This window comes from Meles meles, chromosome 5 (assembly GCF_922984935.1).
Source record: "Meles meles chromosome 5, mMelMel3.1 paternal haplotype, whole genome shotgun sequence".
Lineage (NCBI taxonomy): Eukaryota > Metazoa > Chordata > Mammalia > Carnivora > Mustelidae > Meles > Meles meles.
This window is the reverse complement of record NC_060070.1, coordinates 121,641,632-121,762,055: the sequence shown is the minus strand read 5'-3', so window position 1 is coordinate 121,762,055 and position 120,424 is coordinate 121,641,632. Positions and strand designations below refer to the sequence as shown.

At 47.4% G+C, this 120,424-nt stretch overlaps 11 protein-coding genes and 1 long non-coding RNA gene across 17 annotated transcripts; 4 read left to right on the top strand and 8 right to left on the bottom strand.

Moving 5' to 3' along the window:
* The first annotated feature begins 12,296 nt into the window (after positions 1-12,296).
* LOC123941928 lies at positions 12,297-16,969 on the top strand. Its single transcript, XR_006818371.1, has 3 exons — positions 12,297-12,411; positions 15,141-15,299; positions 15,814-16,969. It is a non-coding gene; the product is annotated as an uncharacterized LOC123941928 (long non-coding RNA).
* A 2,798-nt stretch (positions 16,970-19,767) lies between these two features.
* On the bottom strand, positions 19,768-37,141 carry VPS52 (VPS52 subunit of GARP complex). The gene is made up of 20 exons (XM_046004984.1): positions 36,852-37,141; positions 35,916-36,000; positions 35,714-35,766; positions 35,449-35,524; positions 35,191-35,258; positions 34,712-34,887; positions 34,175-34,325; positions 33,788-33,888; positions 33,534-33,666; positions 33,334-33,391; positions 32,860-32,993; positions 32,240-32,395; positions 31,657-31,775; positions 31,133-31,256; positions 30,743-30,838; positions 30,521-30,628; positions 30,231-30,296; positions 20,742-20,853; positions 20,414-20,532; positions 19,768-20,211 (listed from the first exon to the last, which is right to left on the bottom strand). The coding sequence occupies exons 1-20, from the start codon at positions 36,939-36,941 to the stop codon at positions 20,065-20,067; spliced, it is 2,172 nt and encodes a 723-aa protein (XP_045860940.1). The 5' UTR covers positions 36,942-37,141; the 3' UTR covers positions 19,768-20,064.
* RPS18 (ribosomal protein S18) lies at positions 36,919-43,769 on the top strand. 2 transcript variants are annotated; one of them, XM_046004986.1, is made up of 6 exons: positions 36,919-36,924; positions 37,840-37,938; positions 43,068-43,154; positions 43,238-43,339; positions 43,429-43,520; positions 43,651-43,769. In XM_046004986.1, exons 1-6 carry the CDS (start codon positions 36,922-36,924, stop codon positions 43,724-43,726), a joined length of 459 nt encoding a protein of 152 aa, XP_045860942.1. In that variant the 5' UTR covers positions 36,919-36,921; the 3' UTR covers positions 43,727-43,769. The 2 variants fall into 2 exon arrangements, with proteins under 2 accessions (XP_045860942.1, XP_045860941.1); XM_046004985.1 differs by lacking the exon at positions 36,919-36,924 and adding an exon at positions 37,313-37,373.
* A 346-nt stretch (positions 43,770-44,115) lies between these two features.
* Positions 44,116-46,390, top strand: B3GALT4 (beta-1,3-galactosyltransferase 4). Of its 2 annotated transcripts, none has more exons than XM_046005810.1 (2): positions 44,116-44,434; positions 44,755-46,390. In XM_046005810.1, exon 2 carries the CDS (start codon positions 44,778-44,780, stop codon positions 45,927-45,929), a length of 1,152 nt encoding a protein of 383 aa, XP_045861766.1. In that variant the 5' UTR covers positions 44,116-44,434; positions 44,755-44,777; the 3' UTR covers positions 45,930-46,390. The 2 variants fall into 2 exon arrangements, with proteins under 2 accessions (XP_045861766.1, XP_045861767.1); XM_046005811.1 differs by lacking the exon at positions 44,116-44,434 and adding an exon at positions 44,470-44,569.
* A 133-nt stretch (positions 46,391-46,523) lies between these two features.
* WDR46 (WD repeat domain 46) lies at positions 46,524-54,549 on the bottom strand. Its single transcript, XM_046006758.1, has 15 exons — positions 54,321-54,549; positions 54,003-54,215; positions 53,815-53,895; positions 53,555-53,667; positions 53,343-53,430; positions 53,153-53,214; positions 52,809-52,913; positions 52,571-52,721; positions 52,319-52,454; positions 52,026-52,125; positions 47,659-47,972; positions 47,416-47,510; positions 47,162-47,257; positions 46,900-47,013; positions 46,524-46,787 (listed from the first exon to the last, which is right to left on the bottom strand). Exons 1-15 carry the CDS (start codon positions 54,387-54,389, stop codon positions 46,689-46,691), a joined length of 1,836 nt encoding a protein of 611 aa, XP_045862714.1. The 5' UTR covers positions 54,390-54,549; the 3' UTR covers positions 46,524-46,688.
* Positions 54,550-54,815: 266 nt separating this feature from the next.
* Positions 54,816-56,083, top strand: PFDN6 (prefoldin subunit 6). The gene is made up of 4 exons (XM_046005773.1): positions 54,816-55,127; positions 55,374-55,444; positions 55,524-55,648; positions 55,873-56,083. Exons 1-4 carry the CDS (start codon positions 55,064-55,066, stop codon positions 56,000-56,002), a joined length of 390 nt encoding a protein of 129 aa, XP_045861729.1. The 5' UTR covers positions 54,816-55,063; the 3' UTR covers positions 56,003-56,083.
* A 1,063-nt stretch (positions 56,084-57,146) lies between these two features.
* RGL2 (ral guanine nucleotide dissociation stimulator like 2) lies at positions 57,147-64,901 on the bottom strand. Its single transcript, XM_046006513.1, has 18 exons — positions 64,395-64,901; positions 63,981-64,180; positions 62,603-62,686; positions 62,169-62,347; positions 61,989-62,039; positions 61,605-61,902; positions 61,072-61,323; positions 60,885-60,988; positions 60,703-60,787; positions 60,554-60,622; positions 60,271-60,345; positions 59,709-59,741; positions 59,487-59,608; positions 59,295-59,390; positions 59,087-59,198; positions 58,688-58,978; positions 57,938-58,052; positions 57,147-57,827 (listed from the first exon to the last, which is right to left on the bottom strand). The coding sequence occupies exons 2-18, from the start codon at positions 64,137-64,139 to the stop codon at positions 57,616-57,618; spliced, it is 2,337 nt and encodes a 778-aa protein (XP_045862469.1). The 5' UTR covers positions 64,140-64,180; positions 64,395-64,901; the 3' UTR covers positions 57,147-57,615.
* A 360-nt stretch (positions 64,902-65,261) lies between these two features.
* Positions 65,262-76,046, bottom strand: LOC123941854 (TAP binding protein). The gene is made up of 8 exons (XM_046005632.1): positions 75,774-76,046; positions 75,485-75,655; positions 74,995-75,255; positions 67,834-68,232; positions 67,098-67,439; positions 66,907-66,996; positions 66,754-66,791; positions 65,262-66,387 (listed from the first exon to the last, which is right to left on the bottom strand). The coding sequence occupies exons 1-8, from the start codon at positions 75,808-75,810 to the stop codon at positions 66,376-66,378; spliced, it is 1,350 nt and encodes a 449-aa protein (XP_045861588.1). The 5' UTR covers positions 75,811-76,046; the 3' UTR covers positions 65,262-66,375.
* A 134-nt stretch (positions 76,047-76,180) lies between these two features.
* ZBTB22 (zinc finger and BTB domain containing 22) lies at positions 76,181-79,542 on the bottom strand. Its single transcript, XM_046005631.1, has 2 exons — positions 79,448-79,542; positions 76,181-78,751 (listed from the first exon to the last, which is right to left on the bottom strand). Exon 2 carries the CDS (start codon positions 78,680-78,682, stop codon positions 76,772-76,774), a length of 1,911 nt encoding a protein of 636 aa, XP_045861587.1. The 5' UTR covers positions 78,683-78,751; positions 79,448-79,542; the 3' UTR covers positions 76,181-76,771.
* A 659-nt stretch (positions 79,543-80,201) lies between these two features.
* On the bottom strand, positions 80,202-84,684 carry DAXX (death domain associated protein). Of its 4 annotated transcripts, none has more exons than XM_046006906.1 (8): positions 84,552-84,684; positions 83,401-83,660; positions 82,415-83,246; positions 82,075-82,289; positions 81,684-81,903; positions 81,056-81,530; positions 80,680-80,902; positions 80,202-80,465 (listed from the first exon to the last, which is right to left on the bottom strand). In XM_046006906.1, exons 2-8 carry the CDS (start codon positions 83,605-83,607, stop codon positions 80,406-80,408), a joined length of 2,232 nt encoding a protein of 743 aa, XP_045862862.1. In that variant the 5' UTR covers positions 83,608-83,660; positions 84,552-84,684; the 3' UTR covers positions 80,202-80,405. The 4 variants fall into 4 exon arrangements, with proteins under 4 accessions (XP_045862862.1, XP_045862864.1, XP_045862863.1 ...); XM_046006908.1 differs by having other exon boundaries at positions 82,415-83,048; XM_046006907.1 differs by having other exon boundaries at positions 83,401-83,657; positions 84,552-84,683.
* Positions 84,685-90,603: 5,919 nt separating this feature from the next.
* On the bottom strand, positions 90,604-90,846 carry SMIM40 (small integral membrane protein 40). Its single transcript, XM_046004565.1, has one exon. The coding sequence runs from the start codon at positions 90,844-90,846 to the stop codon at positions 90,604-90,606; it is 243 nt and encodes an 80-aa protein (XP_045860521.1).
* A 2,484-nt stretch (positions 90,847-93,330) lies between these two features.
* Positions 93,331-94,395, bottom strand: LOC123941950 (rRNA 2'-O-methyltransferase fibrillarin-like). Its single transcript, XM_046005812.1, has one exon. It carries the CDS (start codon positions 94,365-94,367, stop codon positions 93,426-93,428), a length of 942 nt encoding a protein of 313 aa, XP_045861768.1. The 5' UTR covers positions 94,368-94,395; the 3' UTR covers positions 93,331-93,425.
* Between the last annotated feature and the right edge of the window lie 26,029 nt (positions 94,396-120,424).

The window sequence follows — 120,424 nt, the reverse complement described above, 5'->3', positions numbered from 1 at the left end:
GTGGTGTTACCATTCACCCTTTTAATTTTTTTTAAGATTATTTATTTATTTATTTGACAGTGCGAGAGATCACAAGTGGACAGAGAGGCAGGCAGAGAGAGGGGTGGAAGCAGGCTCCCCGCCAAGCAGAGAGCCCAATGCGGGGCTTGATCCCAAGATCCTGAGATCATGATCTGAGCCAAAGGCAGATGCTTAACCCACTGAGCCACTCAGGCACCCCACCATTCACCCTTTCAGAAGGTTCTGTTGGGGGAGTTCCTCACTTGGGCAACACTCGAAGTAAGATTATTGTTACTATACATGTTAAAGGATAAGGTAGACCTTAGTTCTGCATTAACTCTCCCCAAAGTATATGCTTTAGAATTTGGCAGCGTTCTCCCTATGGATGTATCAGAGAGGCTGATTACGGACACATGCCAGAAGGAATGAAAGAAGCTTAGAAGTAAAAGGATCACTTGGGAGACTGCTAGTCACTTTCACCTTTTCAGGAAGTACCTGTTGAGTCCACCACCTAACAGGGGCACTGTTCCGCCACCTCGGTATTACAAACTGGCGTATGGTGTAGCCCCTTGCCTTCGAAGGATGTGATGTAGAGGTGTTTGTGGCGAGCATCTCAGTACTGAATCCACCTCTATTCCGATCAGTTGTATCTACTGTAATATCTCTCGAGTCTGTCCCTCTTCTCCATCCCTCCACCCCCCTGGTCCAGCCACCATCTGGACCATCTGGCTCTCCTCTGAATCACTGCAGTAGCTGGAGACCTTGAGAATGGCCTTCTCTACTCCACGCGGTCGCACACCTGAGTTAGAGGCCTTTTTGAAATGCAGATCTGATTGTTTCAGGCATCCTGCTTATTCATTCAATGGTTTCCCATTGATCTTAGGCTAAAGACCCAAGTCCTTAACCTGCTAAGGCCCTGCCAGGTGTGGCTCTGTCTGCCTCTCCAGATTCTTCACCCACCACTCTCCCAGTGGGAGGGCTCCCCTTCCTCCTGCAAAGAGCCTTTGTGCAGGCTGGGCCCTCGGCCTGAAAGGCTCTTTCTCCCATCTCTCTTTTAGCTAGCTCCTCTTCATTCTTCAGATCTCAGCGTCTCTGCCACATCCTCGGGAAAAGAACCCTGCTGCCCTTCCATCATGGGTCAGATTCCACTCTTCCGAGCTCCCACACCAAGGTGTGCCTTTCCTTAGAGGCACTGGGCACAGTTGCAGTTCAACGTTTGTTCGTTATTTGACCCCCTGGAGGATGTAAGCTCCCTGAGGGCAGGGATCATGACTACAGATGCTCATTGTTGTCATCGCAGGGGACCTCGAACTCCATAAATACTGAGTCGAAATATTGGTTCAATAGATGCATGCGTGCCAGGATCTGGGGTAGAGGGCTGCATATTTCAGGATCTCAGAGAGGATGGTTCGAGGACATGATTCTCCCTCCAACAGCTGCGGCCCAGGCATATGCCATTTTCTTAATACCATTACTTCCTCCGTATTTCCTATCTTGTCCATCTCCACAGTTCTGCCTTCATCTCAGGCCCCCTCCGTCTTGCCTATGAGACCCTCCTTCCCTTTAACTTTGCAATGCCCCCTTCTGGTCTTGCCTCATTGGCTTCAGAAGACAGCATGGAATAATGTGGCAACAGCACAGAATCTAGAACCATAACATCTGGGTTCAATTACTAGATTAAAAGTATTAGTGGTGCAACCTTCCTCAGCCTGTTAAATCACTCTGAACCTAGCTTTCTTATCTCTAAAATGGGAACAACTTCAGAATTAAGCAAGACGGAGGACGTAGAAAATCTAAATGCACCATCACCTGGAAATAGTGGATAAAATATGGGGGTGGGGGAGTAAACATGACTGAGTTCTCAAAAGGAAAATAAAATCCCGAGTGTTGTAAACAAAGAGAAAACTGAAAGCCAGAGAATAAGCTGACCATGGCAACTTTGCTGGAAGAGGACTGGAAGAGAATTGGTTCTGTTAACTAAAAAATGTTTTACCAGCCACCAAAGGATGGGAGATGAAGTCTTGGTCCTGAAAACGTGGGGAAATTAGATGAAAAGTGGCCAAAGTTGACTCAAGAAGAAATAGAAAAACTGAACAGATCTATAAATTCTAATATCTGGAATGAGTTAAAACACACACACGCACCCCTATCTAGATGGTTTTATAGATGTATTATTCTGCCAACTATTTTTTTTAAGTAAGCTCTACACATAACATGAGGCTTGAACTCATGACCTTAAGACCAAGAGTAACATGTTCTACAGATTGAGCCAGTCAGGTTTCCCTATTTTGCCGACTCTTAAAAACCAGTTATTTATTTACTTATACAAACTGTAGAAGATAACAGAAAAAGAGGGACAATCACACTTATAATACTAAAATCCTATGGGCGCCTAGGTGGTTCAGTCAGTTAAGCCTCTGCCTTTGGCTCAAGTCATGATCTCCTGGTCCTGGGATCAGCCCGCATCATCTGCTTCTCTCTCTCCCTTTGCCCCTCCCCACTGCTCATTCTCTCTCTCTCTCTCTCTCAAACAAATAAATCTTTAAAAAAGAAAGACTAAAATCCTAAATAAGATATTAACAAACTGAATCTGGTGGAGTTTGTGCAAGTGTGTATGTGTGTGTGTGTGTGTGTGTGTGTGTGCACGTGCATGCACGCATGACCAAGCAAGCTTTATTGCAGGAATACAAGGATGGTGTACTTTAAAAATCTATTAATTTTGATTAATGGTCCAAACATATTAATGGTGTTTACAATTTGTCAAATTAAAAGGAAAAAAATATTGTCCCAATAGGTACAGAGAACACATTGGATAAAGTTTAACAGGAATGCACTATTTTTTTGTTTAAATCTAGCTAACTGGATGCCTGGGTGCCTCGGGTAGTTGGGTGTCCGCCTTCGGCTCAGGTCATGATCTCCAGGTCCTGGTATTGGGCCTCATATCATCAGGCTCCCATCAGCGGGAAGTCTGCTTCTCCCTCTCCCTCTGCTTGTGCTCGCTCTCTCTCTGTCTCTCAAAAGATAAAGTCTTTTTAAAAATCTAGCTAACTAAGATTAGAAAATAACTTCCAAAGTCAAGACAAGGATATTAGTTTTTACTGTTTCTTTTTTTAATTTTTAATTTTTAAATTCAATTAATTGGGCACCTGGGTGGCTCAGGGGGTTAAAGCCTCTGCCTTGGGCTCAGGTCATGATCTCAAGGTCCTGGGATCAAGTCCCGCATTGGGCTCTCTGCTTGGCAGAGAGCCTGCTTCCTCCTCTCTCTCTCTCTGCCTGCCTCTCTGACTACTTGTGATCTCTCTCTGTCAAATAAATAAAATCTTTAAAAAAATAAATTCAATTAATTAACATATAGGGTATTATTAGTTTCAGAGGTCGTGTTCAATGATTCATCAGTTGCATATAAAAATATTTAATTCTCTTTTTAAGTTTCATTTATTTAAGTAATCTCTACACACAACATGGGGCTTGAACTCATGACTCCAAGATCAACGGTCACACACTCTTCCGACTAAGCCAGCCAGGTGCCCCCCTCCCTAGTTTTTACTGTTTCTATTCAACTTGTGCTAGTGGGTCTGAACTGGCACAATAAGAAAAAAAGTAATAAAGCCATCACTATACATAGATAATTAATTAGTGACAAAGAAAATTGACAAGAACCCACAAACAATTAGAACTAATACACCCCTTCCTGGGGACAAGATGAATATGCAAACATCAATTTGCCTATACGACAGCAATAAACAAGTAGAAGATTTTATTATTTTTTTTAATTTATTTATTTGACAGAGATCACAAGTAGGCAGAGAGGCAGGCAGAGAGAGAGGAGGAAGCAGGTTCCCCACTGAGCAGAGAGCCCGATGCAGGGCTCAATGCAGGGCTCGATCCCAGGACCCTGGGATCATGATTGAGCTGAAGGCAGAGGCTTTAACCCACTGAGCCACCCAGGCACCCCTAGAAGATTTTATTTTAAGAAATAAATTTTAAGAAATAAATTAAGAAATAAATATTTTAAGAAAATACCACGTGTGGGATGCCTGGGTGGCTCAGTCAGTTGAGCGGCTGCCTTTGGCTCAGGTCATGATCCCAGCATCCTGGAATCCACGAGTCCCGCATTGGGGCTTCCTGCTCAGCAGGGAGGCTGCTTCTCTCTCTCCCTCTGCCTGCTTCTCTGCCTGCTTGTGCTCTGTCTCTCTCTCTCACTGTCAAACAAATAAATAAAATCTTTAAGAAGAAAAATGAAAATACCATGTATAATAACAACAAAGACTATAGAATATTTGGAAATAAATATAACAAAATATGTGCATGATCTTTATGGAGAAAATTATAAAACTTTATTGGAGAACATTTTGAAAAGAAGATGAAAAAGAATTGAGAGCTATTCCATGCTCAAGAAGAGGAAAATTCAATATAAAGCTGGTAATTTTTCTCAAATCTATAAATATCAGTATGATTCTAATCAAAACCCCAACAATATATTTTATGGAACTTAAAAAACACTGTTCTCAGGTGTGCCGGGGTGACTCAGTTAAGTGACTGCCTTCAGCTCAGGTCATGCTTCTCCCTCTCCCTCTGCCACTCCCCCTGCTTGTGTGCTCTCTCTCTCTCTCCCCCCAACAAATAAATAAATAAATTCTTTAAAAATAAATTTTAAAAATTTAAAAAAAAAGAACCGTGGGGCGCCTGGTGTCTCAGTGGGTTAAGCCTCTACCTTCAGCTCGGGTCATGGTCTCAGGGTTCTGGGATCGAGTCCGCATCAGGCTCTCTGCTAGCGGGAAGCCTCCGACCCCCTCTCCCTCTGCCTGCCTCTCTGCCTACTTGTGACCTCTCTCTCTCTCTGTCAAATAAATAAATAAGTAATCTTAAAAAAAAAAAAGAGAGAGAGAGAGAGAGAGAACTGTACCTGGCAATGAAAGCGCCCAGTATCTGAGATATCCCAAACTCTGCCTTCAGGCAACTAAAATTAAAGGTGGCAAACTCACATTTCTGTGAAAGCCACGCAGGTAATGTGCCAAATGCAAGGTTTTGTTTTGTTTTGTTTTTTAATATTTTATTTATTTATTTGAGAAGGAGAGAGAGAGAGTGGGGTGGGCAGACGGAGAGGGAGAAGCAGACTCCCCACTGAGCAAGAAGTCCGACTTGGGGCTCCACCCCAGGACCCTGGGATCATAACCTGAGCTGAAAGCTGATGTTTAACGCACTGGGCCGCCCAGGCACCCCGCCAAGGGCAAGGTTGTCTGGAGAGACAGTTAGTTCCTGGTTGGGTGTGGCCATGTAGGAATTCAGAACTAGCATTACCTCATTTTATTTATTTTTGTATTAACAGATAATGTATTATTTGTTTCAGGGTTATAGGTCTGTGATTCATCAGTCTTACACAATTCACACAGCACTCCCCACAGCACATACCCTCCCCAGTGTCCATCATCCAGCAACCCCCAACCCTCCCATCCCCTCCAGCAACCCTCAGTTTGTTTCCTGATATCAAAAGTCTCTTATGGTTTGTCTCCCTCTCTGGTTTCATCTTGTTTCATTTTTCCCTCCCTTCCCCTATGATGCTCTGTCTTGTTTCTCAAATTCCTCTTAGCAATGAGATCATATGATAATTGTCTTTCTCTGCTTGACTTACTTGTCTTAGCATAATACCCTCTAGTTCCATCCATGTCGTTGCACATAGCAAAATTCCATTTTTGATGGCTGCACAGTGTGTGTGTGTGTGTGTGTATCACATCTTCTTTATCCATTCATCTGTTGATGGACATCTAGGCTCTTTCCATAGTTTGGCTATTGTGGACATTGCTGCTATAAACATTCGGGTGCAGGTGCCCCTTCAGATCACTACATTTGTATCTTTGGGATAAATACCCAGTAGTGTGATTGCTGGGTCATAGGGTAGCCTTGTTTTTGACTTTTTGAGGACCCTCCATGCTGTTTTCCACAGTGGCTGCACCAGCTTAGCTTTCCTTCATTTAAGGCTTTTTTTTTCCCAAGAAGAACTATATAAATCCCAATTTTTCTATAAAACGTCTCCATTTTTAAGCATTGTAATTAATTCAAAAGAACCATAAAAGCACATTGAGAACCAAATGAAATACTTGAGTGGGTTGCCAGTTTCTGAGCTCTGAGACGGAGGCTGGCACAGAGGCAGATGCAGGAGCAAGTCTTACAAATACACCGTAATTCGAGCTGCGCCAAAGACAAAAGACAGAGTGCCATGAGGGCATGGGGAATTAAAGATGGTGGCAGCTTCTTTGTCCTTCCTCCCACTAAGATGTTCAGTCCATCTCCCCTTCCCTAGAGTTGGGGTTGGACTGTGACCTGTTGTGACCAAACAGAATGTGGCAGGAGTGAACGTGTGACTTTTGAGGTTTGATCTTACTTGATCTGCAGCTTTCACTTTGGGCACTTGGAACCTGCCTCCTCAGGACCCAGTCACCATGTTGTGAGGAAGCCCGAGCAGCCACTGAAAGACCCACATGAAGTAGACCAAGGCCCACAGAGGCCAGCAGTGGCGAAGCTCCAGTGTCCACAGCTTGCCAAGTGATATGGCTGGGACATTCCACCACCCCAAGGCCTCGACCAACACTAACTGAAGCAGAGCTGCCCAGTCAACTTGCAGACTTGTGAGAAACAATACATATCTGTTAAAACACTAAATATTAGGGTGGCTTGTGGAAAAGGGATAGGAAACCGAAACAGGCCACATTGGAAAAAAGAGGTCTCACTCTACCTAGAAGAGTCAGAGCTGGGTCCAGAGCATTTGAGATTTGAGCTAATTCTTGAAAAAGGTGTATGTTGGCTTTTATTGTAGAGAGGGAGTGGACAGTGAGTGGACGGTAAACTTTCCAGAAAGAGGAAAAAGCATGCACACAGAATGGACGATGGAAAGTGTGACATAATCAAGGATCCCCAAGTAAGTCAGTTTTGCTGATTGGAACATAAAGTGTGGAGATGGGAGAGAAGGGTGAGAACAATTGCTAACATTTCTTGAGCACTTACTATGCACCAGGATCAGTGATACATGCTTCCCAAAATCATATAAATCATGAGTCCTCACAATATCTCTCTCTGATTTTGTACATGAGGAACTTGCGGTCTAGAGTAACTTGCTAGAGATCATAGAGCCGAAAAATGTCAGAGCTGAGGTGTTTTTTTAAAAATGTAATTTCTTTTCAGTGTTCCAAAATTCATTGTTTATGCACCACACCCAGTGCTCCATGCAATAGTGCCCTCCATAATACCCACCACCAGGCTCACCCAACCCCCCACCTGTACAGCCACCCCGTACAGCCTGTGCTCTTTCCACCCTACTTCATATCTGAAGTCAGATCCCGAAGGGCCTTGTGTGCCGGGTGAACAAGTGGAGATTTTACCTGAAGGGGAGAGGCAGCCATTAAGGAATTGTGAGTAGGAGAGTGAGAAGTTCTGGTTTTTGCTTCAGAAGTGTCCCTACAGCAGCTGGGAGGAGCATGAGCTGGAGGGGATGGCAAACTAGAAACAGAAGACCAGCAAAGAGACGTCTTCAAAGGTCTGGGTGGGGACACCCGGGCATTGCTGCATTCCTTCATCATCGGGACTTGCTTAGACCACCTGTGGCTGGCCAAGGGGCTGATTGGGAGTTAGGTTCAAGGGCAGAAAGTCAGATAAAAACCATCTCTGAAGCGTACAGAGTACTGAAAGTCACCTCAAAATCCAGCAGGGAAACTGGGTCAAGCCCTAGAATCCAGAAGTCCAGAGATGAGATTAAGGTTTGAGCCCTAGGGCCAGAGTTACGAGCTGGAAAGAAGCAGGACTGGGGGAGTAGGTCAAGAATGACCAGGAGAGTCCTAAGCAGAGGTTCCAAAACCTAAGGAGCTCTTGTGATTCTTCTGTGAATTGGTTGGGCACATGGTGTCGGGTGCTGGGGAAAGGCAGGAGGTCGGCATGGCAGGCAGTGGCAGCAGGGTTGGTGATGTAATGATATGCTGATGAGCTAGAAAGTAAAATCACAGGACTTGGTTATTAGGAAGGGGGTGGGAGGAGGCAAGAAAGAGTGTGACCCGAGGATCCTTCCAGGTTTCTGGCTTGAGCAACTAGGTGGTTGATGATTCGGTCTCCTGAAACCCGGAATAATGAAGAAGCAGCAGTTTTGGGAGAAGAGACACATTTCACATAGGGGAACATTCAATACTTGCTCAATAAGCTTAAATTGAATGTTAATTTTTAAGCAACTGGAGACATTCAGATGGAAAGATTCATGAGACAGATATCTGGGAGTAAAGGTCAAGGGAGAAATCTGGGCTAAAAATATACATTTCAAAGTCACCAGCATAACAATGGGTATGAGAATGCCTTTTAAAAAGTGTATAGTATGGATACTGGGGAGGGTATGTGGTATGGTGAGTGCTGTGAAGTGTGTAAGCCTGACGATTCAGACTGTATGATAATGACAGAAGGGAGATGGGATCAAGTCATGGGAAGTAGCCTGAGAACATCCAGGAAGAGAGGGAAGAGGACAAATGAGAGGGAGAGAGAGCAACAGAATGGTTTCACAAAAACCAAAAGAGAAAAGAACTTCAATGGGTAGTCAAAAAGGTCAAATGCTTCAGGGAAAAAAAACTGAAGATAAAAATGCCCATTAGGGGGCGCCTGGGTGGCTCAGTGGATTAAGCCGCTGCCTTCGGCTCAGGTCATGATCTCAGGGTCCTGGGATCGAGCCCCGCATCGGGCTCTCTGCTCCGCGGGGAGCCTGCTTTCTCCTCTCTCTCTGTCTGCCTCTCTGCCTACTTGTGATCTCTCTCTGTCAAATAAATAAATAAAATCTTAAAAAAAAAAAAAAATGCCCATTAGTGGGGCGCCTGGGTGGCTCAGTGGATTAAGCCGCTGCCTTCGGCCTTGGGCTCAGGTCATGATCTCAGGGTCCTGGGATCAAGCCCCGCATCGGGCTCTCTGCTCCGCGGGGAGCCTGCTTCCTCCTCTCTCTCTGCCTGCCTCTCTGCCGACTTGTGATCTCTCTCTCTGTCAAATGAATAAATAAAATCTTTAAAAAAAAATGCCCATTAGATTTGGCAAAGGGAAGATTATCGTGTTCAACCTTAGTGAGAACAGATTCAGTGGGAGGGAAGGAAGTAGAGCTGATGGCAGTCAGTTGAGGAGGTTGTCTTAGTCACCCACACCATGTAACAAAGTACCCAAACCTTAATGGCTTACAACAGCAATATCATTATCCCACGGATTCTACAGTTGGGAATTTGGCCAGGACGCAGTTGGGGCCACCTGTCTCTGCTCTACAACGTGTGGGGATTGTGCTGGAAGTGACTGAATGGGTGGGAGCTGGAGTCATCTGAAGGTTTTCACTTGCATGTCTGCCAGCTGATACTGGCAATTGGTTGAAACCTTAGTTGAGGTTGTCGGCTCCTACGTCCGACAGCTGGGTCCCAGGGGAGCAGGCCTCCTGAGGGGAAGAGAGAGAACCCTAACATTTAAGGGGTCTAGATACAGAGTACAAATAAAGAATATGAAGTTGCAGGGACTTAATCTCCCTGTTGAGGATTTGAGAAAAATGAGCAAGAAAATGATTTTATCAAATCTATAACTTGAATAGGTCAGATCAAATTCACACAACTTCATATTCTTTATTGATTTAGTTGTGGATAAAAAAATGAAAATACGTGTGACCTCCATTTGTACTCTTCTCAGTTTTTAAAAATTTCAGTAGATTTCTTCCTTGAAGATACTCCATTTTTCTTTGAGTTCCACATTCATAGTTTCTACATCTTATTTATTTATTTATTTATTTATCAATGAGAGAGAGCGCACAAGCAGGGGGAGCAAGAGAGGGAGAAGCATACTCCCGTCTGAGCAGGGAGCCCAACATGGGGCTCCATCCCAGGACCCTGAGATCAACACCTGAACCAAAGCAGTTGCTTAACCGACTGAGCCATCCAGGTGCCCCATAGTTCCGACTTCTACCATAATTTCAATGGTTTCTATTTCTACCATAGTTTCAAACTCATTCCCAGTGACCTATGATTTACAAATATATATATGGTGCGCCTGGGTGGCTCAGAGGGTTGAGCCTCTGCCTTTGGCTCAGGTCATGATCTCAGGGTCCTGGGATCAAGCCCCACATCGGGCTCTCTGCTCAGCAGGGAACCTGCTTCCCCCCCTCTCTGCCTCTCTGCCCACTTGTGATCTCTGTCTGTCAAATAAATAAACAAAATCTTTTAAAAATAAATAAATATATATATCATTATTATAGTCAATGTTTACAAAATTAAAATGTATTTTTACCAAAATATGTAAATGTAAAAAAACTTTAAAAATCACCTTAGTAGATGTTACAAAAGGCATTTTCTTCTAAAATATTCAAAATTGTGTATTAAAAGGGCAAAATAAAAATTATAATTATTAAATATTAATATCCTAAATCAAGCTAATTAAATAAAGCTATTTTTTGCTTGATTTAAAAATCCTTATTAGACAACTTTATAGAAATCAAACTATTTGTAATCTAGTGTTCAATGTTCATCCATTTACCAAACAGAAAATCAATGTCATACCTCACAAAAATTAAAAATTATGTCTAGACATACATTCATACAAATTTAACAGTAAAAAAATTTTAATATTGCAAAACGTTCCTCAATTGTCATTTGTAAGTATCGTGAATGCAGCACAACATAAATCGATACCTCTAAAACACAAAGAGAAGTAAGAAAAATGGACACTTTGTGTGATAAATGATACTTTATCATGCCATTTGAGAGATAATATTTGACAAATTAATTGCATTTTCTCTTACCTAAGTGCTTCCGCCACTTAAATCCTGCCTACACGCCAAACCAGCATGCACCTTGGAATCTGGCAGAGGCATAGTCTAAACTTTCACAGGATTCAGTTGTAGTCATCTTTTGTTTCCAGGATACGGGGCAAGAGATTGCAGAAGCATTTCCCTGGGGTCCAAATGGGGTTAATTATGAGAGCAGATGTTCAGGGTTTCAGGTTGTGCTATGCCAGCACTGAGGGCCAGATCCCAAGTGCCTGGGTGTCATTTAATAAATGCCATGTGTGATAAACAAGGGCCCCCAAAGTATGTGGGCCAGAGCAAGTCCTTGTGGTCTGGATATGATGATGATACTATCTATGGGCAAGACCATGATTAAGTTCCAAGTATGCTAAGTTCGTGGTACCTTTCAGATATCCAAGTAGGGTTTCCATGTAGGCAGTCAGATACACAAGACTGGAGAGCAGAGGAAGAATACGAGTTTGAGAATGATCAGCTGACAGCATCTGAAACCATGGGTCAGGCGTGATGGGTCCCAAACCTGGGGAGTAGTTACAAATTAAAATTCTAGCCACCCCACCCAAACCAATGAATCAGGAATACATGGTTTAACATGCCCTCCAGGCAATTCTGATGCACACAAAATTGGAGAACTACTGCTCTAACGTGAGGAACAAGGGGGTAGTATAAATTTAGTGACAGGTGTTAGAGGGCATTCACTTCTGAGGGCTTCAGTTTCCCATGTGACCTAAGTGAGATCACCAACCGAGAGAGGTGAGACAGAGAGAGGAGCCTCACAGGTCCAGGATCAGGGAGTTTATTGATTTTTAATTATTTTATTTTATTTTTATTTATTTGACACAGAGAGAGAGAGATCACAAGGAGGCAGAGAGGCAGGCAGAGAGAAAGGGGGAAGCAGGCTCCCCTCTGAGCAGAGAGCCCGATGCGCGGCTGGATCCCAGGACCCTGAGATCATGACCCAAGCCAAGGCAGAGGCTTAACCCACTGAGCCACCCAGGCAGGATCTGGGAGTTTAAAGTAGCCATTGACCAGCATGATGTGGTTGGGTCACTAAGCAATGCTGGGGTTGGTGGCATGAATAAGGACTGGTAACTATTTCCTGGTTGTGTGGCTCCCTCCAACACCTCTTGGCCATCAGAGTAAAATACTGAAGAAGACATATCACTGGGCTCATCTAGGGGTGGGGCTTTGCCAGTTAGGGCCAAGGGTGAAAACATAGAGGGGCAAGGGAGTTCGGGATATTGTAAAGACAGTTGTTGAAATGAAGGGCCATACAGCTGAAAGTGGAGAGGAGGGGCAGACATGTTGGCAAAAGGGAAGTATCATTGACCTGGAGGTACCGGCAGCCTGAGATATGGTGGTAAGGAGCTAGACAGGGTGATGGCTGCAAGGTTAGAAGATAGGGGCTGAGTCAGGCAGGCTGACTGAGGGATTTTCAAAGAGTGGCTGCTTCAGATGACGAAGTCCAGGGAGTGACAAAGGGCATGGGCGGCTGGCTGGGAGTGCAGGTCATGGGACGATATCACCAAGTTGTTGAGAGGCTAGGTGGCGAATAGGTCCTCTGCGTGGACAAGGAGATGGGGAGACACAGTCCGCTGGGTGCCACTGTCCCCTTGAGCGAGGTAAGAAGGTCTGGCACGTGGTGGACGGTAGCAAAGAGGAAGAGGGCAATTTAGCTGAGGCAGGGGGCTAGGGGGCTATTTTAAACACAAACCTGGGGACTGGAGGAGGTGTAGTTTGGAGGCAGCAATCTGGAGCAAGGAAAGCACCCACACCTATAAGAAAATAAACAGCTCTTGGGGCGCCTGGGTGGCTCAGTGGGTTAAGCCGCTGCCTTCGGCTCAGGTCATGATCTCAGGGTCCTGGGATCGAGTCCCGCGTCGGGCTCTCTGCTCAGCAGGGAGCCTGCTTCCCTTCCTCTCTCTCTGCCTGCCTCTCTTGTGATTTCTCTCTGTCAAATAAATAAATAAAATCTTTAAAAAAAAAAAAAGAAAAGAAACAGCTCTTATTTCAGAAGACAGCAGAGAAGGTAGTGCCCCCTGGGGAGAGTTACATTTCAGCTAAAGTCTGGAAGTGAAGGGAGCACGCTAAGGAGAAGTTAAGGGTATGAGGAGGTCTGCAGTTTATTAGAGGGCATGAGGGTAGCTTCGGAAGGGGGCAAGTGGAGGGCTGGGTCAGGACCAGAGTACAGAGTATCACACAGACAACAATGCTATAGAGTAAGCGGGCTAGGGCATTTACATTTTCACTTAAACGATCAAAACAGGGATAGGAGGAAGGCTGGATTTCATTGAGTCTCTTGGAAGGGGTAAAAAGTGGTGATTAAGGATATGGCCTCTGGGGAAGCCTGGCTAGCTCAGCTGGAAGAGAATGGACTCTTGATCTCCAGGTTATGAGTTTAAGCCCCATGTTGGGTGTAGAGATTGCTCAAAATTAAATAAATAAACTTAAAAAAAAGATTTTATTTGGGGCACCTGGATGGCTCAGTGGGTTAAGTCTCTGCCTTTGGCTCAGGTCATGATCTCAGGGTCCTGGGATTGAGCCCCACATCGGGCTCTTTGCTCAGCAGGGAGCCTGCTTCTCCCTCTCTCTCTGCCTGCCTCTCTGCCTACTTGTGATCTCTCTCTCTGTCAAATGAATAAATAAAATCTTTAAAAAAAGATTTTATTCATTTATTTGAGAGATAGAAAAAGCACCAGCCGGGAGAGGGACAGAGAGAGAAGTAGACTCCTCTGCTGAGCAGGACCATGACCTGAGCTGACACAGACGCTCAGCCAATTGAGCCACCAAGGTGCCCCAATAAATAAACTTAAAAAAAAAAAAAAAAGGATGTGGCCTCTAGGGCAGAGCTGACAGCATTCAAATCCTATCCTTGTCATGTTCCAGCTGTTTATAACCTTGGACAAGGTCTCTCTGGGCCTCCATTTCTTCTTCTGTGAAATGGAGATGACAAGAGTACTGACCTCACAGAGCTGCTGTGGGCATTGAATGACTCTGTGTGTTAAATGTCTGGGTAGTTGCCTCACACACACTCGGTAGTGGCTCCCAAGCCTGGCGCAGCTGCCGCCTCCCCCACTTGGACCCTACCCCTGTGCTAGATGGAAAACGCAAGTGGCAACCACTTGCATGGGAAGGACAAGTTTCACAAGCAGATGGGAATGCAAGAATTATATGGAGACACCAAGAAGATCCCAGGGAGGAAAAAATGGATTCTTTCGGGTAATAGCTGGCTGATACTTCCTATAAGTGGGAGCTGGATGAGAAGGCTTCATTCCCTGAGATCACAGAAGGTGATATTGCTACACTTCAGGCCAATTAGGCTTCTCCAATGAGGACAAGTCTAACCTTACTGCAAATGTACAAAGGTATCAATGCTAGAGATGCAGAGGAACTTCTGCAAAGAAAAACCTCAAGCCCGCTGATCCCAAAAGGGGAGAGATAAAAGAAAGGAAGAATCGAGATGGTTTCATGTTGAAGAAGAGAGAAATACAAATGTATTTTATGTCTGATTTGCCTCCAGACATTACAGTAGATGAATTGGTACAACTTTTCCAAATCCTGCATTATTATGAGAGATTCTCGAACAAACTCAAGGATACCAAGCTTTGCATAGATAACCAAAGAGATCTTAAAGGAGATGGGATTTGCTGTTACTTGAAGAGCGTTTCTGCAAATCTTGCATTAAAGTTTTTGGACAAAGATGCAATTAGGGGCTCCAAAGTTCATGTCAAGGTTGCAAAGTTTCAAGCTGAAGTAAGAATATGATGCCTCAAAAAAGAAGTGCAAAGACCACAAGAAGACAACCTTCCACACCACAATTATAGCAGCTCAGCCCAGGTGTCTGCTCTCTGCAGGCCCTGGATCTGCAGAGCAAAGAATTAGAGAAAATCGGAAATAAAAATGGAGACAGTGATATCTTCTGGGTAAAACGATCACAAGTCTTCAGAAACTAAAGGAAGAAAAGGAAGCTTGGAACCAAGAAAGACTTCAAGGCAATTAATCAAGCCTTGGAGTAATCAAGAAACCCAGAGATTTCTTGAAGAATAGGATACAACGGGACATGTGGAAGAAATCGGGTGGTGTCAGAAGCAATTGCCAAGGGGCTCAAGCACAGGGGCATAGGGGAGAGCTGGTGACGATGCCTACAGGTGCTAAATTTGCAGGATTTGTCCTGGACTATGAATGAGGCCAAGCAGAGGCCAAGGACTGAGCCCCTGTCCTGTCCTTATAGGGAGGTCCATCACAGAATCCTGGGAGATAAACGGGAGGACAACATCTTCTCAAGTCTTCTCTGTGCAGATGTGGGGATCTCCCACCTCCTGACTACTGGCCTATCCATATTCCCTCCAAGGAGCTGCTGTCTCTCCCTCTCCTACGGTGATCTATACCGAGGCTCTGCAGTACCCGGATGAGATCCCTGGCACCCGAATGCTCCATGATCATCTCTGTAGCTGTCTCCCAGGAGCTGTGTCAACATCCTCTGACTCTGACCCAGATGCTGAACTTAAAGGTGAACTCTGATCCTAGTTTCTGATACTTCCTATAAGTGGGAGCTCGATGAGAAGGCTTCATTCCTGAGATCACAGAAGGTTATATTGCTGAGCCCCCCAGGCGAACCAACCCCTGTGATTTCTATCGATGACCGTCACAGGTACTGCCAGTTCTGCTGTAGTTTATTGCCTACACTTTTCATTAAAGGAAATGCTAAGTGTCCGTTCGAAGTTAGTGAAAATAAATTTTTTAAAAAATTTCCCCGATCCTCATTCACAGAGCCTTTAGGATCTTGGTTAAAGGCCCTGCAGGGGAACCCAGCAATATCTGAGTGGAAAGGGAGCCAGGCTAGGAGACCATGTTGCTCCCTGCCCGTGAACCTGGGACCCTTGGTCCCTGCTACCTAGATCTTGGAACTGTCTTGGCTTCTGTCTTTTCCAAAGCCTACCCATTCAGTTTTTCCTCCACTTCTGTAAATATCCTTTCAATAATTTATTCTTACCTCTTAGAATTAATTTGTTATTTCTCTACAGATAGCTACTGCCACAGGCTCACAACTCCCAGCCTGGAGTCATGGAACAAGAAGTGAGTATGGACAGAGAAGATTCAAGACACTGAGTGGCTGTGTGGTGTTGGGACTCATTTACTTATTCAAGCATATGAAAGAGAAAGAAACCCACACAGGGTAGGGATGTGAATTCAGTAAGATGAAATGTCTACTCTATGAGATCAAGAACTTTGATTTAGTCTCTGCTGAATCCTATCAGTGCCTATCATAGAACACAGAAGGGGATCAATAAATATGCTTTGGCTTAATGAATACTATATATGAAAACACTTGGGGAACTCCAAAATGTAACATGAATTGCTGTACCCATTATTCCCAGGATGAAAAGAGTTGATATCTACTCCCCCATCGAAGTTTTGTCTTGGGCTTGCTTTTTCCTTCTCTTCTTGAATCTTTACCCCAGATCTATGTTGGAATCTGGCTAATTTGCCTGCTTCCCCTTATGACTGATCTTCTAAAATTAAAAAAGCCACCCTTCTTACGTGGAGGGCAGGTGGGCCAATAATAGGATGAGGAGGAAGGGGGATGTCCCTTATCTCTTTTGTCCTCAGTCAATAGTCCTGAAATTGATGCTGGGATGGAAACCCCCATTTTGTGTAGATATAGAGCTGTTAAAGACTAAGCGTTTTCCAGAGAGTTCAGGTAAGAAATAACTCAGGGCAAGTCGAGGGTACAGAGGTAGAGAAATAGAGGGAAATGCTATTTCTTTAAAGGGTCAAGGATCCTTGAGCAGCGCTGGAGAAATATGAGGGGCAGTGATGTTTGCCAGAAGTTGAGTTTCAGCCTGGAGATCACAAGGTTCTATCTAAGCCAAAGAGGTTTTAGGCTGGGGCGCCTGGCTGGCTCAATCAGTAGAGCTTCCAACTCTTGATCTTGGAATTGTAGGTTTAGTCCCGGCTTAGGTGAAGAGATTGCTTAAAAAAATAAAATCTTGGGGCTCCTAAGTGGTTCAGTCAACTAAGCATCAGACCCAACCTAGGCTCAGATCTGGTGCCCTCTCCCCTTGAGCTCGAGGCTGGGCTTGGAGCCTCCTTAAGATTCTCTCTCTCCCTGCCCTCTGCCCGTCCCCACATATACTCTCTCTCAAATAAATAAAATCTCTCTTAAAAATCCTTCTAAAGACTTTTTTTTTTTTTTTAAGATTTGATATATTTGTCAGAGAGAGAACACAAGCAGGGGGAGCGGCAGGCAGAGGGAGAACCAGGCTCCCCACTGAGCAGGGAGCCCCCATATAGGACTCAATCCCAGGACCCTGGGACCACGACGTGAGCTGAAGACAGATACTTAACTGGCTGAGCCACCCAGGTGTCCCTGAAAACATCTTTTTAAAAGGGGGATAGGCAGGCTGAAAGAAAACAACTTCAGTCGTTTCAGCGTGATGGAAGCACGGGAGAAGCTTCGCAGCCGCCTCCAGAAAAACTAAGCAGCGGGGAATAACTCCATCTCCTGGTGGATGCTGCCCCCTGGAGGTCTATATGGGTATCGCGGCTCCCTTTCACGCTATTCTGTCTCATCGGGTCCTGAGAGTGTTGAGTTTAAGAGTTCTTATGGGGGCGCCTGGGTGGCTCAGTGGATTAAGCCGCTGCCTTCGGCTCAGGTCATGATCTCAGGGTCCTGGGATCGAGCCCCGCATCGGGCTCTCTGCTCCGCAGGGAGCCTGCTTCCTCCTCTCTCTCTGCCTTGTGACCTCTCTCTCTGTCAAATAAATAAATAAAATCTTTAAAAAAAAAAAAAAAAAGAGTTCTTATGGAGGGCGCCTGGGTGGCTCATAGGTTAAAGCCTCTGCCTTTCGCTCAGGTCATGATCCCAGGGTCCTGGGATCGAGCTCCGCATCGGGCTCTCTGCTTGGCAGGGAGCCTGCTTCCTCCTCTCTCTCTGACTGCCTCTCTGCCTACTTGTGATCTCTGTCAAATAAATAAAATAAAAACCTTAAAAAAAAAAAAAAAGGAGTTCTTATGGATCCCCGGGGAGATCGATGTCACCGAAAACTGTGCGTTACAATAAAACGTGAATGCCTTCCGGTCCTCTAATCAAGAGCCTCCTCATACTCCAGCACTGCCCCTCAGTGAGCCCCGTAAAATAACGCGCTTATCGGTTGTCTGAATATTTGCGTTCCGGGATGGACAGAAGCCGCCTGTGCCTGCCCGCACAGCCCTTCTCCCAAAGGAGCATTAGTTGACTTCCGATTAAGTCGCCTGTCTTGAAGGAAGTCTCCCACATGGGGTATCAGGGGACTCTTTCTGTAAGGAAACTGCTCTTTGTCAAAACATCCTGTACCTTGCCTGTTCCAAGCCCCAAACCCTGAGCGAAACTTCTCTATGCACCTCACGATGAGGCTGGAGTCAGATCAAATGGAAGCACCAGATCCGCTAAGGCTGAAAACTAGAACTGGGGGCGGGTGTAGATGGGCGAGGAATGATGAGCGCGAAAGGAAGGCAGAGGGACAGAGGGACAGAGGATTCCCGGGGCGAACTTGCGGCCCTCGGAGCCCAGCACCCCAACACCTAGCACGCAGCAGGCCTCAGGGAACGTCTGGGGCAGAGTCAGGCAGGGCAACACTGGAAGGACGCCGAGAGCTGGGTGTGAGGAGTGGGGGCGCCGGCTGAGGTCGGTTAAGGACACTGCCCCGGTTCCGCCCCTGAGGCGTCTGGGCCAATCAAGAGCCGCCCACAGTTCCCCACCCCACCCCCCACACTTCGGCCCCGGCCAGCAAAGCAGAAAAAGCCGTTCCGAGGTCTGGCTTCCAATCAGAGAGCGCCTCTCGGAGATGGGCGGAACCCAAGGAAGGCGGGAGCGGGAAAAGGCCCCTCCCGCCACGCCCCCGCCCCCCGGCAGCCAATCGGAAGAGCCTGCCGGCCAGGACCATTTCAATTCCCCCTCCCTATGCACCCACCTCCCTCTTCAGTGTGCTCGCGGGGGGCGGTCTGGGACCCAGCGCTTAGCAAACAGTGGGAGGTTTTGAGGATCCTTCCCCTCCCTGACTCTGCGGCTGGGCTTGTATCCAAAGGGCCCAAGCAGGGGGTAGAATTCATTTTCCTTCCCTAACTCGCTGGGGCCTAGGAAGGAATGCTCAGGCCGAAGGGGAGAAGGAAATATCTCCGAATTACCATTTTCTCCAGACTGCCTGCGCCTTACCCCTTAAAACTTAAAGGCGCCTCCGTGTCTCTCGGGTCTAGAGTCTGAGTTCAAATGAGGTGTACAGGTGCTCCAAGTTAAACACAGAAATGTATGAAACAGGCACTCTGGAAACCTGTCCTACCATTGCCCCTGTCCTACCCCAGCAAGGGTTGTGCCAGCCACAACCAGAGGAACTAAGAGCTGATGTTGAAGGAGAGGGGACAGTCCCAGGGTCAGCCTGGGGGTAGGGATGCAAGGAAAGCCCGTGTTGGGGAGCCAAGATAGCAGTATATATGTACGTGTGTGTATATAATTTATTTTTATTTTGAGGCATTTGCCATAACTTCCTCCATCAGGCTGGTTACTCGTGAACTAGTCCCCTCCCTAAAACCAATGCAGCCACTTCTTTACCCTGAAGCAGACAGAGGTTAAAGGTTACTTTCTGTACCTCTCCTTTCTGGACACCCACCAGGAGGTAAGCCCAGGAGGTAGCCACAGCAGAAAGGTTACCCTGAAGCAGAAATGGGGGCCCCCTGAAGGCCCAGGAGGGAGGAGATGGGAGACGAGTGTTATATCATATTAAATATTTATTGTTTTCTGCAGACTGGCCTCGGAGTAACTCTCAAGCCAAGAGGAATCGAATTGGTTAGTGTTCAAGTTTCTGAGATCTTAGGTCAAAAAGCTACAGGAAAGAAATCACTGAGAAGAAGAAAAAAAATCAATGACTTGCCTTGTCATCAAGTCCAAGAGTTGAGGCTCTGTGGCTCAGGACATGGTGACAAGAGTTGAGTAAACCAGAGACTGAGACACAGAAGGTTTTACTGGGGAAGAGAATCTGGGTATGGGGGGGCAGAGTGGTGAAATTGGGAAAATGATAAAGACTGTTTTGGAACCCCGGGGGAAGTGGTCCTGGGAACCTAAAAACAAGGGGATCCAGCTTATCCTGATGAGGCAGGGTCCAGAGAATGAAGGCAGGGTGAGGCATGTCAAGGACCTAGGAGACACACAGAAAACTGGTCAGGATACCCCAGGTGTCAAAGAGGCTGACGGGGTCCAGAAGTCCATTAGAGAAGGCCATTGGGTCTCAGGGTCCGGCACATCAGAAGTTGGGCTTATGTTTCTTGAGCTCCACCATAAGGTGATGAATGTTGATGAGCTCAGCCCGGGCAGGCAGAGCGCGGAGCTGGGGCTGAGACAACACCCGGTGGAAGCGATGATAGAGCTGGATCAGCTGGGTCAAAGCTCCCTGGGCAGACAAAGTCATGCAAGGGTCAAGCTGTGGGGTGGTGCTAGAGATGATGTTGGGAATCTGGCTAGGGCTCATCTAGAACTTTAGGCATGCTGGATATTGAAGATCAAGGGTCACCCGGACGATGCTGAGCCCAGGGAAAGCCACTAGTAACAGGGGTTGGAGGTGAGAGGAGGGAGGCCTGGGAGCTGCAAGTCACCTGGATGATACTGGTTCCATTTCTGAAGTTGGTGAAACTCCGCATTACATCCTGACTCAGAGACTCCACTGATGATTTCCAGGAACTACCAAAGCCACGGATCAGCTGAGTAACCCTGGCTGATGGCAGGAGGAAAAAAGAGAGAGGGTGTCAGAGGAGAACTTGGCTAGGTGATCTTTGACCCCTAAGTCCTCCGCAAGGCACAGCCCTCCTCACCACCCGACCCCATTTGCCTGCTCTATGCACCCACTGTGGAATCTGCATCCTCTCATTTTTCTTTTCCACTCCCCTTACCACTGACCCCACCGCTACCACATCATCTTCATACCTTCTTCCCCTCGAAGTCGCTCAGCCTGTCCACGCTCAATCAAAGCCTCAGCTTCCTTCACAAATGCCACCAGACCCCCAAAAGGGGGAGACAATAACTCTTCAATGAATTCCTGTAGAAATAAACACACACACACACACACACACACACACACAGAGTCAAGTGTCCTGGTGTCAACTGATTTCCCCACTTGTGGCATCATGACTGACCAGGTCCCAGAATACTCCCAGAGCAAATTATATACTTTGAGACACCACTGGTCTCACAAGAGGTAGGGAAATCTCCAAGGACTACCCCTGCTTCAAAAACAAAAACCAAAAACCTAAACTTGGGCTGGGTGCAGAGCAATTTGAAAGTGGGATCAGGGCCGAGGGCTGGAACCAGAGGGGTGGGCAGCTGGGCGAAGCAGGGCCACCAGAAGGCAAGTGGCCACAGCAACTCTGCTATCTGGAAACTGAGCCTGATGCCAGACTCAAGTAGAGAAGCAGAGCCTGGGTCTCTCACAAGAGCCTCAAAGGTGTGCTGATGTAGATGGCGGTGCTGATGTAGATGACTGCATCTCTCAGCTACCGCAAAAGCAGAGGCAAATCCTCTCAACAGAAAAAAATATCCTCAATCCCATCTTAGGCCCATATGACTCCTCCTGATTAAAACCAAGCAATGAGGGGCGCCTGGGTGGCTCAGTGGGTTAAAGCCTCTGCCTTCGGCTCAGGTCATGATCCCAGGGTCCTGGGATCGAGCCCCACATTGGGCTCTCTGCTCAGCAGGGAGCCTGCTTCCTCCTCTGTCTCTCTGCCTGCGTCTCTGCCTACTTGTGACCTCTGTCTGTCAAATAAATAAATAAAATCTTTAAATTAAAAAAAAAAAACAAGTAAGGAAACTACTATGAGAGGCAGGAGACAATAAGCAATGGGCTTAGACCTCCAAAGACTGCCAACATCAAAACTGTCAGATACATAGCAGTTGTACATTCTGTATGAAACATTCAGGGAATTAAAAATATAGACAGAAAGATAATGACTCAATAAGATTACAAATGGACAGACGCGAAACAAAATTAAATTTTTAAGAAAGGACTTAAAAATTTTAAATGTTTTTAACTTTAAAAAGTCAATAGGTTAAACAGCATATTAGAAATACCTGAAGAATGATGACACTGAGAAGTACGGAAATCTAATTCATGGGATGTGGGCAGTGAGCACTGACGGCTACTGACAGAAAAGGAACCAAGAAGACATTCTGTGCCCCTGATGGAAGTACACACCACTAGCTCTCATTTATCCTGGAAAATAAAGACCCTAACTGCAATCTGATCAAGCCTTTTCCTCTAACCACACATTAATTAGAAAAAAGAAACAGCATTTAACCACACCACAGAATGTGATCTGCAAAATCCAGACTGTACTTTATTCTACATGACGAATGACTCAGTGACTCAGTTTCTTCCACAGATAAATTGCAGACGAGGGGAGCAAAGATGCACTCTATAGATTATAAAGACACATATGTATAGACCATACACAGGTGCTGATTTGAACCATAAAAAATCATTTACGGGATAACTGGGGAAATCTGAGCACTAGCTCTTTTAAGTGAGATATTTTTAAAAGTTGTAATATTATGTTGTGGTTTTTATTTTATTTTTTTAAAAGATTTTCTTTATTTATTTGACAGACTGAGATCACAAGTAGGCAGAGAGGCAGGCAGAGAGAGAGGGGGAAGCAGGCTCCCCGCTGAGCAGAGAGCCCAATGCGGGGCTCGATCCCAGGACCCTGGGATCATGACCTGAGCTGAAGGCAGAGGCTTTAACCCACTGAGCCACCCAGGTGCCCCTATGTTGTGGTTTTTAAAACACATTCTGATACAGATGGAAGTGATGATGTATAAGATTTAATTCAAAATAAATGGGGGTGGGGAGCGTGGGTGGCTCTCCCTCTTCTTCTCCCTCTGTCCCTCCCTCTGCTTGTGCTTTTTCTCTGTCAAATTAATAAAATCTTAAAAAAAAAAAAATTGGGGGGCAGGCACAGGAGGATGAGCAATGGGTGCTGACAGAGATGAAATAAATCAGTAGTTACTGATTGAAGATCTGTGATGGCACCTGGGGGGGGTCCACTATGCTACTCTCTTTTTCAAATAAATAAATAAAATCTTAAACAAGTAGAACAGAAATAAAATACTGGTCAATAATTAGCACAGAAGGCAGAAGGGGGAGGAACGACTGGAGCACTAAAGTATTTTCAATGTTTTAAAGTCTACATATTGCTTGGGAGAGCAGTTAAATATTAAGTTTAAATGCTAAGCTAAATATGCAAAGAAGTTAAAGGGCAAATTCTAGAAGAATGGAATACAAAATCCAAACAGTCAGAAAAAAACACATAGTAAGAAAAACAAAGGCAAAAGGTACAACACACACAGGACAAACAGAAAACTAAAGATAGTAGGGGCATCTGGGTGGCACAGTTGGTTAAACATCCAACTCTTAAAAAAAAAAACAAAAAAACAACTCTTGGTTCTGGCTCAGGTCATGAGCTCAGAGTGGTGAGATCAAGTCCTGCAGCTGGCTCCATGCTTAGCGTATAATCTGCTTGAGATTCTCTCTCCTTCTCCCTCTGCCCCTCCTGCTTGTGCGCTCTCACTCTCTCTCAAAACAAAACAAAAAAATCTTTTTTTTTAAAGATTTTTAAAATTTGACAGACAGAGATCACAAGTAGGCAGATAGGCAGACAGAGAGAGAGGAGAAAGCAGGCTCCCCGCTGAGCAGAGAGCCCGATGCAGGGCTGGATCCCAAGATCCTGGGATCATGACCTGAGCCGAAGGCAGAGGCTTAAACCCACTGAGCCACCCAGGCGCCCCACAAAAAAATAAATCTTAAAAAAAAAGGAAAAGATGGGGCGCCTGGGTGGCTCAGTGGGTTAAGGCCTCTGCCTTCGGCTTAGGTCATGATCCCAGGATCTTGGGATCGAGCCCCGCATCAGGCTCTCTGCTCAGTGGGGAGCCTGCTTCCCCCTCTCTCTCTGCCTGCTTCTCTGCCTACTTGTGATCTCTGTCTGTCCAATAAATAAATAAAATCTTAAAAAAAAAAAAGAAAACCAAAGATGATAGAAAAAGTCCAAATGTAACACTAATCATCATAAAAATAAACAGATTAAATCACAAATTAAAAGGCAGACAATCCAATTTTTTTAAAATTTCAGCTACATGCTATTTATAGAAGACTTAAAATGTGAAAACATAAAAAGGCTGAAAGTAGAAGAATGGAGATCAATTAAAAGGCAAATATTAATCAAGCTAAAGCTGACAGAGCTATGTTAGTATCAGACGTAACAGGCTTTAAGACAAAATAATTAGGGCTAAAGTGGGTCACTATCTCATGACAAATATTTCAAGTCATCAGTAAGATCTAAGGATTCAAACTAAAAGGTTTAGGAATTTAGATAAAATAAATGGAAGCTATATAAAGCAAAAGTTGATGGAACTGCAGTGAAAAAGTGACAAATCTATAAATTTTAAAACATCTCTCAACTATTAATAAGCCAAGCACACACAAAAATAATCAGTAGATATTTTGATGTAGATAATATGAACAATACAACTAAAAAGCTTGGCTCTCCACACTTAGCAATTACAGAATACACATTCTTCTCAAACACATGGAACATTTATAAAAGTTGATCACGTAACTAGGCCACAAGTGAATCTAAACAAATTTCCAAAAATCAAAACCAAAAAACCCCATTATCCATCCACAATGCAATTAAATTAGACATTAGACAACAAAAAGATAAATAAGAAATCTACTTTTGGAAATTTTAAAACACTCCTCCAAAACATCTCACGGATCGAAGAAAAAATAACTGCAAATTCTTAGAACTTAATTTTTTAATTTTTATTATTATTTTAGAACTAAATTATTTTAAAAATGTTACATATTCAAGCCTGCAAAATTCAATAAAAGCAGTAATCTGAGGGAATTCCATTGTTTAAAATCTTCAGGGATGCTTTTGCTGGCAAGTTCTATGAAACCTCTAAAGGAAGAGATCATTTTAATTTTAACTCTTTCAGAATAGAAAACAAAGAAACAAAGAAAACAAAACACTTCCTTTCCACCTCCTTCTCCAAAGCCAGTATGACTTTGGTACCAAAACCATAGGAGGATACTACAAGAAAAGAATGGCCAATGGCCAATATCACCTATGCACAAAGAAGAAAAAATTCTAAATGAATTAGACCAAATCCAGAATGATTTTACATTCTAAAATCCACACATCATAAACCATAAAATCAATAAAGAACAAAAACCATACAATTACCTCAACTGTTACAGAAAAACACATTCTTAATTAAAAATTCAATGATTTTCGGGCGCCTGGGTGGCTCAGCGGTTTAAGCCTCTGCCTTCGGCTCAGGTCATGATCTCAGGGTCCTGGGATGGAGCCCCGCATCGGGCTCTCTGCTCAGTGGGGAGCCTATTTCTCCCTCTCTCTCTGCCTGCCTCTCTGCCTACTGTGACCTCTCTCTGTCAAATAAATAAATAAAATAAAATAAAATAAGTAATAAAAAAAATTCAATGATTTTAATAAATCTAGGAATTGAATACTAACTGCTGGCGAGGATGTGGAGAGAAAGGACCCCTCATGCACTGATAGCGGCAAAGCAAACTGCGCAGGCGCTGTGGAAAACAGTATGGAGGTTCCTCAAAATATTAAAAACAGAATGACCATATGATTCAGTTATTATATTACTGAGTATTGACCCAAAGAAAACAAAAACACTAATTTGAAAAGACATATGCGACCCCATGTTTATTGCAGCCTTATTTGCAATAGCCAAGATATGGAAACAACCAAAATGTTCGTTGATAGATGAACGAAGATGTGGTATGTATATACAATGGAGTATTAGCCATAAAAATAAATGAGATCTTGACATCTGCAATGACATGATGAATCTAGAAGATATTATGCTAAGTGAAGTAAGTAGTCAGAGAAAGACAAATACCATATGATTTTACTTATGTGTGGAATTTAAGACTCAAAACAAAAAAAGTAAAATGAGAGACAAACCAAAAATCTCTTAAACACAGAGAACAAACTTATGGTTGCCAGAGCGGGTAGGTGGGGGATGGGTGAAATAGATAAAGGGGATTAAGAGTACACTTATCTTAAATTAAAAATAGAGCTTCCCTATGACCCTGCAATTGCCCTGCTGGGTATTTACCCCAAAGATACAGATGTTGTGAAAAGAAGAACCATCTGTACCCCAATGTTTATAGCAGCAATGGCCACGGTCGCCAAACTGTGGAAAAAACCAAGATGCCCTTCAACGGACAAATGGATAAGGAAGATGTGGTCCATATACACGATGGAGTATTATGCCTCCATCAGAAAGGATGAATACCCAACTTTTGTAGCAACATGGACGGGACTGGAAGAGATTATGCTGAGTGAAATAAGTCAAACACAGAGAGTCAATTATCATATGGTTTAACTTATTTGTGGAGCATAACAAAGAACATGGAGGACATAGGGAGATGGAGAGTGATGGGAGTTGAGGGAAACTGGAAGGGGAGGTGAACCATGAGAGACTATGGACTCTGAAAAACAACCTGAGGGTTTTGAAGGGGCAGGGGGTGGGAGGTTGGGGGAGCCAGGTGGTCGGTATTAAGGAGGGCATGTATTGCATGGAGCACTAGGTGTGGTGCAAAAACAATGAATTCTGTTATACTGAAAAGAAATTAAAAAAAAAAAAACAAAAAAAAAGAGTACACTTATCGTGAGCACTGAAGAAATGTATACAATTGTTCAATCGTCATATTGTACACCTGCTAACATAACACTGTATATTAAGTATACTTGAATTTTAAAAAAATGAATTACTGATATGTAATAACTCCTGGCATACTAGGGACTGAAAGGAATTTTCTTAATCTGAGAAAGGGTAGCTGTAAAGCAACAATATTACTCTTACTGGGGAAATGATGAAAGCATTCTTTTTAAAATTAGGAAAAGATAAGGTTTCTCACCATTATCATTTCTACTCAACTATTCAACTTTGTGCTGAGGTACCATCAAGTACAGTAAGAGAATAAAGACATAAGAAATTAAAGACTTAAGGATTAGAAAGTTAGAACAAAAATTGTCATGCCTACCTAGAAACACACACATATAAATCTCCAGAAATGTTATCAGAAATAGTAAATTAAGGAGGTAGCTAGCTATATGTTGATAAACAAAAACCAACAGCATTTCTATTCTGTAGTTCAAACAACAAGAAAATTTCTCTCTAAAATGATAATATTTAAGTATCAACAGTTTACTTAAAGGACAAATTCCAAAACAGATTAGAAAGTCTGAACAATTAGAAAGAAAATAAGTAGCAATTATTCATAGTAACTCCTAGTACTCCTAGTAATTATTCCTAAATAAATGTGGATTTGTTCCTGATAGGAATAACTATTGTAACAACTCCTAGCACACTAGGGATTGAGAAGAATTTTCTTTTTTTTTTTTTTTAAATATTTTATTTATTTATTTGACAGAGAGAGAGGTCACAAGTAGGCAGAGAGGCAGGCAGAGAGAGAGGGAGAAACAGGCTCCCCACTGAAGAGAGAGCCGGATGCGGGGCTCGATCCCAGGACCCTGAGATCATGACCTGAGCCGAAGATAGAGGCTTAAACCACTGAGCCACCCAGGCGCCCCGAAAAGAATTTTCTTGACCAGATACAAGGCATCTACGAAAACACAGCAGCATTACTCCTAATGGGGCAGTGATGAAAGCATTCCTTTTAAAATCAGGAAGAGGATAAGAATTCTCCCTATAACCCTTCTATTCAACTGCTCAACATTGTCAAAGAGATCCTAGCCAGAAGAGTGCGAGATCAAAGATATAAGAAATTAAAGGCAAAGGACTGGAGAGGTTTTATTTACTTCTAGGAGGATGAAATCTGCATATTACACCTGCCTAGGAATAACTCTGACAAAAGATTTGTGATGTCTTTGTGCTGAAAATTATAAAAGGTTATCAACAAACATTAAAGAATATCTTAAAAAATGGGAAGCCCATGTTCATGGATGAGAATTTTCAATATCATAAACTATCCATTCTTTCAAATTGATCCAAATTGATCAATGCGCTTCCAATCAAAATCCTTAAAGTTTTTTCAATGTGAAAACTTACAAGCTGACAAAATTTATATGAAAAATCAAGAGGCCAATAATAAGATACTCCTGAAAAAGCTAGAATTTGTGTAATTATAAGGCATAACAACTAAAACTAAGCTACAGGTCAGACAAATTGATCAATGGAATGAACAGAGGCAAGACATATATCTTTATAGATTTTCACATGACAGAGGCACACTGCAGATCAAGTGGAGAAAGAAAGGGATTTCCTATAAATGGTTCTATGCCCATCATAATCTATATATAAAATATTAAATTAGATTCCTACTCACATCATATACAAAATCAATTCCAGGAGCTTAAATGTAAAAAAGCAAAATTCTATAACATTAAGAAGAAAATGTAGTATGATATTTTTCTGACCTTGCAATAATATGAGATTTCTTAAATGAGACAGAAAAATCAAGAAGAAATCAGTAAAGTCAATCATATTAAGAATTTGTCCACCAGAAAACAACATAAAAAAAAAGAATAAAAATAAATAAATAAATAAAAAGATAAAGCACTGAAAGATATCCGCAACCTATAATCAAAAGATTGGTTTCTTAAATAGAACATACAAAAAAACTCTTATAAATCATAAACAAATACACAAATAGCCCAATTTTAAAAAGGTCAAATGCTATGACAGATATTTTATGGAAAAGAAAAATTTGTATGATTTTTAAACATTTGGAATGATGCTCAATCTCATTAATCAGGAAATGCAAATAAAGACACCCAACAAGATACCTACCAGAATGGCAAGATAGTTTGATAATACTAATGTGTTGGAGAAAATATTGCTCAGTGAGAATTCTTACACATCACTGGTAAGGAAAAAAACTGGTATACATTTAGGAAAACAATCTGGCAGTGTCTCATAAACTTGAATGTTGACAAACCCTATAAGCAATAAGCCAAGGCCTACTTCCAAGAGAAATTTTATAAAACTTATCTCCATCTACACGCATTAAACATGTAATTGTTCACAAAACAATTCTCACGTAGCAAAAAACTAGAATCCAAATGTCCACCTGAAGAATACATCATATTCACACAACATAAAATTATATAAAGTGAAAAGGTATAAGCTGCAATTATATGTCATAACATGACATATAATGTTGGAAAACTATGCATGATGGGGCGCCTGGATGGCTCAGTTGTTAAGAGTCTGCCTTCGGCTCAGGTCATGATCCCAGGGTCCTAGGGTCAAGCCCTGCATCCAGCTGTCTGCCTGGCAGGAAGCCTGCTTCTCTCTCTTTCCTACTCCCCCTGCTTGTGCTCACTCTCTTGCTGTGTCTCTATCAAATGAATAAATAAAAAATCTTTAAAAACTATGCATGAAAAAAATCCTGTGGTTGTTTTCATGTCACTCAAAAATAGAACTAAATGGGGGTGCCTGGCTAGCTCAGTGAGTAGAGCCTGTGATTCTTAATATTGGGGTCACAAGTTTGAGCCCCACGTTGGACATGGAGACTACTTTTTTTTTTTTAAGATTTTTATTTATTTATTTGACAGACAGAGATCACAAGTAGGCAGAGAGGCAGGCAGAGAGAGAGGGAGAAGCAGGCTCCCTGCTGAGCGGAGAGCCGGATGCAGGGCTCGATCCCAGGACCCCGGGATCATGACCTGAGCTGAAGGCAGAGGCTTAACCCACTGAGCCACCCAGGTGCCCCTGGAGACTACTTTTAAAAAAGTAAATAAGGGTGTCTGGGTGGCTCAGTGGGTTAAGCCTCTGCCTTTGGCTCAGGTCATGATCTCGGGGTCCTGGGATCGAGCCCTGCATCAGGCTCTCTGCTCAGCAGGGAGCCTGCTTCCCCCTCTCTCTGCCTGCCTCTCTGCCTGCTTATGATCTCTCTCTGTTAAATAAATAAATGAAATATTTAAAAAATAATAATAAATTTTAAAGATAAGTAAGTAAATAAATAAAAATTTTACAAAGTAAATAAATACATAATAAAAACTTTATAAGTAAATAAAACTAAGTTATTATTATTTTGCCATACTTAAAGCTGTGTCTTTAAAAGCAAGAGCATGGTAAACACAATATTTAGGTCAAGGAGAGATTTAAAAGCATGACAGGCAAGGACAAGAATGGGGTGAGGAAGAACTCATTGTTTGATGCTGGTTATCGCCAAGGTATGCAGGAGCTTCAGGGGCATGTATATCATTAAAAAAAATACAAAAGAAAATAAAACAGACCAACAGTTCCAATCCTGTGTACCTGAAGCCCTTTAACTGCCATTCCCTACATACACACACACATACACAGGACTGAAAACAGCACACAAGACTGTCCCTCTCCTCGTCCTCATCCCCCTACCTGTGTCCGAGCATTGAGCAGCTGCTGGAAACTCTCAACTTCCTTGCTGTCATCTGCAGCCCGCTCCTAAGGGAGGACAAAGGGAAATCTCAAGTGTCGGGAGAAGCAGCCCGTCACTTCAGGATATCCCCTTCCTGCCACATTTACTGTACTTGGCTGGGCAACGGGCCAGACACCGAGAATAATACATGGGACAAGACCAACACCATCTCTGTCCTTCCAGAGCCACCAGAGCAGTGGGGGAAGCCAAACCCTCTGGGTAGGGAGGAAGGGAGAGGCAGCGTCTGTACCATCAGCACACCCAGCATCATGTCGTAGTTGTTGATCAGAAACACAAGCTGCTCCTTCCTTGAGGAGAACTCAGCAGCCACTCGGAGGACAAAATTCTCCACTTCCACCTGGAAAAGCCAGAAGGAAGAGGTGACATGAGGAGGCAGAAGTACATGGCCCTCCTCACACTCCAGGCCACCTCGGCAGCCCTGCCATTGGAAGTCTGTCCTGCCCACGCTCACCTGTAGTTGTCCCAGCAGCTGCATTGTCCGTTCATTGGGAATTGTCTGATTGATGCTGACAAGAGCAGATGAGAACTCTGCGTATCGGCGTGTGATCTGGGGGAGAGAAAGTGGGAAGAAAATCACACTGGCCCCTTGACTTAACCCACACAGCTGCCCAAGTCCCTAAGAGCTGGCCACTCAGCCTCTGTGACTCCCACCCCCAATCCTGCTAACCAACGGTGCCCGATTCACCCTGAGTTCACACACACTCCTAGACTGCCCCCCACACACATTGTGCCCCAGGATCCAGCCAGGCCAACAGCACAACTGGGAAACTGGCCAACCCCCACAGTGAAACTAAGTACCCTGCCTTTCAGGAGTCCCTTTGTTACCCCTGCCCTCTCTCACATAGTGGGGCCGAGTATCTAGCCCCCCGAGGCGCTGAGGGTCAGTGCTTCGGACACTCTGGACATTCATCTCCAGGATCAGCTCAAACCGTGGCCACAGCAAGGCAAGCACCTGCTCCCAGTACCTGCAGGCTTAATCAGAATCAGAGATCAGCTGGCAAGAAATGGGGGGGTCATGATGAACACTGGGTGACACATGGAATTGCCAAATCACTGTTATCATACACCTGAACCAACTAGAACACTGTATGTTAGCTAAATGGAATTAAAATAAAAACTTAAAAGGCCAAAAAGAAATGTGTGGGAATGGTGGCGGGTTTCTGTGGGGGAACCCAATTAATAGCTGAGGGCTGGGGGAAACAGGACTGGTATGCAAGGTGAGTCAGAAACCAGAACTGTCCCCAGGCAGATCAATGTTAGGAAGAGTAAGGGTGTTAGCTCAGTAGCAGCCCAAGGTTCAGGGCAGGGTCATGTAAGACCAAGGGTTCAAGGACAGTGGGGCATCAAGGACCAGAGCTCAGTGACCTGTCCAGGGCAGGAACATCCCTCTTCGCTGCAATGTTGCGGAACCGGAGGACGATGTGGATACAGAGAAAAACAGCAATGGCATCGTAGCAGTCCGTGAGATAGGACTCCAGGTGTTTCTATGATTCAGGGACAGAGTATTGGAAAAGGATGTTTGTTACTCTGCCGTTCCCAGTGGCTTACAGACAAATGCATGTGCTCCTCTGGGGATGCAGCACTGGAAGGGAGGAGAGTGAGCTCTTGGGAAATGCCCCCCTTTCCCTGTCCACCCGACCACTCAGGTCATCTTGTTGCCTCGCTCATCAGGATCCACGATCCCAAGCCCATCAGAGCAGAAGTCTTCGGGGACCACTTCGGGGACCCTTAGTTTTTAGATGCTACTGCCTCGGTGTGGATCAATAGCAGGGGTAGCCTCAGGGACCCCCAAGCTTTGAGGGTTTCATACACTCTGTGAGTCCAAGGCTTAGACATTTTAGAACAAGGGGGTCCTGGTTTCAGTACCACCAGAGCTATGACCCCACTAAGGTGCTGCAGAGGACTGAAGACAGAGGGATCCAAGAGCACAGGAGCTGGGGAATCTTACCAGAGTCATGCTGAGTGTGCGACCCATGACAGCATGGAAGAGGTCATGTGCAGCTGAGCCAGACACAACAAAGAATTCACAGATGAAAAGGTATTCACGGCAGGAATTGTCTAGGAGGGCGTAGTGCTGGCTGCGGAAGAGGGCCTCGAATGGATACTAGGATGGGAGAGGTGAAGAAGAAAAATAGAAGGGATGGACCCCAAGGCTGACTCTGTATATATTAATGGAAAAATCAACGAGCCTGGATAATGAGAGCTCAGAAGGCCCTTCCCATCTAACCCAAGTGCAGGCTGTGATGGAGCATCCTGAATGGGTGCTGAAGGGGAGAGGGTGATGAGGGGCACAAGAGAAGAGCCCACCCCCGCCTGCTGTCACTATGCCACCCACCTCCACAACCTGCCTCTTGACACTCCCCTCAGCCAGTCTCTCCCTCTATCTGTCCTGAAGTCAATGGTCTCAAGCCTCTTTACAACACAGAACATTTGAGTGACCCAAGGCCACTCCCAGTTCTAAGGGGATTGATATAAGGGACTTCAGGCTGGAAAGTTTTGCCCACAGATCTGATCTCCCCCACCCATGCTCGGTGTCCCCCCATGACTGACTCTTGTTCCTTCTCCTACCCTCTGTTCTCCCCGCTGGGCAGTGTGGGGCACCAAGATGGGGGCCTCCAGTTCAGTGGGGGAGATGACAGAACCACGGGTCCCCAGGGTGAAGATGGTGTTCCTGCTGCGGAGGGAAGGCTTCGAGAAGAACCGTGAAGGGTCAGAGTCAGGGAAAACAATAAGATCACAACCAGGACAGACTCAGAGACTCAGTACCTTCAGGAAATACAGGCAGCCAGACACAGCCTAGATGTCCCTCCTTCCCAGTACCAGGGCTGCACTCCCCCTGATACCTGGGAATGGGCTTCAGAGACCTTCTACCCTCCCTGACATCATGTGTCAAAAAGACATGTGCCTTTTTCTGGGGAGGGAGGCCATAGCCTTTATCACATTCTCGAAGGTTTCGGTCCCAGAGAAAAAGGCAAAAAGCAGTGTCTTTGAGGCACCCTCACTGTCAAGGACTAGAAGGTGGACTTCTCAGCTCTAGGATATCTTTCTTGGCTGTATCTTCTACACCCATTAGATCATCCTTCTCAGCGACTTCCTCGTACTAGGAAAAAAGAAAAGAGAGAACTGGTAACCGCCTCTTCCCACGGTGTGATAAAAAATTTTTTTCCACCATCCAGCCTTGACCACGGGTGGTCCCTCTTCCCAGCCCATGTGCCTCAGAAGGCCTCTCTCTCTGGCCTCACCTGCACCTTCATGAGCCGCCCCAGGTAAGAGCGATAGTAGGACAGGTAGATCTTGCTCAGTGTTTCCACATATTCATCCCTGATCTCCTTCGCTGTTGCTCGTTCATTACCCAGCAGAAATTGATAGAAGAACCTGGGGGGCGAGGGCGGGCACCAGGGACAAGTCAGTCTCCCCGCCTCCCCCAAGGAAGCAGACACTACATTGGGCGGCTCAACAACTCAGAGCCTCTCCAGCCCTTCCTTCGGGCAGTGACCTGTACTTCAGCAGTGCTGTCTGGGGGATCTGATAGTTGGTCATTGGTTTTCTGAAGGAATAAATCTTCTGCAGGATGAACTCTCGGATCTTCGTCACCGCCTAGACAGGGGGACCAGATACAGGGCATGAAGCAACCTTATGACTTTGAGAAACAGTGGGGCAAGTGCCACATGTTAAATATAGGGGGATGAAGGGTGGAGAACAACTCTTTGGTATTTCCGAAATTTTTCAGGGGAACCTAGAGACATGAAGATGAGCTTTGCCAGGTAAGGCAGGGTGAAATTCTTGGGGACGGGCTACGGTGAGGACTGCCAGGGAAACCCAGGTTGAAGGTGTCAGGGATGCTGGTTCTAGTAATCTCTAGGGTATCATCCCTACCCCTCACCTTGACCCGGAGCCGGTCGAGTATGCCTCTGACGTCGGCACAGGCCGCTGTCCCTCTAGCCTCCTGCTCTCGGACTGCAGCTGCCTTGGCATCTAGCTCCTGCAGCTGCTCCAGGAACCTGGGCTCTGTCACTGGCGCCTCCAGAATTGCCCTGGGTAGCAGGGTTGGGTGGTGGGGGTCAGAAGGAAGACCCAGACATCGCTAAATCCCAAATCCCATCTCTTCTATCCAGACTATCACCTCTCCCTTCTTATACTAATCATATAGTCAGGATACAGGTACAAATTTTCTTGTTCCTGAAACCTCCCCGCTGCCCCATGCCCGTAAGCCTTGAAACCTCCAACTAAACACCCAACCCTGGATATCCCTAATCTTGGATGCCTAAAGCATGTGTCAAGGTTGAGTTGTCAACCCACCCATCAAGTTTCTGGAAGGCACCTGATGACCTGAAGCCAGAAACCGATGTGGTAAGTACAGAAGGTCACCCTAGCCCATGTACCTGCTACAGACATTGTGACTCTTCAACTGACAACTCACGTGATCAGAGCAGAGGGCACTATCAGACCATCGACAAGTTCCCCCAGTTTTCCCCGAACTGCCTGGCGGTTTCGAAGCCGAATGTTCATGGCTCCTGACTGTTCCTGCAGCGTCCGGATCTCAGAGCTGATAGAGCTGAGGTCACTCTGAAAAGCTCCCAACATCTGCTCCATGCGCTGGGGGAGGACAGAGGATGTTGCGGGAGTGCCACAGAGTTGCCAGGGGACAAAGGGGCCACCTAAGTTTACTGGTGAAGTCTTCAGTATCAGTCCAAGAGGGTAGCAGGTGATGAGGTAAGAGGTACCTCAAAGGTCACTGGCAAATAACATTAGTAGGACAGTAACAACAAAAAAAGGCTGCTGAGGTCATCCTGAAAATGAATCTAACTATCCCCACCTGAGGCTGATGACCTAAAGAATGACAGGAGAGATCATGATCTGGTTCAGGGTTATTAGGAGTCACAGGTCATGGTTACTAACCTCAAGAACAGCATCGCAGGCTGTGATCTGGTTGTGCAGAGATGCTATGTTCTCACTCTCTTGGATATCTGACCCATAAAAAGTCAAGGGGCCTCACCATAAAGTTGGAGATTCTCAGACCTGCAGGACCACTCCAATTTTTCCCTGCAATGACAGAAACCTCAAAGAGAAGATTTCAGCCCCCCCGGGCTGTCTGCACCATGCTCCACAAAAATCCCCATTTTAATAACATCACCCTTTTTCTCTACTGGAGGATACAATCCCGAATGGATTTCTGCTCTATCTGCTGTAGCTCCAGCTCAACCTGCTTTGAATAGTGACGGAGATCCACACCCTGAGAGAACATAAACATGACAGGTTAGGAGAAAGCCACAGTGAAGAGACACTGAGACAGAATAACAAAGGACTAGAGGGTGAGACACCAGGGTAATACTATAAGAGGGAGAAACTATTTCCTTTTTTTCTTCTTTGAGGGGAGAGTAAGTGGGGGGGGGGGGCAGATCAGTATAGCAGAAAGCCTCACCGTTTTAAGAGCTTCCTTTACTAACTCATCCTCCAGATTTGCCTGAATGTGAACTGGAAATAGAAGTTTATCATAAGGGTCCAGCTCCACAGCGCTCTCTCCCCCAAATGAACATCTGTACACCAATCCCTGCCTTACTACTTCCAGCCACCAAGCCTCTCAAATCATAAGCAGTCTGCATCTACCTCGTGCCATCACTTACCATCCACTTCATCCAGGATGAATTCATCAGAAGAGATGTCCAATTCTCCAAGTTGTAATGGCTCCTGAAGACCAGGACCACCCCCCTGGAGAGGGACAAGTTAATGGGAAAGGACAAGAAAGAGGGAGAGAGAACAAATATAATGGGATAATCCACAAAGCTTTAGGGAGTGAGGGAAGGTGAGAACAGGCTGGGCTTTTACTGGGAGACATAGGTACTGAGTCAAAAAATTCCAAGAGTCTCACATTGTACCCAATCTGCTAGTTGGGGCTTCTGGGTAGGGAATACGACAAAGAGACTCTCAAGCCACCATGAGAGTAGAGGTGTCTCAATGACGAAAATCAGAGGTTGCAGAGAACAGAGCAAAACTTACAGTTGAATGCAGGATACCCAGACTCCTGCTATCTTAGGTGTTTTATCACAATCCCTGTAGGGATCACCAGCCCTTTCAGAAATGTCTGCTAAAAACGTTTCCCTGCGTGCCAGGTGCCATCTTTCATACACTCATTCATCTAATCATAACCAATAATCTACACGGTTAAGTCTTATTTCCTTCATCTTACAGCGTGGAAAGAATGACACAGAGAAGTTGGCTAACTTGCCCAAAGACACACAGCGTGCAAGAGGCAAGGTGGAATTAGAACCCAGGCAATCTGACTATAGGTCACGTTCTTAATTTTTACACTACACTGATTCTTTATTCTGCTCCCAAATCTGGAAGTTAACTGAAATTCTGCCCCTGGGACCTGACTCTGGGCCATTCTGATTCCCGCTCGGACTCAGGCCCTATCTCAATTCGGGATCTGCAAAGCCACACAGGTAGCCATCACTCGTATCAGCCGCGCCCCCACCTTTGCGCCTAAACCCAGCCCAGGCCTTTCTGACGCGAGGACCATCGGCCAAGACTCCGCAAGAGAAATAGTCCCGCATTCTCACCAGCGGGCCCTCCTCCTCCTCCATATCTGAGGCTCCGGCTCGCAGCATCAGCTCTCGGGCAGCTGCCGCCATGGTCGCAGCAGCGGCCATTCCGCGCAGCCTCACTTCCGGCAGCTGTCCGGCCCTGGGGTGGACCAACAAATCCTAGAGAGTCTTGCAGAGCGCGAAACCGTTCCCAGATATTTGAATTAAATTGTTTGACTCTAGCCTTTTCTTTTCGGCTTAAACACTTCGCCCAGCTGCAAATGGGAATTGGACCTCTTAAGCCCAATCTCACCCCGGAACCTTTGCTGCTTTCCCTCTCAAGAATTTTACGAACTGTAAAAAAAAGAGACCTCACCGGAAGTTGGGACTACGAACAGAGATTCTCAGAAGTAGAATTGGCTCTGGCCCCAGCGGTTTCCGGAAGCTCTTCACATGATAGCTCCGCCTCTTCCGCCGCTGGCTATATAAGGCCACTACGTCACTTCCGTTCTCTCTTCCACAGGAGGCCTACACGCCGCCGCTGAGGCTACCGCCATGGTAAGACTGGAACCAGTACGGGGATCCGGCGACATCGGAACCGGGACACGGAAAGTCTGCTGTTGAGGGGCTTGAAATACCCTATTCTGGGGAGTTGCAACTTTCCGTGTGGATCTTTGAGACACATCCCTGGGAAGGAAAGACTGAAGACATCCAGGTCTGGGGAGTGGGCCAGAGGAAGAGTCGCTCCCAGGGCGCTCGAAAGGGCGAAAACGCTTGAGCGTGAATGGGGACCTCAAGTCTCTGCCACTCAGAGTGTACTCTTGGGAATGGGTGGAAAATTTGCCCCTTCCCAGCGGTTGCGTTTTCCCGAGCCTGAACACTTCATGCTCTGCGTGCAGGACTGAGGAGTTTGTTGTGAGAAAACAAGTTGGGGGGCGTGGGTTGTTTCCCCCTGTGTGATAAGCTTGACGTTCCTGTCTGATGGCAGTTCACCGTGGCTGATTTCTCGCCCTGTCTCTGTCAGTCTCTAGTGATCCCTGAGAAGTTCCAGCACATTTTGCGAGTACTCAACACTAATATCGATGGGCGGCGGAAAATAGCCTTCGCCATCACTGCAATTAAGGTAAAGTAGGGTAAGGAATGGAGCACATAAATGAAACTGGGTTTGTTAAGACAGCTGTAAGTGAGGCAAGGTTGAGGAAACATGTCCCAACCAGATCACCTTAGCTCGTGGGTAAAATAAAGAACAGTTACAGGTAGGGTGCCTGGGTGACTCAGTGGGTTAAGCCTCTGCCTTCGGCTCAGGTCATGGTCTCAGGGTCCTGGGATCGAGCCTAGCATTGGGCTCTCTGCTCAGCGGGGAGCCTGCTCCCCCCACCCCAACTTGTGATCCTTCTCTCTCTGTCAAATAAATAAAGTCTTTAGAAAAAAAAGGAATGGTTAAAAGAGTGACTATATTTCCCTTAACCACTTACCACATTTTTCCTCAAAGGTAAGTAACGAAAGCCAGTCCGGTCAGGCCAAGATATTTCTCTCCTAGGGGATGGGGAGTGGGTTGTCTCCTCTACTAGAATTCGCTAGAATTTATTGGACCATCAGCCATGGTCGTCTTGTGAGGTTCATTCTGAGTTTGGTTTCGGCCCTTTAGAGCAGTGCATCATAATAGTAACCCTTCCTGTGAAATTTTTATGCCCTTAGAAATTGTGTAATTGTACGTGGAGGGGGGTGGAAATGCCAAAAGATTGCCAAGTGTGAAGAAACCTATAATTGGGAAGTGGAAGGGGTAACACTACATGGTGAGCGGGGCATTTATTTCAATGTCAGAAGTGATGAAACGCATTTCCAGTTGATGGGAACCAATATTTGGCTCATTGTATGTATTAGGTCGATGAGCACAAGCTTGAATGTGTTTTCTTTTCACCAACCTAACGAACGCCTGGCCTTCCAGTTGAGGAAATTATTCTACCGTTTTTTTGTTTGTTTGTCCGTGTAATTGTGGATATGGCCGAATGTGTTTTTTGCCAGTATGTGGACACCGTTGGGGAAGGGACAGTCCTGTCTTGTTCACAGTCCCCAGCTTCTGGTGCATCACAGATGCTCATGCAGTGTAAGGGAATGGACCCGGGGATACTGTAGCCTGGTTTCAAAGAATTTTAAAAAAACATAAATATTGCATAGATAACTTATTACATCAGAACTGTATATTCTTGTTTGGTTGACAATATTGATCAGATTCTTTCGGTTTTTCATGTTATATTGCAGGAGGTACAGCTTTCATTTGTTCTTACATGGTAAATAAAAAGATTGCTTTTTTTGTTAATTACATAAAACTAGGAAGGCAGTGTAAAATCTACTGGTACCTTTTTAAGGGTTGCTCTGAAACTTAAGTGGGATAATGAATACAGACGAGCTTATCTCAAAAGTCTATACGGCAGGTTCAGTTCCAGGCAATAAAGTGAGTCAAATGTTTGATTTCCCAGTGTGTATGCAAGTTATATTTACACTGTAATTAATATTTAATGTGAAATAGTGGTTTTTTTTAAAGGTACATAACTTAAAAATAATTGCTGAAAAATGCGAATCATCATGAGCTTTCAAGGAATCATGATCACACCTAACTAACTTAATAATAAAAAGGTTTGAAATACTGTGAGAATTACCAAAATGTGACACAAGCATGAGAGAGCAAATGCTATTGGAAAAATGGCATTGATAGACTTGTTTGCCACAGGATTTGCCACAAGCGTACAGCTTGTAAACAAAACCAGGATATCTGCACAGTGCAGTTAAACAAGGTGTGCTTGTATAAAAGGTGGTCATGGTTATTGGGATCCTTGTGTTAAACTCTCTCTTTGCCTCTTAACTGGTTTTGTATTGACTTTTCTTTAAATATGTGTCATAGCCTTTGTAGTCCACTTAGAAAAATTTAATCAAAGGACTTTAAGGTACTTTGTGAACTTTGTGGTAAGTTTCTTAGGGATCCTGATACTTTGCTTATCACTGGGAAAGGTTATTACTAGAGATGGATGATACAGAGATTTTTGCTAATTGTGTGGATAGCCAGCAAATGCAGCTAGCTCTTCCTCTGGTGAGAGAACTAAGCTTAAATAGGTGGTCTTTTGTTAAGGATCCAGAATGGAGGGGTAATACTTGGAAAGTGGAAGAAAGTATGGTGTGGGGAGCTGGGTATGGGGAGGGATTTTTCCAAAGATGTGGCTAAAGAAGTGGTAAGTGGGATTAATTGGCTGGAGAAGGATGAAGAATGGAGTAGATGTTGGCAGCAGAAGAGGATATTGAGAGGTAATACAGACCCTATAGGATTATTCTATGCCATGATCCCTTTCTAATTGTTTTGTTTCTACTTGTAGACTTTTACTATGGGTATTCTTTAAGGTTGGCTGGTCTTCTGCCCTTCCTCTAAATCAGGGTGATACTGTGGGTTATTTGGAAACCTGGGAGGAAGGGGTTGGGATTGGGCATAATCACTGGGAGGAACCCACTGGCCTTGCTCAGGAGGAATTTGTGTTCTGTCCCGTGGGTAACCCTGTTAAATACTTTCTAAGATTAGTATTAAGTTGGGGTCAACTCATATGTTCAAGGCCCTTGGACAACAAATAATGAGATGAGTGATGGTCCCCTAACTGTACTTAACTCTTCTGGATGGAGAAAACAGGGGTGGTCTCCTTGGAAGAGAAAAGGGATCTAATGTAGAAAGTTGGCTAGTCAATATCAGCCTGCAAACAAGGCTATCAAAAATTTGGCCAGGGGCACTCGGGTGTATGTGTCAGTTAAGCATCTTGTCCCTTCATCTCAATTAAAGTCTTAGTCTCAAGAGTCATGAATTCAAGCCCCATCACCCACCTAATTGGGCTCCATGCTGGGTATGGAGCCGACTTTTTTTTTTTTTTTTTTAGCTTTATTTTATTTTATTTTAAATTTAATACAGGAATTTTTATTTTTTATTTCTTTTCAGCGTAACAGAATTCATTGTTTTTGCACCACACCCAGTGCTCCGTGCAATTCGTGCTCTCCATAATACCACCTGGCTCCCCTAACCTCCCACCCCCCACCCCTTCAAAACCCTCAGGTTGTTTTTCAGAGTCCATAGTGTCTCATGGTTCATTTCCCCTTCCAATTTCCCTCAACTCCCTTCTCTCCATCTCCCTATGTCCTCCATGTTATTTGTTATGCTCCACAAATACGTGAAACCGTATGATAATTGACTCTCTCTGATTGACTTATTTCACTCAGCATAATCTCTTCCAGTCCTTTCCATGTTGCTTCAAAAGTTGGGTATTCATCCTTTCTGATGGAGGCATAATACTCAATAGTGTATATGGACCACATCTTCCTTATCCATTCGTCCGTTGAAGGGCATCTTGGTGACCGTGGCCATTGCTGCTATAAACACTGGGGTACAGATTGGAGCCTACTTTTTAAAAAAGCTTACAGCAACTCTTTAAAAACTTGATTATGGACAACTTTCTACATTAAGAAGTTGGAAGAAAATTATTCCCTATGAAACATCATTTAGCAAAAATTGGGACTCTTGTTTCATCTATATTCTTCCCTATCATTTAAAAGTAAATCTGAGACATAACTATTAACTGTAAATATTAAATTTGAGAGAGACTTAGACCTCAGTTTCTTCTGCTGGGGGCGGTTGTGGGGTTTTTGTTTCATTTTTTTTGTTGTTTTAAGGATTTTATTTATTCATTTGACAGACATGTGAGAGAGGGAACCCAAGTAGGAGGATGGGAGAGGGAGAAGCAGGCTTTCAAGACCTTAATCTCTTCTGTATCAATGTGATAACTTGATTTTCTAGGTCAGGTTTTTTTTTTTAAACGATACTGATATGAGCAAGAGCGTACACAAATGGCGGGGTGGGGGGCAGAGGGAGAGAAAAGTAGTCTCCCGACTGGTCAGGGGGCCCTACATCGCATTGATCACAGGACCAGAAGATAATGACCTGAGTTGAAGGCAGACATTTAACTGATCTAGGTGCTCCTCTAGATCACTTCTTACACAGAGGAAAACATCTCTCTCCATTTCGTGGGGTTACTGAGGAAAGTCACCGCAGACTTGTTGGCTTAAAACAACGAAAACTTAACTCCCATAGTTGTGGAGGCCAAACATTCAAAATCAAGGTGTCAGCAGAGCCATGCTCCCTCTGAAGGCTCTAGGAATCCTGTCTTCTGGTGGTTGCCAGCACTCCTTTGTTTTCCTTAGCTGTGTCACTCCTATCACTTGGCCTTCCACTTTGTCCTCTTTTTTTTTTTTTTTTTTTTTAAGATTTTATTTATTTGACAGACAGATCACAAATAGGCAGAGAGAGAGGAAGGGAAGCAGGTTCTCTTCCCAGCAGAGAGCCGGATGCGGGGCTCAATCCCAGGACCCTGGGATCGTGACCTGAGCCAAAGGCAGAGGCTTTTAACCCACTGAGCCACCCAGGCGCCCCGTGTCCTCTCTTTTTATAAGGATACCAGGCATTGGATTCAGGGCCTGCCTTAATCTAGTGTAACCTCATTTTCATTAATTATATTTGGAATGGCCCTATTTCTAAATAAGGTCACGTTCTGGGATTGTAGTTGGACATATGTGGTGGGGCTTGGGCACTATTCAACCCAGCCATCATCCTTCACTGTTGACATGTTTGCTTCATGAGTTCAGGTGGCAAGGAGTACTGGTGTTGGTGCTGATACAGTGCCCCCAGTGTAAGCATTGGGTCTTTTCAGTTTGGTTTGGGCACTTAGCTCCCCGTGGCATGGTCATCTCTGGACACTAACAGAATCCAAGTTTGTGATTTTGGAAAACTGATCATTGTGATGGGGTGAACTGCCCAAAGAATTAGGACCCTTCTAGACCCAGAATACCACAGTCCTACCTCTTGATCAACCATGTTAATCCAGAAGCCCCTAGTCTTGCTATTGGTGCTCTGTTAACTTTGAGAGAACCAACCCTTTGGTTCTCCACAAGGCAGAGACTAGAAGGTACTGCTCTTGGGTGCTGCTGCAGTGTCTTTGACAGCTAGATATGCTGAACATTGTGAAAAGACTCCTTTTCTCAGACCTGTCCCTGTGAGGGGGAAAAATTATTTTCCTCCTATTTAATGGTTAGGTTTTGTATCTAGAAAAGTAATAATGCACTGGGTGGTTGCTGACCTTTGTGTGCTTTTTGAATAGTGGAGCCCCACTATTAAAGGGAACCAGAAAAACTCAGACTCAGTCCCAAATTTCCAAAACCTCTCTTCAGGGTGTGGGGCGAAGATACGCTCATGTGGTGTTGAGGAAAGCAGACATCGATCTCACCAAGAGGGCCGGAGAGCTCACTGAGGATGAGGTGAGGACAAGGAAGGGGGAGTGTGGGTTGGGCCTCCCATGGAAGGGAAGCCCTCTGTATCTGACCTTTGTCTTGTCTGCCAGGTGGAACGTGTGATCACCATTATGCAGAACCCTCGCCAGTATAAGATCCCAGACTGGTTTTTGAACAGACAAAAGGATGTGAAGGATGGAAAGTACAGCCAGGTGTGTATTGAGATGGCAGGGTGTCTAGTTAGAATTAGTTGTAGGAGGTCAGTGGGTAAAACATTCCTCACCCTCTCTTCCAAATCCAGGTTCTGGCCAATGGCCTGGACAACAAACTCCGTGAAGACCTGGAGAGACTGAAGAAGATCAGGGCCCACAGAGGGCTGCGCCACTTTTGGGGGTGAGTAGGGGTGGGAGTCTATTCTCTCTGCCCCTAGAGTCGCAGAGATTTGTCATGCTCTGCCTTCTCTTTCCAGACATTTCCTTTGCGTTGTGTGTAACCTGTGACCCTTCTGTTTTCTCACCTGCAGACTTCGTGTCCGAGGCCAGCACACCAAGACCACAGGGCGCCGTGGCCGCACCGTGGGTGTGTCCAAGAAGAAATAAATCTGTAGGCCTTGTCTGTTAATAAAATAGTTTATACACCTAAGGCTTCCTTCTGTGTGATGCTCTGCATTCTTCTGGGGACCCTGATAAGGAAAGCTGTCTCGCTGGTCCCTGTGGGTGGTTTTACCCTTGGTTGATGGCTTCCTCTGGTATCCAAACCAGCTCCACCTCCCCACCCCTGGGTTAAAGCAACGCCCAGTGCTAGTGCCACTCCCTGCCCTACCTGAGGCAACCCTGTGGTGCCCGCCTTCTAATGGAAGACGTAGATAAAGCACCCCCACCCTCAGACGGGGGGACCAAGGCAGTTTCAAGACAACCAAGCCCTTCGGGGGTTAGCGGGAGTGGGTACCTTGAGCCTAGCCAGTTGATGGTCCGGGGGGTATTTTCAGGTCTTGACCACCCCTGGGTTTCCTTAAAAATACGGGGGTGCGTAGGGGCGCGAAGGCCGGGAAGTTGTGGACTACCGGTAGGGATGAAATCCTCTAAATCGTTGACCCGGAAGAGCTGGGGTCCGCAGCGGAGCGGGGGGTCGCGTGTGTGGTTAAGGAAGTTGGCCGCGGCTGGCTGGCTGCCCGGCGTTCGCCTCAGCGACTGCGGCATACTGCTCGGAATTCGGCTCCCGCCGGCTCGCGCCGGCCCCCCGCCGCCGGGATTCCGTCCGCCGCAGCCGCGAAGCTACCGAGCAGCTTCCAGCTTCCGGCGAGGCGGGTGAGCGTGCGGCCCTACACCCTCCCAGGGAGGGGGGCGGGACCCAGCCGCCACCGCGGGCGGGGGAGGGGCTCCTGGAGCTGCAGTGACACCCCACCATGGAGCCGAGTTTTGGGGCGGCGGGGCCCCGACAAGGTAAACTCCCCGCAGTTCCGGCTGTGCCCCCCTCACCCCCACCGCCTCCCGGGGCCCGGCGCTATTCCCTGCTGGTGCTGGCCGCGCGCACTAGCCGCCCGCTCCATCCCAGGCGTGGCCGGTTAGACTCCCGTCACTGGGACCTGGGGCGTCCGCCCCCTAACCGCTCTCCTCTCTCTCTCCAGGTCGCTTCTGATTACCTCACACCATGCCCCTCAGCCTCTTCCGGCGCCTTCTCCTTGCCGCCCTGCTGCTGGTGATTATCTGGACCCTCTTCGGGCCCTCGGGCATCGGGGAGGAGCTGCTGAGCCTCTCCCTGGCCTCCCTGAGCCCGGCTCCAGCCTCTCCAGGGCCGCCCCTGGCCCTGCCTCGCCTCCTGATCCCCAATGAAGAGGCGTGCGGGGGTCCCGGCGCCCCACCCTTCCTGCTCATCCTTGTGTGCACAGCCCCAGAGAACTTGAACCAAAGAAATGCCATTCGGGCTTCGTGGGGCGGGCTGCGTGAGGCCCGGGGGCTCAGGGTGCAGACCCTTTTTCTGCTGGGAGAGCCAAGCTTGTGGCATCCTACCAGGGAACCCCGCATCAATCTGGTGCGGGAGGCAGCGACCCAGGGGGACATCTTGCAGGCGGCTTTCCGGGACTCCTACAGGAACCTTACTCTCAAGACCCTCAGTGGGCTCAACTGGGCAAACAAACACTGCTCCATGGCCCGCTACATCCTCAAGACAGATGATGATGTGTTTGTCAACGTCCCCGAACTGGTGTCAGAGCTGATTCGGCGAGGGGGCCATTGGGAACAATGGGAGAAGGGCAAGGAGCTGCCTCGGAGAGAGGTTGAGTCTGGAGATGAACACTGGGAAGAGGAGTCCATCTTGAGGAGACAGCCAGTGCCTCTTCTGTACCTGGGCCGCGTGCACTGGCGGGTGCACCCCTCTCGAACACCAGGGAACAAGCACCAGATATCCGAGGAGCAGTGGCCTCTTACCTGGGGCCCCTTTCCACCCTATGCCTCTGGCACGGGGTATGTGCTCTCAGCTTCTGCCGTGCAGCTCATCCTGAAAGTGGCCAGCCGGGCACCCCCTCTGCCACTGGAAGATGTCTTTGTGGGAGTCAGTGCCCGAAGAGGCGGCCTCACCCCGACCCACTGTGTCAAGCTGGCTGGGGCCACCCACTACCCCTTGGACCGGTGCTGCTATGGGAAATTCCTGCTGACATCCCATAAGCTGGACCCCTGGAAGATGCAGGAAGCCTGGAAGCTGGTGGGAGGCTCTGACAGAGAAAGGACTGCACCCTTCTGCTCCTGGCTCCAGGAAGTCTTGGGCATCTTGCGCTGTCGGGTAATAGCTTGGCTTCACAGCTGAGAATGCCTGGGGCCACAGGAGTGAGGAGCTGAGGGTCGAGCTGGTACCCCCTCCACCTTCTCCAGCCCAGGCCCAAGACAGGGGACCCTGACTGGCTGCAGCTGACCAGTTTCCTCTATCAGATGCTCTATTACTGAAGATGGAGAGATACGGGAGAAATCTAGAGGCCTGGCCTGCCAGCCCCCATCACAGTCACCAGGGAGAGCAAACCAGTGCTGGGGTGCTTCTCTTCAGCTATGGCAGAGGAGGGGCATAAGCTCCTCAATAAACTTGTTTGTCTACCTCTTCGAGTACAGCGTGATCCTCACCAGGAGTCCAAGAACACAAACCTGGGGAGCCTGGAGGCTGCCAGACCATGCTGGATGGAAGGACATCGATCGCCAGGGACGTGGGAAAGAGAGGAGGAAGGGCCCTACAGAAAAAGGCTAAGGTCATGGTGATAAGATACAGGGTGGGGTAGAAGCAGGATACCAGGACCCCCTCCGATCCTAGAGGAGGAGGAGGAGGAGGAGGAGGAGGAGGAGTAGTGGTAGTAGTAGTAGTAGGCTGCGCAAAGGGAGGGGAACAGGTCCCTAGTCTAGACACATTATCCAAAAAAAAAAGCCATCTTCTTTAATACCAACCCAGCCAGGAGCCAGCTATCCCTCCCCAGTTGGAGAAGGGGTACACTACCCTCTCCTCATTCCAAGAAACAGGGTCATTGCCCCACAGGCCATCATGGGGAGAAACTGTTGTTCTCAGGCCACCCTGGAGCATGGCTCAGCGCACAAATCTGTCCAAGGCAGATGGCCGGGCCCTCAGAAGCTTGGCCTTCTCTTGCTTCTGTGGCTGTTGCTCAAGGCTCTGCCGGACTTTATCCTGGGTGGGGAGATGGGGACAAGGTGACAAGTGGCAGATTGGCAAGGGCAGAGGCACTAACAGGATGACACAGGCTGTGGGATGCCTAGCCCACCCCCCAATGATCATTTACCCGGTGCTCCTTGTCCATGACCTTCCTCTTCCTCTTCACCAGGCTTGCTGTCGAGCTGCGGCCCTTCTGCTTTGGCTTTGGTTGGAAGGGAGCCTTGGCCTCGGGGTCATAGCCCTAAGCAGGGGGACAAGGGTGAAATCTAGAACGGCCTCAGGGGCCAGGAACTGTGGCAGCCCCCATCTGCCGTGCCTACTTCTGGGGACATGGCACGGGGGAGGGTATGGAGGAGAGGAGGGCCTGAGTACTGGGGCCTGCTCCATACCAGCCTCTCTATCCGCTCCTTCTTCTCTTGCTCCAAAGAGATGACATCAACCTCTGCGAGGGCTCGCGGGTCCAGACAAATGAGCTCTGCAGGTACCTGGAGGTGTCACAGAGGCATAGGAAAGGGTCAGGAGCCACAGAAGGGTGACCCAAAGAGGGATGGAGGCCATGGGGCTGCTGAGTCCCACTCTTCCCAAGACTCCTGGGGCATGAGGAGCTTTCCCCAACCCCAACCCCACACGGGCTCATGCTCACCTTCTCCAGCAGGGCCTTCACCTCCCACTCCTGGCGCTGCTTCTGGCTCCTGTACGGATTACTCTCTAGGCCGTCAAAGTTGGGTTCAGCAGCCCCTAGAGGGATGGAGAAGCATGAAGCCATAAACAGAACCCAGTCCAGCAGCTGCAGCCCAACCAAGCCCTTTGTTCCTGGGTGTCCTGAGCCAACCCAAACTTCCACCCAGAGTTCATTCACATGGATCCCATCTCCTGTCCCACTCACCAGGGACCAGCATGCTGGTGATGCCGCCACTGTGCCCCACCCCCAGCACATCTTCAAAGGGGCAGAAATGAAGGCCATGCACATGGCCTGAGAGCCGGTGGGTGAGGTAAGGCTGCTCCAGAGAGGGTGGGCTAGCCTTGCCCTGCCCTGCCCATATGTTGACCACGTCACCCATGCCCGCAGCCAGCAGTCCCCGCTGGGAAAAGGCCAGATGCCCCGCTCCCTGGGGCAGGGTCCGAGCACTCAGAGGCTGGAACATCCCTCGTAGGTCAAAGATCTTCAACTGGTGGTCCAGGCCAGAGGTGGCCATGTACCTGGTGGAGAGAGAGGTGGGCAATTAAATGAATCTGTTGCATGGGCCTGCTGAGCAGGGCTGTGGCCAAGTTTAGGTGTAAAGTCTTGCTGGGGAGAAACAATTTTTATTTCCCTTTTACAGACGAGGAAATCAAAGCTCAGAGAAAGGTGATCAGGGTGAGTGGTAAAGCAAGAATTCAAATCAGGCCTGTCTCTTCAGTGTCTGTCCTCTTAATCATAGGGAGAGCACACACGCCCATCAGCCAAAGTGACCCGTTCCGCTGCATACAAGGGAGCGCAGTGGCTTGCAAAGAGGACTGACAGCAATGGTCAGGGAGGACTTCGTAATAAAACTGGGATTGGAGCTATTGAAGGTCATTCTCAAGGAAGCACAAACACCTAGCAGGTACAAAGGAAGGAACATCACAGTGTGGAGGTGAGATGGAAACAGAGGTCTGCTTTCGGGATTGGTGGGACATGTGGGCAGTAGGATGAGGAGGGGAGCACTGGCAGGGGCTCCTTAAACTCGGACTGAAGATGCAGATCTCCGACACTGCTCTCCAGCAATGAGAGACAGACTGAAGGCTGCACGGAGCTGAGAAAAGCTAAGGAAGCTGTGCCATCGTGCGCTGGAGGACCCCGCCCCACCCCATGTTTCCCTGGAAGAAGGGAGGGCCCCGCTCTCCAGAAATGTGTACTGCGGCTGCTTGTTTTCAGAGACTGGGAGTGTCTGTCTATGTTCAAGTTGTTCCTCAGAGACCGAGGCTGAAGGGAGACTGGCAAGGCCGGGGGCTGTAAGTTTACCAAGAGGCCACGGACTCACTTCTTAGCCTTGGCTGTGAGCCCCAGAAGAGGGGATTGAGGGGCTCCTATGAGAGGAACCAGCCCTGTGATGGGGCTGAACAGAGGCCCAGTTGGATTCTTTTCCAGACACAAGATGATCAGGGCCCCAGCTCCAGCAGACAGAAGGACCACCAGTGCTAACTGGGAATTACCGAGGGCTACTGGGACACAGGGTCACTCCTTTCAGTCAACCCACAACCGAAGGGCACATGCTGGCTACTCTTCCCCACACACACCCACCTTTGGGATCCGCTGCACAAATACCAGCCCACTGGCCAGAGGGCATCCAGGCTGTGCTACCACATTTCTAAACTTGCAGAAAACAGTTTAGCTCTGAGAATCCAATCCAAACCTAATGCAAGCTTCCATAATGCCTTTTTGTTTGTTTGTTTAATTTGACAGAAAGAGAAATCACAAGTAGGCAGAGAGGCAGGCAGAGAGGGGGAACCAGGCTCCCCGCTGACCAGAGAGCCTGATGTGGGGCTCGATCCCAGGGCCCTGAGATCATGACCTGAGCTGAAGGCAGAGGCTTAACCCACTGAGCCACACAGGCGCCACTCCATAATGCCTCTTAAGGCAGACAGCAAGCCTCATCTCTGCGGCCCCTGTGGCCTGAGGTGCTCCTGAGGGCAACCAGAGATAAGCAGAGGTGGGCCTACAGTCAAGGACCTGTGCTGCTGTCCAGGTGTGGACCAAATCTCAGGGAATTAAGTGACTAGGCCTTGGGCACAGCAGTACTTGACTGAAGCAGCCCAGGGAAGGCAGACCACTTCTTAGACTCAGTGGCCCACAGAGAGCATGCTCCTAAAGCCAGCTGGCACAAATACGGAGTAAAAACGGCTGAGACAAATCACTTGGCCCCAAAGACACAACAATTATGAGAGAACCAGGGAGGATGGGTCTGAGCATCTGGAAGGCTTTCATAAGTTGATGGCTACTAAGCTGTTCCTTTTCCTTTGTTTAAAACCAGTTAAGTCGGGCGCCTGGGTGGCTCAGTGGGTTAAAGCCTCTGCCTTCGGCTCAGGTCATGATCTCAGGGTCCTGGGATCGAGCCCCGCATTGGGCTCTCTGCTCAGCGGGGAGTCTGCTTCCTCCTCTCTCTCTCTGCCTGCTTCTCTGACTACTTGTGATCTCTCTCTGTCAAATAAAAAAAAAAAAAAAAAAAAAAAAAAAAAAAAAAACAAACCCCACTTAAGTTATGTAGTTTACACCTCATGTAGAAGATTCCCGCTCAGCAGTGTGAAAGGAGGAAGGCAGCTGTGGGAATGATCAGTCTGCCAACAGCACCCAGGACACGCCGGGAGGAGGAAGAACCAGAGGCTGGAAAGTGGCTGCGAGCATCATACATGTTCACAGGAGACAGCGAGGATGGAGATAAACAGACCTCGGAGAGCGCAGCCAGGACTTCACACAGGACTGTGGACAGTAATGAAGTGACAGCACCAAAGCAAGTAGCATGAGCCTGGGCCTCCAGGAAGCACCTGGTAAACAGCAACTTGGTTCCTGCCCTTACTGCTGGCTGAGGACGATGGGCTGGGTAGCTAGAGGTGTCAAGTCCAATTCTGGGTGAGAGGAAAATGTGGCAGAAAGGGAACAAGCAAGGAAGAGCAGGGTGACCTATCCCTTGACAGACACATTCGGTCTGGGGTGACAGAAGACAACTCAGCAGGAATTAAATGCATCTCCTGAATAATCATTTCCATAAACTCCAGTCTCCTGTCTCTGTACATAAAGTGGAATACCGCACCAGGGCAGGCCCAATAGCCCCTTCATCCTTGGACCGCCCCCAGAAGCCCAGGCCCAGAGCCCAGCCCACAGCAGGTGCTTGGGAGTACCTAAAAAAGAAACAAATTAAGGGGAACACCCACTATTCCCACTAGAGGGAACCTGTGCACAACACAACACACTGTGTACACACATATATACACGGACACAAACATACGCCTCATACGGCACACCAGGGCAGCTGCAAACTCGAAGAGTAGAAATTCTGAGCAGGCCCACCACTCCTACCCCTCACATTACCAGCCAGGCCTAAAGAGAACGATTACCTTTGATGACACCAATGGTGAAAACCGGTGCTCCATATTCCCTGGGCACCATACCAAACTTGATATGCCTTAACTCGCTTTAACATTTAGGACACCTTGGCGGCCTACAGCCCACGCCCCACAAATCCGGCCACCACCTACTTCTGGACAGCCCTCGAGCTCTGAATGGTCTGGCCATTTTTAAGTGCCCGGAAAAAATTCAAAAATATTTTGAAACAGGTGAAAATTATACAGGAGATTCAAATTTCAGTATCTGCAGAGGCAGTTGTATGGGAGCATGACCCCACTCGTTCATTGGTTTCTTCTGTGGCCACTTTTGTACTACAGTAGCCTGGGAGAGCCGTCAAGACCAACATCAAGTGTGGCATGTCATCTCTTCGTACCACTGTGGGCGCATGACAACTCGTGGTGACATGGTTATGACTTGACAGCGTTTAAAGTGCCACCTATCTCATCATCTGTATGAAAGAGGTCTTCGAAGACAAAATAGGTAAGATCTCTCCACAGATCAACATTACGAGAAAAATGTTTGCAAATGGGCTTGCTGATTCAGAACACTAACTGTGAACCTCAATTGAGCAAAATGTTATCCTCAAAAGGGAAACCCAATTCTTCCCATTAGTATATCTGTGTTACAAAAATACTATATTTGGTAAATATTATATTTTGAATTTTATTGCTTAAAAATTTGTGATACTTTCTCTTTACTCAAATACCTAATACAATACACTCAAATTTGCCTCTTGGCCAACAAAACCTAAAATCTTTACCATCTGGCTCTTTACAGAAAAAGCTTTCTGACCCTTGAGCTAGACCCTACTCTTGGGGTGAGGAAAGTGTGTGGCACACAGAGGTTACGAAATGTACCCACACTTACATGGTCCGTCAGTGGTTAACACCAGGATTTATTTACCTTCTTACTTTTTCTAAGTAGGCTCCACACCCATCATGGAGTCCAATTCAGGTCTTGATCTCAGGGTCTTGAGTTCAAAGTCTTAAGATCTGAGCTGAGATCAAGAGTCAGACGCTTAACTGACTGAGACATCCAGGTGACCCCAACCAGGATTTAAATCTAGGCAGTTTGACTGTGAGTCTGTGCTCTTAAAGACACACTGCCTTCTGTATCCTTCCACCCAGCTGTGACCTCCCCAGCAGCTCATGACCAAACAAGTGACTTACGTGCCTGTAGAATCTACAGCCACAGCGCGGACCCCACCCCGATGACAAAGGATCTTTGCCAGTGGCTCCTTCATGGCTGGACTCCATAAGGACACAGTACCTGGATGTCAGGGGAGAGGAGCCAAAGTTATTAACAAGCCCTGAAGTGATTACATCTGGGAAGGACAGGGTTTCAAGGCCAAGGAGTAACGAGAGAGACGAATAGGGGCAATCTGAAGGCACTTGAAAAGTACAAACATAGAAACAAAGCAGGTCTGGGTGGTCAGAGAGTCAAAGCTCAGCTAGAGACCAACCATTACTGTGTCCGAGGTGGATGACGGCATTGTAAGGGTTCTTAGTCATGACGTCCAGCCGTCCAGCCCGAGCATTCAGAGCTGCCACGATCTTTCCCACTGACACGTCCAGGTAGGTCAGAAACCCTGTCTCTGACTGACCGAGAGAGACAAAATGAGTCCTGACCGCCCTCTGTCCTTCTACTGGGATCCAGAGAAGCAACAGTCTTCTCAAGGGCTGCCACCCAATCCCTGTGCTCCACAGCCACTCACAGCTGTAGCCAGGAGGAAGTGGAAAGGCAGGAACTCCAGCCGTGTGACTCGGTCACAGCGGCGGATACAGTGGAGCTCGATGCCCTGGTTGTCATAGATGTGAAGCCAGCGATTCTGAGCGACAGCGAGCAGTGCCTCTGAGTGCAAAAACCTGGAAGGAGGGGTGGAAAGGTTCACTAGGAAGGGGGGATTGGGGGTGATTATTTAATGAGGAAAGGGATGCCTCAGTACCACTGACCGGATATCCCGCACTGCCTCCATGACGTTGATCTCACACATGAGCCTCTTCGTTACCCAATCAAGGGCGGCCACATGACCCCGGTGCCCTCCAAAAGCCAGGTGTCTGTTGGGGGCAGGGGACAGGTAGAGCATCAGTGCAGAAGAGCACCCTGACCCAGACCGTGTGAGATCCGTCCCACACCGGCCCCTCCTCTATAGGCTCACCCTCACATGCAAGCAAATCACAGGACCCTCCCCACACCATCAGCCTAAACATACACTGGTCCAGCTGAGGAGAGCGTGGCTGATGTGGTTAAGGAGATGAACCACATCCTAGTTCAAGAGACTGCTATCCAGCCTTACCTCCCAGTTGGGGAGTAATTCAGTCTGTAGGGTCCAAACTGCCTCAAGTTTAAATCAAAGTGCTGAGAGAGAAAAGAGTGTGGGAAAAAAAATCAGGAAAGAAGTGGCTCCTTAGTTGTTCCCTCTTCTAATCCCCACTTCCATCTTGCTCTGCACCACCAATCCAGCCAGTGGCCCCTTTTCAACTCACCTTGGCTGCGCTTGCAATATCCACAGCCTCCACAATGTCAGCCTGGCGTATCTTTGCTGTGTCCTCCCCATCCTCCCCTTCCAGAAACCTACGAGTGAGTGCTGGCGTTGCAGTCAAACTCCCAAATATGCAGTGGGTGTACCAACATGAAAATGAGAAAGAAAAGCCCCATAAAGCAGGGCCTGGGGAGGCCCACATTAGGGTCCACTTACCCGGGTTCCTCAGCAAGCAGTAGTTCAGAACGAGCAGCTTTAATACTGATTTCCTCTTCCTCAGCCTCAGCCACCTCAAGTCGGCTTCGGGTTTTGGACTTCGAATGTGGCAGCTATAACATCGTTGGTGGGGGAAAAGTGGGTGAAGAAATAGACGTTGTTTAGGGTCCCAGGAGAGCCACCCAGCACCCCCCACCCCATCCAACTCACTCATATACTCCCAGGTTGCAACTTCTCCCCACTCTCCCGCTGGTCCTCACCTTTTTAGATTTGTCAATGCGACGGAACTTCCGAGCCACCTCCACAGGGACGGGGGCAGGGCCTGGAAATGGATCCTGGGCCTGGGGAAGAAGAAACAACCAGCAAACAGGCTAGGGTTGACCCCAATCCTCGCACCCGTGAAGCACAAGGCGACTTGTCCCACCACCTTATCAGGTCCCAGGCTTACCCCGGACACACTCCGCTGAGGCTCAAGATTTCTCCCTTCTCGGGGTTTCTTCGGGAGCTGAGGCTTCCTGGGGATCCGAGACTTCTTTGCTATGTTAGTGTTCTTTGGCCTCTGGGGGCGAAGCTCACGATTCCTCTTCTTGTTACGAGGGGGCCCTGGAGAGGCTCCCGCAGCGGTTAGAGTGGTTTCTTCCTCCCAGTACCTCCGCGGTTTCTACGGGCACATCAGTAGCTCTAATACTCCATAGCCCGCGCCCCGCCCCCCCGGGACCCCGCAGCTAGAAACTTCCCTTCCACCCTGGGAAGGAGACGTTTCTACCTTCCTCTTAGCCTGAAGTCTGTCCTTCTTGGGCGGGACATCCTTGCTCGGTTTGGGGGCTGTTTCCATTTAGTCCACCCCAACAACGATCCACGTGCAAACTCCTCTCAGGGGTCCCACAGACTGCTCGAAAACTCCCGGAAGTCCGCCTTCCTTTATCCAATCAGCGCCTACCAGGTCTGAAGCCTTCTAGGCGCCATCTTGAGTAAGGGCCCAGTGTCTCGAGGAGCGGGGCAGGCCTTGATCCCGCAATCTGGAGCAGCAGCTTATGCCGGAATAATGAAAGAAAGGTAGTCTGGAGCTGGGGCCTAAATAACGGTGCGCATTCTTCTTCCGACTTCGTGTCCCCGTCTTGCCTAAAACTTCCCGAGTCCAGTCTTCTGGCGGAACGCCATTCATTAAATACGCCAGAACTACAATTCCCGGCATTCGTCAGAAGACAGCTTCCGGCGCCGTCTTTTCCCAGCATTCTTTGTTTACTTCCAGGTTTAGTAATAGTGAAGGGAGAACGTGAGTAGGGTTGGGTTACGGTTGAGGGCTTTGGGGTCTTGCTGCGCCCGCCACGCCCTAGGGCCAGAGTAGAGAGCTCTCCCGGACGGGGTGAGGCTGCGGTGCTCCGGGAGGCTGCCTCTTGAGAGGCAGCTGTCATTTCCTCAGGCCAGGCCGAAAGGGGAGTTCGGGTACCTTCCACGGTGTGAGACCAAGCGCCCCTCTCCCGCTCCCCGCAGGCTTTCGTCCCCGCCATGGCCGAGCTAATCCAGAAGAAGCTACAGGGAGAAGTGGAGAAATATCAGCAGCTACAGAAGGGTAAGGGAGCAGGGTCGGTGCGGCCTCGCCCCAGTCCCTTCACTCACAGCCCAAAGCCAAGCCAAGAAAATGATTTTCACTCCAGGCACCGCGTGCATTTCCTTCCCCATCATAGTGCTCTTCCCCACCCACTGACCTGCCGCGGCATCCTTGTCTACTTCCTCAGCTCCATTTTCTTCTTACCAGGGTTGGGGTCAGGCGGCCCATTTGAGGTTTCTAATCAAGCCTTTTTTTCCCAACCCCCAGACTTGAGTAAATCCATGTCAGGGCGGCAGAAGCTTGAGGCGCAACTAACAGAAAATAATATCGTGAAGGAGGTGAGAGAGGACTTGTGGGGGCGAGGAGGGACCTGTACCCGCTATGGTTCTGATCACGCATGTCCCCTCCTTTCATCAGGAGCTGGCCATGCTAGATGGATCCAACGTGGTCTTTAAACTTCTGGGTCCTGTGCTGGTCAAACAGGAGCTGGGAGAGGCTCGGGCCACCGTGGGGAAGAGGCTGGACTATATCACAGCTGAAATGTGAGTCTTTGTTCTGCCGTCCTGCAATGCACCTGACACTGCTGGCCTGAAGGGGTTGAGGAGCCATTGTAGAATAGCTCCCGGGTAGCCTCCTCTTGTCCAGTTCTTCCAAACCCTCCCCCAGATGTCGGGTTTTCCATCACAATCTCTTCCTTGGCTTCAGTGTCCTCAGTAATAAGTCCCATGAATTTCTCACTTGCTTTATCTCTTTTCCCTCTCCTCAGTAAGCGATATGAATCCCAGCTCCGGGACCTCGAACGGCAGTCAGAGCAACAGAGGGAGACCCTGGCTCAGCTGCAGCAGGAGTTCCAGCGGGCACAGGCAGCCAAGGCAGGGGCTTCCGGGAAGGCCTGACCCTGTAGTGGGGGGAAGGGGAGGGGAGGGAATGAGGCAGCTCTAGGGTCTATACTGTAGCTAATAAAATGTGAAAACATCTGGCTGTTTTCTGACCAGCCACTTTCTGTCATAATTCTCTCCATCCATTCCCTGGGGCCCTTCCACTTTCTTTATATATCGCATACATTACTGTCTGGTCCAAATTGTTGTAACTGGAATCTCTCTGCAGCAGAATAATCCTTCCTTCTTTCCTAAGACTTAAAATCTGACATGTCCCAAACCTACTTCTTGACTCTATATGCAACCCTTAATTCTTCCTTACCTTGGTTGGCACACCACTTCAGGAAACCTGAAAAGAGCATTTCCAACACAGCGATTGTTGGAAAGATGAGTTTAATTACAGAACTCACAGTAACCTAAACTGAGACCTCAGGATGGAATGTGGTGACCCTCCTCGCTATGATTTGTCGTCATCCTCCAAAAAGCCCTGGCATCTCTCTTAGTCCGTCTCTTTCTAGAATTTGTTTTTTTTGTTTTTTTTTTTTTTTTATTTATTTATTTGACAGAGAGAGATCACAAGTAGATAGAGAGGCAGGCAGAGAGAAAGAGAGAGAGAGGGGAAGCAGGCTCCCTGCTGAGCAGAGAGCCTGATGCGGGACTCTATCCCAGGACCCCGAGATCATGACCTGAGCCGAAGGCAGAGGCTTAACCCACTGAGCCACCCAGGCGCCCCTCTAGAATTTGTTTGAATGTAGCTTAGACTGATTTAAAATCCAACACGGAATGCTTTGTGATGTTGTCAAGTCCTCCAAGTTTACACATTACCCACAAAGTTGGCCTTCCATTTCTTTGTCCTAAAATTGTTTCCTACAGATTTCCAACCAAGGGTCATTCTTCAGACTGATCACTTTAACTGGGTGACTAGTATTTGATGTGGGGGACAATGGAGGAGAAAAACTTAGGGAATAAAAGGACCCAGCTGGAGAGGTTACTGGGGAGGAATTCACTACTGTGAGGAAACTTTTCACCAACACCTCGCTTTCAGCAACAGGGACAGAAAACATTGAGCCCTTTCTTGTTCCTTCATGTCCACCTTCAGCCATCTCCCCACCCCAACTCCCAGCCGCTAGACCATATACACTGCAAGGACAGGACTGGGAAGTAAAATTTAGGTAGTGTTTTGGTTTATTATCTTAGTGTCACAGTGACAGGAACTCCTAGAGTAGGAAAAGGAACTCCTACTAGAACCCACTTCTTGCCATCTTCTCTCCCCAGGGCTCAGAGCCTCTAGGCTTTTCCTCTCCCCCTCCTTATAGGCCTTTCCTTGGCCCTTGGCATGCTAGGATGTGGTCAGGAATCAGGAACTGATCCCTTTTTCCAGCACCAGCTGTGTGCTGCCTTCATGGAAAGTAGGGAGGTGACACAGGTATCCAGCTGGGTTAGCGAGATGACTAGTTCCCACAAAGCTGGTTCTCTCGGCTGTCTGGTGAACGAGTGGCACTTCACTGCCCCAGGGTGCAGGCCACCTTTCTGGATTTCTTGCCAGTGCAACATGACCACCACCATTCAGGATGTCTCCCCACATCTGGTACGGCCACCAGGAGTCCTGCTGAGCTGGCAGGGCTTCCTCCTCAGAAGAGGGCCCGGGCAATCTTCCTCCCTGTGGCCTTGATCCTGGGAAAGGAACCGCCGCCTCCCTCACTTGGGGGAGTTCCTGAGGCAGAAGGGCTGCTGGTGAGAGCCAGTGTAGCAGTAGAGGGCCTTCGCCGTTGCCGTAGGAGGAAATCGTGTGAAGCTCCATCCATAGCATAGAAGACGTTAGCCGAGGGTGGGATGGTCAGCTCTGTGTGTTCAGAGAGGGGGCATCAAGAACAGACATAGCCATTCCCGCCACAACCACCACGGGTGGGCAGCACTCTCTTCTAGAGTCTGCCTTCCCTCATGGCCTCTGACCTCGCTCCCCTGGTAGCAGCTGCACGAGCTCGTACTCCGAAGCCACCGCAGAATCACGATTGTTTTTCTTAAGGACACGACTGATGACACTTGGAGCCTTGTCTTGGCTTGTCACCTAGTAGGACAGGAGGCCAAAAGAGCAATAAATTGGCCATCACCTCTGCTTTCCACCCTTTCGGCTCTAACCACTGATCCCAACCAGACATGGTTACCCGTGTCAAACACTTCAGAATGAACAGGAAAACCCTATATGGTAACTCTCTGTACTCCACGGTGTCCAGTAACATAGGGCTGCTTCCCTATGAAGAAACTGCTGTAGGTTCTGACAAACAAGCAAAATTCAAGGTGCAGCAGCTAATGCCAAGTAGCCTTTAAAATAAAATAGCTGGGGGGTGCCTGGGTGGTTGACCATCCAACTCTTGGTTTTGGCTCAGGTCATGATCTCGGTCATGAGATCAAGCCCACATTGGGCTCTGTGGTGCTGGGTGTGGAGCCTGCCTAAAATTCTCTCCCTCCCTGTCCCTCGGCCCCTTCCCACTCCACCACTTGTGTGCAGGCTCATGCGCACGAGCTCTCTCTCTCTCAAAAATGAAAATTAAAAAATTGCCTAAATAAAATAGCTGCCATAACCAAAGGTCAGAACTAAAACTAGACTCATCCTCCCCGTTGGCTATTCAAACCTAAGACAACACCTGCAGTCCCACAAGGCATCCTCCTTCACCCCCACCCCCAAGCCTGCAGCGTCCTCACCAAGATGCTCTTGTAGACACTGCCATCTTCTCCCAGCTCCATCTGGACTCGGATGATTCGGCAATCAGAGGCCCCTGGCCCAGACCCCCCACCCCCGTATCCTGCCCCCTTGGAGGCCCCCTCCGCACCCCCACTGAGTGGGGAGCCACAGGAAGCGGAGCGGCGGTGACCTCGAGAGGGCCTAGGAGAGGAGGCTGGGGGAGAGAGGTGGCTGGGGTCAGCCGGACTGTGCAGGGATGGAGTGCTCTCCAGGGCAGAGTCCAGAGATGAGACAGACGGCCACTTCATGTGCTAGGGACAAACAACATGGGGGACCAGCATGAAGGCAGAGAGGTCAAGGAAGAAAGGTTCGCAAAGGCAGGGTCAGTGTCGAGGTCTGAGGTCAAGAACAGAGCTCACCTGGGCCAGCCGGGTCAGCAGAGGTGCAGGGGTTCCAGGTGCCTCATCTCCCCCCATGCTGGGGCGGTCCCAGGAGACCAGGGGAGTGGGTCCCCCGACAGAGCCCAGAACTCTGGAGTAGTGAGAGATTGGGAGGGTCAGAGGAAGAAGGGCTCCTCTCCCAAGGAGCTTCGCCAGGACACTACCCCCCAACCGCTGACTCCCTCACTCTGTCCACTGAGAGACGACCAGCGTCGGCCGAAGCACACGCGGGGCAGGAGGGTCACTGGTACCGGCTGGTTCCACCTCACAGGACACTTGATGGCTGGGAGAAGGGCCAGTGGGCAGAGGGCAGGATGTGACACATTGATCCCCACACTCAACCCCAGCTCTGGAGTCCCAGCCTCATCTAGCCTATCACCTCTGGGCCTCTGTCAGTGGCCGGAGCCCCTGCAGCCACTGCTGGATATCAGGATCGGGTCGGAGGTCATAGCCACGACATTCATTCTGGAGCCGCCGCAGCTCAGAAAGGACAGCGAACTCCTAGGAAGGAGCAAAAACTCAGGGACACCCAACTCTCCCGTCTCCCCATCCTGGGACACGGCTAGGGCTGTCTGGCATCCAGCCTGGGCACTCTCCTCACCTTTCTCCGCTTATCGAAATTGATGTATCCATTCTGCAAGAATAAGAGGGATGGGGTGAGGCCCAACCCTGTCACAGAGGGAACACACGCACCCACATCCGCCTCACACACACTCCAGCCACTGGGTCTCTCAGTCCTCTGCCCCTCCCCTTGCTCCCCGTCACCCTGTCCTACAAGTGGTGTCCATTTCACAGCTGGGCAGATTAGGGTTCAGAGAGAAGGAGGAACTTGCCCAAGATCCCAGTATCTGTTTCTTTAACAAAGGCTACGTATGCTTACATTTTAGGCATGCTCCAAGCACCTGCTGAACAGTAAATTTACCCAACTCTCATGATAACAGACCCGCATAGGCACTGTCGCTGCTTTCCCATTTACAGATCACTGAGGCACAAAGAAGCTAAACAACCTGCCCAACTAACAGAACCAGGGTGCTGACAGTCTAGTTTGAGCCCTGGAGTTCTGTGCTGACAGCCTGCAGCACCCTTCTGGAAGGTCTGTCTGACCCCAAGTCCCACTCATTCCCTCATCACAATGCACACACGAACACACACACGCCACTAACCTCTAGCTCATCCTTGGAGGCTGCATCCAGCATCACAAGGTCCTTCAAGAAGGTGCCAAGGTATGGAACCACACCCTGAGGTGAGAGGTCAGGATCAGCCGCACGCCCCGCCCCCCCCATCTGATGGCTCCACTATCCCTCTGCACTTTCCTGTCCTATGACCTTGGAGGACAAACTTAACTCCACCCTTCACCCCCTGCTATGTGTCCCCTACCCATCCCTCAGACCCCTTCCCCACACACATTCCTTCCTCCTTCACAACCACCCCCAGCTAGTCACTCACCCCACCCCGGGAGCCAGACCTCGGGGCCTTCTTGGAATTCGGCTCCAGAGAGGGCTGCAGCTTCACCTCCTGGTGGTGACAGAACAAGGAGGTATGGGTGTGGGACGGGGAGTGGGGATAGCTGCGGGCGCCAGCAAGCAGGGCCTCACCTGCGAGAGGAGCTCCCGGCTCTGGGAATAGTTATCCTCCTCAGAGAAAATGTGGCAGAGGCTGGAGAAGACTCGGAGGCTGTCCCTGGGGGGTGGAGGGCAATAGCCTTGAGGATGGGCCAAGCTCACCCCCGCACCTCTTCCCAGCCCTCAGCTCCTGTCCAGTGCCCCAGACTCCCCACCTGGCTGCTTCCCCCCAGGCTGCTCGAAGCCTGTGGATGGGGCTGGACTGCAGGGCCGACACGACAGCATAAACTGAAGAGAAATTTCGGAGCAGACGGCACTCCTATGGGGAGTCACAAAGGGAGGCCTGAGCTCTGGGACCTCTCTCTCACCAGCGTCCCCAACAGGGTCAAGCCTCTTTCTTACCTCTGCCACGCGGATCCACTTCTCCAGGAGCCGGGCCCTCTGGGGAGGACGGAGTGGCCGAATGGTCACCTCCCCAAGGCCCTCTCCAGTTGAGGTAGCCCCCAGGACAGAGCTGACCACCGCCCCTGCCACCTTGTTGAACTGTGTGACAGTAGCTCGGACAGATGGGCAGAGGTGGGAATGTCCTGGCCGGTCTCTGTGACCCCACAGGCTCCCCAGGCACTGAGAGGGGACCAGACTGAGAAACAACTCCTGCAGGACAGAGGGCAGACGTTAAGTCTCAGAGTCAAGTGAGGTCAGCCTTCTGATAGCAGGGGCGCAAGGATCTCAGGTGGCCAAGGAACTGCAGGGGCGTGGGGTTTGAAGGGTAACAATCAAGGGCAACAGGGGAAAAGTCAAAACTGAGTGGACAGAGGAGCCTGGGAGCCAGATCAGGAAGGGTTGGTAGCAAGGAAAGGATGTGGAGTCAGGGAGAGGTTAGTTAGCAAGGGGACAGGGGGCAGGGGACATGGGGTAAGAGGTCAGGGTCTCACCGCATCTAGCAGGGTCAGCTGTTCGGCCAAGTGGTCAGCGAGGAACACCAGGACATCCGTGGGGTCAGCAGGGGGATCGCCGGGGAGGGCCAGGGGCTTAGGAAGGTCGGGGGCCTGGGAGTCCACCCGGGACCGGAGGTTGCGGATGAGGTCAGCGCTGCCCCCCCCAACACCCGCCCCTGCTGCATACCCGGTCCGAAGCAAGAAGCTCTCAAGCCGGTCAAGCTGACCCTTGACCTCAGAGCCAAAATCCTCAGGGTGAGAGGCCAGCCAGGTTGACAGTACGGAGATGGCTACCCTGGGAGAGGGGGAGGCCAGGGGTCAGAGATCAAGCTGCAGCTCAGCCAGAGGCAACTGTGAGGTCAGCAGCCAGGAGTCACTCACCCTATTGTCCTCTCTAGTTCACCAGTAGGATGAGATTCAAGGGCTTCCAGCCTGGGAAGGAGAAGGGATCCTATCTGCCCATTTTTCCAAACCCCTGGTGGCTTTGACTATTTTGGTGGGATTTCCTGGCTTCAGAAAGTCCAGACATCTTCACAACCCTTGGCCCTTTATGACCCTGACCTGTCAGCCATAAGCCCTAGCAGGGCAGGCGTGGAGGTGAAGGCCCGGTGGGTGGCCAAGAAAGCTGATGTGAAGGTCACGTCAGCCCCCGATGTCCGGGCATCCAGCAGGTGTCTGACCAGGGCCTCCAGAGTGCCGGCTCGGAGCCTTCTGGAGGAACGTGGGGGAGGTGTCGGGGCCTGGGGGAGACAGAGGAAAGTCAATGACCCTTTTTCCAACTCAGCCCCTAGATCTCTGAGGGAAATCCCAGACCTAGGAGATGGTCCAGGCTTGTTATATTAAGATTCAGAGAGGGCCAAAGACTTGACCTAAGTCACATGGCAGAGTTCAGTTCTCCAGACCTCTGACTTAGCACTCTGGCCAAAAAGTTGGGCAGAGGAAGAGGCACTGGGAGGTGATGGGTCAGAGATGAGAAGCCAGAGTCAGGATCTCACCAAGGGATCAGGAGGCCGATACTGGCGGCTTGTGACAGTAAAGGTGGCACCATCCTCCTCCTCATCCCAGACAGACACAGGGGCCTGGTGGAGGAAGGAAGGGAGGTCAGACAGTCCCACACCACCCCCCCACTGCTCCCAGCCCTCACCCCCAGGCCCTACTCCTCCCTCTGTACCCCTCACCTGTGGTGGCGGGGGACAGTACCAGCGAGTGCGAGGGGTGGGGGGGGCTGGTGACCCCAGGTCTCCCCCACTGGGGCCCAGACAGCCCCCCCCAAGCCGCCTCAGGGCCCGGTGGAGTCGAGGGGGTGGCAGTGGGGGGGCGGGTGGAACGCAGGAACCCTGGGTCTGGAGACCGCTGTAGCCCTTTCCCCCCAGAGCTGAACCCCAACACAGCACAGAAGCAAGGTGCAAAGTATAGGAGGGGGAAGCAAGAGAGGCAGAAAGCCAGAGGCAGAGGCCTTGAGAAGTTGGAACCCCAGTCACAGGCACAGCCGCAAGCTCCGCCCTCCCCCGCAGGAACTGACCAAGCCCCAGGAGTTAGTCCTTCCCCTTAGTCCCCGTTCCCTGGTCCCTCATTGCTGGGAGACCCCCCTCAAGGTGGCGGCTCCAATCCCAGCACAGGAAGGAGAAGGGGAAGTTGGGATGATGGGGGGGGGGGCGCGCCAGCAGACTCAGAGAGTCACGTGGCCCCAGCCCCTCCCCCAACTGATCCCGAAAAACCAGCCCTGCCAGTCACCCTGCCCTCACCCAGTCTCTGGACCCAAGAGTCCAGGCCTCGGGGCCCCGAATCCAAGTTCTGGCCCCTCCTGAGGCCCCAAATCCTGCTCCTGACCACCACCATTAGTCCCGGAGGAATGCAGGTGACACCTCCCCCCACACAACTCGGCCTGGGATCTACCCTCCAAAGTGCAAAAACCTGGGCTTCCCGCCTCCACTCTTTGCCCAGCGGGAGAGGGGGAGGGGTCACGAAATCGAAGGGTTCCCTCCCCAATCCCAGAGTCAGTGGAGCCGGTTACTGTGGAAACAAACCCCTCCCCGCCAAACAAAAACAAGGAGGGCGACAGGGACCAAGACACTGTGCCCAGAGAGGCAGGCACAATCAGGCCGAAGCAGGGAGAGCCAGAGACTCGCAGGACAGAGAGCCAGACGCTCTGGCAGGAACAGGCACGGTTCCTGCGGGCAGGTCCTGAGTCACACTGCCACGGGGAACCACAGAAACTCCGGGACTCCCCGCAGCGGGCAGACAGGCAGACACCCAGCAAGAGGCGCGGAAATAACTGAGTCTGGGAGGAAGAGATGGACACAGAGGCACGAGACCAAGGTGGAGAGTCTCCGAAATGTATACCTCCCCGACTTCCCACCACTCGCGTCTCACCTCGTCTTCTTCCTCCTCCTCCTCTTCCTCCTGCCCCCAGCCCACGCCCTGGCCACCTGGGCCCCCACCCTCTTCGGGGTCTCGGCTCCGGAAGCTGCTCAGCACGACTCCCCCGGGGGGACTCGTGTCCCAAAGCAGCCGCAGGGGCCGCGGGAGCATGGCCGAGTGAAGGAATCAGCGGGGTCGGGCCATGGGGGCGCCTGGGGAGAAACGGAGGGGGGTGCAGGTGGAGAGTCAGGTGGGCGCGGAGGATCGGGGAAGGGAGGGACGCGGGTAGGTGCCTAGGTGACCGTTTGGGAGTCCTACGGGGGGGGGGCAACACAATAGTGGAATATGGGGATCCCTGGTGCATTTCAGGGATGGGGGGTCACGAGTACGGGAACGGGCAGGGTCACAGGGTGCTCTGGCTCTGACCTGCTCGGGAATGGTGGGAGCAGCAGGGATCCCGGGCCGCTGTTCCCGTCGGTCTCCGGTCCCCAACCGAGTCCCTGGACCGAGTCCCCTCCTCGGCTTTTCCTCACCCCCCGTAACCCCCCCCGCCAGGCTCCCGGGCCCTCCCGCCCTTTCCGCTCCCCCCCACGTCCGCCCGCTCCGACAGCAGGAGCCAAAAAGGGAAGGAAGTGAGGACAGGAGCCAGGGCCGCGGACTAGTGGAGCGCTGGACGTCCAGCGGCCGAGACCCAGCAACCAGGGTCCCCAGCTCCGCTGTCCTCGGGGCCCCCTCTGCGGGGATACCGGGGCCCACGTCGCCCCGCACTTAATTGGAAAAAAGATTCCAGTCTCCAGCTCCCGAGGGAGGACAGGAGCCGAACTTGATATTCCCCTCCACCCTACAACACCGAGGCTAGAACTCCCGTGGGAAGCGTTTTAGGCCGAGAGGGATCGGTTACTCCACCCCACGGGGTTACCCTCCCCACCCACACCCACGCGTGTAACGGACCGGAATCCACTCCGCGTTTTCCGAGGAGCGCGGGGTTCCCGCCCTCTCGTAAGGGGGCGGAGCAGGAAGTCGCCACTTCCGGTTCTAGGTTCGGCTCTCCCGGGTTTCCGGCGCCCGGCGCTGGTATGCGCGCTCCATTCGGCTTACCCCCGCCCCACCGAAGCCTGCTGCTAGAGGGCGTCCTTCCCGCCTTGAGTGGCGCTCGACCCCCTCTGTTCCGGAGGGTTGGGTGTCGCCAAAGCATTTGAGAGGTCGGGGTTAGTTGGAAGGGACCAGAGGGGCTGTAAGAGTCTTTTGTGCTTGCTTGCAAAGGGGACCCGTGGGGTAGAATGAGACACCCTGTTGGGAGCACTAAAACACTTTATTCCCACACGATTAGATCGCTTTCCGCGTGGGTCTAGCCGACCGTCCGCCCCCTCGGAGGTGCCCAGGTCAGCTGCTGCTTCCTTCATCCCGTAGTTCTTTGGTCGAACACCTGCTTTTGAATTCTTAGGACGAAAAAAGCACTAATTTCTTGTGTTGAGCGCCCTCCAGTGGGCGCCCGGCCCTCTGCCGGATCGGTTACACAGCAGGGGACAGACTGGCACGTTCCTGCCTTTGAGGAACCGACCGACAGTCAGGCAGGGAAGACAGGCTTCTGACAAGGACTCGCACAATCACTTAAATACAACTGTGGTGAACCGCACGAAAGGGACACGGATTGGTCTGAGGGAATAACGAGGCTGAACTGGTCTGCAGCCTAAGAAGAGTGGACTGGACAAATGGAACAGACCCGGGAAGGTGGGAGCTATTGGAAAAAAAGAAAATCGACATCGGTGTGACACTGAAATAAGGGCTAGAGGGTACCAGGTAGGATTGATGAGGCAAGTGGTGGCTCCAGAGCGGGAGATGCCTAGGCCAGGACAGGAAATGGATTTGGCTTCTAGAGCACTGGTTCTCCAAGTGTGGCCCTTGTCCCGGAGGTCCTGGAGACTATTTTGGTGGGTGTGCGAAGTTAAGGCTATTCATAACAATACTGCCTTTTTCACTTTCTCCAAAATATTGTACCACTAGAGTTTTCCAGAAGCTGTCTACTGACATCATTGTCCTCACAGCTAAAAGAATGCAGGCTTGCTTACTAAAGCAATTGATGCTACTAGAACTTACTAAGTAGCATAATTTACTAAGTTCTAGTAGCATAAATATCTGTAGTTTATCACCCACATAACCAAAAGCTCTCTAGCATTCTTGACAATTCTTAAGCAGGCCTGAGATTAGAAGTTTTTGAGAACCACTGCCTTAGAGCTCTAAGAAAGGAAATGCCATAGATTTGTGTCCTTTGAAAAAGCGTTCCAGCTTCTCTGTGGAGAGAGGGTGGAGAGAGCATGAGCAGGTGATGGTGTAGTATTTGGGGGCGCTACTGCAGTAACTCAGGCCAGAGATGATGGAGGCTTCCCCAGGATGGTGATGAGTGCCCTCACTGTACTTTCTGGAAGAGAAATAAAAAAGGAGGTGAGGCATTCCGGGTGTTAGAAGACGAGGTGAAATGTTCATGATTGGTCCAGAGATAAATGAACCCTCGTGGGCACAGAGGGTGGCAGGGGAACGGGGCTCCTAGTTTCTGTGGGTTTTCTGGCTGGCAGACACTGGGCGGAGTGCTTTCGCCTAAGTAATTTTTTTCATCCTTACGCTCAAGGAAACTGAGGTGTTAAGTAGAACATTCAAAGTGGCAGGAGTTAACCCAGGTCTGTGAGAATTCCAAATCCAGGGTGGACTTTGCATGAGGAGTCCCTGGGTGAGGAGTTACAGGGAGAGGCTCAAATGAGAATGGAAAGAAAAGAAAGAGGACTGTTACCTTCTCCTCTGAATCCTTCAAAGTGGACTTGTTGGCAACTGTGGAAAGAGATTGAGAAGGGATGGTATGAAGTAGCGGTAGGACAGAGGGATAGGTGGCAGGCTACTGGGAGTAGGCAGGGACTGTCACTGTGGCAGTGAGGGTCACACTTACCAGCCCAGCCCAGTGCTTTGATGAGCCCAAGGAGGAGAAAGGCAGACAGGAAGAGGCCCACACCGTCCTCTAGTGAGGGCCCAGAGAGACCTGGCAGGTGGAAGCGGGGAGAGTGAACTCAGTATCTTCCCAGGTGCCAACATCCACCCCCACCCCACCCCTGGCAGCTCCATCCCCCTCCTGACTCCTACCTGCCACCTCCAGGGTGACCTTGGCACTGCGCCCCAAGGCGGGCAGAGTGGGGTGGTGGACACGACAGGCGTAGCGTGCTCCATGGTGTTTGGCCATGACTGGGATGGGCTGCAGGTGCGCGGAGAGGCTGACAGAGCCATCTGAGTGGTGGCGCAGGGCAGAGAGCCACCTCTGCCCCTCGGCCTTCTGAAAACTGCCCTCTGGGCCGCCCTGGAGCTCCCACTCCACCTCCAGGCCCTCGGAAGGGTAGTAGTGGGACACGTGGCAGACCAACTCAGGGGGTGCCTCCCCGGGGGCAGCCCATACAAGAGGTGCCGGCGTCAGGGAGACTTTGGGGGGCTCTGGGGAGAAAACAGGAAAGGAGCATGGAGGGAATCAGTCCACATCTGTCCTCTCTCAGAGACCCTTAGTTTGCCCTATGCTTTCCCCCAAACTGAGATGGGTTTGGATTTTTTTTCTTCCAGGATGGGGAACCCGCTGTCTTCCCACTGGTGCTTCATAGGAAACCCCATGTTAAAACCCTCATTCTCAGGGATGTCCTATTCTTCAGATTCGAGAACCTTCATCCCCATCACTCAGATAGATTCCCAGGGACCTCCCACCACCGCCCCTCTGACTCCGAGAGACCCCCATCTACCTCCTGCCACTCACGCAGCACTGTCTTCTCTGCCATCATGGTGTTGCCCAATCCCTGTGCCCACCGTTGACCCGTGGGGATCCCTGTACCCAACTCACTCTGTACAGCAAGCTCCAGGGTGACCTGCCCTTGCAGGTACGGCAGGTGTATAGTGGCGAGATAGGTACCCTCCTGGAAGGGCCGTACCGCAGGCAGCCAGAGGGTCCCATTTCCAGTCCACGGACCCCACGGCTCATCATCATCCCAGGCGGCAAACGCCACGGACCCCTCTTGGGGAGTTGGCATCTGCTCACACAGCCCTGGAGTTGCAGCCAGGAGCAGGTGCCCCTTTCCCAGGTGCTGGTGTCGCCACTCCAGCCCGAAGGGAGGGGGACCTGGGGCCAGAGATGTAGCAGCCTCAGAGGTGGGGGGCATGTAGGCAAAATTCAAGTCCAGCAGAGCATCTTGTCCCAGCTGGATCCGAGGGACAGGGCTGTGGGTGAGGACAGTCAGCACAGCTGGGGAAGATGAGGCAGGAGGGACAGAAAGAAAGAGGAAAAAAAATAGAAAAATAGAATTATAGGGAGGACCCAACTCAAGCTCACCCACCCCTTAGAGGACACCTCCTTTTCTGATACCCACCACCTTCTAGTCCTCCCTGCAAATCCCCCTTTGTTCTGGGCCTGCATGGGACCCAGGGTGGCTAAGAGTGAGCAAACAGGTCCAGAACAGGGGCAGTGAGTAGGCACAGCCGTTGAGGCTGGTCTGAGCACAGAGCCCGCTCAAGCTCTGGGGTCCGTGGGCTGAGTGCACTTCTGACACAGCCTGAACCAGTCCTGTCTCCATGCCCCGCCCTTAAAGAGCCAGGCCTTTCTTGGTTCACTTGAGAAGACTGGGATAACTCGGGCTGTCAATCCTCTGGTGCTGTGCAGAGCACTTACTGACTCTGGAAGGTTCTGGCTCTAGTCTAGAACTGGACACAGACCTCAATGCTCTGCTGAGACAGGGGATGCTAGTTAAGTTCCTGGAGCTGGGCCGCACTGGTTAATCCCTACTCTCCCGCTATTTATACGGTCCCTGGGCTGGTTGTTTCACTTTGCCATGGCCCAGCTTAGTCTCCTAAATAATGAGATAATAATGATGGTAATAGTACCTATCTCATGGGTTGTCATGAGGGTTAAATCATTAGTGCCTCTTGCTACCAGATTTATTCAGTTCCAGCATCTGGATAACAAAGACACCTATATCTGGAAGGTGCTTCGAACACAGCCAGAATACAGTAAGGCCACCAAAGTGTTTACGGTGATTACATCTAACCATCCGTCAGAGCCACTTAACGTGCCCCAACTCGACAGCATTTCTGCAGCATCCCCTCACCCCGCTCCAATGCCCATTCCCCCGCCCTGATGAAGGATCACCAGTAGCCCCCCAGACACTAAAGGCAAACAGACTCGTCCTCCAATTCTCTCACTCGACTAATATTTACCGAGCACCTATGATGTTCAAGGGAGAGGACAGAGAGGTGAATGAGACAGTTTCTTATGGTCTGGTAAGGGAGACAAAGGAGCAAATTGGTAAATATAATGCACCATGGGTTGTCCCCACCAGGCCCTAATTCAGTCTTCCTGAGAGATCCCACCTCTGTCTCCAGCTCAAGTTCTCACCAAGATACATAAGGACATACATAACCTCCTCTCAGGTCTTTCTATCCTCAGTCTCCCTCTTCTTCAATTCATCATCCACGCTGGAGCGACACAGTGTGACTACAAGTCTGAGCCGGTCACGTGCCTGTTTGTGCCTGTTTAAAAAACCCAGCTACCAACGAAGCAGGCGACTAAGGCACAAGCTGGAGCTCAACGAGCCAGGCTCAATCCCCAGCCTGGCTTCTTACAAGCTGGTAGTTCTTAGACAAGTTCCCCAAGTGCTCTGTCTCAGATCTCTTCATCTTTGACCTGGGGAGAATATCAGTACCTCGTTCTTTTGATTGTTGACAGGAATAAATGAGGTTATGCCAATAAAATGCCAGGACCTGGCTATAGAAAATGCTCAATAAATGTTAGGGGTTGCTATTTTCAGTACAGCCATCATCCTCCTCACGGACTTGCTGGGTATCTCAGGAAAATCATTCCTGCTCGATTTTTCTCATCTGCCCAGTGATATGATCCTTGCCTACCTTTGTAAGAATCAAGTGAAATAGCAGGCTTTTGGGAAAATGACATGCGTGTGCGTGCACGTGCACATGTGCGCACACACACACAAAGCTTCTAATGATTCACTGTCACCTAGAAAGCCCAGATCTCAGGGCACTTGATAATCTAGCCCCCAACCCACCCTTCCAGACTTCTCTTGCACCCCAAGAACCAGCTCCAAAGAATCCCTTTCTGTGTCTAGTAGAAACTCTAATCATTGGGCCTTTCTTTGCTATGGTCATAAGGTTCCTTCGGGTCCCTCCCCATTGTCTCCCAAATATTTAAATATTCCATGTCCCTCAAGATCAGTTCTCCTGCTCCGTCTTCCCAGAAATGTTGGTCCTTCACATAAAAGTATTACGTAATCTTCAACTGTGATTATTTAATTTTTTAAAGATTTTTTATTTATTTATTTGACAGAGATCACAAGTAGGCAGAGAGGCAGGCAGAGAGAGAGAGGAGGAAGCAGGCTCCCCGCTGAGCAAAGAGCCTGATGCGGGGCTCGATCCCAGAACCCTGGGATCATGACCTGAGCCGAAGGCAGAGGCTTAACCCACTGAGCCACCCAGGTGCCCCCCCTGATTATGTAATTTTTTTTTTTAAGATTTTATTTATTTGACAAACAGAGATCACAAGTAGGCAGAGAGTCAGGGAGAGAGAGAGAGGAGGAAGCAGGCTCCCTGCTGAGCAGAGAGCCCCATGTGGGGCTTGATCCCAGGACCCTGGGATCATGACCTGAGCCGAAGGCAGAGGCTTAACCCACTGAGCCACCCAGGCACCCCCTGATTATGTAATTTTTAATCGTAGCTTCTGAGCCCCACAAGATGAAACATCTCTCAACCTCATGGGACAGTTTTTGTTCATTAAAGTAAAAAGGCAGGCAATTCACTTCATTTATCAAAATCCACAATCCACAGGATTAATAAAATCTGAAGGTTTTACGGCTTAATTTAACCCTTAACCTAACAGAACTCTTTCACATTGGTTGAAGGAGCAGTTTTAGACATGCATCCCACAAGAAGGACTCCAAGAAATACAAATATAAATGCAACAGACCCAGAACCCCAAGGAAACTCATACCTGTTTCTATAGCTTGCGTTATATAGGTTTTTGCTTTTCTGTTAATAAACTGAATGGTAGGGGCACTTGGGTGGCTCAGTCGGTTAAGCGTCTGCCTTCAGCTTGGGTCATGATCCCAGGGTCCTGGGATCAAGCCCCATATCAGGCTTCCTGCTCTGCAGGGAGTTGGCTTCTCCCTCTCTCCCTGCCAGCTCCCCCCTCCTTGTGCTCTCCCAAATAAATAAATAAAATCTTAAAAAAAAATAATAAAGTGAATGGTAGTAATTATTATAAAGCAATACTGAAAAAATTTAAGTCCAAATCTAATCAAGCTTCTAGATCTATCCAATTCAAAGGAAGTATGGAGGGAAATGAACAAGGAGGAAAATGACACAATGAGGAAACACTCGGCCAAATACAGAATATAGGGATTCTACAGGACAAGTGACAAGCCAAGAGCCTTTCGGGGGTGCAGGGCAATTACAGAATAATGGAGACTTAAGAGACAAAATTATTATGGAATCCATGTCTGTGGTACTCCCGCCCAAGTTCATTTGTTAAAGCCTTAACCCCCAATGTGACATACTGTTGACCCTTGAACAACACAGGTTTGAACTGTGAGGGTCCACTTATATGCAGGTTTAGTTTTTTTTAACAGTACAATAATATAAATGTATTTTCTCCTCCTTGTGATTTTCTTTTTTTCGTGATTAATTTTCTTAATAACATGTTTTCTCTAGCTTACTTTAAGAACACAGTATGTAATACATACAACACATGAACTATGTGTCAATCAACTGTTTACATTTTCAGTAAGGTTTCCAGTCAACAGTAAGCTGAGTGGTTAAATTCTGGGGGAGTCAAGTGTATGCAGATTTTTGACTGCTGGGGGTGGGATCAGGCCCTGTGACCACCTCCCCCTCCCCGGCCCTCCACTCCTCCACACACAGTTGTTCAAGGGCCAACTATATTTGGAGATAGGGGCTGTGAAGAGGTGATCATGATCAAATGAGATAATTAACATAGGGCTCTAACCTGATATGGTGGTGTCCTTTTAAGAAGAGGAAGAAACACGGGGCGCCTGGGTGGCTCAGTGGGTTAAGCCGCTGCCTTCAGCTCAGGTCATGATCTCAGGGTCCTGGGATCGAGTCCCACATAAGGCTCTCTGCTCGGCAGGGAGCCTGCTTCCCTCTCTCTCTCTCTCTGCCTGCCTCTCTGCCTACTTGTGATCTCTCTCTCTCGCTGTCAAATAAATAAATAAAATCTTTAAAAAAAAAAAAGAAGAGGAAGAAACACCAGAGCTCCCTCTCTCCTCTTTATGAGGACACAGCCGGAAGTGGCCACGTGCAACTACAAGGGCTGAGCTCTCTCATCAGATACCAACCCCTCTCGCACCTTGATCTTAGACCTGATCTGGGACTTCTAGCCTCCACAGTTGTGAGAAAATAAATTTAAGACACCCAGTCTATGATACTTTGTTATGGTAATCCAAGCAGATCAAGAACCAAATGTAATACACAGAGACCTGTTTTTGATCCAGATTCAAGCAAATCTACTGTAAAATGACATCACTGGGAAACTGGGGAAATTTTAATATGGGCAAGAAATTAAGTGATATTAAAGAATTGTTGTTTGGTTTGTTATGACAATGGTTTTTTTTTTAAGTCCTTATTTGATAAAGATGCTTACTGAAGTAATTAGGAGTAAATAATATGATGTCTGATATATACTTTAAAACATTCCCAAAAAAGCAGGGGCGTCTGTGTGGCTCAGTCCTTAAGCGTCTACCTTTGGCTCAGGTCATGATCCCAGGGTCCTGGGCTCCCTGCTCTGCCGGAAGCCTGCTTCGCTCTCTCCCACTCCCCATGCTTGTGTTCCCTCTCTCACTGTTTCTCTCTTTCTCTGTCAAATAAATAAATAAAATCTTAAAAAAAGAAAAAAGGGGGTGCCTGGGTGGCGCAGTTGGTTGAGCCACTGCCTTCGACTCAGGTCATGATCCCAGGGTCCTGGGATGGAGTCCCGCATCGGGCTCTCTGCTCAGCAGGGAGCCTGTTTCTCCCCCTCCCCTCTCTGCCTGCCTCTGCCTACTTCTGATCTGTCTGTCAAATAAATAAATAAAATCTTTAAAAAAAAAAAAAGGTAGTAGGAGAAGGGTTGGCCAAAAAATGTGGTAAAACCTACTAACCACAAAAATGGGTGATGGGTCTATAAGGTTCATTCGATCATTCTCTCTACTTTTACGTGTCTTTGAAATTTTCCTAAATGTTTTAAAAGGACTATGAGAATTAAAAAACCATACACACGAAGTATGTTAGGGCAGGTATTTAGCAACAAACATTTTAAAGTATTTGCTAAGAAATACTGTATAGATGTATATTAGCAAAATTACCAATGATTTGTGCCCCTAAAAGACTCGCTTTATTTATGTTTTTAGTGATTTTTTCAAGTTATTTATTTGAAAGACAGAGATCATAAGGAAGCAGAGAGCAGGCAGAGAGAGAGCGAGGAAGGGAAGCAGGCTCCCTGCTGAGCAGAGAGCCCTGATGCAGGGCTCCATCCCAGGACCCTGGGATCATGACCTGAGCCGAAGGCAGCTGCTTAACTGACTGAGCCACCCAGGCACTCCAATTTTACAGACTTTCAAGAGGACTCTTATTTGCAGCCTGGACTGAGAACCAACTGGGCTCAAATTTCTCCTTGGTATTAATAAATACTGAATCGGTGAATAAATTAACAAAGTGTCTCCCCTGAGAGTCACAACAAAGAGAAAGGCATATGGGAAATAGCATCCACATTTTATAGCTGGAAAAACAGACTCAGAGAGAAAAGCATCGTCTCACCCCCCACCCTGGTTAAGCCCGAAGTCCTGTGAAATATTCCTGCCTGCTGGAGAGAGCTACTCTCCCGACCAGGAGCAGTTTGCCTCTGCCCCTAACTAGGATGAGGCCTGGGAACTAAGAATGGCCGCATAGGCAGAGGTGATGAATGGGTGCTGAGTCCCTTTCCCTGGTTCTGGGGTGATTCACTCTGGGTGGCAGGAAGGTGGTGCTGGGGAAGGGAGAAGGGAAGGTTGGCCTGCCAGTTGTGCTGTGTTGCTTACAAAAAAATGGCACAAGACACACCTGGCTGGCCCAGCCCGAGATGCATTTTGGCTCTTGATCTCAGGGTCTTGAGTTTGAGCCCTATATTGTGTATAGAGATACTTATATCTAAAACTAGGTAAACTTAAAAAAAAAAACAAAAACAAAAACACCTCACAAGACTGACAATGACTCTACTGGTATCCTACCCCACCCTCTGCTGAGAGAAGGGAGAGCGCCCAGGGACCCCAGTCTTGCTTTATCCGCCCACTCCCTCCTCAAGCCTCAGCTCTGCCAAGTGCCAGATCCCTGCCGGTCAAACCACGCTGCACCAGCTCATGAGCGATGCCGGCAGTGAGAGCCATCAGGCCTCCTGGCCTTTCCACACACGCCAGCCCACCATTTGGTGACCACAGAATCAGCGCATCCTCACGAGCCATAGGGAAGGGGCTGGCAAGAAGGGTCGACGCACTCGAGTGCAAGAGCCTTTGCCTTGCTAAAGGCCACAGCTCTGGATATGGGCACAGGTGGGGCTTGGACGGTTGGACGCCGGTTTCCGAAAAACGAAAACGGCAAAGATGGCAAGACACAGACCTGGGACGAGAGGAGAAGAAAGGTTCCTGCTTTTGAGCTTCTCCCAACCCCATTCCCTTACAAGTTTCTCAAGGTCCCAGGACAGGAAAGTCAGACTTTCTCCAAAGCTCAGCCCTCCGGAACTCCACGAAGCTCCGCCCCCTAAAGGGAGGATTGTGATTGTTTGAAACTGGGCCGGAGCGTGAAGCCGTTGAGATCGATTAAACAATCCTAGCCGAGCCGCCTCGCCTTTACAAATGAGGAAAACTAAGACCCGACTGGGGAAACGAGTTCACACGGCCAGTCACAGGCTGATCTTGACCCTCAGAATCTACCCACTCTTCTCCACTTCCACCCCCCTCCGCCTGCCCCTCTCTACCTGCTGCCAAGGTGATGAGAGCAGGCTCGGGCTGAGGCTCGGACTGTACTCTCAGGAGGCTGGAGAGGCGGAAGATCGAGCTGGATATGCTGACCATGAGCCAAGTCCCGTCCAGGGACCGCGGGCAGCTCTGCTCCGGGGTCAGGACCCTGGCCCAGTTCGCCGAGGCGGGGAACGGGACGTAGTGGCTCAGCTCGCAGTGGGGCGCGGGGGCGTCCGAGGGGTACCGCCTGAACGCAGCCTGGAGCGCTCCCGCGGGATCTGTGAGCCGGGAGAAGGGAGTTGCTGCTGCAGTCGCCGCCAGGAAAGGGGCGGGGAGGGCAGCGTCCAGGGAATCCCGAAAGCACAAACTACCCAGCAGGGGGAGATTTAGAGGTAATCCAGACTCATTTTACACGGGTAAAATGAGGCCCAAGATCACAGCGCGACCGAAAGAGAAGGGGGTTTCGGTGGAAGTGACAGAGTTGAAGGCGAGTCCGTTGTAACTCACCATGCACTTTGAGGTAGAGCTCGGGTTCGAGGTCCGGCCGGGGAGGTGGTGTCCCCGGGCCCTGGCGCAGCAGCAGCGCGGCGGGTTTCTTGGTCAGGCGGCCCCCGCCCGCGTCCTCCACCATCCAGCACTCTATCACCGCGGGTCCCGCCGAGACGGCGGTCACCAAGGCTGGGGGAGAGGGGCGCGAGTGAGGGGGCGACACGCCCCCCGCATCCGGCGCGTGGTGGGCTCACTTCCCTCCACCTCCCCCGTGTTCTTGGGCCTTTGAGTCTCGGGGTTCGCTCACCCAAAGCCACCGCGAGGAGCAGAGACAGGGGCTTCATGGCGCCGCGATCTGCTCAGCCCCGAAGTCTCCACGTCTCCCTTTCACTTTCACTTTCCTTGAAAAGCCGGCAGGAGAGGCGGAGGAAGTCCCCTCTCTGGTAGGGTGAGGGCACGCGGGCGGCAGGTGCTTTCCGCGTTGGCCGGGCGGGGATGCCGAAACAGTAGCTCCGGTTCTGGTCAGGGGACCTCGGGCTGGCCCCGCCCTCTTGGACCACACAGCACCACCTGGTCCAGGGGCCCTCCCTAACCCCAGGCTCCTCCTCCCTCCGCCCCCTCCCCCCAGACTCTACTCTCAGAGTTCGGTTACTCCGCCCTCCCCCACCTGCGCCCTGGTCCCAGCAAACACAGAGGGGCTGTTGGTGAGCCGAGTGAAATGACCAATAAATATTTTAATCACCATTTAAAAAAAATAAGATTTAAAATGAAAACCGTGTACTCTTACGACTTACTCCCTCTTCGTCTTCACTCCCTCCTCAATGAGAATCCAGCTGGGGGCCCCCAAGGAGGAATAGGAGGGATAAGGGTGGAAAGGGCACGTCCTTAGGGAGGTGGGGTGGGTTCTAGGACAAGGGTGGGGCTCAAAGGCCTGGTCCCCACAACAACACAAACACAGACTTCAGGTACAGACTACAACCACCTGACCCTTGACCCTGTGACTCCAGGATGCTCCACGGCCCCCCTCCCTCCCCCCCACCATATGTGCCCTAGTCTGGAGCAGGGGGCTTCAGTGCACCCATCTGAGGGGAAGGGGACTTAGTTCCTTGGATACGTCGTGGGAGAGGGGCTGAGGAACGGACTGGGGTGGCCGATGGTGCAACATGGTTCCCCACTCCAAAATATATACAAGTCCAGAGAGATAAGGAAGACATTAAGCATGGTGGGAGATCACCTGAGGGCCATAGCACCCCTGCCTTGTGGCCCCTGCTTCCTCCATCCAGAAAGTCACCTCCAGGAGCCCCTTCAGTTTGTTCCTCCACCTCCACCAAAGCCCATCTCCACCTTGTGCACACTGGGTGGGGACCAGACCTTTCGGCTGGATTGGGGCGTGGCCCCGCTCGCCTCATCGCCACTGCCCCCGCCCCCGCCGGGGGACTCTCTCTTGGGTGGCAGGGCTGGCCCTGCCGGCCCCCCGGGTCCGGGCCCACTCCCGCCCCCGCCCAGGCGGTGCCTGCGCTCACAGTGTCCCCGGTGGCGCATGAAGCTGTCTCGCCACATGAACTTCTTGGCGCAGACGCCACACTCGTAGGGTTTGAGGCCCGTGTGTGTCTTCATGTGCTCGGTCAGGTGGTGCTTCATCTTAAACTTTTTGTTGCACACGGGGCAGTCAAAGGGCCGCAGGTTGAGGTGCATATTCACGTGCCGATCGCGCATGCTCTTGTGGGAGAAGGCCTTCCCACAGTGGCACAAAAAGATCTTATTCCCATCCCCACTGCCTGTCCCTCCAGGGGTACCCCCGGCACCACCCGGCATGCCCAGGGCCCCGGCCGAGGTGCCCCCCAGGGTCACCGCCCCATGTTCAGCTTGGTTCCCAGGTGGCTGGCCTGGAGCCTGTGAGGAGGAGGAGGAAGATGAAGACGATGGGAAGACTAGGATCTGGTTGCCCTGCATGTCCAGGGGAAGCAGGGGCCTCGGAGGGTGGGAGGGGGTGTAGGAGGAAGGGGTTGGCCCCCCTGAATCATCAAGCCCTGCCCCAGGACCCCCACCCTCATAGGAGCCAAAGTCATTGGAAGACTCACAGAAATTGACCTGCTCCTCTCCCTTATCCGGAGGTTCAGTTAGGGTCCGGACATCACTTATGCTAAGGGTAGCCTCGGGTCCTCCAGCCTCAGGAACCCTGGAGCCACCCCCCAGCTCTTCATCTTCATCATCCTCACAGGTCAACACCAGGTCTTCCTCCTCCTCATCCTCTTCCAGATCTGGGTCTTGGGGAACCAGCGGTGCTGGTGCTGGGCTGTTTCCACCCCGCTTCACGTATACCCAGTGCTTCTGCGGCATGATGCTGGGTGGTGCGTAGGTAGGCCGCCGGAGCCCAGCCCCGGGAACCACAGCACCCCTCCCATCCCCACCATCATCGCAAAGCTCATCTGCCTCCAGCAGCAGCTTCCCCGAGGTGGCTCCCCCACTGCCAACCACAGGGGCTGGGAATACAGGGCCACCTCCTCGGCGCTCCCCGCTGCCCACTGCAGAAGCTGCAAATGCCTCTTGGGAGGAAGAGGAGAAATCAGTGGACTCCCGGGGGCTGAAGTAGTTGCTGCTGCTGGGGGACTGATTCTCACTGGCCCGGCTGGAGGCATGAGAGCGCACAGAGCCCATGGTGGCGGGGCCCATGGTGGCTCCACTCCCTGATGGGAGCCCAGCCCCAGGGACAGTGGCAGAGGTGGCTGCGGCAGTGGTGACAGTGGTGCTGGTGGCCGAGGCTCGGCCTTCGCGGAGGAGTTCGGTGCATTTATCCACGATGTGCCACATTTGGAGCACCGACCCCACTGTGAGGAAGTTGACAATGTCAGCAGCAGCCATGCTGAGGCGGCCAGTGTAAGCCGAAGCCAGGACAGTCTCGAAGGCGCCTGGGTCCATGACGCTGGGCAGCGAGATGGAGGTCATGCCCTTGAGTAAAACCTGGTCGTGGAAGTAAGGGGAGGAGGCAGCCAGGACAGCACGATGAGCCCTGAACTCCCGGCCCTGCACTCGGATGGACACATCGCAGAGCTGGCCCTGTAGCCGCTGCTGATTGAGGGACTCCAGGAGGGCACTGGTCACCTCAGGGAAGGACACGTGTACCACCGCAGCTGCAGGCAGGGGCAGTGGGGGTGGGGCCAGTGACAGAGGCAGGGGCAGTGCTGCCCCACTGGGAGAGAGAGGAGATGGTTCCATGGTGTGGAGGGAGGGGGTACCCCCCCAGCCACAGGAACAAGGGAAGGAGGAGGGCGGCCGGGGGGGTCTCTGGGAAGAAAAAGAGAGAAGAATGATAACATCTCATAATGACAAAGTCCTTCCCTTTACAGTTTAAAAACATATTCACACCCTTTACCTGACTCCTCACAACAGCACTGTAAGGTAGGTATCCCTCTCAACCCTATTTGATAGATAGCAAACTAGGGTTCAGGAAGATTAGGAGATTATCCAAGATCACATAGCCAGTAAGTGACAGTGTCAGCAAACGCATAAGACCTGACTCCAAATCCAGTGCTCTTTCCTTGGAGATTAGAGAAATAAGGTGGTCTTGGGGAGTGGGGTGCCTCTCCTCATAATTTCCCATTTGCTTGAGAGCCTGACTTTCCAACATTTACCTTATTGGTGTTTTGCACCCTTTTATTGGGAGGGGGGCAAGTCTGCTCCTGTACGAAGAACCATCCCCCTCTTCAAGTGGTTTTTAGCCTATCCCCCCCCACCCAGCTCCTTCTCGAGCCAAGGCCCTCTTTGCCCCCCCGCTTACCTCTAGCCCCGCCCCTTCAAGACACGCCCCTTGGCCCTTTCGGCCCCGCCTCTTCAAGACCCACCCCCGTGGCCCTCTCGGCCCCGCCCCTTGCCTACCCCCGCCCACACCGGACCCCGCCCCCCTCTGCTCCGCCCCAAGCGCTACTTCGACCTCCTCTCCCACCCGGAAGGCGCCCCCCAACCCCGCGCGTCCCCGCTTACCGGGCCGCGCGCCCCCGGGCCCCCCCGCCCCTCACTCGGCGGCCAGAGCAGCAGCCTGGGCCCCTCCCGCCGCCATCTTGCGCCGACTCCCTCCGCCCTCCGCCTCCGCTCCGCCTCCCGCCCCTCTGGCTTTAAAGGCACAGGCGGGCACCCCCCCCCCCGCCCGTGACGCTGGGCAATGCTTGGCCGACTCGGACACTTCTCCTTTAAAGAACAGCTGTCTCATTCCACCTTAAAGGTAAACAGGCCTCTTCCGCCGCTTAAGTACTCAGAACTTGGTGGTTCGGCCGAAGCATTCATTTCCCTTTAATTCTGTAGGCCTATCCTTCCCATTGGCCAAGGGCCTTGGCCATCGCCGCTTAGGCTCCGCCCCTGAACTGTGGCCATTAGCGGGTTTGCGCGATCTAATTGCCCTGCTCTCCCAGCTTGACCGTCCCCCTGAAACCCCGCCCCCTTCCTCCAGGCACGGATTGGCCAAATAACCTTGAGTCGGCCCCTGATTGGCCTTTTTACTCCTACCGCTCAAAGTGAGAAAGTAAAGCGTATTCCGGACGCCCGAGCACGTTTTTTTTTGTTTTTTGGTGCGTGGCAGAGGGCAAGGGGAAGGCCTGAGGGCGAGGGAACTCCGAGAGAGGCGTTCTAAGGACAGGCTACAAAGGACAGCTCCAAGGTGTTGCCAGGGGTCAGGGAACCCTGAACCTGAGAACAGCTGGTGCCAAGCAGTGAGTATGGAAGGACAAGGAAAAGACAAGGATACAATAAGAAAAGAACTTTATTGTTTATTAATGTTTCTGTGTAAAACTTAAGTTTTTGTTGTTTTTTTGTTTGTTTTTTAAAAGAAACACCACCAAAAGGCGATTAGCTCAGTCAATCCCTTCCTCAGTGATCAGCTTCCCACCATCCTCCAAATACTATCCCAAGACATTTTGTTGGAAGCTGGCAGTGGGAGGAGAGGCAGCTAATCAGAGTCTGAGAGCACGATGATCTCCTCAGGATCGCACTGTGTGGCCACACTCATCTGCAGGGGAGTGAGAGATGGAGTCAGAAAGAGACGTCTGTCTGGAATATAGGGGGAGTAGAAGCGGAGGGAAGGACTTCTCAGAGATTAAAAACAGAGGTGAGGAAAAAGGAAGAGAGAGGATGTGGTACGTGTAACATTCAGATGGAACACCTGAAACTAAACAGACAATGAAAGAGAATTAAGTTAGGGAAAAACTGCCTCCCCCTCTTACCTTGTAAGTACCAGGCCGGGAGGGTAGTGAATGGGGGGTTTGGGACAACCGGGCTGGAGATGGGCTACAGAGGGAGCTGGTCACCAGGCCATGGCTAGGAGAGTCCACCCTCGTGGAGGAATCAGCAACTGGGGCCATAGAAGTCAGGGGAGAAGGTGGGCTAGACAGGGTAGGTATCTTCTTCCCATTCTTCTCATGCATTGCCCTTTGCCTTTCCACATAGCTAGGGACAGAAACACAAAAATGTAGGGGGGGGGTTATGGAGAGCCTGGGGCTGGAGGGGTCTCTCCCAGCAGACCCAGTTCCACAATATTCCTCTCAGAAAGCCCCCTAATCTCTCCTTGGCCTCCCTCCTCCTTGTCCTTCTTGTTGTTACCTGTTTCCTAATGGCCCTGCTCCAATCTGCTTCTCCTTCCGAGACTTCTTGCAGGGGGGACAAGAATCTCCCCAGGTATGAGGAGACACACCTCCATTGAAGGAAGTAGAGGTGACCATGGCTGCTCCATTCTCCAGGACAGTGGTGAGGGGGTCCTCTGATTGCTTCCTGGAAGAGGAAATGTCCCTCTCCTCAGGGGAAGGGGTGGTATCCAGGGGCAAGGCTTCAATCTCTAGCTCAAAGAGCTGAGACACAGGACTCTCTTCCTCCAGGGGTAACTCCTCAAGGTGTTCTCCATTGCTTTCGGCATCTATGCTGGAGGGGGCCAAGGGCTCTTCTGACAATGAAGATGGTGACACTATGTGTCCTTTGTTTTGCTGCTCCCCTGCAGACCTGCTGATTCCTTTGCTAGGTTCCAGATTCTTTTCAGTGGACATCCGTGGTGGGGACATAGGGCTCTTGTCTACATTCTGACCTGGAAAAGAAGAAAAGAGGGGAAAGGTAGCATGAGAACTCAGAGAGAGAATACTGCTGAGAGTAAGAGGAGGAAGGGAAGGGTCTCAAACAGGTGGCTCATATCTAACAGAGTAGAGGGAACTGACACAGGAGGAGACTGTTCTTGACATACCTGCTTCCTCCTCCTCCTCCTCCTCCTCTTCATCGTCCCCCTGACCTTCCTGCATCTGTTCAAGATCCTCCTCTTCCTCAGAATCTGTGACCTCCTCTTCTTCTTCCTCCTCCTCCTCTTCCTCTTCTTCCTCTTCCTCATCACTTTCCTCATCTTCTTCATCATCAGTCTCGGGCTTGGAGGTGGTAGGGCACTCCTGGGATGCCATTCCACTAGGGCCCTAGGGGACAAAGGAGTTCCTCTAAGGAATCCCTTGCCCCAGAGGGTCTGGTTCTTGTGTTCCTTTTGTACTCTTCCCCATCGGGGGACAGGGGGCGGGCGCGGGGGGAATCCCTGCTGGCCAGAGCAAGGGAAGGACAAAGTCTGTCTGAAGGGTTTATCCCTTCCATACCTCACCAGAATCCAGGGAGGCTTTGGGGGGGTCTGCAGTGTGGGAAGAGGTAGCTTGAGGAAGCCGAGCTCTTCTCTTCTGTCTCTCGCCCTCCTCACTCTTGTCTTGCATCATTGCATATTTGGAGATGACCTCATCCAGCCGGCTCATAGCCAAGCTTCGGTTTTCTCGCAGGCGCCGGGCTAAGGCAGGATCCGACAGTGCCGGGTCAATGCCTATGTGGGAAGATATAAAGTCAGAGTACTCAGCCCAAACCCTAGAAGACGGGACGAGCGAGATGCCCCTTCCACCAAACATCTGTCATATAAGGGTTACCGACAGGCATCTCACTAATCCCTACCTGGCCTATAGTCATCTGTGAGGTGACAGCCAAAGTTATAGATGAGATCAAGGTGGCGTCGCTCCTGTAACCTGATGCCCACATCTCGGAAGGCATCCTGAGCCATGAGCTGGAGCTGCTGTCGGGGGAGGCCAAGGCTGTGCCGAGCAGCTGCCTTCTCCACGGCCCGCAGCACATCTCCATAGTCAGGGAAGGTATCTGGCCCCGGTTTGTTGATGAGCCTCTCAATGCGTCTGTTGACCTCTGGGTAGCGGGTGCCGCGGTAGGGGATGCGCTGCTCTATGACACGGCCCGTCAGGGAAGAGCAGTCTTTGAGCTCACACAGCCTCCCGAAGAGGCGGATCAGCTTACGCTTCAACCTCGCTTCCTGCAGGTACGTGGAGTCGGGGTCGTCCAATTCTGAGAGATCCAACTCCTTTTCCTGCAGCCGCCGGATCTCTGCCACATAGAGCGCTAGCAGTTGCTCCAAGCGCTGGATCTGCCGCCGGGAACCACGGGTCCTTGGGGCCTCAGAGGCAGTGGTCTCGGCATGTGTGGGGTCCGAGGAGGGGTCTGTGGGAGGGTTATTCCCAGAGGGTTCACTAGAGGTGGTGGCAGCAGGGGCCAGGTTCAGCTTCTTCTTGGCTGAATGGGCCTTGAGAACAGTGCAGAGCTCATTAATGTAGACATAGAGCTTAGCTGGCCGACTCTGGGCCCGAGAGAGGACCCGAGAGAGGATGTTGCAGAACTCCGCCGAGGCCAAAAACAGAGAGTGGGCACGCTGCTGCCGGTTATAGAGGAATGGGACCACCTCAGGGTGGTCTGCTGTCTGCGTCTTACACAGTTCAAGGAACTAGAGGGTTCAGAGGAAGAAGGGAGGGGAAAAGAGACAAGGGGAAGGGTTGAGAGAAAGAAGGCGAGGCGGGGTTAGTGGGGAAGAAAGGACAGGAGGGCCAGTCAGCCATCCCCCTCCCTGGGGCACAAGAATCTTCTCCCCTAAAGCTCACCTCTTCAAACAGCTTCTCATTCTCCAACTTGTAGCATTTCTTGCCGCCAGAACTACTGCTTCCTCCAGCCCCATGGGGCTGGGAGGAGCCAGGGGCTTCTGCCTGGGGTGAGGCCGGATTGGGGGGTGGGTGGGAGGGCCCTGGCTGAGCAGCTGCTTCATCTTCGTCATCATCATCCAGCACGATGATGCTGTTAGCGGTGGCCATGGGGGGATCAAATCCCCGGGAGGGAGGAAGTGTTGGGGATTTCGGGATTCCTGCTGGAAGGGGATGGGGCCTCAGAAAGAGCCCCTCCAGCACAGCCCATCCCTTCATTGCACACATTTTCCAGTCTTCTTGGGCTCCAGTAACACCCAGCCCTGCCCAAGAGTGTCCTCACCGCCTATCTTCAGCAAACATTAGTACCGGACGCTTTTCTGGCCTTTTACTAGGGAGCCCCAAACCACCTGAAAACCTTAAGTTCCTCGCCCCTAGCTCCACCCCTCCTGTCGATATCCTGTCTCTGGTTCGTTTCCCCACTATCGTCGCATACTTGGCAAGTTGATTCTTCCAACCCCTGGACCACCTTCCGCCTTGCACTCTGGATTTCCTGACATTCCCTCACACAGACACCACACCCCCGTCAGCACTACCTCCCGAGCCTTCCCCCCTTCACTCTCAAGCACGTCAAATCCACACCCTCACCCCATCCTGAAGAATCACCCCCAACTCCGAGACTCTGAGGCGAAGGAGGTTCCCTCCCAAGCACCCATTCCCCCTTCGCCTTCCTGAATTATCTTCACACTCCACCCTCAGACGGGTCTCCTCAAACCCGGGCGTTAGGTTGGGAGAGATCTCACCTCAAGTCCCCTCCCTCTTACCCCACCCGATTTCCCCATTCTCTTTCTGTGACCTGTAGCCGATTGCGAGCCTAGCGCTGAACTCTCCCGATTCCTCTCTGATCCCGACCCCGCGTCCGACCCCTTCCCCAGAATGAGCTTCCCGCCAAGTCCCCCTCCCCCAGTTCAGTCCCCCGGCCGCCCCACTCCCCTTCAGGGATTGGAAGGAAGGTACCACAGCCTGCCCCTCAGACTCAGCGTCCGGGACTCCCCAGTACCTCTCCCTCGACATTCCCGCCCCCGCCTTCGCTCCCCGCACGGTCCGGCCCCCACCTCAGAAACGGTCTCTCGAGGCGACCCTCGCTGCTGATCTCAGAACCTCGCATGGTTCCCTCCGCCTTCCTTCCCCCTCCCACCGCAGGCCCTTCTCTGGACCGGAAGTTGCTGAATTTCCGCCTACAGCCATCTAGACGCGGCCATATTGTCGTACGGCGCTCGGCCCCGCCGCGGCCGGAAGTGGCGGTAGGCCCGCCCCCACCTCCAGTGTCGCCCACACGGTCTGCGGCCCCCTTTCCTGTGACCAGTAGAGGGCGGGCTTGTCACCTCAGGGCGTCCCAAAGTACGGGGACGCCATCTTGCCGTACGGTATTGGCTACACCCGAACTCGGGCGCGCCGGCGACGGAGCTCTTTTCACCCGGTGCTTCTGCGACTCCACCAATCAGAAACTTACTGCATCCGGCCCAACCGTCGGCGGGTCGCGTGCGGGAAGGACTGAGCCACCTTTCCAAGTAGGGGAGGGGGAACGGGACAGGACAGCTAAGAAACTGGGCCCTCCAAGACTGCGCAAGGGTGCAGGGAAGAGCGAGAGTCTCTTAAGAGGGGGGAAAAAAACCGCTTTTCCTTCCGTTAGGCCATTGACCAGCCTTCCGGCGCTGCTTTCCTACCTGCCTTGTACCCTTCCACGGCTTAATCGACTGTGCCTGCCCCTTCCTTTCTGCAGACTGCGCACTCCCTTGCCGCTGTCCAGCAGCTACTTCTAATTCCAGGTTCTTTCCGCTCCCAATCGTGAAATCATAACACAACCATACAAATGAGCACAGAGCGCTACACAAATGTGTTGTTATTATTACTATTGTTATTGATGTCTCTTTAAGCGCCTACACGGAACTAATGACAACCAAGTAGGTGGCACCTAGGTGGTTCTCCGTTCTTTTCTGGTGGGGCTTCCCGAAGTGTGGGCAGTGATGACCTGGAGGCCGAGCTTTGTCCAGGAGCTCCAGGGCCTTCGGACAGCGATATGGGGCGGGAGCTTTGAGGACAAACTATGCAAATTGCCGCTGTGAGGGCTATCAGATGAAATGAGACTTCTAAAATACCTTGGGTCTCGACTCCTCCTTTTCCTCTGGGAGAGCTGAGGAAAGAGACAAGAAACTGATTTTGACGTCCGCCTCCTCCCCACGCCCATCTCACTCAACTTCAGGAGGGCCGGAAGGATTCGTGGAGGCCAAGCTGGCTCCAAATATGAGCATATGGGGAAGTCAGACTGGTTAACACGGAGATTCCCGTCTCCTGCAACCTTTCACATTCGACAAGTTGTAAGCATCTTGCCGCTTTGTGGGACCGCAGAGGTCCTTACATCCCTAAGCTCTCAGAGTACCAGAAGCTCAAACCCTCCCTTCCATTAAAGAATCCCACACCATGTCTACACCTATAGTCTTCAAATTAGGGAACATGAAAAACTCCAAGAGGGTACTTAGACTTAGAGGAGCTGGAGGAATGTAATTTCCAGATTCTCAACTTTTGCAAAATTGGTCTTACTGAGTAAATGCCTGCAGTAGAGGTTCTCCCTCTTCCTGTTTCCTTTTATAATAGACTTCCTCCCTCTTAAAGAAAAAAAAAATGCAGTCATACCTCATGTTATTGTGCTTCACAGATATTGTGGAATTTTTTTTTTGTTTTTTATAAATTGAAGGTTTGCATTGAGCAAATCTTTTGGCAGCATTTTTCTTTTTTAAAAAAAATTATTTTTAAGTAATCTACATCCAATGTGGGGCTCAGACTTACAACCCCCAAGATCAAGAGTTGCATGTTCTATAGACTAAGTCAGCCAGCTGCTCCTATTGGCACCATTTTCTTAACAGCATTTGCTCATTGTGTGTCTCTGTGTCACATTTTGGTAAGTATTGCAATACTTCAAATTTTTCCATTATTTTTATATTTGTTATGGTGATCTGTGATCAGTAGTTTTTGATGTTACTATTGTCATTGTTTTGGAATACCACAAATGACACCCACATAAGACAGTGAACTTAATAAATATTGTGCACCAACCAGCTGTTCCCCACTTCTCTCCCTCTCTTCAGTCTCCCCTATTCTCTGAAACACAACAATATTGAAATTAGGCCAATTAGTAACCCTACGATGGCCTCTAAGTGTTCAAGTGAAAGGAAGAGTCACCTCTCACTTTAAATCAAAAGCTAAAAATTATTAAGCTTAGTGAGGAAGGCAAGTTGAAAGCTGAGATAGGATGAAAGCTGGGCCTCTCATGCCAAGCAGTCAGGCTGTGAATACAAAGGAAGAGTTATTGAAGGAAATTAAAATTGCCTCTCCAGAGAATACATGAACAATCAAAAAAACAGCGTTATTGCTGATATGGAGGAAGCTTGAATGGTTTGGATAGAAGATCAAACCAGCCACAACATTAAGCCACAGCCAAACTCTCAGAGGCCCTAACTCTTCAATTCTCTGAAGGCTGAGAGAGGTGAGGAAGCTTTAGAAGAAACGTTTGAGGCTTACAGTGGTTGGTTCATGAGGTATAAGGAAGCCATCTTTATAACATAAAAGTGCAAGGGGAAACAGCATGTGCTGATGTAGATGTAACAAGTTACCTAGCAGACCTAGCTGAGAGAATTTAGGAAAGTGACTACACTAAACAGATTTTCAGTGTAGATGAAAGAGTCTTATATTGGAAGAAGATACTATCTAGGACTTTCATAGCTAGTGAGAAGTCAGTGCTTGGCTTCAAAGCTTGAACCGACAGGTTTACTCTCTTGTTGAGTGCTAATACAGCTAGGGACATTAAGTTAAAGTCATTGCTCATGCGCCATTCCAAAAATCCTAGAGGCCTTAAGAATTACGCTAAATCTGCTCTGCCTGTGCTCTATAAATAACCACAAAGCCTGGATGACAGCACATCTTGACAGCAAAGTTTACTGTTAACATCTACTGCTCAGGGGGCGCCTGGGTGGCTCAGTGGGTTAGGCCTCTGCCTTCAGCCCAGGTCATGATCTCAGGGTCCTGGGATCAAGCCCCGCATGGGGCTCTCTGCTCAGCAGGGAGCCTGCTTCCTCCTCTCTCTGCTGTCTCTCTGCCTACTTGTGATCTCTGTCTGTCAAATAAATAAATACAATCTTTAAAAAAAAAATCTACTGCTGAGAAAGATTCCTTTCTGTTACCGCTCATTGAAAATGCACTTGGTAATCCAAGAGATCTGATGGAAATGTACAATGAGATTAATATTGTTTTCATGCCTGTTAAACACAGCATCCATTCTGCAGACCACGGATCAAGGAGTAATTTTGACATTTAAGTCTTATCACTTAAGAATACATTTCATAAGACTGTTGCTGGCATACATAGTGATTCTTCTAATGGATCTGGGGGAAGTATATTGAAAACCTTCTGGAAAAATTCGTCAATGTAGATGCCATTAAGAACATTCGTGATTCATAGGATGAGGTCAAAATATCAACATTAAGGGGCACCTGGGTGGCTCAGTGGGTTAAGCCTCTGCCTTTGGCTCAGGTCATGATCTCAGGGTCCTGGGATCGAGCCCCACATTGGGCTCTCTGCTCAGCGGGAAGCCTGCTTCTCCCTCTCTCTCTGCCTGCCTCTCTGTCTACTTGTGATGTCTCTCTCTGTCAAATAAATAAAATCTTTTTTTAAAAAATCAACATTAATAAGGGTTTTGAAGAAGTTGATTCCAACCTTCATGGAGGACTTTGAGGTGTTCAAGATGTCAGTGGAGGAAATAACCACAGATGTTGTAGAAATGGCTAGAGAACTAGAATCAAAAGTGGAGCCTCAAAATGGGACCAAATTGACTGCAATCACAAGATTAATCTTCAACAGATGAAGAGTTGCTTCTTATGGGTGAGCAAAAAAAAAAGTGTTTTCTTGAGATGAAATCTCTTGGTGAAGATACTATTAAGATTATTGAAATGGCAACAAAGGATTTAGAATATTACATAAACTTAGTTGATAAGGTAGCAGCGGGGGTTGAGAGAATTGATTCTAATTTTGAAAGTTCTGTAGGTAAAATGCTACCAAATAGCATCACAAGCTACAGAAAAATCATTTGTGAAATAATAGTCAACAGATGTGGCAAACCTCCTTTTTGTCTTATTTTAAGAAACTGGCACAGCCATCCTAACCTTGAGCAATCACCACTCTGATCAGTCAGCAGCCATCAGCATCTAGGAAAGACCCTTCCCCAGCAAAAAGATTAAAACTCCCTGAAAGCTCAGGTGATAGCTGACATCTTTCAGCAATAATGTATTTTTATTTTATTTTTTGAGAGTGAGAGAGTGTGTGTATTGCTGGGTGGGGAGGGGTAGAGGAAGAGAGGGAGAGAGAATGCCAAGGAGTCTCCACACCCAGCGCAGAGTCCAACATGGGGCTCGATTTCATGACCCTGAGATCATGACCTGAGCAGAAATCAAGAGTTGACCGCTTAACCGACAGAGCCATCCAGGTGCCCTTCCATAAAATATTTTTAAATTAAGGTATGTGCATTTGTGGTTTTTTAGACATAATACTATTGCACACTTAATAGACTATAGTATAAACATAACTTATATGGACTGAGAAACCAAAAAAGTTCCTTTGACTTGCTTTATTTCAGTATTTGCTTTGTTGTGTCTGGAACTGAACCTGCAAATCTCTGAGGTGTGCCTGTGGTTGTCAATCATGAAATCTTACCTTGTCTTAATAAAGAAACACATAGTGGGGCACCTGGGTGGCTCAGTCAGTTAAGCATCTGTCTTTGGCTTAGGTCATTATCTGGGCTCCCTACTCAGTGGGAAGTCTGCTTCTCCCACTCCTTTTCCCTATGCCTCTCCCCCCAGCTAGTACTTTCCCTCTCACTCTCTCTCTCAAATAAATAAAATCTTAAACACACACATAACCTTGTACTTTCCCTCTCACTTTCTCTCAAATAAATAAATCTTAAAACACACACACACACACACACACACACACACACACACACTCATAGCCTATTTCTTTCATCAAGGTACCATAAACACCTCCTCCCTTATCTCATTAAAAATGTACTTTTGATTTTTAGCCATTTAAAAAACGTGTGCAGTCTTTATGCCATTTAATCAGTTCTGTTCTCATAATTGTAATGATAGCACAGAAGAAGTTTTTTTTTAACTTTTCTGTCTATGGTCACAAGAAAGAAAAATGCTTTTCACCTCAATTAAAATATAAATATAGGCAGGAAAGTAGGATAGATTAGCCTATAAAAGACTTTCAAGTATAAAAGCCTAAAATTGTCAGGATGCCTGGGTGGCTCAGTCGGTTAAGCGGCTGCTTTTGGCTCAAGTCATGATCCCACGGTCCTGGGATCAAGTCCTACATTGGGCTCCTTGCTCAGCAGGGAGCCTGCTTCTCTGCTTGTGCTCTCTCTCTCTGACAAATAAGTAAATAAGATCTTAAAAAAAATAAAAGCCTAGGGCACCTGGGTGGCTCAGTGGGTTAAGCCGCTGCCTTTGGCTCAGGTCATGATCTCAGGGTCCTGGGATCGATTCCCGCATCGGGCTCTCTGCTCAGCGGCGAGCCTGCTTCCCTCTCTCTCTCTCTGCCTGCCTCTCTGTCTGCTTGTGATCTCTCTCTGTCAAATAAGTGAATAAAATCTTTAAAAAATAAATAAATAAAAGCCTAAAATTGTCTGTGGGGAAGTGAACCAGGTGTTCAAGGAGAAAAGAGAGTCATGAAAGAAGGAAAGGAATAATTCTAATTGTTAGGAGCTTGTTTATCTATTTTTAAATGGATAGTGGTGAGTATCAAGTCACTATGATATTACCCTCCCCCTGGACATTCAAAGGGTGATCTGTTTCATTTTTCAATGTGAATGTTTTCAATATACCAGAAATTATATCCTTGAAACAATTTTAATTTATGACGAAAAATTTTAGGTGGTTACTTTAAAATGTGAGAAGTACGAACTTTTCCAAAATTAATTTCCAATGTGTAGGTGCAAAAAAATGTAAGACAGCTGCTCTAAGCTATCCCAGTGTCCCCTCCACAGCCCCCAGCAGTCCCATCTCCCTCCGCTCTCACCTCTGTAGCAGGAGAAGAGAATGTTAATAGGAAAGATGGTCACAATTCCAGCTCCTCCTCCTTCTGAGGTGTTCTCAGAAGCCAGTCCCCAAACTTTGCCCACGGCAGCAGCCACAGTAGCCTACAAACAGCCTCCAGTGTCAGTAGTGTGAGGACGAGGGCCAGGAAGATGATGAAGGCCTTGTCCAAGGCCCGACGCAGGGGACTCCTGGGAGGACAGGGCCCCTGGGCAAATGCCAGGAAAACATCCTCCTCATCCACATCACCTTCCTCCTCCGCCATACTAACTCATAGTCTGACAGCTGACTGGATCAGGGAGGCTGGCATGGAAGCCCTTGCTCAGCAGCACCAGGATTAAAGGGCATGGCAGCAGCAAGTCCTGCACCTGTCAGGCTTGACCCTAATTCCCCCACCAAAGAGAGAGAAAGAAGAGAAGAGCCTCTGAGCCTTTGAAACACTCATATAATCACCCAGTGCACTGTGAACGGTCTGAACTAGATGATTCATAAAGTCTGTCCGCCTTTACTATAACTGGGACTTGGCAACTGAAGGCCCAACACAGACCCATGCAAACTGGAACTGCTCAAGTCATTCTAGGTCTCTAGGCTCAGGGCCCAACATCTTGGGGCCCTACAGAGAGAGGGTGAGCAAGCAGAGCTGGTATGCTACCGTGAGCCGCTGTCAGCCCATTCCAGCTTCACAGTGGGTGGTGAGAAAAGGCCTAGGGGAAGGGCTCTCTTAACCCACGTGTGGGGGGGAGCACAGAGGTGGGATGGAGGCTGCGCAGGACTACGTCTCCCCCCAAGTCTCGGCCACTAATCCACGGAAACTCACACAGCTCTCTTCCGGATTTCCCGCCAGAGGACAGCTATAATTGGACCACAGAAGCCCAAGGGGAGGTCTAGAAAAAAAGAAAGATCATGATTGGTCGGTCAGCGGGGCCAGAGGGTGTAATTGGAGCCTAAGTGTTGGGGCAATAATGAGGGAGAGTGAGGGGTCCTGAGAAAGAGTTATTAGCTGGGAATGTCGTCCAGAAGGTTGTTGTTGGGGCAAAGACTGAAGGTCATTCCTTGGCCCTGTTCCTCAGGCACTGGCTGGAAGGTCCATGACGGAAATCGAAGCCCATATGGAGACCAGAGGACCCCCTGGGTGAAGTGGGGCCGTGGGGGATAGGGTAGCCCGCCGAGTAAGCTGTGTGCGGTAGTGGACCTCATACCTGGATCCTTTAGGGTCTCTTACCTACCTTAGTAGGAAGACCTTGTTCATGCCCAATACGGTACAAACGATGTCACAATTTTGTTATTATTTGCTGTTGCCACAAGAGGGTTGTGTTAAAAGTAAAAAAAAAAAAAAAAAAAACCTGGATGGGATCAAACTGATTACATAATTAGGAGGTGTGTTAAATTTTCGTTTAGTATATGTGCTGCCGAAGCGAGCACATGGGTTAAATTAATTAAAGAGGCCATTAGACTGCGGTGGTGCTAATAGCATGGTGGCCTATGTTAGCACATCAAAATCTAAGCCTGTAAATTCCTCAAGGTTAGGAAATCAGTACTCAGAAGACAGTCACAGCCAACTAGACTTTACGCTTTTACAGCTGGCCAAATAATTTACTTTCTTTGCTTCTGCACTTTTATCTGTGTAAGTCTTTCTGGTGGCTCCTGTCTACGGAGCATGCCTAACCACTCCCAGTTTGGTGCTGCCCCCATTCAAATCCGTTTTTCCTCCAACGCTTAAAATTTTTAATATGCCTCAGTTTATTTTTTGTCTGTCTGTGAGTGTGATCTTGGGGAAGTCATCTAACTTTTTCTTAGCTTTGTTTTTTTTTGTTTTATAAAACTGGTAAATCTCTTGCCTCACAAAATTGTTATAAGGGGCAAATGACACAAGTGTTTTTAGTTTGTTTTCATTTTTTGTAAATTGTGAAGTGCTACGTTAATGTATTAATTTCTGATACCCTCGCTTATGTCTCAGGCAAGTTTACAATAAGGCTATACAATCACCTTTTTCTTTCCTTCCACATGGCAGGTTCAGCACCAAGGTCTTGTGTAATGTAAATTCATGGGATTTTAAAAAAGTTTTTAAATAATTTCAAGTTTACAGAAAACATTTTAAAAAGTATCCAGTATTCAGGGGCACCTGCGTGGTTCAGTCTGTTAAGCATCTGACTCTTGATTTCGGCCCAGGTCATGATCTTAGGGTCATATCAGGGTCATGAGATCAAGTGCCCTATTGGGTTCAGTGCTCAGCATGGAGTCTGCTTGAGATTCTTTCCCCTTCCTCTCCCTCTGCTTCTCCTGCTCCTGATATTTCTCTCTCAAGTAAATAAATAAAATCTTTAAAAATATAAAGAGCACAGGCTTTTCATTTCTGCAAGATGTCTTTCAACCCAAGTGCCACATGTGGGCAAGAGAAAAATGATGTTGTGTCCTTTTCAGTGCATGACATCAGAAAGTGCTGGAGGTGAACCCATCTCACCCCTGTACTACTAACCCAGTTTGGCAGGTTTCTCCTCCATAAAGTCACCATGTGTCCCTTTGTAATTCCTAAGTATCTGCTACATCATCATATCTCTATCTATCTGCCTTAGCATCCATTGATAACCCCCATTGGAATAACCACCATGATAATGTTTGTTAAGTACTGATTTTTAATTCCATCATTTCTTCTTCAGGTTTTAGTCAACAATCTGCTATAAAAGAAAGCATTTTGTTCTCCCTTGTTTTTGTTTTTGTTTTTGTTTGTTTGTTTGTTTTTTAAGCGACTAAGCCACCCAGGTGCGCCTGGATGAGTCTTTTAATAGAAAAACACACGTGAAACATTAGCAACACAATCTCTTGGCAATCCAGATGGCCGGGGGTTCAGTTCTTCACCTTGGGAGGTGGCCTGTACACACCCACCACCACGGCGTGGTCTCTCTCATATGGCTCTAAGGTCAGCTGCTCCTGGGGCTTCATGTTCTCCTGCTGCATCTTCTTCACTTCAGAGGCAAACACAGCCTCAGCAGAGGCTGTGAAGTCAATGCATTTGGCCTTAATAGAAATCACGAAGTGTCCTCCGTTACGAAGGAAAGTGTGGGCATTCAGGGCTACGATCGGGGTCTGGTCTGGCTGGGCCACGTCGGCAAAGATCACATCCACCATCGCGATGAGCATGCGGTACTTGTGCGGGTGCCGAGCGTCCTCAGTAACAGGAATAATGTTGCTCCTCTTCTTGGCCAAGTTAATGAGGTCACGGCCAGAGCGGTGGGAGAACTCGACTGCATAAACTAGACCGTCCGGGGCTACAATGTCAGAGACGTGGGAGACAGTGGTGCCTGATGCAGCCCCAGGGTAGAGCACCTTGGCCCCTGGCTTGATATGGATCTGGTCCACGCCACCCAGGATTGCTGCTGCCACCCTGGAGCGGAAGGGGTTCCAGGCACGGTACTCGATTTTGTCATCTCCCTCCGCAATAGAGTCTCTCTTCTCTCCATATACTGATTCTCCAGGAACCAGATTCTTGGTGACAAGGGCATCTTCCTTTCCTCGACAAATGAAGACACCTTCATGTCGATGAGGCTCCACCATCACATTCTTCCCCGACTTGTTTCCTCTTTTTCCTCCCCGACCGCGACCCGGGTTGCCACCAGACTGGAAACCTCCACCACCTCCTCCTCCTCCTCCTCCGCCTCGGCCCCTAAAGCCGCTACCCCGACCTCTGCCTCCGCCAAAGTCTCCTCGGCCTCCACCACGACCACCGCGGTCACCGAAGCCCCCTCGGCCACCGAAGCCGCCCCCACGGGGGCTGAAACCTGGCTTCATGGCGAGAGCTCAGCTCCCCGGCTCAGGACTCTGGGGCGACCCAGACTACACGAGTCTGGTCTGTTCTCCCTTGTTTATTCATTTATTGATATCCTATGGACTCATGGGTTCCTATCTTACTCAATAAACTGTAATCCATTACATCATATTTATTATCTGGACCTGTGGATTTCTATTTTACTTAATGAATTATAATAGGTTACTATAATTATTATTTTGATGCACAAATTATCCCAAATTTGTCAAATAAAATAACCCTTCAAGCAGGATCCCGTGTCCTTCTGAAATGTCCTTAACATTATTTGAGCGCTTCCTTACTTTCCCTTGCAATTTGTACTTTTCCTGTCTCAGCTTAGGAATCAACCATGTCTTTTTCTGGCTTCTTCTAACAGGGTGACACTTGGAAACCAAGATCTGGGTGGTAGATATCCTCATTGCTATAGGGATGCCATTGTTTGTAGGCCCCATCTGCAAACCAAGCAAGGAAATATATGAACATATATATGAACACACACACACACACACACACACACACACACACTGTTGCTGCCTAACATAACCATAAACAACCATTTTATTATACTTGTGGAATGCTGTCAGGAATTCAGAAAGGACACATTAAGGACAGGTTGTGTTTGCTTGGTGATGTCTGGTTCCTCAGGTAGGAAGATTTAAAGGCTGGGGGTGACTTAGCTGATGAGGTGGAACCATCAGGAGGCATCTTCTGGCTGTTGATGCTAGCTGTCAGCTGAATCTGTGCTGGAGCTCTTGGCCAGAACACCTACACAAGTCCTCTCCATGTAGCCTGGGCTTCTTCACAGCATGGTAATCTTGGGATAGTTAGAATTCTTACATGGCCCTTGTGGCTCTGAAAACAAGTGTTGCAGTGAAAAGGGCAAAAGGTGCATCACCTTTTAGATCTAGCCTCAGAAATCTTATAGCATGACTTCACTGCATTTATTGGTTACAGGAGAGTCACAAACCTGTTCAGATTTATAGGGAGGAGATATAGATCTCATAAATGCACCCCTTGATGGAAGAAGTGGAGAGAGTTCAAGAGAGAGTGGTGAATAAGAGGAGAATAAGAGCACAGCCTGTTCTTTCAAAGAATGTTGCCCTAAAGGGAAAGAGAGAAATGAAGCATAATGTAGAAGGATATGTGGGATCAGGAGGAAGGATTTTTTTTTAATGGACATATTCTGGTATTTTTATATGCTCATAGAAATGACTAAGTAGGGAGGGAGGAGACAAGGGGGTAAAGTGTAGGAGTGGTAGGACTGGTATCCTTGAGTGAGAGAGCCTGGGGTGCAGTCCATAAGTAGAGGAGGTAGCCTTGGATAGATACTTAGATTTGGTGCCTGGAGGGAAGACAGAGTCTAAGGGCAGAAATGTAAGTAGGTAGGGAGATGTAGTGGGAAGTGGAGACTGTTCTCTTCTGTTGCTTCTGTTTTTCAGTGAACTAAGAAGTAAAAATCAGCTGGGCACCAAGGGGTTAATTCAACACATAGAGAAAAAAGGTGTAGACATAGGGTCCCAGTGGACGAGTAAAGATGGAAGCTTACATATCATAGGTCTAAATATTTTTAAGCCATTAATCAGGTTAATGGACTGTTAAATATGTTCTTTACTTTTACTTTGACAAATTTACCCTCACGACAAAATTTTAAAAATATGAGTGAAGCACCACAATTAGAAGAACATCAAAATGACTATGTTTAATTATTATCACATGTATCTAGGTATTTTATTGGTGGAGCAGATATGATTGGATGAGTAATAAAGATAAGCATTATTCACCAATTAATAAAATATGTTATTTTTAAAAAATTTTTATCTATTTATTTTAGACACAGATTGTGGGAGGGGCAGAAGGAGAGCTGGAGAGAGAATGTCAAGCAGACTCCCCACTGAGCCCACAGCCCAACACAGGGGTTGTTCTCACGGCCCTGAAATCATGACCTGAGCTGAAACTAAGAGTTGTACTCAGCCAACTGAGCCACCCAGGTGCCCCTAAAATATATATGTTATAAAATGAATTTTAGGGGCACCTAGGTGGCTTAGTTGGTGAAGTGTCTGCCTTAGGCTCAGGTAATGATCTCCCTCCTTCTCCCTCTCCCTCTGCTGCTCACCCTGCTTGAGCTCTCGCATTCAGTCTCACTCTGTCTCTCTCAAATAAATAAATAAAATTTTTAAAATAAATAAATAAAATAAATAAATAAGGGCGCCTGGGTGGCTCAGTCAGTTAAGCATCTGCCTTCGGCTCAGGTCATGATCCTAGAGACCTGGGATCAAGCCCTACATCGGGCTCTCTGCTCAGCAGAGAGTCTGCTTCTCCCTCTCCCTTCTGCTTGTGCTCTCTCTCTCTCTACCAAATAAATAAATAAAATGAATTTTATTTATCTTTATTTTAGCAAAGGCATTATGTTGTTATAATCAAGATTTTTACATAGTCTGTGTTCTACTGATGGCAATGGGTTAAATAATTTAAAAGTTAAATATGAATGTATTCAAATGTTACATTATTTGAATATATTTGCATAGAGATGTAAAATGAAATTAATGTAAAATTAAAATTATACTCATGCCTTCAAATATTACTTTTCTAATGTTTAAATCATCTATTCAAACTAAAGTATAAAATGCTGGTACTGGCACAAAAATAGACACATAGATCAATGGAACAGAGTAGAAAACCTAGCAGTGGACCCATGATTATATGGTCAACTAATCTTCAATAAAGCAGGAAAGACTATCCAATGGAAAAAAGACAGCCTTTTCAACAAAAGGTGTTGGGAAAATTGGACAGCCACATGCAGAAGAATGGAACTGGACCACTTTCTTACACCATACACAGAAACAAATTCAAAATGGGAGAGAGACCTAAATGTGAGACAGGAAACCATCAAAATCCTAGAGGAGAACACAGGCAGTAACCTCTTTGACCTTGGCCCAAGAAACTTATTAGACATGTAATCGGAACAAGATTAACAAAAGCAAAAATGAACTACTGGAACTTCATCAAGATAAAAATCTGCACAGTGAAGGAAATAATCAACAAAGTTAAAAGTCATCCGATGGAATGGAAGAAGATATTTGCAAACGACACAAGTAATAAAGGGTCAGTATCAAAAATCTATGAAGAACTTATCAAACTTGGGGGCACCTGGGTGGCTCAGTGGGTTAAGCCTCTGCCTTTGGCTCAGGTCATGATCTCAGGGTCCTGGGATCGAGCCGCACATCGGGCTCTCTGCTCCGCAGGGAGCCTGCTTCCTTCTCTCTCTGCCTGCCTCTCTGCCTACTTGTGATCTCTCTCTCTCTGTCAAATAAATAAATAAAATCTTTAAAAAAAATTTGGAAAGGGGGCGCCTGGGTGGCTCAGTGGATTAAGCCGCTGCCTTCGGCTCAGGTCATGATCTCAGGGTCCTGGGATCGAGGCCCGCATCGGGCTCTCTGCTCTGCAGGGAGACTGCTTCCTCCTCTCTCTCTGCCTGCCTCTCTGTCTACTTGTGATCTCTCTCTCTGTCAAATAAATAAATAAAATCTTTAAAAAAAATTTGGAAGGGAAGAGGAGAAAGAAAGAGAAGAAAAGGAAAGAAAACTATGACACAAATGAAATAAAAATTGAAAGCCAGATCAGTGGAAATAGTTTCATGGTTAGGCTGATCCCGATGTATTTATAGTAAGGGGTAAGGGACAAATGATAAAGGTAAAAGGATAAAGATTAAGAACTACAGGAAGCCTTCTTTGGTTATCTCCATTCTGGATTAAATGTCCCTTTTCAGTAATCATTAAAAAAAAGAAATAAAAATAAGGTATAGAATGCAAGTCATACTAAATATTTAAAGTTATTATAGAAAGAAGGCATTTTAAAATTTAACATTTTAAAATTGTAACTAAATCTTAAAAATTTTTTTGAAGATTTTATTTATTTATTTATTTATTTATTTATTTGAGAGGGAGAAAGAGAGAAAGAAAGTGAGAGTATAAGAGCAGGGGGAGGGAGAAGTAGACTCCCCGCTGAGCAGGGAGCCAGATGCAGGACTCAATTTCAGGACACCGGGATCATGATCCAAGCCAAAGGCAGCCACTCAACTGACCGAGCCATCCAGGTACACTTTAAATATATTTTTTAAAGATTTATTTATTTGACAGAGAGAGACACAGCGAGACAGTTCCCGGAATACAAGCAGGGGGATTGAGAGAGGGAGAAGCAGGCTCCCCGCTGAGCAGGGAGTCCAATGCCAAGCTTGATCCCAGGACTCTGGGATCATGACCCGAGCTGAAGGCAGAGGCTTTAACCACTGAACCACCCAGGTGCCCTACCCCTTAAATATTTTTATAAAAATAAAACTACATGTAATTCGAGTATTGCCTGTCTATTTAGTTGCCAGTGTAACTTCATATGTCATACTTGTTCTACCTACATATATATATACACACACACAAATTTAAGAGTAATATAAATTGTTTAGTACAGGAAAATGTTCCTCAGCCACGATGTGCAACTGTGGCCCTACTGGGAAATGCAATATCATTACATAAGAAAACATTGCTTTCATACTGACTGACAGAGAAGATTTGACAAGTTAATTAATTTGTCTTTTCTATTACCTAATTACTAACACTGCTAAATTCTCCCTGCATTTTAAACAAGTGTCCATCTTTAGAGTCAGCAACAGCACAACCCCTAAATCTTCACAACATTGGGTCACCATCAACTTTTGTTTCAATGACAGAGGCTAAGAGGTATGGAAACATATTTCCTTGGGACCAGAATAGTGTTAATTGTAACAGATGTTTAGACTTATGGTCATGCTGTGTATAGTAGGCAGCCTTCTAAAATAGCTCCCAGTGATCTCTACCTCCTGATATTCATGGCTTTGTGTAATCCCCTGCCTTTAAATGTGGACTAGACCTAATGACTTGCTTGCAATGAAGTGAATATGGCAAAAGAGATGGGATGACACTCATTTTTACAATGGACTTTTATTTATTTATTTTTAAAGATTTTATTTTTTTATGACAGAGAGAGAGAGTAAGAGAGGGAACACAAGCACAGGGGAGCTGGAGAAGAAGCAGCAGCTTTCCCTCTGAGCAGGGAGCCCGATATGGGACTCGATCCTAGGACGCTGGGATCATGACCTGAGCCGAAGGCAGATGCTTAATGACTGAGCCACCCAGGTGCCCCTACAATGGACTTTTATGAATGGTAAATTACAACATATGTCCTTTCCCACCTCCCACCTTCTCTCTGCCCAGCCCCTCCCCAAAGTAACAAGAAAAAGAGCAAATATTTGGTAATATATCTTTTCCTAGATCTCATGTGCCAGTAATTTTATTCATTTTTTAAAAGATTTATTTATTTATTTTAGAGAAAAAGGGTGAGAGAGCTTGCACAAGGTGGGAGGGGAGGGGCAGAGGGAGAGGGAGAGGGAGAGAATCCTGAAGCAGACTCCTAGGGCCCCGAGATCAAAAGTCAGATGCTTAACTGACTAAGGCACCCCAGGTACCCCAATGTTCCAGTAATTTTAAAGGGCCACAATATACTTCAGATTTTGCTGGCAAGTATTTCTGGATTTCTTAAGTCTTTCACCATTTGTGGAGCTTGAATGGAATATTATTTTCCATTGTATGGCTCTGGCTTCTTGGTATTGGTTAGGTGGTATTTTTTTTTAAAGATTTTATTTATTTATTTAACAGAGAGAGAGAGATCACAAGTAGATAGAGAGGCAGGCAGAGAGAGAGGGGGAAGCAGGCTTCCTGCCGAGTAGAGAGCCTGATGCAGGAGTCAATCCCAGGATCCTGAGATCACGACCCAAGCTGAAGGCAGAGGCTTAACCCACTGAACCACCCAGGTGCCCTGGTTAGGTGGTATTATTAAGTCACTGATCTTACCTAGATCATCTTTACATTCCAACACAGGAAATACCTGTTTCTCATGTCTCAAGAAAAACAGAAATAAATCATGTACCGAAGCAAGTATCATTAAAATAATGTGAATATCCACATCCAGGGAAGGAGGCTGCACGGTACAATTTCTAAAGGTTATGAAAGCTTGGTGGAAGAGACTAGCATTGAGTCTGTAATCAACACCCAGTCTCTGAATTTCTTTTCTCTTGTAAAACTTGCCTAACCTTCTTTATTTCATTCTTGTCCAGAGGGTGTGTTAGCTTGGCCTCAAGGTTGCCGTCTTTGCTAGGGTCCTGAGGTTTCACAGTTGGCTGCACGAGCAGGAATGTATCCTGAGTTTTGTTCAATGTGGGCACAAAGAACAAAGAAGTCCTCTACCCAGTGGCCAGCATGGTTCCCTGCTGGGAGCTGAGCCCATGACAGGGAATACTGAGGGAAGGACATCAAGGCTGCCTTCCCTAAAGGAGGGTGACTAGAGCAGCCTGGGACTGAGCCTGGGATGTCACTTCTAAGACCGATTTATTAAAGACATGACTTTCATCTTGCTGGCACTTATTGCTGGCTTTGATGAAGCAAGCTGCCATGCTGAAGAGGCCCACATGGCAAAAAACTGAGGGTGGCCTCTGGGCAACAGCCAACAAGAAACTGATGGCCTGAGTCCAACAGTCTTTACGGAACTAAATCTTGCCAACAACTGCCGGAGTGAGCTTAGAAACGGGTCCTTCCCTAGACGAACCTTCAGATGAGATCACTGGCAACACCTTGATTGCAGCTTTGTGACATTCCCTGAAGCAATGGATCTAGCTAAGTTTCTCCCAGATTTCTGCTCCCCAGAAACCATGAGATAAATATGTGTGCTGTTTTGGGTCACTAAGTTTTGGGGTAATTTCTTACACAGTAATGGGTAACTAATACACCGTGCCAGTACCAAGTGTCAGATCCTTAATATCAGAGAAACCGATATATCTTTTTTTTTTAAGATTTTATTTATTTATTTGACAGAGAGAGATCACAAGTAGGCAGAGAGGCAGGCAGAGAGAGAGGAGGAAGCAGGCTCCCCACCGAGCAGAGAGCCCAATGCGGGGCTCAATCCCAGGACCCTGAGATCATGACCTGAGCTGAAGGCAGAGGCTTAACCCCCTGAGCCACCCAGGCACCCTGAAACCCGTATATCTTTTCCAAACTTATTCCTTTTGTGTTATGACATGTGGGGATCTCTTAAATGCGGAGCTCAAACCAGAGTCCCTTCTGTGGGTATGAAAACAGTGCTGGAATTAGTCTATCAGCCTTCAGTTTTTTTGCTTGCATGTGTCCTAAAACACTTTGGGAAACTCTGTGACATATATATACATATACATACATATATACATACATATATACATACATATATATGTTTTTTAACCTATATATATATTTTAACCTTATATCTAACTGTTTTCCTTGTGACTTTAAGTAACTACAGAGTAAAAAAATTCTGGCATCTTATAAATATTGAATATTGACGTGTTAAAGATTTTTTTTAAAAGATATTATTTATTTATTCATCAGAGAGAGAGAGAACATAAGCAAGGGGAGCAGCAGGCAGAGAGAGAAGTAGGATCCCTTCTGAGCAAGGAGCCTGATGTGAGACTCAATCCCAGTACCCCAGGACCGTGACCTGGTGACCTGAGCCGAAGGCAGACACTTAAGTGACTGAACCACCCAGGTGTTCTACATATTGACATTTTAAAGTAAAACTGTTTATATTATTCTTTTAAATGTATCCAATAGGATCAAAATGTCATCATTATTTGACATTCAACATCTACCTTTTATGTATTTTTTTAAAGAATTTATTTATTTATTTATTTGAGAGAGAGAGATCACAAGCAGGGGGGAAGGGCAGAGGAAGAAGCGGACTCCCTGCTGAGCAGGGAGCCCAACGCTGGGCTCTATCTCAGGACCCTGGGATCATGACCTGAGCCAAAGGCAGATGCTTATCTGACTGAGCCACCAGGTGCTCCAACATCTGCCTTTTGTTTACTTTTTTTTAAAGATTTTATTTTTAATTTAACAGAGAGAGATCACAAACGGGCAGAGAGCCAGGCGGGGGGTGGGGGGGGTGGGGGAGGGAGGGAAGCAGGCTCCCCGCTGAACAGAAAGCCTGATGCAGGGCTCCATCCCAGGACCCTGAGATCATGACCTGAGTCAAAGGCAGAGGCTCAACCCACTAAGCCACCCAGGTGCCCCAACATCTGCCTTTTAAAAGAGATTTGAATAGGGGTGTCTAGCTGGCTCAGTGGGTAAAACACACTGCTCTTGATTTCAGGGTCATGAGTTCAAGTCCTACTTTGGGCATGGAACCTACTTTTTTTTTTGTTTTCAAAAAAGATGTGAATGAACTCTTCTTCCACAGTTGGAGATTTTACATTGTTTTTCTCCTTCAATTCCTATTTCACTTACTTCCACCATAGAATTTTATCTTAATTTAATGGATGTGATATCTGAGAGTCTTGTAACAAAATCAATTTTTAAAAATTAGTTCCTTTTAATTTCATTTAAACAAAGCATTCTAAGTGTTTCAATTTTTCTTCTGGATTGAACCATTAACAGTAGCACAAACTGATGAAAATCACATGTCCATTATAAAATTTGATAATTATTAAATATTAATATAAAATGGTATCCAAAATGCATCTATTAATGAGTTGTCAACTAGTTCATGTATGATTGAATCATGTTGCTGGAATGAGGCAGCATTAATTATCAATTCCTTTTCTATTTTTTCTTTTTCGTCAGTGTAAGGGCTAAGAGTCCTTGTTCACATAAATAAGTAAAAGGGAACGGAAATACTTTTATTATAGCAATAACACTCACTTCTTTGAACTCCTTCTGAATTATATGTCAAAAATCACATAATGGGCCATCATTAAAAGTATTTTAATGATATTCAGGCTGACAATTCCATTATATTCTCGTTTAATTTTGTTGAAAGCAAAGAATTGGAAACCACCTGACTCACTAAAGGATTCATTGCTCAGTCATTAAAGTCATTTTCTTTCAAAAACAATATTCCAAATATTCCAAATTGCACTTTTGTTTGACAACCCAGATGTTTTCACATTTCCTCACCTTGAGAGAATGGCATGTAGGCAATGGTAAAAGAGGAGGATGGAAGAGAGAATCTGCAGAACAGCTCTCAGACAAACCAGTTTTAGGGGAAAGGGCATATAGCAATAGAGAATGCAAAAATGGGTACCTCCATAACTGGTCATGCTCTCAGACCACTTGTAAGGTCTTTGTGTACTCCTTGGGTTTCAAACATTCTAGGGTAAAGGGTACTGGAGTAGGGAAGTGCAATATGACTGTTAGCCAGCACTGAGTCTACTGAGGCTTATGATAAATTAAAAGAGAGATCAGCCAGCATGGCTGTGTGGTTGTCATTTCCCACGGATATGTCCAGCCCCATGAGGACAGTGGCAGAGGTGGCAGAGCTGGAGCTTTCACAACAATGCTGGGAAAGGATAAAGTAGCAAAGGTGTCCAGGCCATATGTAAAAGTAACAACAGGATTATTGGTGGAAGCCAGACAGGAAAGCAAGTGCCAAAATTTCCAGTTGTTTTGTTGTTTGTTTGTTTGCTTGTTTTTAACTAAACTCTGCCTTCAATGTGGGGCTCAAAATCATGATCCTGAGATCAAGAGTTGCATGCTCTACTGGCTAAGCCACCCAGGTGCCCCTAAAATTTCCAGTTCTTAAGGATGAGATCTCCTGGGGTGCCTGGGTGGCTCAGTCTGTTAAGCATCTGCCTTTGGCTCAGGTCTCTGGGTCCGGGGATCAAACCCTGCATTAGGCTTCCTGCTCAGTGGGGAGTCTGCTTCTCTTTCTCTCTCTTTCTCCCTCTGCCCCTCTACACCACTCATTCTCTCTCTCTCTCTCAAATAAATAAAATCTTAAAAAAAAAAAAAAGAATGAGATCTCCTAGGAAGTGAGAAGAGAGTCCAAGACCAAGCTTTGGACAGCTCCAATATTTAATGTCAAGATAGAGAAGGAAATGGTGATCAAAGGCAATCAGAGAGGTGAAGGGGATATCAGGAAAGTGTTGGGTCATATATGCCAAAGGGCTTTCCCAAGAAAGTGGAAGCCCATTTTCCATCTGCTGCTGGAAACCAAATACAAGGAGGTCTGCAAAGTCCATTGGATTTGGTTGTATGGAAGTCATTGGCAGAATTTAAAGAGAGTAAGAGGGAGAAGCCCAACTGGAGTAGGTTGTGGGAAATGAGTGGGAGATGGGATATGGAAGCAGTCAATACTACCAACTCTTACTGGGATGTGAAAAGGAGGAGGACCATAGGGTTTTCTTTACTGTTGTTTTTCATTTGTTGTAATTATAATATTTATTATACTTTATAATATTTATTGGTTGGTTTTCTCTTCTTTATCTGTGTCTCTCCTTTCTCAAAACTGGAATCTAAGCTCTACGAAGGCAGGAACGCACCCTGTCTTACCCAGGCTGTGCAGTATACAAGATGCTAGGAAATATTTTTTAATGGATTAGTGAATGAACCAATGCTAAATAAAAGGTTTGCAAAAGTACTCCTCCCCAAAACAAGGGTATATCAAGATATACCTTTGGATCCAAAGACAAATTCCAGCTTCATTTCTTTGAATACAAAGGCAATTTTAAGCTCTTTTGGTTAAATCTTGAGAATTGGACATTCAAGTTTATCTCTCCTCATGCCCCAAACCTCCCCGAAGTAAAGGAAAAAAAAAGTCACAAGCTTATAAGGAAAAAGAGGACAAGGAGAAGAGACGAATCAGACAGGAGAAGTCAACCTTTTAGGAATTGGAAAGCTGATAGAGCCGAGAGAAGAGTGTTAACTGACTTTGCCAACCTAGGAAAGCAAAACCATGGGGTAAGAGCAGTAGCTGTGAATCACAAGACACAAGCTGATTCCTCAAGCAGAACTTAGAGAAGGTAAAGGAACAGACCCCACCCCCCGCCACCATTCCCTTTGAAAGCAGAGATACAGCGGGAAGATGGATTAAAGGTTTTTGAAGAAACACTAGAAGATGGATTAAAAGTTTTTGAAGAAACACTTAGTTCTCCCCACAGTTGGTAAGCCCACAACCTCCTAGGCCAGGACATCATGCCAGGGGAAGATTGGAGAAAGCCAAACCACACAGATTCTGGCCTTGGGACACCAGGCCCAGCTGAGAGCAGAGATGAGGCCCCTTCAGTAAAGTCCATATCTCAAGCACTGAATCCTTCAGTTCCCTTTCCCCAGCTGCTTCCCAGAAGGTTGATAATCTCCTTTTACCCCATGTTAGTCTGATTCTCTAAGAAAACTAACCCCCTCAAGAAAAAAGAGATACAGATTTTGATATTTGGGGGTTATTCAAATTTTCTAAAAATCTGGATTCTCCTAGAGTAAAGGCTACTAGTTCCCACCAAGGTAGCGGAGTAACCTACCAGCTTGGTAGCTTTATCTTAAATGGGAATGTTCAGTTAAGGATCACCAGATATTTGAGGAGGATTCTGGACAAGAACAACAAATCAAAATAAAAAGTAAAAAAGAACATAAAGAAAACAGAGACAGAAGAGAAAAAGTCACATAAACTTCCTCATAGATAAGATAGCATATATTCCTCATAGATAAGATAGCATATATATGCTATCTTATATATATATATATGAAAGAACAGGATGCTATGAAAAAATCAACAAAGAGCTGTAAGATCAACAGTATATGAGAAATAAAAACTGAAGACTAATTTTAAGATCCTAATTTTACTTTTATGATGGCAAGAAGCTATTGGCATTTGAAAAGTAACAGTTGAGGGGCTCCTGGCTGACTCAGTCGGTGGGGCATGCGACTCTTGATCTTGCAGTTATGAGTTCAAGTCCCACATGGGGTGTAGAGATTACTTAAAAAAAGACCTTTTAAAAATAAATTAATTAAAAAATAAAAAGTAACAGGTGTCCTTATTATACTTAGCTCAAACAACAAACAAAAAGTATTTAAGTTCTTTTTTTCTCCTGAAAATGACATGTCTCTAAACAAAGGAGTGCATCTTTCTCTTGAGAAATTACTATCCTACTTGTCCTGGCTGTTTAGGTATTATATTGACTCAACACTCAGTTAATTAACAAAAGAATCCTTCCTGTTAAATAGATCCAAAGGGATAAAGGTGAATCTCTTGTTTTCCCTTGTCCCTCCGCCACCTTATTCACCTCCCAAGAGCCAAACCCTTGTACTGGTTTCTCCTGCCTCTTTCCAGATAAGGCAATTAATTTACTGTGAAACTAGTGATGCTTTGGCATCAGGCTTCCTTCCTTACTTGCTCAGGACCCTTCCCAGGCTCTGAACCCAATTTTGATTTGAATTTTTTGTATTTTTTTTATTTTCTTAAAAAGGGCCACCAGAATTGTACAAGTTTCGGGGCTCTCCAAACCTGGATCTCCCAGAGATGGCATGTCTTCATATACAAGCCTGTATTCATACATATTCTTTAAGAATACATAAATGGTAGTGTACCATTCCCTTTCTCTGTCTTAATTTTTTATACTTAATATCTCTTGTATTTGATTTTTTAAAAGATTTTATTTATTTATTTGACAGCAGAAATCACAAGTAGGTCAGAGGCAGGCACGCGGGGATTGGGGGAGGGAAGCAGGCTCCCTGCTGAGCAGAGAGTCCGATGCGGGACTGGATCCCAGGACCCTGGGGACCCTGGGATCATGACCTGAGCCGAAGGCAGAGGCTTTAACCCACTGAGCCACCCAGGCGCCCTTAATATCTCTTTTAAAGATTATTTTTTTGTTTATTTATTTGACACACAGAGAGAGTGCACAAACAGGGAATGGCAGAGGGAGAGGGAGAAGCAGACTTCTGGGAGCCCAGTGTGGGTGTAAAAATAAACACCAGACAAATTCAAGGTTTGGAATAGAGAGTGTAAGTGAGAGATAACCAGCAAGTGGGGGATATACAGACCCACAAACATCCCACAAGAGTAAGAGTCAGTATGAACATCTGCCTCTGCAAGAGGAAACCCAAACCACTTCTGGTCTGCGCTGGGTAAGTAAAGCATTTTCTCCCCTTACCTCCTTGCACCTGCTTGGGTGGGAAGGGGTCCTAGAAAGAAATGCATGAAAAGAAGACAACCACATGGTGCCTGTTTCCCACTGCAGCTTTCCATGTCAAGCCAGTCCTAGCTGGCCAAGAGAAGAAACTTAATTGAAAGTGAAGCTTGGAGGACTTTTTATACCAGAGGCTGAGCAGATGTGATCTGCGGCCTTCCTGAGTATGGTGCAGGGGCAGTGAAGAACCAGACCAGCAAGGCAGGTTCCAAAGGGCACTGGGAGAAGAGGAGACAGCTATTACTCGATTACAATCTGCAAGTCCACAGACGTAATGTATTGTTCAGAAGTAAAAACTTACAGGTTGTAGTAAGTGATACGAGCGAAAGACACAATGTGAGAGAGAGTTAGAGATACAGAGTGGAAAGACATTTAGTTACTTGACAGAGTGACCGTGAAAGGGCTCCCAAAGCTGACTTCAAGAAGGAGAATGAACCAGTCTTAGCATTTCAAGCAGAAGAAGTGGCTAAGTGGGGAAAGTCCCAAGGCAGAGAAGAAGACCTTGGCATGTTCTAGGGCAATGCTTGCTTTCTTTGTTAACCACAATATATGGGCTAAAAACAAAACTACAAACAAACGCCCACACGCACACATTTTATCTGCAAATCAGAACAGTCACATTTGAAACAAAAGTATCATGAAACTCTCCTTTTACCTCAAATGCTCAAATGGATTCTGGTATTTAACATCAGATTCACTGAGATATCATTTACATACAGTAAAATTCACTCTTTGTAGATTCTATGTGTTTTGATAAATTTATGCAATCACTTACATCACCACAATCAAGCTATAGAACATTTTCATGCCCCTCAAAATTCCTTCCTGCTATTTTCAAAAAAGATTTTATTTATTTGACAGGGATCACAAGAAGGCAGAGAGGCAGGCAGAGAGAGAGAAAGAGGGAAGCAGGCTCCCTGCTGAGTGGAGAGCCCGATGCAGGACTCAATCCCAAGACCCTGAGATCCTGACCTGAGCCGAAGGCAGAGGCTTTAACCCACTGAGCCACCCAGGCGCCCTATCCTGCTATTTTGTAGTCAACTTCCTCACCACAACGTGGAGCTACTGGCAAGTACTGATTTCTGCCACTATGGATTTTTAAAAAAAATAGTTTTTCTCAATGAGTCTGTCTAGATTTTATTAATGTTAATGATCTTTTTGAAAAACCCGCTTCAGGTTTCATTGTTCTTTCTCTACAGTTCTTTTGTTCTCAATTTTATTGATTTCTGCCCTTTCTTATGTCCTTCCTCCTTCACTTTGGATTTAATTTGCTCTTTTTTAAAAATTTCTGGTTTCTTTTTTTTTAAGATTTTATTTATTTATTAGTCAGAGAGAGAGAGAGAGAGTGAGCACAGGCAGACAGAGTAGCAGGCAGAGTCAGAGGGCAAAGCAGGCCCCCCGCTGAGCAAGAAGCCCAATGTGGGATTTGATCCCAGGATGCTGGGATCATGACCTGAGCGGAAGGCAGCCGCTTAACCAACTGAGCCACCCAGGCGTCCCAAAATTCCTGGTTTCTTAAGGTGGAAGATTAGATTACTGATTTGAAATTTTTCTTGTTTTCTAGTTTAATGTTTAAACTCCCATTTAAGCACGGCTTTAGTGGTATCCACAAATTTTGATAATTTTGTATTTCATTTTTATTCAATTCAAAATATTCTCTGATTTCCCCTGTGACTTCTTCTTTGATCCATGGCTTTTTGAAGAAGTGTGTTGTTTAATTTGCAAATATTTGGGAGATTTTCCAAATGTCATTCTGTTATTGATTTCTAATTTAATTCAGTTGTGATGAGAGAACATGCTCTTATGATTTCAATTGGTTTAAATTCGGTGAGGCTTTTTTTATGGCCCAGAATGGAATCTGTCTTGATAAGTGTTCCATGTATTCTTGAAAAGAATGTTGTTTTTCTGTTGTTGAGTGGAATGTTCCCTAAATGTCAATTAGATCAAATTTATTGATGATGTGTTCAGGCCTTTATATCTTTGCTGATTTTCTGTCTAGTTGTCTTATCAATTACTGAGACAGGAATATGGTGAAGTCTCCAACTATAACTATGGATTTATCTATTTTGCCTTTCACTTCTAGAAGTTTTGCTGTATATATTTTGAAGCTGTGTTCAATGCACGACCCTTTAGCACTGTTATGTCTTCATGAATTGATTCCGTTATTGTTGGGTCCATATTTATCCCTGGTAATATTCCTTATTGGGAAGTCTGATTTGTCTGGTATGAATATAGCCCTTCTGCTTTCTTTTGATTAGTGTTTGTATAATATACCTTTTTGTATCCTTTTATTTTTAGCTAAAAATGACTCTATATTTTATGTGTTTCTAGTAGAGAGCATACAATTTGGGTCTTGCTTTCATTTGTGCAACAAAGTTCAAAAGTAAAATAGGCAGCCGATAGAGTGAGAGAAAATATTCCTAATAAATATAAACAACAAAAGACCAATATGAAAATAGATGAAGAATTTCTACAAATCAATAGGAAAAAGACAGAAAACACAATAGAAAAGTGAGCAAAAACCTGGAGGGACATTTCATGAAACTGATATTCAATGACCAATGAATTTAGGAAAAAATACTTAACTTCATTAATCATCAGAGAAATTCTAATTAAACCACAGTGCAATACCACTACATATCCCCAGAAAGGCTAAAATAAAAAAGATTAACAATAGCAAGAGTTGGCAAGGATGTGGAGCAACTAGAGCCCTCATACACCACTGGTGTAAATGTAAAGTTGGTACAACTCCTTTGGAAAATTTTCTGGAGCATCCAATTGAATATGGATATACATATGTATCTCCTGTGGCTAAACAATTCCACTCTTAGATACAAATGGCAAACAAAATACATGTATAATGTCTACCAAAAACATTTACTAAAATGTTCATAGTAGCACCACTCATAGTAGCTCCATACTGGAAACTATACAGATGCCATTAATAGTAGAATGGATAAATTGTGGTATATTCTCACAATGGGACATTATACGAATGAGAATGAACTACAATGGCGCACAATAGCATGGATGAATCTCATTGACATAATATTGAATGAGAGAAATCAGACACAAAGATGATTTACTGTGTGACTCCATTTATGTAAAATGCAAAATGGTCAACATTAATCTCTATGTTAGAATCAGGAAAGGATTGTCCTTGTAGGTAGTGATTGGAAGGGGTATATGTGGCCATCCCATAAGGTAATATTCTGAAATATTCTGTTTCTTTCTCTTGAAGGTAGTTGCAGGGCTATGTACACTTTGTGAAAAAATATCAAGTTGTATATTTATGACATGTACACTTTGGGTATGCATGTTATACTTCAATAAAAAATTTTCAGTGGAGAAACTGGAAAACAAAAAGTCAAATAAATTTTACAAGTCTCTTAACAAAAAACAACAGACCATTGATCCCTACTTTTACCTCCATTCCTGTTTAGAGTTCTTTATTTTATTTTATTTATTCTTTATTTTATATTCTTTTATATTTTATATTCTTTATTTTATTTATCTGTTTATTTGGGCATTAATTTTATGATTTTATTATCAAAGTTATTCATGCACACAGTTTAAATACTTCTACAGGGCTTGGAAAACAATACTACCCCATCCCTGGCCTTCTCTGCCCACTTCTCATTCCCACCATCAGTCCAACATAGTTCATTTTGATCAGGGGAATATTCATTATTTATCTATTATGACTGCACAAATGTTACTTACTGCATAACCTCTCATTTTCCCTTGACCTAATAATTGCCCTTTTGGGTATTTGTTTCTGTGTTCTTACCATGAATTCAATGCCCAGATATCCCCTGATGCATATTTCTTCTCGATTTCTTCAAACACATTATGTAGTCTATCACTCTTCTGAATGAAACTCCCTCTTGAAACTTCTGACCCCTCCAAAGGGTTCTGGCTGCCCTCCAGTCCTTGGGGTTTCCCTTCACTGTCTTCCTAGGAATTCTTTCCCTCCTCTCTTTGATAGATCTCCTGTTTCATACATATCAGATCTTCTTTTTTATTTATCTCTTTGTTGTAGAAGAACACATCCTCTAAAAGTTTCTGAAAAAAAGGTGCATGGGAAGTAAATGCTTTGAGATTTTCCATGTCTGAAAAATGTATTTAGGACACTAGACTGGAAAAAAAATGTTCCTCAGAAATTTGAAGGCACCGGGGCTCCTGGGTGGCTCAGTTGTTAAGCATTTGCCTTCGGCTCAGGTCATGATCCCAGAGTCCAGGGATTGAGCTCCACATTGCATTGGGCTCCCTGCTCAGCAGGGAGTCTGGCTCTCCCTCTGCCCCTCACCCTGCTCGTGCTCTCTCTTTTTCTCCCTCTCAAATAAATAAATAAAATCTTTAAAAAAATATAAAGAAGAAATTTGAGGGGATTGCTTCACTGTGTTTTCGCTTCCAGTGGACAACATTGTGGCACTTGATCCTTTATATAAAACCTGTTTTATCTTCTCTAGAAGTTTTTAGGATCTCCCCTTTGTCCTCACTAGTGAAATTTTAAAATGATATTGCTCTGGAACTGGAATATTTTCTTCAATATGCGGGGCACCTTCACTTTATAAACTCATGTCCATCAGTTCTGGGAGATTTTCTTAAATTATTTCTTTGATGATATCCTTCCAAATGTTCTCTTTTTTAAAATTTTAATTTATTTATTTGACAGACAGAGATCACAAGTAGGCAGAGAGGCAGGCAGAAAGAGAGGGGGAAGCAGGCTCCTCGCTAAGCAGAGTCCGATGTGGGCCTTAATCCCAGTACCCTGGGATCATGACCTGAGCTGAAGGCAGAGGCTTTAACCCCCTGAGCCACCCAGGTGCCCCTCTATTCTGTCTTTATACAATTCCCCAAATCATGTATTGGACCTCTTGGACTGCCTGAATTTTTTTTCCTTTCATTTTTCATATTGTTTTCTTTTTATTCTATTTCCTGGGGGATATCTCTGACTTTCATCTTTCATATCTTCTTTTTCTTTTTTTATCTTCTTTTTTGCCCATCTTCCATCTTATGTTTTTCATATCTGCTGTCACTTTAAAAAAAAATTTTCAGGAGCTTTGTTTTGTTTTCTGAATGCTATTTTTTAATAGTCTTCTGTTCTTATTTCATGACTCTAATTTCTTAATTCTCTTGAAGATATTAATAATAGATTTTTTGGTATGTTTTCTTCTCCCATTTTAGTCTCTGTTTCCTCCAAGTTATTTTATTTTTGTTCTGTTTGACCTCCATATTTCAAGACGAATTTTTTCTTAAACTTTTGGTCATCCTTGACTGTTTATATTTAGAAGGGGGCACTACAAGGCCGATTAGAAGTTCTACTCAATTTGCAATGGGCATTTTCAGTTTTGATGTGATTGTCTTAGTTTGGGTTCTCTCAAAAGAGACCCTGAGACATGTACTCTAATGGAACTACTCAGTGGAAACATAGGTAGGAGAGCAAGGAAGTAAAGCAGGAAAGAGAAGGCAGCCATAATGCTAACTATAACTGAGAATGACTAAGGCTTAATCCTATGGAGAAATTCTGAGAAAATGGTGTAAAACACACACCTCAGAATTATTGCAAGCAAGGGGAAGGGAAACTGGGTATTAATACAACAAATCCTGACAGTCATTGGTTGAGAATCACTCTCAATGGGGAGATTATTAATTCCCTAACACTTCTGACCTGCCATATACCTAAGCAGAACAGCTTTCCCTGACTTTGGAGAGAGACCACAGGCAAAGAGACCCAGATGCTGGCAGTTGGAAGTCAGCAAGAGTACACTGAAGTACAACTGCCCAGGGGATATGGGTGGGGTATGATCTAGCTGGGCTATCACTTGGATACACCCATCTGCTTTTTTAGATCTTTCCTTTTGAGAAGGACAAAAAGACAATCTCTTGGGTGAAGGGTTCCAGTCTGGCTGCCAGAGTTCTGTGAGCTAAGAGGGGCGGGGAAAGACTGAGTCCCAACTTTCACCTCCTCCTATTTTAGGATGACACCCTTGCTGTCTGTGTCCTCCAGTCTAGCGACCCTCTACTTGGTAACTTCTAGGATATAAACCCTCAGACTTCTACTAGTTTGGGAGGGGAAGTCACATACCTTTTCTCAGAGGAGCGGTATTTGGGGTTCAGCTGCTTCTTAAGTGGACTTCCAACTAGACGTTCTGCTTTTGGCCCCATATTCACCTCCTTAGGTGACTGTGTCACTGATTCCTTCTGCAGCTTCTGTGATGTAAATTTGGTTGCTGCTCTGCTTTCCTCAGCTCTCTCCGGTCTGCTAAATTGGTTACCACTCGCTTTTCAGCTTTCCAGAGTTCCAACATGTTGTTGCTCTTGTCTTCTTTTCTATTCTCTTTGCTGTGTGATTTTGAGCATTAAAAAGAATTCTTTAGCTGAATTCCTTCTGTGTCCTTTTATAACCTACTATTTTAAAATTACAGACATTTGTGACATTTTACCTCCAGCTGACTGGAGAATTCCACTTCAGTAACTTCTCAGATTGTCACTAAGTTAGGTGAGTAGCAGGGCATCTTGTCTGGCTGGTGAAGGTGTCTCCCCTTCTACTTTCTGCCTTCATTGTTTTAAAAGCTTGAGAGCACTGATTGTCCTTTTGCTTTGTATCTACAAGAAAGAGAAAGTGATAATGTGAGTCTGCTGACCATCACTCCAAGCCCCAGCACAAGTTTGAGTGCCAGTGGTTTGTAGGCCCCAGTTCCTCAGTGGAAGGAGCTGTTTCCTGAGAGATGTCAGGGATGCCAGACGCAAGTCCTACTACTGTAGGACTCATTGTTCCAGTTTGTCACAAACCCCAGCATTGATGTGGTGTTCTGAGGATTGGTTGATGGCATGTAGGGTATCAGTTGTAGTAATAGCAAAGCTTCCTTAGCAGCTCTGAAAACTATGAGGATTGAACCAGAATGAGAGAGGAGGAACATGGCAGATACTTCATGGTGGCTATAGCTGATGTTTGCAAACACACATAAGGCCTCTTGTGGGCTCATCTAAAAACACCAGGGGAGGGAACTTTCTGCCAGACTGGTTGAAGCAGGTTGAGATGGTGGTGGTCTGCTGCATTGTGACCCCTAGGGGATGCCTCCCAGTATTTACAACATTGCGTAATCCCCTCTCCTTGAATCCGTGCTGGCCCTGTCACAATGTAACCATGAGGGTACAGTGGTTGTGACTAAGACTCAGTTCTGAGCCTAAGCCTAAAGAGACCCTGGTAGGTTCCATTTTTCCTTTCTTGGGAACTTAGAATCTCTAGGTAAGAAGTTTGTCTACTGTGCTGGAGTGACTGTGTGGAAAGGTCACACGGAGAGGGAGGAGCCCTGAGATTTCACAATAAGGAACTGAGGAAGCCAGTGATGATAATTGAGGCCTCAGAAATATGACCCCAGTTGAGCAATTGGTGTCATCCCCTGGCCACTTGAGCCCTCCAAGCTGAGGCTCAAGACATGTGAATGAGGAAGCCCTTGTGTACATTCCAGTCCCAGCAGTCCCATCCAGTCCCATGAATCAGAAGCAAGCTATGACCTGCTGGAATTCCTGACCCACTGCGTTGTGAGAAACAATAAAACAATTACTATTTTCAGACACCAAGTTTTGGTGTAGTTTGTTATGTATCCACAGATAACCAACTGAACCAGAAGAACTCTGGGTTCTTGATGTTTGAGGGACTTCCTCTACCCACCAAGAATGTCTGATGACATTTAGACCATGTTCAAAAAGGGCTAAACATGCAGGGCAGATAAAAACATAGACTGGTCTGGAAGAAAATATGGATTTTAGAATTTTTAGAAATCTCTAAAAATATGAACTTAGGCATTGTTTTCTTTACTTACTGTTAGGCTTCAAAAGCCTCACAAGAGTGGGAAATGTCCCAAACATTACTGCCAGACTGAGTGGCATTTTGATCCGTCCCAGTATGAGTTCCCTCTAATACGTGGCAAGGGAGCTGGAGCCTTCCTCTCCACTTGTGATATTTTTTAACAGTGGATTAAATATGATGCCTTTAGTTTAAAGCCAGGTTAAGTAAACTCACTTTCATCCTTGTTTTAAAAATAAACTCCTACAAGAAAGGACATACTCATCTTTATAGAGTCCTCCCCATGTGGTGCTGACACATTCTCTCAAGAGGTACCTTAATGTAAGGAAAGGATGATGAGGCTAGAAATCACAGAGGATAGGGTTTGAATCCTACCTCTTTCATGTTCTAGCTGTGAAGCTTTGGAGAAGTTATTCAACCTCTTTCAGTCTGTGTTCCTTCATCATTAAAAAGTGAAAATGCTAATACCTACCTTGAAGGATTGCTTTGAGAATAAAATGAGGTAATGTGTATGAAAGTACATAAAATACTGCTGGGCATATGGTTAAGACTCAAAAATACCTTGACTTCATTTTGCTGCATTCAAAGGTTATTGGTGCCAGGATTATGGGCAGGAAGCTGAAAGAGGAGCCAGAGGGCTAGACAGCTCAGTGGCAGTTTGGTTGGGTCACCATCACTGCCTTCTCTTCTCTCTATTGCCATTGACATGGATGGTAGAGATAAAAGATCTTCAAAATAGTAACAATTATCCTATCTTTCCTGTAACCCCTGTCCCTATTCTCTTCACAGAGAACAAGGGTTCTGGTTTTATCTCAAGAAAAGAATGATAATAGTTAACACCAATTATAAATGTGTCAATTTTTTTGCTTTGTGTTTTTAAAAGGCAGACTTGCGGCATAAGAAAAATGTTTTGAAAGAATAATTGGTGGCGTGCCTGGGTGGCTCAGTCTATTAAGCAAATGCCTTTGGATCAGGTCATGATCCCAGGGTCTTGGGGTCAAACCCCACATTGGGCTCCCTGCTCAGTAGGTAGTCTGCTTCTACTGCTCCTTCTGCCTGTCCTCCCTGCTTGTGTGCTCTCTCTCTTGCCCTCTCTGTCTCTCTGAAATAAATAAATAAAATCTTAAAAAGGCGAATAATTGGAGGGCTGATTTTACTTAACATTGTCACACATATGTATATACACATGCGTACACCCACACTAACACATGTGTCCATGTCCGCACTCAAGGAATTGGACAAAACTTCACTGGACTTCAGAGTAGGGAAGTCAAGTAGAGCAGGGAGCTGGAATGAGTTTAACCATTGGCTTAGATCCTTAGAAACTATTACTGTGTTTTTCTCTTTGGCCTTAGCAAGGAAATGACCTCCTCCTTACTTGGTTATGGCATCAATATGCTTGTGAGGAGGTTCAGATTGCTGAGAGAGGAAAAGAGGGGCACCTGTGTGGCTCAGTTGCTTGAACATTCAGCTCTTGATTTCAGCTCAGGTCATGGTCTCGGGGTTTTGGGATCAAGCTCCACCAGTCTTGGGCTCTGTGCTCATCAGAGCACAGAGGCACACTCTGCCTCTCCCTTGCTTTCTCTATCCCTCTGAGATTTAAAAAAAATTTTTTTTTAAAAAAGAAAAGAAAAGAGGGGAGCCTGGATGGCTCAGTTGGTTACATGTCCAATTCTTGGTCTCAGCCCAGTCATGATCTAATGGTCATGGGATTGAGCCCTGCATGGGATCTGTGCTCACTGTGGAGTCTGCTTCAGATTCTTCCTCCCTCTCCTTCTACCCCTCCTTGCTTCTTAAAAAAGAAAAGATCCAATATGCATTGAAATTCAAAATAGGATTTTTCAGCAAGACAATAGGCTTGAACACTAGACTCTGTGAGAGAGAAATAATTTTCTATATTCACTTAGCACCTATTTAAGATCAAGATCCAGGGGCATCTGGGTGGTTTAGTCATTAAGCATCTGCCTCTGGCTCAGGTCTTGATCCCAGGGTCCTGGGATCAAGCCCCGAATTGTGCTCTCTGCTCAGCAAGAAGCCTGCTTCTTCCCCCCCTCTACTCCCCCTGCTTGTGTTCCCTCTCTCACAGTCTGTGTGTGTGTGTAATAAATAAATAAAATCTTAAAAAAAAATCAAGATCCAAACCTAGATTCAAATTTCTACCAAAGGAGGAGCTAATTTAGTCTATTGTCCTTGATTTCCTCATCTACCCATGATAATGATGACTACACCTACATCAAAGGCTTGTTTCCAAAAGGAACTTCTGTCTTCTGAAGTGGCTACTAGAGTCAGGAATCCAAGGATATAATATGAAAGGGAAAAGGAGAAGCCTACCATTTCCTGTCTTGGACATTGAAGAAGATAGCTAGGAGGTAAGAGGGAGACAAGAATCAAAGAGGTTTAACTTGGAATTGGGGAAATGGCTTCAGAAATATTCAGAAATTGGAAGAAATCATTGAAGTTGGCACAAACTGGTGCCCAATTTGATAAGTAGGCAAAGCAGGGTGAACTGTCAGAGAGATAGGGTCTAGTTTGCAATTCTAGTCCTTCCCCAGTGATGAGTATTCAGTTGAGAGCCATGGGCCTGCCATGGATCTATGGTGTGGCAGGAAGATGGAAAATGGGAAATGGAGGCATGTAGTTTGGACAGCTTGGATCAGGGGCTGGATGGGGGACATAGTGGAAATTCAAGGGGTCTAATGGGCTTTGCAGAGCTATGGGAGGTTGAGTCAGCCAGAAAGTACCAGTGAGATCAGACCTAGCCAAGAGAGACATGTGAGATACTCTAAGTGCTGGCTTCAGCCAAAAGTCAGCAGGATGAACATGACCAAGTGCATATCGGGCAAAACCTAGAAAAACCAAAGGACACACTGAGAGCATGAGGATCCCAGTTCTTCTCTTATACTCATCCTGAGGAGATCACTTAAGCTTCATCTCTCTCTCCATCCACCCCCAATAGCTACTTGGCAAGAAGTCTGGGAAGAGGGAAGACCTCTGAGATACCTGAGATTCTGAGCATTTTTACCTACAGAGACTAAAAAGTATCTGGACAGTCTGTTTATTCTATGATATTACACTGAAACAACTCCAGCTTTTAGTGCTACCCAGAAGATAAAGGTTCTACGAAAGACCACGTTACTTATAAACTATTTCTCCACATCCCTAGGTTGTGGTGTAAGATAATTGATCCTATTAAAGAGCTTAGACATTTGTGGAGCCCTCAAAATGGCCTGCAATAGTCAGTTTTTCTGTGTAACAAACAGCTCCAAGATCTCAATGGCTTACAACAACAACCATCTATTTTCATGCTTTTGGTGGTAGAAGTTGGCTATGGTTTTGCTTATCCAAGTTGGGGTTAACAGGGAGTGGTAGAACTTCAGGCTCCTGGTTATGTTCAGTTATGCAATCTGGAGCCCAATCTGAAGGGGCACTGGATGTCCAGATTTTGCTTTTCTCTTGACATATCACAGGGGTGTAAGAAGTCAAGTCAAATCACAAAGACACATTTTTTAAAAAATATTTTATTTATTTATTTTTTTTCAAAGAAGAGAGAGAGAGAGCGAGAGCACAAGCAGGGGGAGTGACAGGCAGAGAGAGAAGCAGGCTCCCCACTGAGCAAGGAGCCCAAAGCAGGACTTGATCCTGAGACCTTGGGATCATGAACTGAGTCACAGATGCTTAACTGACTGAACCACCCAGATGTTCCAACACAAAAGCACATTTAAATTGACTGCTTGTATCATGTCTTATGATATTCTATTGGCCCAAGAAAGTCACACAGCAAAGGGCATGAATGTACACTTAAATAAAGAAGAAACAAAGAATGGGGATCCAAATCACCACAGGACCCCTGTCCCCTGACCATTCCTCACCCCTTCTCAAACAGCAATATTCCCAAATTGATTTAGGAAGTATAGACACAAAGTTTCTCTTGTGAAAAGAGTATCAGTGGAGCATCACAGACAACCCAAAAAAGCCAGCATACCAAGCATAATGTACCAAGATGAGGAAAGCTTAGGTCTTGGATGATATAGTTGAAAATCTTTAGCAGACACCTACCTATAGACCTTTCATAATATGAAATAATGTAATGTCCATATTGTTAGCTGAGTTTTCTGTCGATTGAGGCTGAGTGCTTCTTTGCCCTATTTCTCCGTGAGGTCTACAGAAGTGTTGGAGGTCGGATTTGAACCCAAGCTTTGTCTACAGAGCACATGCTTTTACTTTACTATGATTCCTTGCCTTCCAAGTCTTGTGTGCGTCTGAAGTCTCTAACATACATATCAGCTGATTCAAAGGATAATGCAGTTAAATGCTTCTGTGGTGAAAAAATAGCAAGTCTGGGCATAGCAGTAAAAAATACCAATATGGCTTTGGTCTGGCCCTGTATAAAATTTATGTATATATGTATAAAATTTATAACTGTATAAAATTTATGTATAAAATTTAAACTGATATTTTGAAGGACTCCTCCTATTAAGAGAAATCTGGGGCACCTGGGGGCTCAGTAGGTTGGGTGGCTGGCTGCCTTTGACTCAAGTCACGATCCCAGTCCTGGGATCCAGCCCCATATCGGGCTCCTTGCTCAGAGGGGAGCCCACTTCTCCCCTGCCTGCTGCTCTCCCTCCTTATGTTTGTTCTCTCCCACCCCCTTCTCTCTGTCTGTGTCAAATAAATAAATAAAATCTTAAAAAAGAGAAAAAAAGAAAAAGACCACTTGGACCCCTGTCCAAGCCCCAATCTCTTGTCTGTGAGAATATCTCCAAGGTCTTCTCCATGACCCCACATAGTACTTGGCTCTCAGGTGGCATGACGAATGTCCAGGGTTGTGGGATTTTTTTTAACTTTATTTATTTGTCAGAGAGATTGGAAGAGAGTAAAAGCAGGGGGAGCAACAGGCAGAGGGAGAAGCAGGCTCCCTGCTGAACAAGGAGCCCAAAGTGGGACTGGATTCCAGGACCCCAAGATCATAATCGAAGCTGATGGCAGACACTTAACTGACTGAGCCACCCAGGTGTCCCGAATGCCCGGGTTTTCACAGACTTTCAGTGATGAACAGTCCATGGTGCTGACACATCTGTGCCATCACTATCTTCTTATACTGGGCTTCTGCACAGAGGGACCAGGATGGGACATCCACCTCCATCCACAGGCGTCTGCTTCCACAGCTGGGGTTGTATGGTCTTTCTTAGTTCTTATCTTTTACTTGCTCTGAA

Bases quoted from the DNA above. Each gene is read 5' to 3' on its own strand.
- ZBTB22 (XM_046005631.1), bottom strand. From the start codon at position 78,682: ATGGAACCATCTCCTCTCTCTCCCAGTGGGGCAGCACTGCCCCTGCCT.
- DAXX (XM_046006909.1), bottom strand. From the start codon at position 84,604: ATGCGAGGTTCTGAGATCAGCAGCGAGGGTCGCCTCGAGAGACCGTTT. The intron at 83,247-83,400 runs GTGAGCTTTAGG...TGAACCCTCTAG, and splicing joins ATGAGAAGCTGTTTGAAGAG to TTCCTTGAACTGTGTAAGAC. The intron at 80,903-81,055 runs GTAACAACAAGA...TTCTGTCCCTAG, and splicing joins GCAGGGCCATTAGGAAACAG to CTATGTGGAAAGGCAAAGGG.
- LOC123941854 (XM_046005632.1), bottom strand. From the start codon at position 75,810: ATGAAGCCCCTGTCTCTGCTCCTCGCGGTGGCTTTGG. The intron at 75,256-75,484 runs GTGAGTTACAAC...CCCGGCTCACAG, and splicing joins GCTCTACCTCAAAGTGCATG to ATCCCGCGGGAGCGCTCCAG. The intron at 68,233-74,994 runs GTAGAGAGGGGC...CATCTTCCCCAG, and splicing joins TCTCATCACCTTGGCAGCAG to CTGTGCTGACTGTCCTCACC.
- B3GALT4 (XM_046005810.1), top strand. From the start codon at position 44,778: ATGCCCCTCAGCCTCTTCCGGCGCCTTCTCCTTGCCGCCCTGCTGCTG.
- LOC123941950 (XM_046005812.1), bottom strand. From the start codon at position 94,367: ATGAAGCCAGGTTTCAGCCCCCGTGGGGGCGGCTTCGGTGGCCGAGGG.
- WDR46 (XM_046006758.1), bottom strand. From the start codon at position 54,389: ATGGAAACAGCCCCCAAACCGAGCAAGGATGTCCCGCCCAAGAAGGAC. The intron at 52,126-52,318 runs GTTGGTCTCTAG...CCTGACATCCAG, and splicing joins CCACCTCGGACACAGTAATG to GTACTGTGTCCTTATGGAGT. The intron at 46,788-46,899 runs GTAAATGATCAT...CTCCCCACCCAG, and splicing joins TCATGGACAAGGAGCACCGG to GATAAAGTCCGGCAGAGCCT.
- RPS18 (XM_046004986.1), top strand. The intron at 43,155-43,237 runs GTGAGGACAAGG...CTTGTCTGCCAG, and splicing joins GAGAGCTCACTGAGGATGAG to GTGGAACGTGTGATCACCAT. The intron at 43,340-43,428 runs GTGTGTATTGAG...TTCCAAATCCAG, and splicing joins AGGATGGAAAGTACAGCCAG to GTTCTGGCCAATGGCCTGGA.
- VPS52 (XM_046004984.1), bottom strand. From the start codon at position 36,941: ATGGCCGCTGCTGCGACCATGGCGGCAGCTGCCCGAGAGCTGATGCTG. The intron at 36,001-36,851 runs GTGAGAATGCGG...GTCCCTCTCCAG, and splicing joins AGGAGGAGGAGGGCCCGCTG to GGGGGTGGTCCTGGTCTTCA. The intron at 35,767-35,915 runs GTAAGTGATGGC...TTCTATTTCCAG, and splicing joins CATCCTGGATGAAGTGGATG to TTCACATTCAGGCAAATCTG.
- PFDN6 (XM_046005773.1), top strand. From the start codon at position 55,064: ATGGCCGAGCTAATCCAGAAGAAGCTACAGGGAGAAGTGGAGAAATAT. The intron at 55,128-55,373 runs GTAAGGGAGCAG...CCCAACCCCCAG, and splicing joins ATATCAGCAGCTACAGAAGG to ACTTGAGTAAATCCATGTCA. The intron at 55,649-55,872 runs GTGAGTCTTTGT...CCCTCTCCTCAG, and splicing joins GACTATATCACAGCTGAAAT to TAAGCGATATGAATCCCAGC.
- SMIM40 (XM_046004565.1), bottom strand. From the start codon at position 90,846: ATGGCGGAGGAGGAAGGTGATGTGGATGAGGAGGATGTTTTCCTGGCA.
- RGL2 (XM_046006513.1), bottom strand. From the start codon at position 64,139: ATGCTCCCGCGGCCCCTGCGGCTGCTTTGGGACACGAGTCCCCCCGGG. The intron at 62,687-63,980 runs GTGAGACGCGAG...TTCCTCCACCAG, and splicing joins AGGAGGAGGAAGAAGACGAG to GCCCCTGTGTCTGTCTGGGA. The intron at 58,053-58,687 runs GTGAGGACGCTG...CTGTCCTACTAG, and splicing joins GTGTCTACAAGAGCATCTTG to GTGACAAGCCAAGACAAGGC.